The sequence below is a fragment of the Genypterus blacodes genome, unplaced genomic scaffold (genome assembly GCF_046128005.1).
Source record: "Genypterus blacodes isolate CSIRO-AG114 ecotype Tasmania unplaced genomic scaffold, CSIRO-AGI_Gbla_v1 ptg000139l_1, whole genome shotgun sequence".
NCBI lineage: Eukaryota > Metazoa > Chordata > Actinopteri > Ophidiiformes > Ophidiidae > Genypterus > Genypterus blacodes.
Window position 1 is genome coordinate 1,891,965 of NW_027466941.1, and position 136,213 is coordinate 2,028,177.

The window sequence follows — 136,213 nt, forward strand, 5'->3', positions numbered from 1 at the left end:
CACACTGCATGTTAAGGTGTTTTTGTACTTAGAGTTCCCCTCCTAAAAGACAAACACATACACACACATACACACACACAGCCTGTCAGCGTGGGCGGGTGTCTTCTTCTGTTCTGTTAAAACCAGCAATACAAGTGAAAATACCCTCACCAGCCTCTATGTACTAGCACACACACACACACACACACACACGGAAACTCAACTCAATCAAGAAGAGGCCATTGAGGGTCTGAGGTTTAAGGGTCTCCATGGGTCTGGACCATTTTATGAATCAATTATTCTGCAGTTTCTGCAGCAGCGTCACACTCGTACTCGTCTTTTCTCTTAACATGTTACACCTTTTGGTTTTGGTGACGCTTGCTGATGCTGCACGCAAAACCTCACATCCGGGACAAAACAACAACAACAATAACAGACTAAACCAATTCTAAATGACCCAGCTCTGGTTGTTATCTCGTTGAGTTCTATTAACCCCCTGCAAATTCAAAATCAAACAATAACTGCTGCTTTACTTACTACTAGAACAAAATCCCCTTTTAAATATGAAATATTCAGTGTTTTCCAGCATTAAATATTCAACGGCATCCGTTTATAGGGCTGAAACGGTGGTCAGGTCAGGAAGGGAGCCCAGTGCAGAGCAGAGAACTGTTTGGGTCTGCAGAGCAACCGAAGGCTCATCAGATGGACGGATGGATGAATGGACGAATGGATGGACGTCTCTCTTTCTTGCCCTCTATTCTTTCCCTGTCTTCTATGCAGCAGGCGCTCTGCCCCCTGGAGCCAGTAGGCCACTGTGCGTCCACAGAGTGCCTCCATATCTACGGCTCTCTGCCTTAATGCCCCCCGAGGCCCCGGCGCTCTGCTCAGACCTCAGCCCAGCTCCGACCGCCGAGGCCCTTTTTCGCTCCAACCCTGCATCCATTACGCCAGCCGGCAGTCCCTGGCCGCAAACCCTCGCAGCTCTCTCTCTCTCTCACTCCCACCCACCCACGCCCACTTTCCACAGCTCCTTTGCTCGCTCACTCATTCAGACGCTCCCTCGGTCGCCCACGAGCCTCACATGCAGCAGCAACAAGACAAACGCGTCACGCATCTGTTATTGAAGTGATAGACTGAATTTAATTTTAATTGAATTTAGATACATCTTCATATTTGCTGACAATCATTACACAAGATATTTACAGTCGTTATGAAATATTACAATTGGAATTTACAGGAACTTTGTACAAAATATGCCTGACTTCAGTGCCTGGATCGCAGGGTCTTTGTTTAGTCATTTCTGGAGAAGCAAACATCGACCCAAAAAAGTGACTGGTGGTGTCTGGAAGTGCTTTAGATGATTTTCAGAGTCCGTTAAAAAGAAAGAAAAGAGAGAAAACCTCAAAAAGTACAGAGTCAGCAAAGTTGTGAGTCATGTTTTTCTTTTTCCTCAGTTCAGTTGTTCTTTTCTTTTTCGACTGAATGGAACATTTTACCTGTAATTCCACTGCAAAAAACAACAACAGAGTTCTATTTAAATAGAATAAATCCATAATATTTACACATATTGTGAGTATTGATTTAAAAAAATGAATCATCTCTTTTTTTCCTTTAAACATGATTTTTTTTTTTATCTACAATTTTCAAAACAGAAACCCTAATCACAATGAAACACATCATACTTCTATCATTCAATTCTACTGATAATGATGATTGTGGATTGCCATATTTATGCAGCAATATTGCAATGGAAGGGCTTAAACTCAGCTCATCCATCTGCAATGTTTTTACACCAACTTAGGTCACGTTAAAGCCGTTTCCTCTGCCTGTGAAGCTCCTCACCCGTCGGCAGAAAGGGTTAAATGTCCTCTTTAAAACACTTTTAAAAACGGAGGCGTGGAGAGATGGATTTTGATCCTGACGGCAAAACGGAAAAATCAAAAACGTAAAGGTCGAACAAAAACAAGCAGAGTCCCACGTTCAGAGAAAGCTCTCTCTGTTCGGCAAATGGCACGGCCAAAGTCCCACAGGAATGTCCAGGAAAAAGAGCGCCCCCTGCTGCCCACCTGCAGCCGTCCGACACAGCTCATCCGTCCAGGCGGCCCCTCGCTCGGCCACGTCAAAGCGTTCAGTGGCACTCTTTCTTTCTTTAGACGCTAGACACAATAACCCCAACCAGTAAAATTAAACGTTTTTTTTGGTTCCATCCAAATGAAATCAAACATAAGCATGCTTTCTAAGGATGTTATTGATATACAGTAATTATAGGAAAATAGTCTATCAAGGATGACTCCTTTAAAATCATTTATAAAGCTTTCCTGGATGCAGACAGCTCGGCTACCAAGTAAATAGGTACGAAACAAAACAAATCCTTAAAGTATATGCAAACACAAGCATAAATATTTGATCCACAGAGAGTAAGCTACCAATGACAAATATTAGTGATATATTGAAATTCTGGAACAGGCACCATGTCTGTCTTTAAAGACTTTGCTCTTCTTTTTTGTTGGTCGGTCATTTTGAGGTGTTTCCCATTCCAAAAGAGTCACTGCTGACTGAAGTGTTGTCTGTTGCTGTTGTCCTTCCAAAAGTCTTTGTATCCGCTTACATTTCCTCAAAACCATCCAGCAAAACAAGTTGGTGCACTGTTCAACCCTCATTCTCTCTTTCTCTTTCTCTCTCTCTCTCTTTCATCACCTCATCACTCTTTCACCATCTCTCTCATCGCCCCCATCTCCCCTTTCCCCTTCGCACTCTTCACACAACCCGGCCACCTGAGTCTTCTTTAATGGACGTAGTAGAGCCAGTAGACCACGTTGAAGAAGGAGAAGACGGTGGGGAAGATCATCCTGGACCATTTGTCAATAGAGTTCACGTCGGACAGGTCTGGGATGTTCACCTTGAGCTGGGAGGCCCGTCTCCGTAGGCGTGACTTCTTGGGGGCGTGGCGCTCCAAGGCGCTGTGGCCATAGTTCTGGCGGGCCATGGCCGCCCTGCGATACTGCAGCGTTGAGCTGTCGTAGGCCAGCATGGTGTTGCGGGGGTCGCCGGGCGCTCCCAGGCCCCGAGACAGATCCCCGGCTCCCCCCATCTCGTTCTTCATCTCCAAGGTGCTGAAGAGGATGTTGTCGTCGGGGGTCATCTGTGTGAGGAGAGGCGGAGCCATAAGAGGTGACTGTCAAAGAGAGACCAGAAAGGTCCAAACGAGGTATATTAAACACATCAATCACAAAGTATAACAATGTAAAAAAGAAACATACCGATGAGGTGCTAGAATGGTGAATGTAAATGAATCAAAACTGTTAAGCACTTCAAAAGCACTAGTTACATTATTGATCATCTTTCAATCAATATCTGAGTGATAATACATCCAGGAGACTAGGAAATAACATTTGTGGAGGAGCACAATGCGCTCCGCAAACTAACTCTCATGGACAAATCCTCATTGTCATCTCAGAATTTCAACCAGCAATGTGATTAAAATTCTGTCGATTCACAACACAAAGGTAAGTAAATAAAGAATAACCAAAAGGAAAAAATGTGACAGGAGAGGTTGAGAGAGGAACAGTGAGGACTTTGTAAAGATGGAGGAGGAGGAGGAGGAGGTTGGAGGTTCGGGAGCAGGTCAGGAGAGACGTTGTGGGAAGTGAATTCAGATCAACATTTCTTCATCCATAGCCTGACGTCTGAGGAAAACGTCCCTACAATCCAATCCTGCGTTGTTGTTGTAAATAGAAGTGTGTTTTTTGTGTGTAAGTCACGCTGGAGCGAAGCCACTATTCATCAAACTGCAAATGATCTCTTTCTCTCGTCTGATAGGCCGGGCCAATAAAGCCCTCGCATCGATTTTTGTTTCAGTTGTTTCATTTAGTCTTTAGAGAGACTTATGAATTGCCTTTTGAGATTAAGTCTGTCTCAGAACAATAATACCTTAGGAGAGCTTTTTTTTCTTTCTGCGTGAAACCATGTTTATCACTTTTCCGTCAATTCAAATGTGGAGCCTAAGATTCAATAATACCTGCAGGAATCAAACTGCTGAGCCGTGTTTGTCAGGAAAATGCATGAAGAGCAAAACCAAGAGAGGGAAAAAAACACAATGGTGGGAGTGATGATCAAAGTTGCCTTGAGGATCTATAGAAATCAAAGAAATGCACAAAAAACTGCAGCATTTTCCTCTGATCTGGATTGATTCAGATTGATGACATTTGTTAGTTTTGACTTTCAAAACCTCCAGTACCTTATTTCTTTGCTCGCCTAGTCCTAATGCGGCATCGTCCACAAAGATGGGATCCCACATCGAGTCATATGCGTCAATTTCCCTCTGTTTCATTCTGGCATACAGAGCATCATCTCTCTGAACTACATTTCCCACCAGCCACTGCAAGCATACAAAATCAGCACTGTTACTTTGGGGGGAAATCGTAGCTTGCCACACTCAGAAGGAAAAGGGTGTTTTTGTCGCTGTAGTTCCTGCTAACTTTGGTTTTGGCGCCACAGCCAGTGAATTTCCCTGGGACACAGAAATATAATAATTCACTGTTTCAGATCCTAACAGGAGCAATAAAGAGTTTTCATTCAAGAAAGCTAAAGCAGTGAGAAACGGAGAGGTAGAGCAGGAGCATATAGTGCTGAGAAAGGACATCAAGCATTGATCACAACATCACATAGACCTTGAGAGGAGAAAGGGCTCGTGGCCACACAGAAACAAGAACACACAAGTTACCCGACAGCACGCACGCACACACACACACACACGCCTTTGTCACATGTACCTTGTTGGGGTCGGGCCTCAGCTTCTCGTTATTGGCCGTGGCGGCTTTCTCCACCGCCTTCTTCTGCCTCTGGGGCCCCCGGCCGAAGAAGATGTAGTTGACGAAGGCGTATTCCAGCAGGGCCAGGAAGACGAACACAAAACAGCCCATCAGGTACATGTCGATGGCCTTCACGTAGGGGATCTTAGGGAGCGTCTCTCGCAAGTGGGTGTTGATGGTGGTCATGGTCAGCACGGTAGTGATGCCTGGAGATCAGTGGGTGGAGATGTTAAAGTGACATGCGGGCGATTTCTCAGAATGTAATGATTTGATGATGTCATTTTTGTCCAAACGAGGTCACTGACGTTGCTGTTTTTGTGTAAAGTTGCAGCGTTATCAAGTCAACAAGCAACTAAAAGCAACTAGACATCAACTTATCTGTTAATTTGGATACAAATATGCTCCCTGTTGCATCAGAAAGAGCTGAGCGATGTTGTAGAGATATAAATACACACAGAAAACTGATTTAACAAAGCGTTACTGTGATTATAGCACATTATAACACACAATCCTCAATATATGTTCAGCAATTATTGTTACAGGCAGAACTTCTATCTCTGTCGTCATGGCAGTAAACTCTAAGGCTTACAGACCCGGTAAGTAAACAGCAAATATGTGTAAAATGCTCCAGTTTACAAAAAAACCCAACATCAGCGACTCATTTCAGACATGAATGAACCTGAAAATCAAGAATTTCTGTAAAATTGCAGGCGTGTCGCTTTAAAAAGGAAGTGAAGTCACGCATACACTTCCTCATTAGGACCGTCTGCTTTACTTCATCGCTATATTCCATTGCTTTTTTTATTTCTCTGTCACGGGAATTTGCTGTACATCAGGTGTTTGATCTTCAAAGAATAGGTGTGTGTGTGTGTGTGTGAGAGAGTGTGTGTGAGTATTTATAAAAGCAAACGTAGAGACCTGAGAGAGGATGAACACATATGTAACATAAACATCCCTCGAAAACTCATGCGACTATGTATGTGTTTGTGTGCATGCGTGTGTGTGTGTTCCATACATACAATAGAAGGTTTATAGCCAATTATGTATCCAAATGGACAGAGAACAAACTGCGCCTCCATAGAAAAAGCAAAGCCCTCCCACTCTAAACATCTGCCATTAGTCACAGCACGATTCACCTGCTTTTTTTTGTTGATATGCGCGCATTGTGTTTGATTAGTCATCTGCATGCACAATCTGCATTTGGTCAGATTCACACGGATTATAAATAACTCTGGAGCCAGCGGTGTCACTGTTGCATGCAGCCCCGGCCTCTCATTGGCTGAGGTGACTCGGCCACGTTCTCCTGCTTCTCCTCCCTTCAGGACGCTGAACTTTAAATCGCACACACATACGCATATACACACATACACACACACACACATACACACACACACACCGTCTGTGGCTCGGGATACAACCCCCGTGTTCCACTTCAGAAAATAAATGGTGTGTGACAGGAAGGACACACAGAAAAAGTCAAAGCTGTTTCCTCCGCAGTTCTGACCCATCACTCCCCAGTCTGAGGCTCAGGGAACATTTGAGGCGTCTCAGGTTGGGACCAGTACTTTTACAACGCAAATATTAAGTTATAAAACGCATCTGAGCGCGTTTGTTCGTAGCCTCACAGTCTGATTTGGACATAATGTGTCTTATATAACCCGGGATGTCTGTCCACATGCGGGCAGAAAGGCACAATATGCTTCAAGGTTGAGCTGTGGCCCTTTTCTCTCTGTATGAGTCACATATCACAACAACAGGCAGGCAGGGAGGCAGGAGGACGCGGTGTCGCCGCTCACATGTTTACAGCTAATGAGACAGAAGGTAAACCAGAGAAAACAAGAGATCAAACTTTTGAGACGCTCCCTAAAGCCTGAGAGTTGTCCTGTATGTGTCACGCTGCGCTCAGGTAAGCGGCTCTCTATTTGGCAGCGGGCGAAGCGACCGTACCCAGGGCCACTCTGGCAGCCGAGGCGTCGTAGTTGATCCAGAAGGAGACCCAAGAGAGGATGGTAATCAGGATGGAAGGCATGTATGTCTGCAGGATGAAGTAACCGATGTTCCTCTTCAGTTTGAAGCTGAGGGACAGGCGAGGGTAGGAACCTGCAGGAGGCAGAGGGAGAGAGGAGAGGGGAGACGGGATAGGAATAGATCTTTCCTCAGTGACGCCCCCACTGAATGCTATATCCTCCACTCCACACTAGCAGGCCTGACGTGAACACACAACATTTTTATCTCAAGGATTTAAATGTCAAAGATAAAAGCTGTACTACTGAATGTTCCTGGTTAATAGTAAACATCTGTTACGTTACAAACCGCCGCCTCAAATCAACATCTCAGCCAAAACAGACAAAACCCCTGAGTGAAGTCAAACGGTAGAGTACCTGTGGAGAAGACCACGTTCTTGGAGATGAGTTTATAATCCACGATGGAGAACTGCGGCAGCTCGATTCGATCCACGCCGGACACGGCTCCGTCTCCGCCTCGCCAGTAAAACTCGATATCATCTGTGGTGTAGCCGTCTGCAGGAGACAAGTGAAAAGCCTGGAGACTTAGAGAGACATTATCATCATCCATTATTGCTCCACAGTGTGTCACAGGCTGCAGTAATGTGAAATGACCCCTCACATGCTGCTTCCTGTTTTAGGCCCATTAACTACAAAGTCCTGTCCACCATTTTCCAAAGTGTTACATGCATTTTTAGATTGACTTCCTTCCTTCCAGGCAGCCGAGGGTTTACAGACTTCAGAGAGCTACAGTACGTGTGTGTGTGTGTGTGATTTCACTTTATTGGTTTACATTATCAGTGTGTCTCAAACCCTCCACATCCTTACACACTGCTGCTGCTTTCGTGCAAGAAACAAGGAAACCAACTACATTCTTCAGCTGTCAACAAATATTAGATATCTGAGTGTCCCTGAATGCAGCATCAAGGAGTTTTCTGTTCTGCAGGGATGTAAAAGTATGCACGGTTTCACTATTTCAACAATGACATAGAGTAAAAATAAAGCCTTTTGCTCCAGATAAGCAAGTTACTACGTTCCCTCTGGTCTATAAATAGAGTTTGTGAAGTTTGTTTGTGGTCCAGTTTTCCACCAGCTCCTCAGTCTGTCACTTTCCAGAAGGAGTAGTTTCTGTGGGCATTGACGGGATGCAAATGAGCCATGGCTCATCTCGCCTCGTCTCCGAACCACTGCTGTCCGCAAGGGAGCGTCTCAAAAGTTACACACTCGCGCTAATGTGGAGTCCAAGCACCCATTCCATTACATCACTGGCAAGCTTCTCTTCATGGCTGCTGGTGCTGAAGAAGCTTACAGGTTTGATTCTTTCACACTGGAGGACATTTATGAAACAGTTTGTGCTTATTTTAACCTTTTTTCTCCACCCATGATGATGAATAAAGGTAGTGATTAGTCATTCCCCATCATGTGGCACTGAAATATTGTGTTTTTTACTCATTTTTGTAAGAATATGGCTGTTTAGTTGTGAATTTGAAGCTTTGTAACCCCTAACGTTTACACTAAGAATGTAGCTTTGAGTATTTTTGTCCTCGGTCCCTTGAGAACAGCATCGAGTTAATATATAGTTTAGAGAATTATTTATTTAGATATGTAAGACGTTCCCTAAGGCGAGGGTGCTGCAGTATCCAGAAGGTTCCATCATTTGGTTCCAAGTAGTAGTAGTAGTACTAATAGTAGTAGTAATGGTTGTATTTCCTTTAAGCTGGTTTAACTGCACACTAGAAATGGAAGCAGGAGGCTTTGGGATGCGTCTGGTTTGGATGGAAAGCTGCAGCAGACGGGCTTCAGCAGAGCGTCTGCACAGGGAAACAGCGAGCAGCTCTCTACTCTGTCTGCCTTATGCTCATAATAAAGGCAGTGACCTATTTAGATGCAATGAATAATTAAAAGTCCGAGGCGATGATTTCTGAAACATTAAGACATTATTCCTGCTTCCTGCCAGTGCTGACATGCAGGTGACGGACGGAGCGGCGTGCTGCACAGCTGTTTGCATCCAGGCGCAGTAAAAAAACAGATGGATTGAACTTGAACCTTGAAATCAAAACAACATCAAAGTTCTGGTGCACGGCGGGGACGACGGCGGCCATGGCGACGGGACGTAAGAGGGCCTCGGTTCGCTCTCGGTCTCTAGGCGACATTATCAACCGAGGCTCTTGCGCAACCCGCCGTCACCTCAATTAGCACGGGCGAGTGTTTGGGTGTGACGCTCGGGTGCAGGAGGGTGTCGGGTGTGTGTGTGTGTGTGTGGGTGTGTGTGTTTGGGGGGGAGAAGAAGGGAGATGGAGCGTTTCATGGCGTGTACATTGACGGGGGCTCGGTCTGCATTAGCTCCATCAGTTCCGGGTCACTACCTGCAGAATGTCTCACTTTGATCTCTTTTGGTTTGTTGAGGGTTTTCCACAGACACACACACACACATATTTGCATGAGGAGATCAGTCCTGAGACGCGGCAGTGAGGCGCCGACGTATCAAGGGGACGGAGGGGTTTTTGAGAGTTGTGTCTGTTAAAAATGCATCAACTTTATTAAGGGGAGTGAGAGTTCCCGGGGCTCATTAGTCTGAATAAAATAACACGATTCTGCCGTGAAGCCATTCCAACGTTAAAACCACTGCCAGTTAATCCATATGAGAGCAGATAGCTGCTGCCTGCTGATCAAAACTGGAGCCTGTGTGTCAGAGCCTGTGTGTGTTGTGCTGAGTCGTGTATGTGCCAGAGAGAGAGAGAAGGGAGTGAGAGAGAGAGAGAGCAGGAAGAGAGAGAGAGTGAGAGAGAGAGAGAGAGAGAGAGAGAGAGAGAGAGAGAGAGAGAGAGAGAGAGAGAGAGAGAGAGAGCAAGGAGGGGGAAAAAGATGAGTGATGTAGAGAGAGATAAAAAGGCTGGGAGAAGAAAGAGGCGAGAGAGAGGGAGAGAGAGAGAAGGGAGAGAGAGAGAGGGAGAGAGAGAGGCCGAGAGAGAGAGGGGAGAGGGGAGAGGGAGAGAGAGGGGGGAGAGAGAGGCCAGAGAGAGAGAGAGGACAGAGAGAGAGAGAGTTTGTATGCTGATTAACAGTCTGACCACACCTGGGGAGGTGGAGTCCTACACCACATTCCTGTCCTTCAATCCTTTCCTGCAGGGGAGCCAATAAAGCACAAACAGCACCTCATCTTCCTCTCTCTCTCTCCTCCTCCTCTCTCTCCCTCTCTGCTAAAGGAAGCTCCATGGCCTGGTGCTTTGCCTCCGTGTGCTCTGAGCTCTCTGTGCTGTACAAACACAGAGGTAATTTGTGGAGGTTGTGAATCTACTCGCAGGCTTCTGCACATTACGTCCACTGAATCTCTGGACTTAATCAAGCTCCTCCACGCCTTGGGAAGCAACCGGAGTTTCAGTTGAATTAATTAGGGTGGATGTTATCAGTCACTCAGCCATTAGTGATGTTCCTCGTCTCGATGCGTATCTCATCAGCCTTCCTCAGCATTTCGCCCGCCGTCTTATCGAACCATCTTCTACCTGCTGCCGCCGCCTCAGAACCGCCGCTCCACATTTGGAGAGGCGCGTACGTGGGATCTACCTCACGTCAGCGGCTGTGTGTGTGTGTGTGTGGGGGCGTGAGAGTCGGTTGTCAGGGACAACGGTACTTACAGCTTTCGATCTCCAGGGTGCAGTTTTGCTCGTCGAGAGGGTAGCGGCGCAGGTCCATCATGCAGGCGGCGGTGGTGGTGATTCTACACACAGAGAGGGGAGGGGGGGAGGGAGAGGGAGAGAGAAAGAGAGAGAGAGGGGAGAGAGAGAGTCACCAACCATCACAACTCACTTACCAAAGACGACAAATTATTACCGAACAGTTCTGATGTTGTCATTTGTTAAAAAGACCGAAAGAGTCAAAGTAAACCATGTGCCTTTGTGATCGTAGTGATCAGTGCAGGCGTGTTTGCTGACTGGAGCTTTGGCAACAACACGGCCTTGCATCCAAGGTCAAATCATAATAACACATCCACTAACAGAAGACAAAAGCTACATCTGATTATCAATGTTTTCTGATAGTGTTTGAAATCAGGATCAGCTGCATCTAATGCCAAATATGGTCCTTCCTTCTGCAGTCTGGGTATAAAATAAACAATCAAAGTTGGAATAAAGGTCTGTTCTAGCAGAGCATCATTTGTAGCTGGGGCCTACATGACCTTATATGGTAAACACCTCCTCACTCATTGATTCATCTCTTCCTCCTGCTCTCAGGCCTCAACCCAGCTTCACCGCTCAGTTTACCAGCGATCTAGTTTCTGCCTCTCATAATGGAGGGTGGAGAGTGGAACCCCCTCCCGTCCACACCACCACAGATCCACAGGCCACCCAGGGGGGCCCCCGTGAGACCTGAACCACACGGCAGAGGTCCCAGGACCAGAATCAAGATTATATTGCGCAAAGAAATAAGATTGGAAGGGGGGAGAGTAGGAAGGATTAAAGGAGCCAGAGGAGGAGAAGAGAGGAAGAAGGGAATAAAGGTGATACAGAAGGAAGAAATGACTGATGAAGGAACGAGGACAGAGGAAAGGAAAGAAGGAAAGACAAAGGAAGTAAACCAGTAAAATGAGGAAGTTCCTGTCACACACGCACACACACACACACACACACACACACACAGGACAAGCCGGCCAGAGCTGCGACCCGAGGCTCTCTGAAGACACCCAAGTGATGAGTGTGACTAAATCGACCGTCCCACTTTGAGAGCGACAACCCCAGACACACACACACAGACACACTCACACACACCCTCAAACACACTGATTGATATAAAACATGATAGTACGGTGCAGCCATTAGCAGCAGCAGCAGCCTGTGGGAGAGTTCCATTCCCTGTATAGGTTTGTAGGTCTGAGCGGTGACCTTGGGTTTCCCTTGTCATCGCTGCTTAATATCAATTCATGTACGGGTCTGTGGCTTTCCATTCACAGAGAAGAAGAAGAAGAAGAGAAGGAGGAGGGCGCTCCGTTTGTGGAGTAGAGGAAGAAATAAAACAATAACAAGCAAAGAAGTGTTTTTGATAATGACAACAGGGAAAGTTGTATTTGAAAGCTACAAGTTGGGAATTTTACATCTGGAGAATCTCTCTCTCTGTCTCTCTCTCACACACACTCTCTCTCTCTCTTTTGCGTCCTTCTTCCTGCTATCTGCGCTCTTATATAAGCGCTAGTTAGCAGGGCCACAGTTCACTGAGGGATTAACACAGGAACTCTCATCGCTGTCCTAGTTTACCCCCTCATGGCCGCAACTTTTTTTTTCCGGGGGTTGTCGTGCTCAACACCGGCCCGGCGCTCATCAGTCGCCATCATCGCCATCAACCGCCACGTTAAATCATCACGGTGGCAGAGGAAGCACAGGGGAAAAGTGGAAATGAGGCCAAAATGGCAGGGGTAAAAATAACAGCCTATTTATAGTCCACCTACATCATCAGCAGAGGTCTTGAAGCTTTTTTGTCTGAGGAGGAGGAGGAGGAGGAAGAGGAGGAGGAGGAGGAGGAGGCCGTGCATCACTGATCAAGAGCCACTTCTGCATCGCTCGGCCACAACCGGCGAGGAAGAACAATTAACCAACAGCGATTGATGAGGAAAGAGGATAGACGGCTGAGCTCCTTCCTGCAGGATTCCCTCCCTGTATATGCTTCCCCTCCTCCTCCTCCTCCTCCTCTGCAGTGAGAGAGTCAGCCATGGTTGCAGCAGCAGCAGCAGCGATCATGAACCACAGGATGGCTCGTGTGTTTGCTCTTCATCAACATCAGGGGCCGGGTCCTTCCTTTCATCCCAACCTGCCGGAGGAGAAGCCAAACACGGCGGCGGCAGCGCTCTTCCTCAACTGTGTCGGAGCTAATAGGACAGCGAGTTCTAAAAAAGGGCTGTTTTGTTTTCCCTCCATGTATGTTTCCTCACAGTTCAGACCCCCCGAGGGAGCCGCTGCACCTTTATTTCCAAATGACCTTGTTTACAGACATCACACAAATCACCACAAATTCCGCCGACAGAATCTCATTCTGAGGGAGAGCCACAGCGGGGAAAGAGAAGCGGGGCTGAAGGGAAACTCGGAAAATAATTAAAAAGTAAATTGATACGCTTGTAAATCAAATGTATCCGTTAATTACTGCATTTAGTTTGTTTAGTTTTGTACAGGCGATGAAATGCAGTTGAGGGAGACGCTGCATTCAAATGTTGCCAAATATGAAAATGAGAGAACAATGAGTGCATACCTCCACCAAGGCCGAGCGGTTCTCCAACTATCACTCTAGCTCTCACTGATCGAACAGCAGCTGATGAGTCGTTTGATTGATTGCACATGTCCATCACGTTTGGTTACAGTAAAGTCATTCCAATTCAGTCACGATAAGCCACGCCCAGTCAACTTTGGCAGCCAATAATAACAAACCTTTATGTCGATTTTAAACGAGAAACATTTTATGACCAAGGTCGATTACAGCGCCACCGTCAGGCCGACCAGCTCCATCCTTTCACGGACTCTTCCCTGGTTAAAGCTCAACCTACCAAGTGTCACTGAGCCGTCAACCGCCTTCTAAAGACATCTCATTCACTAACTATCTGACATACAGTATCGTCCTTGGCGGAGGCGATAACTCACACGTCCGTCCCTCTGCCTGCTCATCAGTTTGGGGGGGGGGCGATAGATACGACTTTAAAGGGGACGCTAAGCCTGTATTGATGGTATTGATGTGGGGAGGGGAGGGGCTTATTTAAATCCCTCTCCTCCTCCACTCAGCAGCTCTCCTCTCCTCTCCTCCACGTGTGATGTCATCCCCTGAGCTGCAGAGTGGAGCTTCTCCCAGCCCCGACAAAAGAGGACGTCAGGCTCTATAGCGGCAGGATATGTCCTCTCACAAAAAGAGTTAGAATATTCACAGAGAGATAGAGAGGAAGAGGAGGGAGAGGAGGAGGAGGGGGGAGGGAACGAGAATCCGAATAATTTCTCCATTTTGAATGAAGTCTGACCTTCAGCCAGCGTATAAGGATATCTCCTTGTTCTTGTTCTCTCCTCTGTCGCTTTCTCATCCCCTTTCTGAATTTTGAGCACTGAATGCTTCGGGAATATGTGTGTGTCTGTGTCTGTGTCTGTGTGTGTGTGCCAGGGCGGCTTCCTGTGTGTTTGGTGGCTTGAGCCTTTTCAGGGGAGGGTAATTAGATCAGACTGCTTCTCCCCCAGAGTCAAACGCAGTTCTAAAGTGACAGTTGGGAGCTCTGTTGTAATTTGATGCTCCTCCTGCTAATTGAAGACCAGGATTTGGCAGGATTGGGATTCACTCCATCCAGGGAATAAGGGAGTAAACAACACTCTCACCATTCCTCCTGCGCACGCACCCCAAAAATAACACTCGCCCACTCGCACACGCCCACTCGTATACACTCACAGACGCAGCTCACATGTACAAACACACACACACACACACACACACATACACATCTAACGCTGCTGTCTGAATCCAGTAAATAGCTTGTGCAAACTAAACAGCATTTTTAATCTGCTGGCGTTCCCCTGGTATAATACGAGCTGTGTTCACTTAGTTCAGCGCAAATCCACGTTCACCTTTGGGGCCCAATAATAGCAGAAAATATGTTTACTTTGCCTCTTATTAGGTGTGGATTTACAAAAGAGAGATCTTGCAGCATGAGAGACACGCACGGTAAAAAAAAAGAAATAGTCCAAAGGTCAGATCCTCTCCAACGTGGAGGCAAAATCAAACAGAGAAATGTTCGAAAAAGGTGAATTTGGCTTCATTTAGAGTGAAAATACTCTTTTTTACGCCTTAAAATGAAGCAAAATCGCCCGTTTCTCAGACGTTTCCCCCGGATTGAATCCTTGTCCAGTGTGTCCGGGTCATTAGTGCTCAGATCTCCACACATGAAATGTTAAAGCAGCAGCAGCAGCACCGTCACGCCTGCAGGGGCTAAAAGAAGCACAATCATTTATTTAGACACACACGGTTTCTCTATCTTATGACGTCCTGAAAGATTCATTTCCTCAACTGGAGTGAAAGAAACCTGCCAGTGAGGTAAAGTTAGTGTTGAATACTATTATTGGTGTGTTTCTTGTGTGTCATACAGGAAAGATCTGCTCTGGATCCTGAATAAGAAACAGAAATGATCGTCTCAGCTGTTTTAGTCTAAGATAATAAACAGCTTTTCTCAAAACAAGAGGAATGTTTGTCCTATTATTCCAAGATACTGACGCTCGTTTATGGAAAATCTTGATTTGCATTCGAGGATCCTTACCATTGGTCTGACAATGCCAATGTTTCAAGCTGTTTCTAGACTAATCTACCCTGATCAGGTCTAAGCATCTTGAAGAGCCTCTAATAATCCAGATCAGGAAATTAAAAATGAATCAAATTTGGCAGAAACTGAACAATAACGGCTTGAAAAGTGAGATTTAACACCAGAACAAGCATTCTAATGACTCTACAGACACACACACTCCCGACAGGATGACGGCCGCGTGCGTGTGTGTGAGTGTGTGTGTGTGTGTGTGTGTGTGTGTGTGTCCCGTTGACAGCTCTGCCTCTCCCTCTCTCTTCCCACCAGCCTTTCTCCCATCCAGCCTTTTTGTGCCGAGCCGGAGCGCCCAGCCGCTCCGTCCCTACAGGTATGTGTCAGAGCGCGGCAGCATCCGGCCCCGGCTCTGACAGCAGCTTGTGTCTGGACTCGCTAGCATCAAATAAAACCCCGGACCGAACCCACAAACCAAATAATAGAGGAGCCGCCAGGCAACCGGGAGCGCTGACAAGGACAAGGTATCCCAGGTAACAACCACATCAAATTTACAACGGCGCCTCGCCAGCCTCCGTTCCCTTCTTTGGGGCTCTTATGTAAAAGTATGTGCTGGGCGAGTATTGGTGATATTTCTCGACTTTGGAAACAAAACAGCAGTGAATAATTTGGTGCAGTGCAGATCCTTAAATGTTTTAAGCCGTCTTTGCACAGAAAGGGCATCTGAGTGCAGCCGGAGCGCCGGAAATGCTGCAACAAACGGGAATTAATGCCAATAAGCACCCCACTTTGAAATGCAAAAGCTACATGGAGACCATTTGCACAAGCATCACACACACACGCACACGCACACACACACAGAGCAGGCTACAGATCAGAGAAGGCAGCAGCAGCCTCAAAGTGATGGACAGTCTGTGTCGGCCCGTGCAATCAAAATGCTCAGCAGCGGCGGCGGCAGCAGTACAAATACAGATTCAGTGTTTGTATTGAACTGATACATTATTGATTATGGTTGATCAATTATGGATGACAGCCTTCTCAGAGGCATCACAGTCCAAAAAAAACCACAAAGAGATGTTTTCTAGATGAGCAGAACCCAAGCCCTGCACAATCAGATTCAGTTCAGCTGTGTGTGCCACGCTGCTTCATTATTGATCACAGACGATCAATTATTGATGCTGATGATCATCGGGGGAATGTGAGGAGCTAAACATGGAGGCACGGACGGAGAAGATGAACCGGGGAGGAAATGGAGTGTTTGCTTTAAATGACATTTCATCAGGAATGGAAGATCAATCATCAGCTATGAGCACATCACTCCATTACGATCAGGATCAATATGCTAAATCAATCAGGGAACGCAGCTGGAAGAGGCTCACCTGAGTCCGTACAGCACCGTCCCGTCGGGGTGGAGACGGATCATTCTGTTCTTGACCGTGACGCCGTGGACGAAGGACTTCTTGTCATTGAGGAAGTAGGTGTCAGGGACCCACAGCTGGTCGGCCACCCGGTTGTCCAGCGTCAGATTGTAGGCGATCTCAGAGTAGGACAGACGTTTGTCCCGCCACGCTTGTTGGAAGTACATGGTCAAAGTGTAGTCCTGAAGACAGACACGCACAGAGGGACGGGGGACAGTCAGAATGATGAAGAATGACCTGTTTGATTCCCTGTAAGCAATGAAAGTGTAAGAAACTCAAGATGCTGCGTTCACAATCGCTTTCTCTCGTCTTTATTGCAGCGATCCGTCTTATTCTGTCCATCAGGCTCTTTTAAAAAACATAAACTTTGATCAGAAACAGGTTGAGGTTGATCTCGCTGCTCTCAGACAGACACTCATCTTGTTTTCATGACTGATGACTGATGTGTGTGTGTGTGTGTGTGTGTGTGTGTGTGTCAAACACGCTGTCGTCGCTCTGATTTACCGTCTCGGGGACAGAGTGGGATAATCCAAAACGTCTGCTGTTTGATGAGATTATTTTCGTGGGGATTGTGCTTTAATAATAAATGTTTATCTGCTTCCTACAAGGGTGAAACGTTGCGTTCGAGGGTTCACAGATACGTCCCCGGCCTGTTACATCGGCTTTGGACGGGCGGGAGTTCAGCCAAGAAAAGGTCCGTCGCTGTAGGTGGAAAAGGCCTCGACCTACAATTAATATTCAACTAACCTCACTTAATTTAAAGACCAGAACCTCCGGGGCTCATTTGCATCTGGCTGACTGCTGTCCTGTGCATAAAAAATACCTGCTTCCACGCCAACCGAGCCACTTTCTGCTTTATGGGGGGGACGACACTCCGCTCGCACTCCTCCAGCTGTCTCCCTGCCTCGTTTCGCTCTTTCTTTCTCTAACTCGGCCGTTAAACAATCAAAAGGACGGAGGCGTACGAGGAAGTTTCACCTCCTAAAAGTCCACACATCCACGTTTACACACGGCAACCATTCTGTCATCTGCTTCATCAGTTACCAGGTTGAGGTGAGGTGTTTTAGCCCGACTGTGACGTTTAAAGGGGAAAAAACAAGCCAGGAATCCCTGAAATCCTACTTTTATAAGGCGCAAGTGAACGCGGCGGCTGCTACTACTCCTTCTTCTCTCCTCTGTGCCTTTCTCTCTGCTTCTCACCCTAAAAAAAGCCTCACACCCACACAGCCACACAGCCAAACACAGCACTGCAGTCGGCGCGGCTCTGTTACAGTGTATTGCAGCACAATCGATAAGTGGGAAAACAAATTATAAAATACAGTCTATAAAACGAGGCCCTTGAGCTTTAAACTCCGAGCAGCCATCATCGTTACTTATCACTGTGTTTCAATAGACTTCCTAAACAGCTCCGGCCTCTTTTTACCCCATCATATATCGGCGCTAACATTGAAGAGCGACACACAAAAACTCCCGCCAAGCTTTGATTGTGTTCGGGAGCGGAGGGACAAAAGCGTTCCTTATCCCGTTTTTGTTTTTTTTAACAAGACAACGAGTCCCGCTGAACCTTTTCTCTTGCTCTCGCTCCCTCTCTGTCTCATTATCAGGGTGCTGATAAGATTTCTCCCCCACCTTTGGGAGATGCTGCCTTCAGGCTCAGTGTACATCGCCCCACTACAGCTGCTTTACTGGAACACGCCGCCGCCACCGCCACCGCCGCCGCCTTGAGTACAACCCATCGCCACGTCGATAAAGAAACACAGAAAACATGAAGTGCTAAAAGTCTCTGACAGAATAATATTGCTGGCAGGAGCAAAATCTGTTTTGGAGTAAATTAGAAAAAAGAAATGGAGGCGTTGATATGAGAGCCCTGCAGGAGCGGAGAGCAGGAGTGATTTATAACGTTCTTGTCGTTGATTTTCAGCAACAAAACCTGCAAAGAAAACGTGTTTGATGTCTGTATAGGACCGCTGGAGAGCCGGTTTGTGTGTTACATATGTGTGTGTGTGTGTGTGTGTGTGTGTGTGTGTGTGTGTGTGTGTGTGTGTGTGTTAAGTGTATATAGATGCAGAGGAACACCTGGGCCTGCACGCTGCCTCCTGGCTGTGCAGTAACATGTCGGCGTAATTACGGCCTCATCACAGATGGTGCTGTTTATCTCACTACAGAGGGACGCAAAGAACCTCCAACATCCCGTCAGAGGTCCACCATCATCTCACACACAAACACACACACACACACATCATGTTCTGCTATCATCCACATCTGGCAGGAAAGTGAAGGATCGGCGTGAAAACTTGAGGAATTTCAACTAAACACGAGCGAGCGAGCCGAGCGATGCTAATGAGTTGTGACTGCTTTGGGTCAGCGCCATCTTCTATTTTGAGGACGTGAGGTAATCGCTCCATTTACAGGTGGTGGTCGGCGATTTTTACGGCCGTCGGAAATCAAAGTCGCCTCTTGTTTTCGTCCCACAACCTTGAGGAGAAACGTCGACTGTTTATCCACAATGTCTCTGATCGTTTGTCCTCTGAATCTGTCCTGAAACTCATTTAGAGAATTAGTTTCAGCTTCTATCAAACTCCTGAATGAGCGCGTTTCTGCACTTGGCCTAATGGAAAAGTCTCCAAACGTCAGAGGGACAAAACTAACTCCCTCCTCTGCTCTGATGTCCACACCTGTCCCCCACTGAGAGACATTTCAGCGTCTACATAAGGCTTCTGTCCCTGCTCAGACCCCACTGTGCGTCCACGAGTGGGCTGCAGACAGAGACGCGTTACCTCCCTGACTTCACCCTTCTTTAAACTCGCCGGACGCTCTTGCTGTCTGTCCCGTAGGAAGGACAGGGGAGGACATGTCCCCTCTGTGGACACGGCAAGCGGACGCGGCTAATTGTGTCGGTAGGAAGGACCTAGTGAGCGCTGCGGTCTCTGGGTCACATGTGTTGCTTTGCGTTTGTGTTTGTGATGTCAACTGACCCACAAACTCACGACTCGCCTCCTCTACTGAAGCAGACATGAATAAACATTAACATTACAAGAGCATGCCTGTGCAGTGTGTGTGTGCAGTGTGTGTAGCATTCTGTAGCACAACACACCACCAAACAATAATTAAATAAACACTCATATATAATCAGATTATTAGATTTCTGTACGCTGTGTGTCATTATTAAGTCACATTAGAGGGCAGAGCTATGAACCAGAATGGCTACAGTTCACTTCATGTTGTTTACGTTGGACCAAAACTCAATTCGGATTAATAAACAAGTCGTTTAACCCTTTGTGTTTCCGTACACACACACACACACACACACACACACACGAGGCGAAGAGGACCAGAGCGCTGCACACAAACTAAGAGTCTTAACTCCAGAGCTGTAACGCTGGTTTACACTGTGACCTTCAGTCGCCTTCTCAACGAATCCTCCTCAGAAAAAAACATTAACGTCACACCCACACACACACCAACACACACAGAAGTAAGTAATCACTGAGGGAGAGACATGTTGCATTGAGCGAGAAGAACCATCATGAAAGGATGAAGGTACAAACGAGGCCCGGCGGAGTTTAGAGAGAGAGGCAGGCGGCTGCAGGGTGACAGTCAGCCTGCAGGTTCATTTTCTGGGCTAACAAACGCCCATTAAGCCTCTGACAGGACGACATGAGGAGCGTTTGTGTTTCGCTGAGAAATCTGACAGACTACGGTCGTTACAAGACCCCAGTTACAACTCCATCAGCTGTCACGGGCGGCACGGGAGGGCGCCGCCAACAGACGAGGAACACGAACACGAACAAGCAGCTCGTCTTCCTCACACACACATACACACACACCATGCGTGGAATGGAGCAGCCTCTGTGTTTTAGCTTCTTATCTTCTTCTACTGTATGTGTTGTCTTCAAAATGATCAAAAATGAGCAGAAATTAAATGTGTGAATGTCTGTGCAGCTACACACACACACACACACACACACACACACACACACACACACACACACACACACACACACAGACACACACACACACACACCCCGCCTTCTGCTCCAGCTTTCATCTAGGAGCGTTCTGCACGGCTACGAGGAACCGTGAGGCGTTTTTGGCCGATGTCAACCTTCTGGTCTGGTTTTGTCGACGCCGGTGCCTGGTGTCCCGTTTCCATGGCGCCTGAGCTCGGGAGGAGGAGATGCCAAAGCGCATCAACTGGTCTCGCCGTGCTTACTCATCCGCTGTGCTTCCAGTGTCTGCTCAAAGCGCGGCCTGGTATTAAACATTAGGGGTCAGAGGAGAGTCGGCGGGGCCAAACACGTCCAGTGGGATGTGACAACAGCGAGGCGTTTTACGGCGCCGAAGCAAGGGGTCGCTTCTCAGCTGCTTAGCTCGAGTACAGAAAGTGCCTGACAAACTCGTTAAGGGAGTCATCAACACATTAAAGGCTTTTAATGGAGCTGGAGAAACTCGCTCCCTATTTTAAGACCTCGCAGTTTTTCCCCCCCATAATGACAGAATATCACCACCGGTTTCATCTCAGCGTATCGTCATAGCGACTCTGTGCCATTTCACAGCGCTGGGATCAGAGGTGACGATTACACAAACGCACAAAGCAGCGACAAACACATCAAAAAGATGTTTAACTAAAAAAAACTAGATGGATTGTGTCGTTGTATTTTGGAATCTTGATCATTTCTACACACTGGAACATGATTGACACCTGAGGCAGCGGTGCCCCTAGTGTTGAATGTCGGTATTGCTCTGTGGGCTTGTCGTTTATTCCAGCCATCCATCAGTAGGAGGCGCTACAGAGACAAGAGCGATCCGTTAATGGATTCCTGTCGGGATCTAACGAGGATTTCAGCAAATACTACAAAATAAAAGCATGATTTATAAAAAAGTTACACGCTGTATCTTTAGTGACATCATTGTTCCTGTGCAGATTGAATGTAATGCAGAATAAGAAAGGTTGTTGCGCTCTAGGCGTGCAGGAGAGCTACAGGAGGAAATGTTGTTCTCCTGCTGTAATGATGCTGCTCTGTCCTGCCTGTGTCCACTCAGCAGAACTAATGACCTTGCTCTGGACAACCTGCCTCCTCGTCTCCAGCTTGAGGGAAAACTCAGGATTTATAGTAAAAACTGCGAGCACGTGTCAGTATAAGGAAGTGTGTTGGCGTGTTTACCAGCCAGAGACGATTCCCTGACACAGATTCAAGATTCCAGACCTCTAATTTGGGAGTTCCATCCCCAGACCGGCCTCCACCTGGGTTAGAGACGCTAAAACCCCGATGAGAGGGACCTCGCTCGCTTTCCCTGACTTCCCTACTTTCACCAAAAAAAGACTGTGTTGTCATAGCAACACCGAGTAAAAATAACACAAGCTTATTTTCCACAAGCTGAAAATAAAATGGAACAGGATCGGTTTGGACAAACAAGATGAAAATGGTGGCTAATTCACAGACGGGAGGAGGAGACGGCGTGGGGACGGGGTGGGGACGGCGTGGGAACGGCGTGGGGACGGCGTGGGGACGGCGTGGGGACGGCGTGGGGACGGCGTGGAGACGGGGGGGGCTTTCCCTCTGGTCATCGGCTCAGATCTCTTACTCATATAAGGGAAACCAAAGCTTGTCAGGATAATGATCGTAATAAAGGGAACGCTCACGCCCCACTAATTCCTCCATCCTAGAAGCCACCACAGCTGGTTTGTTTAAATCTTTTAATTCACAGCCAGCTAATTAACATTCACAGAACAGTATTATAGAACAAGCGCTGCCTCTTAACAACCACCAACCCCAGGTATTTTACATGTAATTAACAAGCAAGGCGAGGAGCAAGAACACCCCCCCCCCCACCCCCCCACCCCTGAGTGAAATTTACGCCCTCCGTATTTCAGTCTAAGCATCCATTTTGTACGCACAACTGTAGTCAAACATATGGACGGCATGCAGCATTGTTGCATTGCTGAGACAACAGAGCTGACTTTTATTTAATCAGCTGCACCGGCTGTGTGCACAACTATTTTTAATGCATCCTAACCTGGGCGTTCCAAGATCTGTGATTACAGCAGAAACAAACAGGATCACAGGCGGAGGGAGAAGTTGCCAGAATGAAAGAGACAGAGGGGGGATAAGCAGAGGGGGGGACTCTCAGCCCTCATATCAGATCTGTGCCATGTTTTGCATAAACCCCCCCCCGCCTCAGACTCAGAGGACGCTCGCCTCTCTGAAATAGCTCATTTGCAGTGTCAGCCGGGCCGGTTTGTCGCCGTGGCGCTGGCTGACCCGCAGACTTTTTTATTGCCCAGAAAACATGGCTGACATTTGTGCCTCTGCAGACCGACCTTGGTGAGGGAACGCGAGGAGCCTGGTACATGCAGACGTCACCAAGGGTGGAGAAGAAGAGGAAAACAACAAAAACACACCAAAATAAAAGTCCGTTATCATCACACCGCTCCGGCCAATCAGGGCGGACCTCCGTGTCGACACAAAGACACAAAGCAAAGGAGGGAAAATGGAGAAATGCCCCGATGGCTTCATCAAATAATCCAAATGCAGAGTTTAATTTCCACCAGAGGCGTTTTTATCTTTAATTAGAGGCGTGAGCAGCTGTGTACAACCTCAACCGACTCACCACCATGACAGCAAACACACACACACACACACAAACACAAGTGATGGAGAATAAAGATCCCATTCTGTGTGTTCACGAGGAGGAAGGTGGGAGTATAAAGGAGAAGATGAAGGTTTTTTTCCGAGCCATTAAACATGTGCAACCACTTCTACTAATATATAGATCATAAACTGTGTATAAGTGGTAGCTAATGTGTGAATTAATGTAGAAGAAAGAATGTATTAATGCCTATCATGTCCTGTAACGTTTGGCTTGCCAGGTTGTGAGAGAAACCCCCCCTTTGGTTGGCAGATTTCCCTCCTTGTTGTCTTTTACAAAACGTCATAAACATCTTATTAAAATCTTTAGAGCTGCAGACTTTATGAGTTATTCCAGTCCAGGAGCAACTTATTGATGATGAGATCAGATTTCCAACGGCTGATTGTAAAGTGAGAAACCCCGGGACCCTTTAAAGGGACGATCGATCCGTTTTGTTTAACGTTTCATTGATTTCCAGGTCATTGATGTCTGAACCAAGTTGCTGATGTTGGTAAGATATTTGGTGTGGACTTAGCAGATCCACAGTCCTCTGACATGGAGCCTTCTGATCCCTGTGCTGTCACATGGATCTACTGGGGTTCACTAATAGAGCCTCGTTACGCAATAATGACGGTAAAGTGGTCAAATCTGTTGTCTTTGGGTTGATATTTCTCCCTCACATGTACAATATACCTCTGCAAAACCCTTTCTGAGGTCAGGATGAAGATATTCGTGTGTATCTTAACTCCTGGACCCAGTAAATGAAGGCCAACTATCTCCAGAATGCTCCAACTTACAAAACAAAGGCATGTCAGCGACCTAGTTCAGACGTGAGTGACCTGAAAAGCAGGAAATGAATCGGGAAAAAGCAGGAGTATCACGTTGAATACAAAGATTGGGTTTTTTTTGCTTTATAACGAGAGATTTTTGACAAACCAAGCAACCAAAAACTCATAATAAAGCATTACAAAGGTGCAAAAGCCTTGATGTAATGAGGCTCAGAGCTTCTGTGCAGAAAAGATGGCGGAGCTCCTAAATGTAACCTTGACCTCTCTCTCCCACCCTGTTCTCTCTCACTCTCTCTCTCTCTCTCTCTCTCTCTCTCCCCCCACCAGTGTGGCTCCTCTGCCTCTCTGTGCTTTCATCTCAAACTCCATCAAAGCAGCCTCGCGCCGAGCACAGGTCACCCTCCTCATCCTCATCCTCGTGATCGTGATGTGTGGTGATATTATCGATTTTCCCTGAGATTGATCTTCGCCCGCTGCTGTTATAATTACAGCAGCGAACACAGTCAGGCCGTGAAGAAGAAGAAAGGAGGAGGAGATTCTGTGCTGTTATGCAACTGGCACAGGAAAGGAGGATGTTCAATTTAACAACAATGTGTGTGTGTGTGAACGCAACTCCAGGGAGGTCTGAGGGTTTTCACTCAATGTGCCCGTCGTGTCGGGGAGGGGGGGACGAGCCGGCGAGCTCTCTGAGAAACAAGCGAGATGAAAGCCCACATAGCCACAGGGAGTCACATGACGTCAGCCGCCATTCACCGTTTGTGCAGTTTGGTGTTTTGTCACACACGCGGTCGTATGAAGCAGCGTTTGTTCCAGATGAACGCTCGCATACACGCCTGCTTCCTAAGTGGGAGAAGCCTCGTGAGCCAGTCAGAGGTGGATTCACAACCCCGGGGTTACCCAGAGAGGAGGACAGACAGACAGACAGACAGACAGACAGGGGGGGTTCAGGTCCCTGTCTCTCTCTCCATGGACCTCTGAGGACACGTTCAAGCTCTCGCCCACCAAAACAAATCATGGCGGTGCATTTAAAACGCCAACTCGGCTCAAACCGGCACCTCAGAGGCTTCAAAGCAGCCAAACTGACACAAATGAAATGAAATAAATAACTTTCTCCACATTTACACAAGAACGACTTAATAACAATCAAAGGAGCTCCTTCCATTCATGCATGCTGCTATATTATATAACATCTGGCTGCATGGAGACGCTGGATGCAGGCTGGATCTTCCCTTACACTCTCAAACCCTCTACACAGGATCCACAGCTGCACAAACATGTCTGACACACTCGACCGCTAGGTGGCGCTCTGTGGCGAGCAGCTGAACTTTCCCCCCTTCTGTCCTTCTCTCCAGGTGACACGTGACTCTCCGGGTTTTGTGCATCGGGGCGCCCTTTGAATATCCAAGAGGCCTGTGCTGTCATGCTGTGTGTGTGTGCGTGTGTGTGTGTGTGACCAGACGTGTATATTGTTAACGAATTGCCGACGTCATCTGACAAGCGGGGAAGATCGGTGACGTAGACGAAAGATATGCAGGGCAAAAAAAAATGAAGAAAAGGGAAAGATAGCGTGTCTGTCTGTCTAAAAAAAAAAGACATTGAACGCATCATCGTTTGGTTTGGAGGAGAGAGGAGCTGCATGTCAACAACATTAAGGCAGCGAGGCTTGACAACGTGAAGCACATACACACACATACATACACACGTACACACGTACACACACACTGAGAGCGCAGGTCTGTGCGTCCGAGTGCGCCAGTGAGTGTGTGTTTTGAATTCAAATGCAGCAGCAAACACACCAGAGCTGCAAATGCGGGGCTGCATGAGAGGCGGATGGCGGTGATGTGTTTGGATTACCAACGCGAGAAGCCTCCAAAAACGCCTCAAACACACACTGACACACACACACACATACACACTGACCCGTGCTAAAGTATAGCCCACTTCAGAGGAATTCCAGCATTAAGCAACATTAAAGCGGCGGAGCTTCACCTACCATGTTGACTTCAGACACCATGTCTATGCTGGCGATGTCTATGTTCATCCCCACGGCCACCGGCGCACCTGTGCAGCGGGGGAGAAACGCGTTAACACGGCACATTTATATCAATTATTCCCCCCACTCATGTTCACGGTTTTTAACAGATTCGTGACGCGTTCCCGGTCCCTCTCCCGGTTCCTCTCCTCTCCGCCTACAGGAGCGTCTTTTTGGACCGTGAATTCCATCTTTTCCCCACAGTGGCACAGACGCATCGGTGGAGGATATGGAGGTAATTACACGGGCCTATTCGCCGTGAAGGGTTTATGTAAATGAGGCTGATTTTGCGATTCATTAAACATTGAACGCCTCATATTTATACACAACAGCGTGAAAACGGGACGTTCCTCTTTTCCATTTTGCTTCTCGTCTTCCTTTTTGGTTTTTTTTTACCTCCGAAATCTGGCCTCAACCGAATGTCGTATCCTTTCATCAGTCTGTCCACTGTTTCTTTAACCAGAGGCATATTGCTTGGATCTTTGAGATCCTTGACGCTGAGGAAGGAAAAATATAGGAAATAAAAATAATAAAGCTTGTTAAAATCACACGCCAGGCACGTTTTCTTGATTTTTTCTAAATGTAACACACACACACACACACGGCAGAAGGACGTAACAACCTCACCTTTGCGCGCAGACAAAAGACACTAAAAAGGAAAAAGCCCAAGTCCCAAAGTGATTTCTCTTGATCCTTCCCATCGCAACAGTGTTTAGTGGGAATGCGAGTGTGAGGAGAACACACACATCCAACTTACTCCAGACAGCGCAGAGGAGCCAATGAGCGGCGCATGCGTGCAGCCACCCCAAGATCAAAGAGTGGAGACTGATGATGGTGGATGAGCAGTTTCCATTGCAGAGGAAAATATTAAAGGGACAAGTGGATCGGGGCGTAATGAAGGAGCGAGAGACGCCGCGGCGAGGGGCGACACTAACACACACACATCTACACACACACACACACACACACACACACACACACACACACACACACACACACACACACACACACACACACACACACACACACACACACACACACACACACACACACACACACACACACACACACACACACGGACGGATGACAACAAGCTGTCGATCGAGTCCCGGCTGCTTTTTTTAATTTTTTTATTCTCGTCTTGGGGGTCACATGGGAAACAAGTTTGCCCGCGTGTTCGCAAGGTCAAACATTAAGATGCAGAGCAGCAGGATTGGAACCGGTCCCACTGCCGGAAACGGGTTAAAAAATAAAAGAAGAAGAAGAAGAAGCAGTTTGTTCATTTATAAGTCAACAAATAATACAATGGATTCCATCTTTTTAGGTGAAACAAAAATTCCAAAACAGGGTTCAACCTCATGGAAAAGTCATGTGTGAGTGTGTATATGTGAACTCCCTCCACATTTCAGCATTGGAGCAGAGAGAGAGAAGGGGGGGGGGGGGGGCGGGGGGAGTAGAAAACACAATCCCACACTTCATTTTCTCAGGTTGAAGTCCTTTTTTTTCTGAAGCAGCACGCAGGGATTTGAGCCTCCTCCTAAATGAGCTTTGATCTCGCTGCAGTGGCGGCTCCGCGCCTGTAGAGGGCGCGCTTCTGAAAGCTGTTGGTTCACTGTTGCATCACACCCCAGTTACAGACATCACAGATTATATCATACACTTCTTTTTGATGTGTTTCTGGGGTGTGTGTGTGTATGCATGCATGCATGCATGCGTGCGTGTGTCTACGTGTGTAACGCTGCATGTATGTGTGTGTGTGTGTGTGTGTGGCTGAGGCTGGTGAAGGGCGACTCTTCAGCCACTGATCAGAACACAAGTGGGCGGTGGTCACAGCCTGTGAAATGAATAGATATGAGGCGGGAGAATAAATGAGTTTCTGATTCATTTCCTCTGTCATATGAGAGCGGAACAAATGCTGAGTGCTTGTTCACAGAGGGGGGGGGGGGGGGGGGGGGGGACACACACACACACACACACACTCAGGTGAGGCAGACTGTGGATGCTGAAGCTCCTGCAGGCTCTCGCAGGCCCCCCCTCCCAGGTCTTCCCTCCTCTTAAGTGGCGGTGCCCATGTCCCTGTAAAGACCAGAACACAGCGAAGTGAGTGAGAGGAGCAATACCCCCCCCCCCCCCCACACACACACACACATCTATCTGCTGTTGTGCAGGTCCTCCCCGTCCTCTTGGTTCCTTCGAAAAGAGCAGAGAAAGAGAAGAGACGGGGAGGGAGACGGGGAGGGAAACGAGGCGACGCGGCTGCTTGGTGGCCTGTCCGTCTCGTCTCGTCCCGTCTCGTCTCTCGTCTTTTCCCCAGAATATGACAAACAAAACATGCATAGAAATGTTCTGACAGGAACATGGAGGAGCATGATGAGCAGATTTACACTCCCCAGTGTTACATAACAGACCCCCCCCCCCCTTCCCTCTCTCTCTCTCTCTCTCTGTCTTTAGCACCATTTCTCGCTCTGTCCCTACATCTTCTCTCCCCGACCTGCAGGTTTCTGCTCCGTGAGTGTGTTTGATTGCATATTTTCCTCCTTCCCAAATTAACCAAAGCACCGCGCCCGTTCCCATTGTAAATCTATTAGAATAGAAGCCACAGATGCAGCCAGGGTGCCAGCTAACGTCTCCTCTCCCATCTACAACTCCTCAGGCTGCTTCAGCTTTAGAAATTATTCATGTCTTTACTGCCTGGATAAAAGTCTTGGACAGAATCTGGATAGTTCTTGTTCCACTGATGCCATCGTCATTAGAACACAGAAGAATCAGGTGGTTTCATGGCTGCGTGACAGGGAAAGGACGCGTTATCATCCTTCCTTTGTTAATGGAGAGAATTTGTGCTTTCTTCACCTCGCTTGTACAAGAATGAAGAGACATGAAGTGTCTCAGAGTACCGTCTGTCTCTGTCTGGTCTCTGGGGCTCATAAGACTAGATTGTTGAGACTGGAGCGTACCTGGCCTCCTCCATGGTGTCCTTGGCCAGGTAGATGTACCAGTAGACCAGGTTGAAGCCGGCAAAGCCCAGAGGGAAGAGGACTCGGGCGTATCTGTCGATGGGGCTGGTGCCGGCCAGCTGCGGGATGGGCGGGAACGCCGAGCCCTGCTGGAGGAATATGGGCACGGGCGGAGGGTCGAGCGGCTCCATCCTGCAGTTGTTCCTCCGCTTCAGACTTCTCGCTGGGCTGCTGCTCAGCTGGTTGGAAGGAGAGGACGGTGCATGGATGGGAAGTTAGACAGATGTTGCATAGGGGTTTGGTGGCATTCAAGAAGTAACTAGTCGTCATTATAGGAGGCTGTGAGTAATGTGTGTGTTCCCACAGCGGCGCTCACAAACGACACGTCAACATCCCTATATAGAACCCAGCAGGTAGTGAGCCCCGTGCCCATAGGATGGATGGGAGATTATGCATTGAAGAGTGCCGGAGTTCTGCTCTGTTCTCACTCTGAGGCTATTTTTAAAGCATCTAATCATGAGCACTACACGTGAGACGGATCCCAGGGGGACGCGGTGGTGGCTTACTGTATTAGCATAAAGCATATAAGAGAACCACAAGTGTACATAGTATTACTATTTAATGTATGGGAGCGCCTGAATGGGAAGAAGCCAAGAAGCTCGGAGAGGCAGGGGAACATTGTTTCTAATCTGCAACAGGATTTTCCTTCTCTGCATAAATCAGTTGGTTTCCTTTTCATCATGGCTGCGTCGAGCTCCATTCACCGCTGAGGAGCAGCAACATCATCTTCATTCACCACACACACACACACACACACACACACACACACACACACACACACACACACACACACACACACACACACACACACACACACACACACACACACACACACACACACACACACCCCATCGTGGCTCCACTGAAGACTGATCAAACTTTTCTGGAAGTGTATTTACTACACTATTAAAGAGGAATATTGCTTTTTATTATAATCGCTGATTGTGCAACTTCTCCTATGGAATAAGAATCCAATAAGAAGCAGTGAAAGGATGCACCATGCTTCAGGAAGGAGCTGATCCATAGCGTGGAAACTAGAGCAAGCACACTTTACTGCCTGATAGACCGCTAATGTGATATTTCATCTTGAATCTTCTCTCACATTAAACTTACCGACACAGATTCATCATCCTCATCGTCGCTGGCGGCGGCCAACACCTCAAGTCTGTCCTGCCGGGCCTTCTGCTCCTTCAGACGCTGGGCCTGCTTGGTGGCAAAGTAATTTACTGCCGCGAACTCGATGAGAGCCGACGCGACGAAGGCGAAGCAAACGGCGATGAACCAGTCCATGGCGGTGGCGTAGGCGACCTTGGGCAGCGACTGGCGGGCGCTGATGCTCAGGGTGGTCATGGTCAGCACGGTGGTGATGCCTGGAGGAAGACGAGTTATAGTGTTGACACATAAACAGGCTGGAAATGGTTGTGGCATCAGGTGGGAGGCGTACCTGCGACTGTGCGAGCGGGGACGGACTCCTTGTTGATCCAGAAGGAGACCTGTGACAGCACCACCACCATGATGAGAGGGATGTATGTCTGGATGAGGTAGTAGCCCAGCTTCCTCTGCAGGTGGAAGTGGACCACTTTCACAGAGTAGTGACCTGCAGAATAAACACACACACACATGTGTACAGAGTGGCCCAGAGGGGATGGAGCAGAGGGGGCTGCTGGTGACCTTGCCTGCCCTTGACACAGAATATCGGTTGAAAAAAACCTACAGATGTACGACTCCCATTAGGTGTGGGAGAGACGCTAAGTGGAGGACAGCAGGAGAGAGCAAAGAGGAGGGAGGGAGGCAGACACATGTGGTAGTAAAAGGGGGAAAAGTCAAGAGGAAGAGGAGGAAAGAGAGACACACACACACACACACACACACACACACACACACACACACACACACACACACACACACACACACACACACACACACACACACACACACACACACACACACACACACACACACACACACACACACACAGGTTTGTTAAATGGCTGTTTTATCCCTCTTTGCCGGAGCAGGACTCGTCCCTTTTCATTCTATTCCAGGGATCTGAGAGGACAGACAGCAGCAGGGGCTCTCTGGTGTTTCTGCTGGTGTGCAGACCAAACGTTCTTCCTCTGTGCCTTTGCCGGGGCTTTAAGTCCTCTTTAAAGGAACACTCCACGCATTAGGCCGGACCGCTTACTGTAAGCATCTTAGATTGGCGCTCAAGGAAGACGTCTCTGCTTATTTAATGGCTCTAAGTGAGAGAGAGTAACGGACCGGCGGCTCTTTGACCTCTGGATACTCTCACACTCATCAGCTCCTGGAGTTTACGCAATGTGCAGTGCAGTGCGTTTGATTTGTGAGCGACTACCTGTGTTTGTTTTGAAAACCTCAGTGGACAGCGTCTGTCCCACCAGGTCGTACTGCAGAAGACTGATGGACTCCTTGGGACAATCCACAGACGCTATCCGCCCTTTCTTCCACGTGAATATGATTTCAGTGTTGGTGTAGGCGTCTGAAATGGAACAGAAATGGAGGCGCAGTGACAAACGTGTGTGAATCTGTGTGTGTATGTTATTGTGTTACAGTCTACACAGTGAGAGAGAAAGGGTCCATACTCACAGCTGCCAAACCTGAGGGGACAGGAATGGCCGTCCATGGGGAAGTCCATCAGGCTCATGGGACACTCGGCGCTGATTGTCAGTCTAACACACACAGAGAGAGAGAGAGAGAGCGCGAGAGAGAGAGAATCATTCCTGTTATCCTTGCATCCTTAACAAACATCCTCATGTATCAAAGTGTCCCTCTGCACCGTCAGGTCACCTCATGGTGTAGAGCACCGTCCCGTTCTGCATGATCCTGAACAGCTTGTTGGGCGTGGTCATGTTGTGGGAAATAGATTTCTTGGAGTTTCTGAAGAACGTGTCGGGCGTCCATATCTTGTCCACCATGAGGTTGTTGAGCCGCAGGATTTCGATGGGGCCCTCGTACTTCAGCCGCTCATCGATCCATGTCTGACGGAAGAACATGTCCATGGTGTACTCCTGACACGTGAACGCAACACATTAGTCACTCTGAAACATTAGATCCAGGACCGAAATGAATGCAGCATCTATATTCTCCAGATCTATAACTTTCATTCAAACGCATGTGTAATAAAGGTTGACATCATTTCAAACTCTCGGCAGCCAATCCACTGCAAGGGTGGCGAGGAGAGAAGATGACCACATATGCCATTCATGCCAGATGAGCATTAATCAATCCATTCAGCCATTCATTCTGTCTGACATGTTGTCATATTGATTTAGAGGCCATCAATAATGGAGTTATAGGGCTGGTCAAACAGATTAAAGCTCATTAGATAGTCTCATGGCAGATTCCCCGTCAAATGTTTATGCTCGCTTGAAGCCTCGTCGTCTCCTGTAGTGAGCACATATCTGAAGAATCAAAGAAGTAATATCTCACCATGTCTACATCTGACACAGGTCCAAAGCTGGTGACAAAGATGTCTGTTTTCACCTCTGTAATACCGCCTGCAATGACATCAACAATGATTGTACAATACAATAAAGACCATTTGGCTTTTCTGCAGAGCCCCTTCACTTGGTTTACCTTTGATAAAAAGAGATGATTGACTTATATAACCTGTTCGTATGGCATAACAACATGAGACACGACTTTAAGACCTCTCCACATTACCTCCAGATCCAGGCCGCAGTCTGTTGTCATAGCCGTCCAAGAGTCGATCCAAAATGCGAGTGATGTTATCCGAGTAGATCTTTTCATTTCCAGACACATTGCCTAAACTGCAAAGGGGAAGAAAAAAAGAAAGAGTACGTACCTATAGGCATTAATGTATTCCCAGGATTGTCTGAGAGGCCTTGAGAGGAGACTTACTTTGTCCAGCAGAGAACTGTAAATAAAATTAGTGGCAGTAGAGGCATTCTCGGCAGTAAGTATCCCCAACTTTGCATTCAACTCTTCAGCGGCTCATACTTCAATAAAATAGTGTATGAATGGAGGAAAATGAGCAGGAGTCCTTAAAGTGACTGGTTTGCGTTCACAGGAGGCACGAACAGTCTGCTAATCTAATTAACAGATTAGTAAATCCACAACATTTTTAGACAGGCTGGGAAATTCTATTGGATTCTAAAGGTTTTAATATAACGGGACGACCAAAGTCAAACACAAATAAAAACGAAATTCGTTGCAACACGTGAATTAATAATAATAATCTGCATTTCTTGTCTTGTTTAATGTTGATCTTCCTTTTTGCAGTTACGTTTCGAAAACAGCAGATGGCGCCAAATGCAACAATTTCGCTAACAAACAGGAAATGAGCCTCTAGCCAGAGAAGAAGAAGACACTGGAGGGTGAGCCGCAACACAACAACACGGAAAGCGAAATTAAAAGTGTTGAAGTGAAACATTCTTACTGGGAGTCTAGTTAGGCTGTCGGTAAATGGAAACGGTGTTAAAGAACAACCTGGTGGCGAACGCGTAGCTTCTTCACTCCTCCGATAGCGGCTGAAGTTAGCCGCCGCTAGCCGCAGCATGTCGGTGCACTTCGAGGAGCGGAGCGGCGTGGTTCCCTGCCAGACTCCATGGGGCTCCTGGTACCAGACCATGGAGGAGGTCTTCGTCGAGGTCCACGTACCTCACGGGACGTCTTCCAAGGAGGTCAAGTGCCACCTGGGGTCCAAAGACATCGAGCTGCGCGTCAGAGGGGAGGAAGTGTTTAAGGTGAGCTCCTCTTTCTCCTCATCCAGGTTGATGAAGATGATGGACTAAACCATTTTCATGATCGCATCTGTTTACATCATTTTCAGGGGAAGTTGTTTGGCATGACCGTGTCTGATGAGGGTACGTGGACGCTGGGTAGGTTGCATCCAAACACAAACACACAAACACACACAGTTGAAATGAAGTCGTGAAGTGTGTGAACTCTACACTCACTTCACGTTTTCTTTGGTTTCTCCCCAGAGGACAAGAGTCTCATCCGCATCATCCTGATGAAGACCAACAGAGAGGCGGGGAACTGCTGGTCCTCCCTGTTGGAGGGGGAGTACTGTGCCAACGCCTGGGTCCAGGACCAGATGCAGAGGAAGCTCACACTGGAGAGGTTCCAGAGGGAGGTCAGCATCCCATCAATGACCCCAACACCTGCATCTCATTACAAATCAAGACTGCACCCTTCTCTACTTACTGAACTCTTTGTACTTCTCTCCATCCCTCTCAGAATCCTGGTTTTAACTTCAGCGGTGCAGAGATCACCGGGAATTTTGCTGGCGGCGGTCCTGACTTCTCCAATTTACAAAACTGACTTATTGCTGGAAAATGTGCAGACGACACATTTCCCACGCTGGAGCTGTTGGCTTTAAGACGTCCACAACCTGGGGAAGACGGGCCATTCTTGCCTTTCAGAGCTTTTAATATTGGACAATGGTAAAGGCTTTGCTGCTGGATAAAGACGATTTGGACGCACGCTCCCAGCCAGCAGCCATTACATCTGGCAGATAATGGAGGAAGATGGAGCTTCTGCTTTGTGGTCCAGCAGCTCATTCATGATCTTAAGAGGCCTTTTGAAATGTGTTGTTGCTCCGTAATGAAACTAACACACTGCTGGTAGCTTTTCAATAAAGTTTTATTGAAAGGTTCACAAACATTTAGCCAGATGATGGTGCTCAATTATTCATTATTCATTTTCAGGAAAACATTTTATTTCTGATCACCACAAGAAACTTTATGCTTCACAGGGAAACTGGCAACAAAAACGCAACCAACCCAACCCAGATTTCCACTGCAACGATAAATTCTTTCAATGTTTTCTGCAATAACTGGCAACTTAAAATCCATTCTCGTGGTACTTTACTTTCGGTGGGTGCCCACAAATGAAGAAATCGTGAAACTAAATCATCTGTTGCCGCTGATGACAAAGACAACGTGGCTTTAAAGTTATTCGTCTGTCGCTAAGCTGAAGGGAAACAGCAGTAGCTTTCACATCACCGGAGCAAACCAGAGCTCCCTCGCCGCTTCAAAATAAAAAAAAACTTCTTTTCATCACCTTGGGTAGGAGTGTGCATTCAGCTTACGACCTAGGGTGAGAGTTAAGGACTTTGGGCCCGATTTCTTGGTTCCATTTTTGACTGTTCACAAAATCCTTCTCCCTCCTCTTCCACATGGTGGACTGAGGACCTAGGTGGTTCTATACTTAATTTGCTTAAAACCAGCAACCCGTACCAGGAAAACCAAAACGCCGTGGCACGGATTTAAACGAGAACATACTGTACACAAGTGCGAGCAAATCAACAACATTCAGCTGGATGGCAGCGGATGAGCCCGTCGCAGCACGCGTGTTCAGTGTATGACGGAAAATAAAACGATCCCTAAAGGAAAAAACGGCAACATTTAGAGCTTTTTCTTGTAGAGCCACATCACCGACGATGAAGATCTACAAGGAAAATGACTGTTGGCTGCAGGCGATCCCAATGCAAATGTGGAGTTACGTCAAATCAAATCACAAGTATCACTTTTTTTTTTTTTGTTGTTGCTGCATGTGCGATCGCCCGCCCGTCTCCCTGCGTCTCACTGAGCTGACTCAGGTATGGTGGGAAGGTGAGTGATCTTGTAGTAGCTGTGCTTCAGCTGACGGGCCGTCCTTCCCGAAATGGTCCAGCGAAGTCGGTTTGGCTTGTAGCACTTGGTGGTCGCATATTCCGCTAGGCTTTTTCCGATCAGCTCCCGTACACAAACCAGGTCGCCATCTCTGATCTGCACACAAGGACGGCAGCAGCACCAGGGGTTAATATCAGAGTAGCCCATATATCCCTTCCAACTTTCCACAGGTCGCTCTGGTCGTTGTTACTCACGTGAAGTTGCTGCTGCAGAGCTTTCAGAGCGTCTGCTATGTTGTTGACATGCTCAGGCTCATGCTGCTCCTGGGCCTCGAAGCACAGGAGAGCCACAGCAAGCAGAGATGGCTGAGGAGGAACAGAACAGAAAACACAGGTCTGTACAGGAACAGCATGAAGACGGTCCCCACAGATGACCTCGCTCACACCAAGGACAGGAAACCCACGGTGACGTAATGCTGCTTTGGTCCATAAACAAAGTGCTGGATGCTTTTAACTCTCACTTTAGCAGTGCAATTTAGTTTAACAGCCACTATACAGTCTAAGTACAGAGAGGACATAGATTATAGTGTTTGGAAACCAGATCCTTTGTCTTACCTTTATTTTAGAGAAGATGAACGAGCAGTGACAAGCTTTAAGCTGAGCCTCCAGTCTCTCCAGGGTTAGGATCTTCTTACTGGGAACAAAAGCAAAACTTTAAAGTCACTGAGATTAATACCCAACATAAAAAAATACAGTTTCGCCCAAGTTATTTAAGTGGGGTGATCATAATCTTTATTCACAATTCAGCCTTTTGATGGGCGCATCTGTCCTTACCCCTCGGCATCAAGCTGCTGCTGGATGTGGCTATGGAAGAGGCGTACAAAGCGGAGCGCCGTGGGAGCCTTCACCTTCCAGTGGAGCTTCTCCATGATGATCTTCTCCATCCTGATCATGTCAGACACGGTGAAGCGGTTCTGAGTGATGCGGATCAGGTCGTTGGCAGCCGGCACGTTCTTCTCCACTTCAGAGGACTTCACGGCGATGTAGAAGCAGCACAGGCCCACGCAGGACAAGTGTTTGGGCTGGATCTGTAGAGCAGAGGACGAGACAATGAGCCTACACACACATCAACAGGACGGATCGGGAAGTGAACATCCACACCGCAAGCGTTTACAAACCTTCATCACGGAGAGAAATCGATCCAGCAAGCTGATGGCCAGAGAGAAGGTGTCTGAGCTGAAGCCAAAGAACCTGGTCAGGGAGAGCAGGTCCTTCACCTCCAGCTCCCTCAGCCTGGTGGTCATCCTGAGGCCGTTATCCTGGGCCCCCTCGATGAGCCTCAGGCCGCTCAGCTTGGGCTGGTAGCGGCCCTCCAGATCTGTCAGAGCCTTCAGCTGAACCGCAAAGGGCAACGCTCCTGGTGCTGTTACTGTGTCAATCATCTGCAGAGGAAAAGAGGAGGGTCACAAGTTCAGACACTGATATTTTTACCTCATATTGAAAATTTATCATGTGTCTATTTAGTTATCACCACAGAAACAAACACACACACACTAGTCCTGTGGTAGTGACTTTGCACTTATACAATTTAATTTATTGTCACCTCCCGTAACTTAAACCAGCGTTTCTCACATTTGGAACCAAGTAGCACGTCTAAGCAAACCAAAACATCTGAGTGTCACCTTACTCACAAGCCACCAGCTCTCAGTTGTGGCAGACCTTGAGTTTGTTGGCTCCGGCCCATATCAGGGATTAGATTAGTTAAAATGTTTCCAACTCTTGTCTGACTAGATGAAAACATGAAAACACACTGTCGGTGTTCATAACCATATTGAAGAATACTGAACCTTCAAGTGAGGAAGACTTGTTGCCTTCTCTCATCTTAACAGGAGAATGTGACATACTTGGACAAAGCAATAATGCATACTGTAGATGGTTGCAAAATTAATCTAAGCTGGACTGAGAGCACCTCCTCAAACTGGTCCCAGTGTGGTTGTGTTGGTCTGGGAATCCCATTTTTGAAAGGAATCACACTTCTCAAATCTGAATCCCTCTATATTCTAATACAGTCCATCCTCTGTATAGCTTTAGTGGAAAAAGACTCTCAAGCAAATAAGTTACATAATCAATTAGTTACCGAACAGCTGTGCCCTTCCACTGCATCATCACTATCTAATACCTTTCCTAACACCAATAGTTGGGTAGTAAAGTGGTACGGAGTCTGGAGTGTTACCATATTTGTAAGCTATCCAGTATCAAGCGGCTGCCAGCTGTCATTGAACTCGACCCAGTTAGACTAGATAACGCACATAACAAGGACACACGGAGCAATAGTAGGGAAGGATTGACGTAATAATGCACCACAACAAATTCTTTTCCAGGTTTTAAAAAGATTATATTGGACTTGCTGTAACTTTAAAGCGCAGGGGAACAGGCCGAGGGCTGTTGGGTTCCATTGTACCGATGCGGGGGACATGTTGGGGCATGTTCCTCCCGTGCGAACCGGCGGAGAGCGGACACAGGCGGTCATATGACAGCAAACTGGCTCAGTTTGAGGTCAGCAACACGCCCGACATTAACAAGTTAAAGCTTAAGCCAATAAGACGAGAACACAGTGAAGGCTTTCATTTGAACTGGACACGGGAGCGACAAACAAGTTGACTTAGCGTGAATGACACAGCTAAAACCGCTAACAGGGACGCCAGAGAACTTCTATTTTCTATTAAAACCGTACAACATCTAAAGAAGCGTATTAAAGAGTCGACCATACCAAACAATGTAACAACAACGCTTCCAATTGTTGTTTTAAATGACGCTGAGCTGAGTGACGTTAGCTTGATGGGACGATAGCTTACCTTGGTTTAAGTTACGGGGTTTGTTGTTACGGGAAAAAAGCAGCTGAGTAAAAATCCTCCGCGGGTTTGAATTCCGTGGATGCAAAAAAAACATAAATCACAAAAAAAATGTCAGTGTTAACTTTCATTAAAGAAAGTTTGAAGCATTCGTTCGTTGCTGCCGACGCACACCCCCCTACCCTTGGCGAAAGGCGACGGGGAAAAGGGCCGAGCTGATATTAATGCTGGAGTTAAACCAAGCCCACGACCAAACACAGGAAGATTTCATTGGTCATCGCCAGGCAACGGTCCAGATCCGGGATTTCTATTGGGTAAAATCACTGTCACTCACATATGAGCCGCGCCTTCCAAAGAGGCCAAACGGAGGGAGGGAGGCAGGGCGTGACGTCAATGCGTGATCTCCTCTGCGTCCTCCTGTTATGGTTGGTAACATAATCACAGCAACCTATAGACTGAGATGACTTTTGATTTTTGATACAGTAGGTTAGGTGGGTGTAGTACACAATTATTTAGATTAATTTACAATTATTTACGGATTAGAAGAATCATCCTACGTCATTCCACATGAGGAAGAAACATTGAAACATTATTTTATTACACAATAGAGGAAATAATGGCGTTGTGTCATAACTTTAAGTTTACATGATGTCATAAGGTGAAGGTTTCATATATGTCTCACAGGGTGTGGCAATGCTAGACTGTTAGGAAACCTTTTACATTGACTCACTAACAGGTTTCTAGAACAATCTTTAGCAGCCTGGTGGCGTCTCTGGTTACTGCAGCCTTTTTCATGGCCACCTCTTTTTGATCTTTCTGGAAAAAACTGTTTTATTATGAAGATAACAAGACACTTTTACAGCAAAGTAAGACTTTAATATAGCAGGAAATACAAATCCACAACTGGACCCACACAAACCCACCAGTTAGACCACGTTAAGATACGTTTGTCCTGAATTTACATCACATTTACATTACAGTCTTAGTTTTAATTTCAGTCACGCATGTATATAGTTTCTCCTGTTTGAAAATATGTTATATGGTCAACTGAATTTTAAAACATAAGGGCCGATTGGTATGATACTTACTTTATAATTATTAAACACAGCATTTGTACTATGGTTGATTAAAGTGCGTATGATAAATTAATATACAGTCCATGTAACCTTTAACAGCAACAGTGTGTCACAATATCATATCACAGTGTAATTTCTCATCAAAAGCCACAAGCATAAAATATCGGATAATTACAAAATGAACTGTGACCCTGGTGATGAGGGTCTTCTTCATACTTCACACATGCAGAAACCATGCTACTGAAGGCTGCCAAAAGCCCCGGAGCAGAGCGTTTAACACACGGAAGACTTTGGGTGACTAAATTCCAGAGATATAGAGGCATTTCTATAAAATTGTTAGTTGACACTGCAAAAATAATACACTTGACTGTTAATCTTTGATCATTTGATGTGGTAGAAAGTCTTCTAATTCAAATTCCTTCCTGATGTTAAGGAGCACGCAGATGGTAGACTAAAGAAGCTATGAAAAGAAAGAGAAATCATGTCATTCATCTCCACCAGGTACCAAACATCTTCAGTTGTACAGTTATATGAGCAACTGTAGTGTAGCGGACACAACACTCAAGTTCAGTCATTATTTCTTAGGAGCCATGATCTGGTATGTCATGAGGATAGCAGCAGAAATATGAAATGCTTCAAACCATAAAAACGACTGATGCAATGGGAAGTCCAGCAGAAAATGAAGATGGGAGGGGTTAAATTCATGTCATTATTTATTTATATGTAGAAGCAAAAAATCTTCGTTTTATTTCAAGGTCCACTGAGAATTAATTAATTAGAATTATAAATTATTTTCTAAACAATATGGATCTCATCTCAAACCTACAAGTAACTCAATCAGATCATAATAATAATTAATATTTCTATGTACATTACAAATTCTGTATTACAAAAAGCAGCATTACCATTAATGATTCAACATGTATTGCATAGAAACACACAAATGCTTAAGCAACGTTAATAATACACCATCAGTTCACAGTCATAATTTGACAGCCTCCTGTTAGGAATGAGACTGTCCAGCGTTTGATTTGGGTGAACACACATTCATGACATGACCATAAAATAACATGTTAACAAGTTATGATAACATTGAATGGATTTGTAATCTCATGTCTAGCATAGTCAGCATTAGGCACTAATCAAATACACTGAGCACAGCTACCTTTGTGATCCATAAGTACACAGTGGCTTACAGCTAACCGACACTCGGGGTCACATTCATATGTGCATTGTCACTGAGTTCACTCATACAATGTCAGGCCCTGTTCCCATGCTGGTGGCTGACACCTTCCTGGTTTCCCTGGATGTTTGTTCCATAACTCAACTGAAAGTGGAAAAGCAATATGACAACATATGGTAAAAGAAAACAAAATGCAGGATCAAAACAAAAATCTGAACAGAATGGGAATGGCACAGTGTTTGGGTTGTTTCTAGCAGATGAAATCCCATTGTTTACATTCACAGATTTGAATCTTTATCAAGTCCGGACTCCTCCAAACCTGAGTGGAAACCGATTTGAGCCAAATTACATTTAAATCACTTTCATAGGCGATTTAAAATCTTTGATCCAGACTGAATCACAGAAAGCAAAACTGAAATCGGATGACAGAAGGTGTTATGTGATGTCAGTGCTATGTGCCGACAGATGGCACATAACACTGACATCATCATCATCTGATCTATGGTTTCGACGGCTGGTGACTTTCTCTGCATTCTGCAGTGCGACTCCATACTGCTACAGTGTGGACAGCAAGGGGCCACATCTCTCAACACTCAACACTCTGCATACATACACACATACATTACACCTGCAGTGTTACCATGGCAACCTGTTCGTGTTCATCTTCCCTATCACTTGCCCAGCATTATGATATGGCAGCGAATATGAGAAACAGTGTGAGAGGTAAATCATGGCATGTTGAAATCAGTTCCTTTGCTCATTGAGCTATTAATCGTACTGCCTTGGCTACTCTTTTTCAAACAGCCACATGACCCGTAGAGGGCACTACAGCAAACCCAGACTGCCATCGCTCCACCAAAATGCATATACGATGAGGTTTCCTTCTCATCTCCTTACATTTGATCGTACTTTGCTCATCTTTAAAGTGCATGCATGACTCCGGTTCTACTGCGTGTGTGACCTATGAGTATTATCTGTGTGGCGTGAGACGCGGTGAGACCAGCGGTATATAAACAGAAGCGCCCCTGCCTGAGATGCAGTCTGGCAGGTCGGCCTGTGGAGGCACAAGCATCAGCCTGTGTCATGCAAGCTGTGACCTCTCCTACTGTGTCTGGGAACACAACGTCAGACTGAATCTGTCCCTGTATCAGTTTCTCAGCCAGTGTGGCTCCTGGCAAGATAACACTATCACATTAATCACATCCTCTGCCTCCTCCCTCTATCCACTCAGCTCAGCAGAGGCTGGCCTGTGGAATATCATCTATGTGTGGCACGTGCACACTAACTCCCCGGCGTTAGCACTGATACTGAAGGTGGAGATAGGACATTACGTTAAGCAGAGTATTTCAGACAGACTTACTTCTTCTTGTCTTTGTCCTTCTTGAAGGGTTGTTGCGAGCAGCCCTGCAGGCCGTGGCCCATCAGCGTCTCAGCCGCCACCTTCCTCCTGTTGAAAGCATTCATCTCCTCCTCCAGTTCTCGTTTCTTCTCCTCCAGGTTCCTCTTCTCATCCTGGTGCAACCGCTTGAGCTGCTCAAACCTGTCATGCAGCTGGAGAACATGGTGGGACAAGGGGGGATGTCATACACACACAATAGGAATAGCACTTATGTACAAGAAATCACTGGAATGACTACAATCCTCACCACTTTCTCTTTTTCTTTCAGCTCTGCCTCGGTTTCCTTCACTTTGTTGACAAACATTTGTCTCATGTCTTCCTCTTTACGCTGCAGCTCCACAAGGAACTCCTTCCTCTTGGCTTCATATGTCTCTTGCAGGCTGAAGGTTCAGGGTGAGATGGGTGATAGTTTTAGCATTGAGATCTTCAGACAACACTGTGTTTTACATACTGTATATACATAAGAGTAACATTTAACCCTTTCAGCTGGGACTGGAATGACAGCAGTCTCTCACAGGCGAGACGAGACGGCGAGACGAGGACACTTCCAGATCAACAATTTCCCTTCAAATACCAACAATATGAATGTCATTTCACCTGAATGACTTGCTGTCCGAGTCAGAGTCCTTGAAGCCCATCTCCTCCAGCTTGCAGCGACGGTAGAGTTCATAATGACGATCGTGTGTTTGGTCTCGTAGATCGTCCATGTTCACACGGAGCAGCATCTCCCTCAGCTTCACAAAATCGCAGTGGTTTTCATTCTCCACTGAAATAAAACACATTTGGACATTTAATTACCAGGAAAATCTTTAGGTTAACACTGCTGTGCTCATAAATTTCAGATTCACGAGGCTGTATAAGCTTTTCCATTGATGTGTCTTGGTTTTTAACTTGCAAACCAATGCAGCAGAGTTGGACTCACCCTGCACGGATCCCCATGGATACAGCCTCGCTCTCACCATCTTATTCCCCACTTTGACTTCTTCAAGACTTCCGACCACAGCGAAGGGAAGATGAGCCTGCAGTGTGAACGTGGAGGAGAATGACCTCGTTGTTAAAGCTGGAGACTCACCTTCTGTGCTTGTGTGTATGTGTTTGTGTGTATAATGGCTCCAAACTGTGCTTTCTCCTGCATCTTGCTTCTGCTGCTCTCTGTACTAATTTCCTGTCTTTTCCTTAACATCCTTGATATAAATAAAAATGACCCAGTGACCCGTTAGTTAAAAAAAGAGCACGCCGCAATTCCACAACATCGGTGGCGGTCTAGCAGGACCTGCACTCCTCCTCTGCCTACTTCTTCTGTATGTTCTATTTAGGTAGATAATCCTGTGCCATAGTTGGACCTTGTTATGAATGATGTAATGTTCTACCAGTATGTTGTGTGTATAACTGCAGTACTCACATTCATGGAGGCGTTTATCTCTGTAACAGCCTCGTCCTCAGTAGGAAACTGGTATATCTGCACTCCATTGCTGACCAGCTCGCTCATTATCTTGATCTTTAATTTGTGCAGCTCACTCTTGGACACCGTGTCGGCCTTTGCAATAATCGGCACAACGTTCACCTGAAAGATTCAAACCTGAGTGTGAGCAACAGACGTGAGTAATAACACCGTCTGCAGTAATAATACCCAGTGAGTCCCAGGCTCCGTGGTCACCTTGCTGTCCAGTTTCTTCATCGTGACGAGATCCAGGGACTTGAGGGAATGTCCGGTGGGAGCGATGAAATACAGGCAGATGTGTATTCTGGAGTCGTGGTAGTTAAATAGGGAACGTTTAATTTTGAGCTCCTCTTGCAGGTACCGTTCAAACTGGGCGTCGATGTAATCAAGAATGGGTTTGAAGCTGCACAGAGAAGAGGGACATGTTAGTATCCTGGTTACAAGCTCTGACTCTCCAGCCCTGCAGCCAACATCATCCACTCTTCTGATTCCCTGCTGTTGGAGCACTGAAACGCTTATTGAGATTGAATTTGTTCTCCCAGCCACTCACTTCCCCTTCTCGCCGTCTTCCCGACGAGGATGGGATTTACAATATGTTTTAGTGAACAGAGCTTCATTGGTACCTTTCCTCTTTGTTGATCTGGTCTCCAAAGCCCACAGTGTGCACCACAGTTAGCTTGAGGTTGACGTTGCTCTCCTGCAGTTCGTACGTTTGGGGCTGCAGATGCACTTCGTTCTGATAGTGGCTGGCTTCATCGCTCTCGAACGTTGTATTGAAAAGAGTGTTCATCAATGTGGACTTGCCGATACCAGTCTCACCTGAGCAACAGGAAGTAAATAAAGGGCCTTTATTACAACGAGGGGAGAGGAAGAGATGATGCACACTGCACTGTAGGATGACTAATGCGTCTGTAGCACTGAAACCTTGGACTTGGATGACCCAGACTTACCTACACAAAGGATGTTGAAGCAAAATCCCTGTGCAACCGATTTGCTGACCAGCTGATCCGGAAGACTGTCAAACCCCACATGTCCTCCGAGCTCCACACTGCGCTTTTCCTCATTCTGACAAAGCAGATGGAACACAGAACGTTTCCACTCCTTCTAGACATTTATAAATAACTGCCGAAATGAAAAAACAACAAACTAAAGCCGTCCTTCTGATCACACAGACACACGCGCTGCTTTGAAGCATAAAAGCATTCTTTATAAATGAGGTCATCCTTCTCCTCCACTTCACTCCTATTTTAGATAAGGCAGAGGGAATATAATGATGATAATAATGATCAATGAATGAAAACAACATCATTACTAGCTCCAATTATTTTCCAATCATGCATTTCAATAAATACACATACTGGAAACGCCTCTATGTACAAAGCACTGTTTTGGGTCACTTCAGGAAAGATTTAAGGGTTAAATTTGTGTTTTTAACTGGTTTTGAAGGTCAAAACTGGTATAAAAAAATGATACTCAATACCCAGCGTTTTTGCAGCCAAAGTGATGTCTGTGTTCATTACTGTGGGAATAAAATGCTGAAATCACAGTGAAACAGCAAATCTAAAACTGCATTACACAGACGACTAATACAGAATGTCCTTTAGCCTGGCTGGAAGCTCGGAAGCCTCCAACAGACTCACCATGGGACACTGGCGTCCCACTAAAGACTCAACATGAGGACCCCAAGATGTGTTCAAGACAACAACCATCCGCTTCCTTCTGCACACACACACACACACACACACACACACACACACACACACACACACACACACACACACACACACACACACACACAGACACACACACACACGCACACACACACAAAGAGCTCTTTATCTAGATGTTATTTCACAGTGTGGGAGGACATCCAAACTGCTGCCCTGGTATCCATAACCCCCACCTCTTCCCTCTCTCTCACACTCACACACACACACACACACACACACACACTTAAACAAAGTCTACCACCCTTTGCATTGCAGCTCCTCCACGTTTACCTTGAGTCTGCATAACCATGTGTGTGTGTCATGACTTTATAATCAACACCAATTGCACGTTTAGCTGCTGTGCACTTAGATTCTCCTGCTGCTGAATGCTGTCACCGCGAATGTTTATCTGCTTATCGCCTGACGCTGCCTGCTGTCCTGCGGTTAGTCAGTCCAGCACACACACGCATACACACACCTGTCATAAGTGCTGACACGGTAAACAGAGGTGATGCTCGGGCGTCATGTTGGTCCCATGCTGGCTGCGTCTCATCCGCCGAGCCATGATGCGTCATTTGCGTTACATTCATCCACACTGACCTTGATTCGTTTAATGAAGCGACGCGGCTGCATTGTGCAAAGCCGTGTCGTCATCTTTAATCTACACCTGGCAAAAAAAAGGATTAGCCCGGTTCAGCCCTAATCTCTGGGCTAAACGCACGAATCATTAAGATCATACTTACTGCGAAAACGTCCACCTCAGCGGCCGCCATCGTCACAAGAGCGTGTGTGCGTGTGTGTGGGTGTGTGTGTGTGTGTGTGTTAGCAGGATTTCGGAGGTTCTGATCCGTGTTCAGCGGGACCTGCTTCCATCTCACAGGGCACTGGCTCACTCCAACATGGCCACTTGAAGGCAACACCCCCTCTGTGCAGGAGGGCATCACTACAAGAAGAAATACTGATCATTAAAAAGACAGGCTCAGTTTGGCTCCACATGAGTAAAGAGCAACACGTACTGCGCGTAATTCCAGGATTTATTGGTCATTTATCTGGTAAATTTGCATGGATGGACTGGGTCCTGTATCATCCCATCATCCCATTATTTGGCATAGGCTGAGAATATATTATATCGCACAATCAAAGCACAATTCTCAATGAACCATTTATTTATTTATTATTATTCTTTCTCAATTACTCTTGAAAGTAATGACATGCAGTTTCAAATTGTATCAGAGGTCTTGTGATAAATATAATGCTATTTTTTTGCTTAATTCATAAATGTGTTCATAAAATTATTATTATTATTATTTGATAGATAAGATAAATACTTATATATCATATTGACCTCCTGAGACCCTGCGTCCTCACATGTGGACATTACATTTTTCCTTCCCTACCCATTATATGTCTTTGGGCTTAACTTAAACCTGTTGTCCACAAGTCTGGACATTTTTCGCTGCCCCCTAGTGGTATAAATATCACTTTAGGTCTCCAGAAAACAAAGCAAAAAATGTGTTCTACTCTTTGTGTTCCTATGATCAAATGCTTCACTTTTTTATTTTTAACAACTTAAGTCCCACTTATCACAAAAAGCAAGGAGAAATAAAAAATGCATACAAAATAAATGTCGGAGTCTCAGGAGGTTATGAGAAATGTAAAACAACGGAAGGGGATCATTTCTTCTCATTTCTGCCTCATATTTTATACTACGACTGTTTGAAAGTGACTCCAACTTGCTTTAACACAAGCTCCTATTATGTGAATTCAGCTTTGATTGAATGTTATGTTTTGTCTTCATGCAAAACATAGATAAATGGGATAGACAGGTTTATATGTGTTAATTTACACAGTGGTTTGTGGACATCTGTGTGTTTAACTTTGGCTTGAAGGGAGACTGAGATGAGGCCCCCCTAATAGCTGTGTTTGCATTGGACTACAAAGTCACTGCATCCGCCCCTGTATGTCCCAAACAGCACTGGTCCGCTGTCCCTCCTAACGGCCGATTGAAAGAGAAGAGGCGCCGGAAGCAGCAGGTTCTGAGGGTAGGAAGGGGGGGCAGCACAGGGGGGGAGCAGCACAGGGGGGGTACACACACTCAGACCATCCCACAGGCTCGATCGGACCCATCTGCCGTCCCCCCTCTCCTGCATTCACCGGTGGGACAACATGGCTTTGACGCAGGACGCGATCTTGTCCTTTTTGCTGGACCGCGGAGGCAAAGTGAGGAACGCGGAGCTGCTGAGCCACTTCAGGGGCCACATCAGCTCCGGCGATCCCGCGGAAAAGCAGCACAAAAGGGACCTGTTCAAGAAGCTGGTGAACGGCGTCGCGGTGGTCAAACACATCGACGAGACAAAGTTTGTGGTCGTGAGGAAAAAGTACCGGGATTCGATCCAGGGAGCGGCCGGGGATGCGGAGGACGCGATCGGCAGCCTCAACGCCACTTTCTCTTCCTCTACATCTTCTCCCGGAGCCGAGCGGGACCATAGACTTTATTCGGACTTTGAGAACAACAATAATCTGTGTTGCACGCCAAACCTGAATGACTGCTACCCGAGGAAGAGTGATGAGGACACAACCGCGCTGAAGGTGGTGAATATTTGTAGAGAAGCGAGCAGATCGAGGAAATCTGGAGCCGTGTTTGCTGTGGTAGCGGTCAAATCCCCCTCGCACCCGCAGAGACGCTCTGTGTCAGGCACGACCCACATACCTCAACATGAAGCTTCACACAAACCAGACACGGTGGGAACCAGAGGATCAACCACTCCATCGGTGCCAAATTTGAATGTTTACTCTCAGGAAAGTGTCCTCAGTGTCTCTCAGTGTGGGACAACCAGGCAGACAGGAGAGATTCCCTCATCCCAGAGCTTTACCCACTTGAAGAAGTTCCAAAACAAGAACACAAGACTGGGTGATGAAGCCAAGGACTCTGAGTCGGTGCCTCTGGAGCCATTAGCTCACGAGTGGTTGGTCAAGTGTGCTGCTGGACAGTGGGGACAGATCTATGCTTTGCTGCTGCGGGACTCACAGTTGGTAAAGAAGAAAGATTTCATATCTGGGTTCACAGCCCTGCACTGGGCCGCCAAAGACGGCAACACTGACATGGTGCACAAGATCATTAACATCTCCGGGAAGCGAGGGGTTTACGTGGACGTGAACAGCAAAGCCCATGGAGGATACACACCTCTGCACCTGGCAGCCATACACAGTCACGCCCAGGTCATGCTTGTGTTGGTGCAGCGCTACGGAGCCGACATCAACCTGAGAGACAACGGCGGTAAGAAGCCCAACCGCTACCTGGGTGAAGCTGTGTCGGCGGAGGTCAGAGGTCTCCTGGGAGGAAGGCAGCAGGGCAGAGCGAAGGGCGAGGAGGAGGAGGAGGAGGAAGAAGAGGAGGGCAGGGAGCAGCACAGAGGTTTCAACACCATCAGCAAACTGTTCCAGCCGCACAAGAAGCACAAGGCCGCGACAAAGTGTGTGCACGACTGGTGAGAAGGTCAGAAAAAGAGGAGTCATGGATATAAGATGGACATTGGTTGTATATTATGAATATAAAACAACTTTAGATCACAAAAACAAATGTAGCCTCTGCACTTGTAGGTTGTAGTTATTTTACACGGTGTAACACTGAGTTGTGCATAATGTCTTTCTTTAGTTGAATTCCCTAAAAGTGTATTTTCTACAGACTTAACTTATTTATGTTTACAGCACAGCCAACATGTGGCTTATACTTGTACTTGTAGAATAAATCTTTGGAAAGAAACTTTTGATTCATGACTTCGATAAAAGAGGAACTGCAACCGGAGCGCACAAGCTGGGAAACTGATCCTATCAACACTGCATCAAAGTCATCACAGGTCACAATCCAGTCAACAACGTTCTGTTCAGGGGCATTTAGGGGCATTGGTGTGTGTGTGTGTGTGTGGGGTTATTATGCAGAGTAGGTTGGCCACACTGAGCGGTGGAATTTCTCCTTTGCATTATCATTTTGCTTTGTGTACTTGAGGTTGCTATGGAGGAGAAAGGTCTCCTATTGTGTGACAGCGTGGGCCTCATTCTTCTGACCGCTGCGGTACAAAAAAGGGGACAAAAGTACATTATTAGCCGTGGCCCCAAATCTGCATAATAATCAGACAGAGACGTTCAGCCTAATATAAGTTTGACATAAATTCCCTCTCAACTGAAAGAAAGAGATTAAACTGAAGCTAGTAACATTTCCTAACTGTGCTTATGTCAGCGGTGACATTTGTGAAATCTGCCGTTATATAAAATAATTTAAATCCAATTGAAATGAATGTTGTTTGAAAAGCTAGAAAGTCCTTCAAGAAAGATTTCAGTCAGACATGGTTTGCTGTTCAAACACGGTCTTCTGTCTCATTGAGGAAAGAACCAACAATAATCATTTTTGTCCCTAAATGACCCGGAGAAAAACCTGATGACCCTCAACTCAGGCAGTGGAGCCACAATCAAAACAGGGCCTGAACTATGACCTTTGTCTTGTTATCTACAAGCAGGTTAGATAATATTTCACAACCGCTGTGATCATAACAGGTAAATACACACCAACCAACGACTTCTATGGGTCTTTACTTATTCAGACTAGCTGCTCTGATCAACACAACAATAACCTCCTGATTATCAGCTTTGATAACACGGACACAATCAAATAATGATAATACAGATTGTTCCTATGGAGAACACTGATTGAAAGGAGTGTAAACGATCCATAAATCAATCAAGAAGGCACAACAGGATAGGAAAAACAGTGTGATCATTAAAATCAATGTATCAAAAGTAAAGAAATAGGTGTGTATTTTGCTTGACCGTGGAGAAGAGAAAAGCTGTTCAACTGCTTATTCCTGTTCCTATAGTAATGGGTCATGTATATATGGATATGCATCTCATCCAAAGTATTTCTATGATGGCATGGGCTGAACTACCTGCAGCAAATACACTGAGAGTACTTAGGAATATGTACAGTAGGTTCCAAAGATAAGAAAGTATAGTTAAGTATATAAGTATAAAATAACAGAGTGGTTGTGTTAATGTTTAAAGTAAGAATAGACAGAGTTACAGATGGCAGATATGAGGCCAGACTGAGGCTCAGGCTCACAAACGCAGACTCTGGAAGGTTCTAGCAGGAGGCAGGAGACACCGATGCTTCACTGAGTTTGTGTGTAAAGGGGCCCAGCAGACAGTACACTACAGGCCAGAGAGGGGAAATGAGAAACAGGTGTGGGAGTCAGGTGACCAGGTGACAGAGGGGGACCTCTACAGTGACGCCTGCTGGACTGGAGGGGTAACGCAGGCTCTCAACTCTGAAGGAGGACAGTGATGGACGAATGATGATCAATTATTAATACATAGGAAAGAAATCAGGATGTTACGTTCTGGGGCGTAGAATCTAAGAACCCCTTAACCTATACAAACTATATATTCACGAAATCTTACGTTTGCATCAACACTGGATGTTGTTGTTGAATGTGAATGAAATGTGTAGGATTCACAAACACTTTGGAAACATGTACACAAATGCTTAAAATGGGGAAAAAAATTCAAATTTGTACACCTTACGACATAGTTTTAAATGTAATCTGAAACCTCTATAACTAGATCCTGTGATCCTCATGATTTTACTGGGTAATCATATCTATATGTGGAAAAGAGCTTCCCTTTTTAACTTATTTTGACCGATTTTATGAAGTTTTTTTCCAGAACCCCCTTTGTATTAATAAGATTAATTGAAAGACTCGTTTTGTTAACCTATTAAATAAAACGCAGCGAAGGTTAAGCCACGTTATTCTGAACCGGAAATCATCATTTTTAACAGTTAAGTGCCAAAGGTAGTTTAGTGAGACAGGATCCGGAGTGACAGTCAGGTAGTTTCTCTCTATATAAGCAGGCATTTGGTGTTATTTGCTTATTAATACCATGACAGAAGCGGGACGCGCAGTTTGCTCCGTGTACTTTTGCGTCATATGAGGGAGTTGATGGGCCGCAGGTGTGCGTGATGAGCGGCGCCACATGTTTGGTGCTGCTGACCCGTTGAGCTCTCAGCGGAGAGTTTCCTTGGTTTTCACCGGTTTCGTTGTTTTATGATGGAAAAACAAACGCAGATGTCTGATGTCCTTCGTCACTTGCGCCTTGTGATCGTACTGATTCTGCTCACCTGCACCTGTCCTCCTGCTGCTCGGTCCTCCCACGCCGCCTCCAACGCCCTGCACAGCCCGGGGGACTCCGCTCGGTACCCGTATGGCAGCATCTTCTCCCCGCTGCTCAAAGCCCTGTCAGATCACGGAGGTTCCCGGTGGGGTCCCGGCATGAAGAAGAAGAAGCTCAAACCCGATCACAGATACATTAAATACCTAACGGAGGTCTACGAGAAGTCCTCCAGAGTGCAGAGGAGCCTGGACGGGAGCAGCTACAACACAGTCCGGCTCATCAAGCCCCAGGATGAATGTCTGGCAGTAAGAAGTCACGGTGAGTGTCTGTCAAACTTTAATCCAAACGTCATGCTTTTAATGTTTGAGCACAAAAACGGAGCTTATCAACCTAAATGTTGGACAATTACAATCTACTTAGTCCCAGTTGTGCTCTGTGATCTATTAATACTATAGAACACAGCAAGAGTTTACATAAAGAGCAATTGAATCAACTATTTTGAGTGTTGGCACTATATAGAGGCTACTATCCAATTCTAATTTCAGGGTTATATGTTATATTATCTCATTTTCTTCAAGTTTGTTTTGTATGATTTATAGAACTATAGGCCCAGTTCTTATCGGAGGAAAATATCTTGGTGTAGACTAGATTTGTGTTCTGTTTTCCTGAGACTTGCCTACGATGATGACATGGTGTTTTCTCACATTTCCTTCAGAGAGTTTTATGCAAGATCTTTCCTACAGCTTTGATCAAGTCAGTAAAAATGAACAGCTTGTCAAGTCTACCCTGCTGTACAGTTTTGACAATGATCGTGCAGCGTCTATCAACTCTGTGTGCTACCTGAGTACCAAGGAGGAGGAACACTCACACCAGTGTCAGCTGTGTCCCGGGGCCTATCACACCGTCAACTTCACAGTCAGCACGGACAGGTGGAGCAGGAGGAGCTGGGTGGAGGTCGACGTCACCACTTTCCTTCAACCTCGCTTAAAGTTTCATAGGAAGAATCTTCACCTGTCCATTAACATCACCTGCCCGGAGGATCAGAAGGCCAGAGGCGACGGGCGTATAAGCCCCCTGGAGTTCAGCTTGAGGTCCCCGCCTCTGATTCTTTATTTCAATGACATCAGCAAAAACCCCCAGCGGTCACTTGTGAAGGCAAAAATAGGTCAAAGGTCAGCCACAGCAGAAACCATGTTTCACAAGAAGATGGTCTTCCAACCAGAACAGAGGATTGGGCACAAGAGGAGACTGAGGCGGGAATCGCCAAAGAGCAAAAAAGGGGATAAGAGCTTCCACCAAGATATCCACCTACCCGAACTTCTGCCAAGCTCTGAATTCCCGACGAGTGACTGCGCCTTGTATGATTTCAGGGTGCGATTCAGCCAGCTCAAACTGGATCACTGGATTGTTTTTCCACCTAAATACAACCCCAGGTACTGCAAAGGCATCTGCCCAAGGACCATGGGCTTCATGTACGGTTCACCTGTGCACGCCATGGTGCAAAACATCATCAACGAGAAGCTGGACGCCTCCGTGCCCCGGCCCTCCTGCATCCCCTCCCATTACAACCCGCTGAGCGTCATGATCTTTGAGGAGGACGGGTCCTACGTCTACAAGGAGTTCGAAGACATGATCGCCACAAGGTGCACGTGTCGTTAAGCCAGCTATCTGCGTATGTCTTCTTCATTTCTTCTTTTTTTCTTTTACAAGCTGAATAGAACATCGCCATAAAGCTCCTAAACCGTCCCCACAGGTGGACTGGTTTCTGAGTCACACCATCCATCATTGAAAGTATGATGTTCTGACCAGGCGCAGTGATTTCATGCATTTATAAAATCTCTATGCATGAAACAACAGGTGTGTTTACTTAATGAAATGTGTTGTGTGCTTGCTCAACTAAAACAAAAAATATTTTATTGTAATGTAAAGAGATGGCATTTATGTCTTTATGTTAAACCTTGATGGGGAAAGAAGCATCGCATTCTTCAACTCACTGCAGTTGTTTGGAATTGAATTAGACACACTCAAGGAAAGAAATGTGTGTATTTTTTTAAGTTCTGTTTTTGTTAACTTATTTTGGGTGGGTGGTCTTTTGATATTCTTTAATTTAACACAACTGGCAACTTTTAAGTAGCCCTGTTCTGGAGAAAATATGAAAACACAGTCGCATACTCTTGTCAAAGCTTTTACATTTCCTTTTATTCCTGAGGATTAGTGAACGTGTCCTCATGGACAGCTGTCCTCATGATGTCCAGAATGAAAGCTGTCAATGTTTCAGTGTGTATGTATTACTTCTGGTCATTGAGTAACTGTGTGCCTATGAACTGACTGCATATTTATCAATTTGTACTGGTTAAAGTCGTGTCAATTCTATTTATGCAAATTGATTGAATTCACTGTGTGTCTGTGCTCAGCTGATGGGTGTTCATAAAGAATTAAGATATGTCGACATGTTCTCAGAAAAGTTGGAAAAATAAAAAAAAAATAGCAGATTAGCAGATTTTGTTTTCTGTGTACACTCGTCTCAAAATGCTGTCGGTGGCCTTTATATCAAAGCCACTATCAGCTCTATTGTAAACAGATTCTAGCCTTGAAATCAGGTCACCACCAGAGGACACATGACATGCAGACAGGGCTGTAGGTGAACCCGCAGACAGATGTAACAATGATAAAGAATTTAAGGGTGAAAGAGGCGTCAAGCAATGGTTGCTTCCAAATAAATGCGTTTTGCTGCAGTAGTTTACAATCAAGGTTGAGCGGAGAATGCTGACTGTATCGTCCCGGCTTTTAGATGTTTACCTTTTTCTTCACTGTATCCTGTTGCTGCTGAATTTCTGTTATGTGTTTCTTGTATCTCTGAGAGGGTGAGAAGCTTGATGACATAGCACGCCTGCATGTGGTTTTTGTACAACAATATACAAGATGCAATTTATAGAACTGAATATATCTTTCAAGGTGTCTAACTATTGAACTGGCAGAGTCAAACATTCCTTTGAATAACAGCGTGAAAGCCTCTTTGGAATGCAGTCAGCGAGGAACCAAGAGGGAAAGCCAAGGTCGAATAAAGAGCAGAACACATGCTGATGTTAGTCCTAAAGAGACGAGTTAGGAGGTTAAATCTTCTAAAACAAGAATAGAACATGTCCTCAGCTTTTATGTATTCAGTCCCTAATCAATAATAGTATAGCTCATCTAGGCGTGGTAACTGCTGACATAACCTCTCAATAGCATTGATCAAACATCCAGCTAAAGGAGCTTTTTCACCGGATAATTAATCCTGGAATTGTTTTGTTGGAACAACGCCTCAAACTGCAGCTGGAAGGGGAAAAAACGACTCAGTCCCTTTCCTGTTGTTGGTCAAACTCCAGTCCAGCAGGTGGCGCCAATCCCGCCGACATGTTAAAGGACGTACACCGGAAGCTCAAGAAGAAAACGCCGTCGAGGAGCCAACACGGTAAGCTTCAATGTCACCAGTAACATGGTCGTTTTCTATGTATTTTCCGTGTATTATCAGCTAATAGAAAGCAACCCCTCCTTCAGTATGTAGCACGTTATCTAGACGCGACTTCTATCTGTCAAACAGTCACATTAAATTCAAACAAATCGTGTCAAGGTGTCTGTTTGTGGCTAGGCTAACATTAGCTATCAAAAAACAAGCCACTGAACAACAACATTGCCCTCCACCAGCCTTAGTTTGACAATAAGTGCCCATATTCTGTGTTATATTGTTATACATGTAAGCTCTGTGGGCATGTTACGGACCCGTGAGACGGTGGGAAAGTACAGGAGTGAAGGACTGAGCTGAAGAAGACACTGAACTAATCTGAGCCTCCATGTTAGAGATTTTACTCAATAGTAAAATAGTTCAACTGTATCACTTTAGTACCCAATCACGTCTCGTGTTTGAGTCCTTAGTATTTACTCCTTTTCAAATGGATCATTGTTGTTTCAGATCGATCAGCTGTCCGGAGAGAACATGGGGCGCCACTTTGGAAACTTGGCCAAGATCAGGCATCAGATCACATACAGCATGTCGCCGTTTGAACAGAGGGCCTTCCCCAACTACGTCTCCAAAGGACTCGCCAATGTGTGGAGACGAGTCACGTGGTCCTTCTTTAGAGTCGCCCCCCGTAGGTTTTTACATTTTAATTCATCAACTGTTTCTAAAGAATTGTGTTGTGGAAAAGGTTTACAGATGGATGAATTAACCTGCTCTACCTGGGAAGCCTCGGACAGTATTGTAATTAACTGACTTGTCTCCTGCTCTCTCCTTCAGCCATGGTCCTCATGTACATGACGTACTCCTGGGGCAACGAAGTTTATGAGCAAGGCAAGAAGAAGAATCCCGCCAACTATGAGAACGACGAATGAACGCTCACCACGTCTGACAGCTGTCCACTGCTCTGTATTATAAATCTGTGTTTCTCCCAAATAAAGATGGAAAATATATATGTGAACCTGCTCTGTACTTCAATCATTCCAGCCTTCTGTTTTGTGTTCATCCACTCTGATTATATGGAGTCTGAAGGTCAGCTGCTCCTTATATTTCATTTGAACATGAACAAGCAACCAATATCAACACAAATCTAGAGATCGGCTGTGTTAAACACTAATTCGATCACAAACATGTTAAAACGCGTCAAACATCTGGGACGCGCAGGAAACCGGACTGTCGAGTGTATTTACCAATAACCGGAAATACGTCACGACGTAAGGGGCTACGAGTCGATCAAATCCCTGTCGATAGAGGCACTACCACAGAAGAAGAAGCAGCAGCAGAAGCCGAACCTTTGGTACCGCTCTGCTTTCAAAGCTAGCGACCGACCTGACGCCATAAGAAGCGTGCCGTCATAGCAACACGGGCTGAGCTGAAACGAGCGAACCAAACACTGAAGCTTCCTCTGACCCTCTTCTTCCTCTCCTCTCTACGCCGCGCTGTTCATTGTGAACTCAGCGAAACATGTCGGTTGTTGGATTTGACGTCGGCTTTCTCAACTGCTATGTAGCGGTAGCCAGAGCCGGGGGGATCGAAACTGTCGCCAACGAATACAGCGACCGATGTACACCGTAAGTAGGAGCGATCAGCCGTACATTGACGCTTTGTGTCGCGTCATGCGTGGCGGTAACACGATGTCCGAGGTTAGAACGTGAAGCTAAAACCTCGCTACCTAGCAAGCTAACCATCATTGATTTCACAACAGGAAATGGCATGTGAGCGCTCGCGCTAATGCTAACCTAGTATGTCGTTGAAATGAATCAAACTATCACTCGGCACAATGGTGGAATTGATTGTTTCTCCCTATTACGATGTGATCGACGTTTTAACGCGAGGACGCCGCCGCAATCAGTGTGTTCTTCCACCCTGCGGGCAATAACGGCCACATGACGGGAGGAGGCCGGGCTGAGGCTGGGGCTGTCAGAGCGCCGCCGCTGCTGCTAAACTGCACCATTCTTCATCCGCATCCCCGCTGCGCCGACGGCATCACAGTGTTACATTACACACGTTTTTGGATGTGTGTTTGTTTTCTGTCTCTTTTTAGAGCATGCGTTTCATTCGGACCACGGAATCGATCTATTGGCGCAGCTGCAAAGAGCCAGGTACTGTGTGTGTGTGATGGAGAGAGAGTCGTGTGTATCGTGTGAGCATGTACAACATACTGTCCATGTGTCATACTATTAACACAAATCAATCCTTTCAAGTCTGGAATACACAGATAATGAAGTTGTGTCTCGCGTCTCTACACACCAGGTGGTCACAAACTGTAAGAACACAGTCCAGGGCTTCAAGAAGTTTCATGGCCGAGCGTTCTCAGACCCGTATGTGCACCGCCTCAAGTCCAGCCTGGTCTATGACATCGCACAGATGCCTTCAGGCACAACTGGCATCAAGGTAAGAGACGAATAAAGCTGCAGTTATATAATGTGCAGGAGACTAAAGTGTGATGTCATGGTTGTTGTTACTGTGATGTTGGGTGTCACCCAGCTGTTTCTCTGTCTAGACATTTATGTTTGTTTTATGTTGATAATACTGTCACTGATGTTGTGTGTCTGTTATTACTCGAAACATATTCTAAATAGACAGAGTTAAATACACAAATAAATTGAATAGAGAAAGTGAGAAGAGAAGCCAGTTAATGTGAAGTTGGGCACCGTCTTCATCGCACTGCAGCTCTACTCAGCCTGTCCAGGGGAGAGAGAGGCAGCAGTGAAAGTCTTTCTTCAGTGAAAAGCAACCAAAGCAACCAAAGGGCCTGAGAAGTGCTTTGCTTCATGCTTGCTCAAGAGTCTTTGGCGCCTACAACGCACGAGCTTTGCTTAAGGAAATCAACAGAGACACTGATTATTTTTTTTTGTCTTTCTGCCACTTGGAAGCAAACTGACAACCTAAAAACTGTGGTTACCATGTGGTCAACATGTTCATGTCTGTGACTGCAGGTTATGTACATGGAGGAGGAGAAAGTGTTCAGCATTGAACAGGTCACCGCCATGTTGCTGACCAAGCTGAAGGAGACGGCAGAGAATGCAATGAAGAAGCCGGTGGCTGACTGTGTCGTTTCTGTAAGTGTTACAAAATAACACAGTCATCCTACAGCACTTTGGGAAATGAGTTAGTTTCAAGTGCCGTTGTTCTGTACAGGTTCCCTGCTACTACACCGATGCTGAGAGGAGATCAGTAGTCGATGCTGCACAGATCGCCGGACTCAACTGCCTGAGGCTCATGAACGAGACGACTGCAGGTCTGTGGACACTCGTGACTTAGATTTGGGCAAAAATATGTTGCCTAAACCAGTTGTTGCACTGATTAGAAATGATGTTCAAAGCCAGCCAAGTTGTGAAACACACACATTCTCATTAATTACTAAGTGTTTGTTAAATTAACTGAGATGTATTTCCTTACAGTGGCGTTGGCATATGGAATCTACAAACAGGATCTTCCACCTCCAGAGGAAAAGGCCAGGAATGTTGTGTTCATTGACCTGGGCCATTCTGGATATCAGACCTCAGTTTGTGCCTTCAATAAGGGCAAACTCAAGGTTTGTACATAACAACACAGATGCTTTATCTGAGCTGTAGCTGGCTTTTCTTTAACCCTTTAACTATCTTCTTATCTTTGCCGCTCAGGTTCTTGCTACAGCCTGCGATCCGGAGTTGGGAGGGAAGGACTTTGATGAGATGCTGGTCCGGCATTTCTGTGAGGAATTTGCCAAGAAGTACAAGCTTGATGTCAAAACAAAGCCCAGGGCTCTGGTCAGGCTCTACCAGGAGTGTGAAAAACTGAAAAAGCTGATGAGTGCCAACATCTCTGACCTGCCACTCAACATTGAGTGTTTCATGAATGACATCGATGTCACTGCAAAAATGAACAGGTAGGCCAAGGCCTCCCTTGAAGAATGTTTTTTATCGTCACCCTCTTAAAAGTTTGAACCTCACAAAATGTCTTTATTTTGCTAAAGGGCTCGGTTTGAAGAGATGTGTGCTGACATCTTGGCCAGAGTAGAAGCTCCACTTCAAAGTCTGCTGGAAAACACTAGTGAGTATTCATTTCCTTCATACTACAAATCAAACTTCTCTCACAGATTATGTACTATTGTGACATTGCCTTTTGTTAACGAAGAAATGAAGAAGGAGGACATCTATGCAGTGGAGATAGTGGGCGGAGCTTCTCGGATCCCGTCCGTCAAAGAGAGAATTAGCAAGTTCTTTGGGAAGGAGCTGAGCACCACTCTGAATGCTGATGAGGCGGTGGCCAGAGGATGTGCTCTGCAGGTATATACAGTCTAAAAGGCTCTGGTGAGGTTCTTCATGTTTGATTATGACTGATTTACACTAAAGTACTGCCGGTGTCTCCACAGTGTGCAATCCTGTCTCCCGCCTTCAAAGTTCGCGAATTCTGCACCACTGACGTCGTTCCATATCCGATCTCTTTGAAGTGGACTTCTGCTGTAGAGGAAGGCATCAGGTAAACTTGATTCATCTTTCTTTGGCCGTTTTCGTGGGTCCTATTCATTTATATTTAATCATTCCTACCTTTTCTTCCAATGCAGTGAATGTGAGGTGTTCCCTAAGAACCATGCAGCACCTTTCTCTAAAGTCTTGACCTTCTACCGGAGAGAGCCTTTCTCTTTGGAGGCTTACTACAGCTCTCCCAACGAGCTGCCCTACCCTGATCCCACTATTGGTAAGCATTTAATCAACAAGTATGTCTAACTACTAACTCACTGTAGATATAATGGTAATGAGATTTCTTCTTTGTTTTAATCTCCAGGTCAGTTTCTGATCCAGAAAGTTGTCCCGCAGGCGTCTGGAGAGAGCTCCAAGGTCAAAGTCAAGGTGCGAGTGAACATCCATGGCATCTTCAGTGTGTCCAGTGCCTCCCTGGTTGAGGTTCAGAAGTCTGACGAGGCAGAGGAACCGATGGAAACAGAACAGGCCAGCGACAAAGACGGGGAGGTAGGTCTTTAAAGTCTAGATGTTCTCCTTTTATATTGACCAAGAAATGAACCTGGATTTGTACTGGTGTGTCGAGACCAAAAAGCCTGAGCACCTTTTTTTTTCTCTCCTCAGCAGAGCAAAATGCAAACTGACCAGGAGGAACAGCAGCCGGCTCAGACAGACGGTCAGAAGGAGACAGAAGAGAAGACGACACCTGACAATGAAGAGATGGAGGTACTGCACCAGCATGAGGGCTTTTAATAACCCTGGAGACTAAAATGACATCGGTGTTGCTATTATGATGATTTGTTTGTACAGGATGACATCATTCCACAGTACCAGTTGTTGCAAACATGTATCATGAGCTGTGGCAGGAGGGGGAAAAGGGGGGGAGACACAGTGGGGAAAGAAAACAACAATCAACAAAAGGGAAGAAATCATGTTTACTTTGAGTTTTACTTGGGAATTTAATGACTATTGTTTCCCTCAGACTACCACAGAGGAGGGCAAAGGTGATAAGAAGGCTGACCAGCCCCCACAAGCCAAAAAGCCCAAAGTGAAAACAAAAGTGTTGGAGCTTCCAATTGAAAACAGTCCACAGTGGCAGCTAGCAGACGACATGCTCAATCTGTTTGTAGAAAACGAGGTAAGACATCTGACTGTTTTATCTGTGGCCAGTTGGTTTTGAAAGTGTTTAGCGCTGATCGCTGCTGTCTGGACTGTCCTCAGGGTAAGATGATCATGCAGGACAAACTGGAGAAGGAGAGAAACGACGCCAAGAATAACGTAGAAGAGTACGTGTACGACATGAGGAACAAGCTGCACGGGATGCTGGAGAAGTTTGTCAGCGAGTCCGTGAGTAAACTCTCACTTTCTGCCGACCTAAATAAATAAGGAATGACACAACGTTGGCACAACAGCAGGTTTGATTGTAACTCTTGTTTCCAGGACAGAGATATTTTGTCATTAAAACTTGAGGATACTGAAAACTGGTTGTATGAGGACGGAGAGGACCAATCCAAACAGGTGTACATCGACAAACTGGCAGATTTGAAGGTAATGCGGCCATTCCCTTCTCCTCTGGTGATAAATAAATGTGTTTGTCGATCTCTAACTGATGTATGTGCTCTACAGAAACTGGGCCAGCCCATCCAGGAGAGATTTATGGAAGCTGAGGAGAGACCAAAAGCCTATGAGGAGTTAGGAAAACAAATCCAGCAGTACATGAAATTTGTTGAGGCATACAAAATGAAGGTGCAGAAAAATGTCCATGGTTTAGAAACTCAAAACTATTCAGACAAAAATGCAGCCATCATTTGACATGGCAAGGGGTATTTCAATCAACTTTCCTTTTTGTCTCCTCAGGAGGAACAGTATGATCACCTGGATGAGGCAGATGTCAGTAAAGTTGATAAGTTGGCCAGCGATGTAATGATCTGGATGAACAGTGCCATGAACCAGCAAAGCAAACAGACCTTGACAGTGGATCCATCAGTCAAAGTCAAAGACGTCAGGGCAAAAACAAGGGTGAGGGTCGACACATGAGACCACCAAACACCAAAAGTGCTCAATTATCCATATTCCAGTGCAGAAATGTTAAAATGAAAAATTAAGAACTTATTTAATGTATTTGATGTGTTGTTCTCATGCTTTCTTCTTGGAATATTTCAGGAACTTTTCTCTGCTTGCAACCCCATCGTGACCAAGCCCAAACCCAAAGTGGAGCTGCCCAAGGACGAGAAGACGGCGGAGCAGAATGGGCCCGTCAACGGAGAGGAGAAGGCCCAAGACGACACGGCAGGCAAGGGAACGACCGACAACACAGACAACCCCGCGGCGGAAACCACAGAAAACAAGCCTGACATGGACCTCGACTAAAGCAGGCAGATCCCCTTCCCTGACCCACCCCCAATACCCCCATGGCTGTGCCTCAGTCTGAACAAAGTTTTCTCTTTTACGCTGAAACATCTGGCAGATTTACGGCCCCACATGAGCTGCTGCTGCTGCTGCTACTGCTGCTGCTTTACTCCTGGTTCAAGGGCTCTATTATGCTGTGGGATATCAAATGGAAAAAGCTGAATGGGAACTAGTTGTTTCACACTGAGATGCGGCCTGGGTGTGTATCAGAGTTGGCGAGAGGTGTTTGAGGGCTTGCACTTCACAGGCAGGATGTTTAGCACACTGACCACTGTCTGACAACATAAGCATGAAACAAAAAAAAAATCAAAAACCAGCTGCAATAAGCCTTTTTGTTTGACAGTGAGCACTGTACACATGATGGTATTTATTTCTGTTGTGCGCCCTATACGTGTTCTGGTCTGTGTTTCAATATGGTTTAATAAAGTTCTGGAAATTTGTCGGATCGGCAGTTAAAGAGGAAATGTATGGAGGTTATTTGCTGATGGTGGTGATGATGATGAACGTTCTACCAATTATGAAACACTTACTTTACATGTTCAATAAAAACATGAAAAGTACTTTTGTTTGTGTCCTCAGTTTAGGCAGAATGTGTTTGTCTGTTAATGAACCTTCGACTACTTTTGATGCATACATACATTCGAGCCTCATCTAAAATAAACTGAAGTAAATGTTTTAGTAAGATCTTGGCATTGTATCGTTGAGTTGAAATTTCCTGGGAACTTCCTCTAAAGCGCCATTTTATAGCAAGAGCCGACAGATTTAACTTTTTTCTCAGAATATGTCTCACTCTGGAGTGTGAGAGCAGCTGATAACTCACTTCTCGTCCAGCTCCTACATTTGCAGCGCACGCGTATTCTCGCCTTTGTGGTAAATGGATTGAAACGGAACTTGGCGAAAACAGCGCAAAGATACGCAAGTCTATGTCCGTTTTTCAAAATAAACTGCAAAGTTAACGTGAGGATACACAAATGACTACCGCCGTTTTACAAAAACAACTGCTAACACATGACCTTTAATGGCTTCATATTGAATAAATAATATTTCCACATTTTACAGTGCACATAGAAATATTATTTGAATACTACTTTTCCTTTGTTACTAGCAATGACTGATATTGCTGTTGTAAGGACAAGTCTGACAACACACTAACACAAAATCACGCACATTTACTTTAAGTTCAGCGAAAACGAGAAAATGCATTACCCACAATGCAGTTCTCTAAACGCGGCAAAAACGAAAAAGGAAAACACTCAAAAAAATGTTGTTTAACATCGAAACAATTTCAAGTACAAACCTCAGCTTTATCTGCTACACCATTCTCGCCTTGGACAAAGTCACTTTACTGTCAATACAACAATGAAATGCGTTTTATAAGCGAAATGCTCCGTCAACATACCTGTCTGTCTCACCTCCAAACACAAACATACATTACTGGGCACGTACCACTGTGAAGCAGGGGGGTATCGCCAATGTACATACTTAACATACTTAACATATTCACATGAAAACACAAGGTAAATTAAATATTATCCTTTTGTTAGTGTTGAAACAAACTCAAAACAACAACAATATTGCCCCATCATAGTAACTGGGCATTAAGTAACCTCACCATAGTTAGACAGACGTGCCACCCCCCTCATCTCCAAAATGACAGATAAAACATCCCGTACTCACGTAAATACAACAAAACACACCATTACATTACCACTTGTGTATCCTCACGCTAAATTAGTAGTTTATTTTGGAAAAATGGACGTAGCCACTCGTGTATCCCTACGCTATTTTCTCTAAATTCCGTTTCAAGAAATTTACCATAACGGCGAGAATACGCGTGCACTGCAAATGTAGGGGCGTCACATGATCCAGATCCAGATCCTGTCTGCTTGGAGTGGAAGGCTGCAATCCAACACAGAGGTTGATGCTTCCTTTGTTTCCATTCACTTATATTCAAACTATCATGCAGAAGAGTTAAAAGTTCTCGCCACGTTGTAACAACAGTGTGGCATTAAACTGTATCTCGCCACGCGGATTAGCGATGATCTCACTTTAGATTCGGATGATACGGCGTCTTGATGAGTCTAAAGTCTGATTTAGGTGTGTTTTGTCCTAGATTACTCCGCGCTGAACACAAAACTCTCCCTCTTCTCTGATTTGTGTTACTCCAGAAACATGAAGCTGATCATCCTCAACGACTACGACCAGGCGAGCGAGTGGGCTGCAAAGTACATCAGGAACAAGATCCTACTCTTCAGACCAGCACCTGACAGATACTTCACCCTAGGGCTCCCTACTGGTAAAAAAGGTTTTACTCTATCCACCCAGACAAATCACTTAGCAAGGGGAAGAGATTTGCTGTAAGTGTTGCGCAACTGCTGATTCAGTCTTGTGCGTTAAGTATAGCATGATGCAATAATAATGGGGAAGTAAAGGTGTAAGTTTGCTGAAGCATGGCAGTAAAAGTATTGATAGTCCTGAAAAAAGTGAAAATATTGGTACATAAGAGCTATTTTGCATTGTTTATTATGAACAATAGGAGTCACATCTTATCCTATTGTTTGTACTAGAATGTACTTATTATACATATTTTAATATTAGTATTATAATTGGAGAGCCTGTGTTTGTATGCTTATATCTTTGTGGTAAATTGCAACAAACACCACCTCCAAACTTTCCAAAAACACAAGTTCAGCAGTCCGACATTTGCATTAGGTTCAATACATTTGCATCGACACAAAAATCAGGAGTTTTATCATTTATTGTTTTGTATTTGCGTTACCAAATTTTAGTAGCGGTAGACGTGAATGGAACGACCCGAGCAAACCCCCCATAAATGACATCACACATACCAATGGAATTTTACTAAATGCCTGTTCGTTGTGAAATAGGAGACAGAGAGAGAGTGTGTCATAAAAGGTGACAGGCAGAGATACAAGGGCTGTATTCACGATAATAAAAGGTGTTTCCACCATAAAGAGCAGGGCGATTCAGAGGCTGGATCAAAAGAGATGACACACAGTCCCAATTAAGCCCCTTCAAGAGAATGAGCGAGTTGGCATCTACCTTCCTCAGCCTGTGTTCCCTCATGGCAGCTCTATACAGCCTAGATACACCTTCCATCTGTCTTCATTGTGTTTGTAATCTCTTTGTATTAAGGAAGCACTCCTCTGGGATGTTACAAAAAACTGATTGAGTTCTACAAGAAAGGAGACATCTCGTTCCAGTATGTGAAAACCTTCAACATGGACGAATATGTAGGTACGTATTTTCCCATCTTTCTGTAAAACATTAAATATGTAGAGTAACTGTACACTTGAGGAACTGTTTACAGCTGTGATCTTATCTTATATGCTGTCCCAATGTCCCGACTTCAGGACTTCCCAGAGATCACCCTGAGAGCTACCACTCCTTCATGTGGAACAACTTCTTCAAGCACATAGACATAAAAGCAGAGAACACACACATCCTGAATGGCAACGCCGCTGACCTGCAGACAGAGTGTAAAGCCTTTGAGGATGAGATAAAAGCTGCTGGTGGGATCGAGCTGTTTGTTGGAGGTCAGGAGGCGACATCGTTGATAATGAATACACTTTGGTCACACTTGTGTCCAAATAGTGCTGGTATGTGATTGTTATGGGCTGAACTCCTCTTTCAGGTATCGGACCGGACGGCCACATTGCCTTTAATGAGCCTGGTTCAAGTCTGGCTTCTAGGACCAGAGTGAAGACCCTGGCGAGTGACACCATATTGGCTAATGCCCGATTCTTTGATGGTGATCTGGGGAAGGTGCCCACCATGGCGCTGACTGTGGGAGTGGGCACTGTCATGGATGCAAAAGAGGTTAGGAGCCTACAGGAATGCTAAATGTGTTCTGTTTTTGTGATGCGTGCTGTTGCTTTATTTATGTTCTTGTCTAATTCCAGGTCATGATTCTCATCACTGGGGCACACAAGGCCTTTGCTCTATATAAAGCTATAGAGGAAGGTGTGAATCACATGTGGACCGTGTCTGCGTTCCAGCAGCACCCACAGACAGTGTTTGTGTGTGATGAGGACGCCACCTTGGAACTGCGGGTCAAAACGGTGAAATACTTTAAAGGTGAGGGTTTTTTAAAGTGAAAAACAGGATGAGCTCTGACTTCGGCAATGAAAAATGTGCTGATCCTCCTTTTCTTTACTCTAGGGATGATGCACGTGCACAACAAACTAGTGGATTCACTTCCCACTGGCCCCAAGTAGGATTGAGGAATCCTCTCCCAATGTCTGAGGACCCTTAAGGCACTTTGTAGAACCAACATTTACAGCATTCCTTTTACCATTTTCTAAACGGGAGCCATTATTACAGGGACAGAACTCAGTGTTTGAAGAACTAATACTTGTGGAAATCTTCTGATGCTGGATTGATTGATTATACATGCAAACTTACTCGATGATTGGTCATATGACTTTGGTGTTTACTCTTTTAATAAAACGCGTATAATGTTTCAATGTGTGTGTGGGTGTCCATGTTTGTATCCTCTCCCGTTCCTGCCACATGACAAGACGGAACAACACTGTTGCCTTCAGGTGCCCTCGTAAATATCCCATACCGCTATTTCTACTTACAGCTGCAAACATCTGTTCTCTATTCACGGCCCAAATTACGTGACATATAAACAGAAACTGAAGATAAATGAAATCTATGCAAATTCTTCTATTGTGGTAAATCTTTATCCAATTAAATTACTTCTTTAAGTAGAACTCGCGCTCTTTTAATGGCGCGTTTTTGTTGAGTTAGACAGCCATCTACTACATCGGTGTAGTGCTCTTAATAGCTAGTAATAGCTACAATAATTGTTAAGATAATAAGGTTCATCATATAGAAAGACAAAACATACCAGGTACAAACACGTACAGTTTGCCTTTTTGGATTACTCAAGATTTCCACTTGTCCATGAAGGCACCTCTGGAATCTGGAGGGGGGACGGAAGGAGATGGCCGACTAGAAGGGAGTGTTAGCTTCGCTACTTCGCAACCAGATTCTTTCCACATCGATCACCTTCAAAATCGAAACTGATCCAAGGACACTGGTAATCTTTCGCCTCTCTTTCGAAATGGCGGAACAAAACAGCAACGTGAGGTATCAGGAGGTACGTAACGGTTTGCACACACACGCTGAAACGTCTCTGCGGCTAAGTTAGCTGGTAGCGTTCTTAGGAAAGCGCCGCGCTGTGCAGCTTGTTTACGGCCTCAGCTGCTCTGCGTGCCTCGACGCTACACCGAGACGGTTCATCAACGAAACACGATTCAGACCAGATCCAACAAGAAATATAGCGAATAACATTAAACGCTACTTTTAATTTTGTAGCGCGTTAGCTCACATGTAGCGTTTTGGCCCGAAAAGGCGTGTAGCTGCCGTCACGTTACTCTGCTGGGTGATCTAAACCCAACATAACCTGCCTCATCTTTCACCAAAGACCTCCATTAAAATAAGATGTCATTGGTTACATTTTTAATCACGTGAGCTAGTTTACGTCCAGTTTGCGTTCATAATGTCAGATAAGGTAAATAGCGTTACTGTCTGATCAGCTGACGGTAACGCTGTCTGTGGTTCTGTCTGCACTCGGGATCATATATTTACAGTTAAAGTGTAGACTGTTTTCTTTTCTAACGGTGACTGTGGTGCAGTAATGTGTTTAAACGGACCAGTGGACCTGATCGGCCCCTAAAGGCCACTTGTTGCACATTAATGACATGATTCCCCCCTTAGTCATCACCGATTTGGGTTTTACTTCCCTTAACGCGTCCATCTGTCCGCCTGTCTGTCTGTACATCCTGTGTCCAAACATGTTAACGTGCATCTGAAGCTCAGCTGTCATCAGAGTCACACATCATACCGCTCCCCTTCCTCACTGATCTATAACTATAAGATTGATTTCACTGCATCATGTAAAGTAACTCCCCATGGCCTCCACCTTCAGCCTATTAAGTATTCTACCATTTCTCTAGCTGGTGAATGAGGAGGAACCGGCCCAGCCGTCCCAGGAGGCTCCAGCTCCGGAGTCCCCTCCGCCCTACAGCAGTGTGGCCGCAGCCAATGCAGGTTTGTAATCTTCACAGCTCCCTACGACACACATGACTGAATCAGAGGGGGAAGAGAATGATGACGTCCTTTTATAATTAGAGTAATAAATGGATCAGACCCTCAGACTTGATTTGGGGTCAGAATCCTGTACTTGTGGTTTATTTGTCCACTTGTTTCTGCACGACGAAGAATTCACGCCCGTCACTATTCAGCAGGTTTATTCAAAGTCTCAAAGATGCCACTGTGAAATGTCCAGCGTGGGTGTAAACTCCTCAGACCTGTGAGAGTCAGTGTGAGTGTGATGTGCAGAGCCTGACTACATGGTTGTTGGTGTTGTCGTTGTTGTTTTTAACTGACCTCTGGCCTTATTGACCCTATACGCCGCAGTATAGCTCCTCTGCCAGGTCTTTATCTTATCTCACACCACAGGCTGTGTGCCAACATGTTACATAAGTGGGTGTGGTCCCGACTGAAGCATAGACCTGCAACAATGCTGTGTGTGCGTGTGGTTAAACATTAAATAGGAGGATTCCTGGATGGGAGCCAGCTGCATGGCACACAAGCTAAAGAGCAATGGAAGCTCTCCTGCTCCTCTCAGGGCCTCTTTACTTGTTTCTCTTCAGAGGAAGTAAAAGTGCAGTTTCACCCTCTAAACACCAGCTGCTGTTAAAGTCCCTATGCAGCATGAGCCACATCTGATATCTGCTCAGCCTGCTGTTTGTGATATTTGTTCTTATTTGTGCTTTACTCAACCAAAATCCATTCACAAACATTTAAGATTCCATATCACGACACACGGCGGGACTTGAACGCATCACAGACAGGAACAGTGTTTCCCAATACAAGCACGGCCCTGAAAACCCTAGTTTGTACGGTTAAATTGTTCATAATTCTTTACCAAATGAAGTTGCAGCGGTTACTAAGGACTTGAGAGAACCGACATGATTTTTTTTACTTAGAATCTTTCCATAGGCCTGAATCTTTTAACATATTAGACTTTGTGCTGTGATATCTGTGACTTGAATGTTCTGTTCCAACAACAATGGATCTGTTCTATTTGTTTAAACCTTCTTCTGTGTTTCCTCCTCAGCTTTCTTTGAGTATAAGGAGGACAGAGGGAGATTTCCTAACCCTCCTTCCTACAGCGTTGCCACCACGTTGCCCTCCTACGATGAAGCCGAGCGATCCAAAGTAGAGGCGGCTGTTCCCCTGGTGCCCGGCAGAGTAACGGTACCTTTGTCTCACCGTAGAACGCTCAAATCTACCTCAGGCCAGATGGTGTTAATGGAGAGTGTGTGTTTGTTGTTGTCGGTGCAGGAGGATGACTTTGTGGCCAGGGACGACTTTGAAGACGCCGACCAGCTGCGGATAGGAAACGATGGCATCTTCATGCTCACTTTCTTCAGTAAGGCCTTTTTAGACTCTCCAGGTTTCCTCACTGTTCAAAATATTTGTCTGCCATTTCGTTACTCTCTCTCTCCCTCGTCTTCAGTGGCATTCCTTTTCAACTGGATCGGCTTCTTCCTGTCGTTCTGTCTGACCACCTCAGCTGCGGGCCGGTACGGGGCCATCTCCGGCTTCGGCCTGTCCCTCATCAAATGGGTTCTAATCGTCAGGGTGAGAATCCGCAGCATTCGTTCACACAAAGAGGTTTTATTCTGCAGCCAAACAGCAACTAACAATTTTGGCTTTGTCTCCATATTCGTTCCAGTTTTCCACCTACTTCCCTGGTTACTTTGATGGGCAGTACTGGTTGTGGTGGGTGTTCCTGGCTCTGGGTAAGTCGGATGCTTTACTGTCCAAGGTAGAGTGTTGATTCTCTTCTGTCTGTGTGATTGAAGTGATATTGATCGCTGCCCCTTTTTTGTTTGCACTGCAGGCTTCATGCTGTTCATCAGAGGCTTCGTCAACTACTCCAGAGTCCGCAAACTGGCCGACCCCACCTATGCCACCCTGCCCCGGACAAGGGTGCTCTTCATCTATTAGGGTGAGACGGATCGTGCTGCCGCTCAGACTCTGCTCTTACCCGGGTTCTTCATCGGAGACGTTTACATGCACACAGTACTCCAAAATGTCAAGGGCCAAGGTTCAGTGTTGGCGTAGGAAGTAGTAGAGGCAGGTTGATGACGTGAGCGTTTACCTTCAGTGCTCATTGTCCCGGTTCTCCTCCTATAATCAGAAACCACGACCTTGAAGTTCAAGCTAACCAACCAGTAGGCTTGACTCTGCTGCCTTTGTTTACGTAGCATCGCACTTGGAAGCTTGTAATTACTCATAAATGAATATAAGACAAACAATTTAGGCCAAACAGTGTCAGAAACCTAAAGACGTGCATGTAAACTGAACCTTTGAACGACTTTTAAGCCATAAACCATGAATATTTAAACATTACTGCTGTTGACAGAAGTCCCAGTCTAAATTAGATTTTTTTTCCACTCTCTGGATTCAGGATGTCGGACGTGGGAAGAACTGGACACAAACGTCACTTCTGAAGGAAAGTGAAGCCACGTACACGACCACATCGGCCAAGATGGTTTAGAAGAAGACAAAAATATTCAGGACTTATATCTCTGGTTTTGATTTTGTTTGAAACTTAATTAATGGAAAAATGATAACAGTAATAGTCCCTTCAGTGTACTCATTAGTGGCGAATGTTAAGTGTTAAAATCCATCTCTTTCTGTAACGTAAACGAGTAACGGCTATATCGTTTGGGATGGTAAAATAAAAGAGTCCGGACGTTGGCGACACTCACCTGACAGCCAACAGGTACGAGCGGCCTCTTTAAAGCATGACCCACTTTGTAACCCACACTGGTCACGTCCTGGTTTGTTGTGACTGTCATAGGGTGTTTGTAGACGGCCACATACACTTAAAAAAATTGTTAGATATTAGGATGTTAACGACGACGCTAACTTGCATTTACCACGTAATTCACTCACCCGTCGGCTTTAAGTAGTGTTGTTCCTCTTCTATCCAGGAGGGGGCAGTGTTGGCTGCTGGTTTTCTAGGTCATTAGTTACTGTTCATTAAGGGCATTTTCATCAAAAGTTAACATTCATGCTTGCAATTCTGATATTTTTTGTGGTATCTTATCAAATACAGTGGGACAGACCAAAACTGCATCCATGTGAGGATTAAAGGTTTACTTTCCTGTTTTATGTGTAGTAAAATTGGGTAAAGCCCTTCACCGTGTATTAGAATGAATCTTATATAGGGACAATCTGAGCCGGTCCAGTCTGTTCTGATAGATATGAGTGGACGACGACGAGGCGATGGGTCCTGAGTGGAGTCGGCGTCAGTGGATCAATTGTCTGAATTGATTATAAATTACAATAAATTCTCTTATCGACAGATGGTGAAGGGAAGAGATTTGACTTTTTCTCTATTTTTGTTTTGCCTGGAAGATGCTATATCTTAACTAGAGGGTATGTAAAACCATGATATGAAAGAATGTTGTATGCTGGTGCACTTTTAGAAACATACCAAGAAAACCCAGAGGATGTTTCCCCTACATGCAGATTTGTGAGGCATACAGTGAATGATGAGCTGTAATTACTTTGATTTAAGGAGAATCCTGAAGATATTCTGGACTGAGACATTATGAGTCCATCTGTTCTACCAAACTTAACTTTTTGTCTTATCGGTGATTTCATACTTCTGCCATGGCTTTGAAATGAAACCATACGCTGATTTCTGTGTGATGTAGAGCTGCAGCCTTTTGGGTTTTGTTGTTATGATACTGTACAAAAAGTTTAGTGTTAAATAAATGTCACTTTTAATGCATTATTTGTGTTTTTCTTTTGTTTGGGGTTTTCAATGCTGGTTAAGTAATTTAACTTAATTTATTTTCACAAACAAATTTTGAATTTCCCTCAAACTTAATATGTAGCTTAATTTACACACAGGTCAGTGTACACGAAAGGTTTGATGCTACACATTGGCGGCACCCAGTGGCAGGATGGTGTAATTGAAATGTCAAACGCCATCAAGGAGTTAAGAAAGGCAACATAAGCAATAAATAGCTAGAATTGCGTCCATCCCTCAGAATATAAATGTAGTAACGACTGCAATAATAAGTAACGACACAATTCGATTGCTACTTTTAACTCAAAGTGGAGAAACAGCTGTGACGGGATGAGATGGGCAAGCAAAATGTCATTAAAATGTTCTCCAGTGTTTTCATTCAAACCTTCAGTCTTTATTGAAGGAAGGACGGCAGTTTGGTTGCAGCATAACGAGGAAGACGACACACTGACATGGTAACATTAGTAAACAGACAGACAGACAGACATTAGTACAACAGGAGGACAGTCAGACTTGACTGTGTAACAGATTAGGCATTAGGATAAGGCAGTGTTAATATTATAAATACATTATACATTCATAATAAGCAGCTTTTTGATTTTTGTGAAGGAAAATGTTAAGATGTCAGAATTTATTGTTTTGGTAACAGTATTTTTTATAAATCAAACCTAACGACAACATCAAGTGGTTATTGGTGAGATTTTTGATATAAACTGTGGTAAATACATCAAAGAATAGACTGAATGATCAATTACTGTTAATGAACACGTTTTGAACACATTATGGTAGAATTTACGTAAGACGTCTTTAAATCATGACAGGAATTCAAAACATGTTTCTCTACTGAATCTGATTTGGGAAAAACCTTAAGAGTTGAGAAAATACCAGCACAACCATAAGATAAGTGATACCTTAAGTGTCAATCATGTTTTATGTTCTCAGGTGGGCGGAGCCATGATTTCACCCACCCACCACATTAAGACACAAGCTGATGAAATGGATGGAGTTTAACAAACAGAGCTGTCTGCTTGGTGCAGCTTCAGATGCATTGTGAGTGTGTTACCTATGTGTTGATGAGCATGTGGAGCTTTCCCTTGTCTTCACTCTCCAGAATCCTCCAGCTGCCGGGGAAGAAAGAAGATGGCTTTCTGTCCAATGTGGGTCCTTGGTCCCGGTTTGGCTTTGCCGTTCTTTTTCAGTGCTACATACCACTTCCTGTCCTGGTATTTCTGAGGTTGATACGTGTTGTAGTGGTTTTCCTCCAACTTCTCCAGAAAATAACATTCGTCGTTAACTGTTGGCTGAGAGGGAAACACAAGCATATCAGAGTTTGGGTTAATTAGACATTTTTCCTGTTTTTGCATTCCTAGCATCATCCCACTTTACACACACAGTTCTGCATCATAAATATGTGTGTGTCAGTTTAATGGATACTCACTGAGCTGTACAAACGACCTTCATCACTCATGGCCAAATACCGCTCTGCTTCTGTTCCCTGGATGATCACCACTCCTCTGTCCACGGCTTTGAGCTTTAGAACCGCTGGAAGAAAAAACGATCCATCACTAAATCTCAGACTTGACACACACACACACACAGTTCCATATGATGCTGAGGAAGAGGAAGTCTCTCAGGTTTGCTCCTTGTCACCATAGAGAAATTGAACTAAGGCTAAGAATGATGATAGAATCCCCAGTTGTAGTCTCATTCAGTGTAGAGTGTACTTCTATTATTCCAGTTCAGTTTAATACATTAAACTAAAAGCTGTTGGATCAACCTCTGTTCAGCTCAGGCTCTATTATTTAGTCTGTTATCAACATGTTTAGGCCCTTAAATACTCAGCGTGTGTATGTCGTCATCATGTGTGTGTGTGTGTATGTGTTGCATGCTCACTGTGCGGGTCCCCGTCGTCCCTGTGGCCCTGCACCGTCCCATCATGGAGGATCTGGAGGTGATGTCCGCCATTCATGCAGTACAGCCGGGTCCTCCGCCTGTAGTCCCACGGCCGCTGCTCGCTCGCTCCCTCCGCCATCCCGGTAAACGTCAGTCTCGAGAGCGGCCCGGTCCGGTCCGGTCCGGTCCGGTCCGCTTCGCTGGGAGTTGGCCGTGAGACAAACGCACCCTCGGGGTTCGTCAGCCCGCAGCGATCAGGTGTTGTTGTGGCGGGGACGCGCGTTTCGACCACACAAGACAGATGCGCGTCACCGAGGATTTCCCGAACTTCCAGTGGGATCTGAGCCGAGAGCGTCAGCTGATGCGCGCACAGCATGAATAATGCAAAAGGTGTGACGATTGATAAGTTCTGAGCCTCGCACCTCAGCAGGTGAACAGTGCGTTTGACCAGAATTCAGTCACTGGCAGAAGTGTGTTAATTTGGAAAGGAGAACATTCCTTCATTCGGAGGCTCATATCTTATCAATCAACGCGTGACAAAGCTTTGTAAGGTGTATGCTGACTTTGGGGAGGTTTGAGAATGAGAGGTGGTAACTTAGTAACCTTGAAAAGTCTGAAAGAAACACGGATAAACTGGTCAAAAGGAAAGTCAAGAAATCTAGAACAAGTTTGGAATAATCACAAAAAATTAAATCGAATAATCTTCCAAAGTCTGGAATCGATGACAAATTGTGAATAACCCCAAAAATGAGGGTGAGATAAGATGTCATAACATGTCAGAGTTGCCTTGATAAGTCTGGAAAAAGCCAACTGAGCTTTGGAAAGTCAAGGAAACAAAACATGAAAAGGCCTGAAGAGTCCGGAAAACAAACAGAAAAGTCCAGAATCATCACTAAAACAACCTGGAACTCTGAAAGGGTTTTCCAGCAGGGACGGCGGCTGCTTTGTTAGGATGGGGTTTTCAGAAGAACCACACACACGGAGACAGTTTGACCTTTAATCAATGCAGGAAAAGATCAACAGGATTCACACTACAGAGGAGAAATAATACAGAGGGTATAGAAAAACTATTATTTGAGACAAATACACCACATTTTCTTTACAATGGATTATATGTACATATTCAATTTGTTAAGCAAAACAAAAAGATTCAGAGAAAGCACGCACACACACACACACACACACACACACACACCAGTGAAACACCATCTGCCCTTTGATATTTCTCAAAAGTTATGTTTGCATATGTTTTATACAAAATAGATTTTAAAACAATATTTGGGTAGTGCAAATCTTTTTTAGATTCAAGCTGGTTGATTACTTTCACAAACAGTTGTGTGTGTGAAAAAAGACTGACTCGGATCCTATTCACAGTATTACACAATTTCTGACCAAAGCCATTGCGTTAGAATACAAAAAAAAGGTGTTTTTTAAAAAATAACAAAGAGCTGTACATTTGTCATCTAGGAGCTTCTTTGATTTGCACTGACATGTGGTGTGTGTCTGTCTGTCATCGCTTTGGTCACCTTGTAGTCAAACATCAAATAGGCTTTGTTTTTTGTGCGCAGTCTGGGTGAAATTGTTTTGTATCTTTTCCTGAAGATCTGTCCTGCAGAGATAAGTTTACATGTGAATCTCCGGTCTATGGAAAATATAGCTTATATCTGAAAAAACATGAGAAAAAGGAAGCAACCGTCTGGTGAAGTTGTGTGAAAGGTGAGCTGTGTAGGTTTCTATTGCATATTCTGTTGTAGATCTCTCTCCCTCCCAAACAGAGAGGGAGAAGGTGAGTAAGGATACGAGGTGTGCGAGTTGGTTTACCTGCTTAATGAGCAGCAGCGGCGGCGGCGTTGGCGGCGGCGGCAGGAGGCAGAGATTTGGAAACACTGAATGTGAAAGTAACCCTTGAGTAAATATATAACCCTTCCGCACTTTATGAAGACGCGACTCGGAGATAAACGAGTAAAGAAAAGAGAATACAACGCTGGAGGACTTGAGATGGAGGGTGGGGAACACTTTAGATGACATGAAACTTACCTGAACTTTTCCTGACTTAAATACCACAAACACATAAAAGAAACGTAAGTATGGGAGTCTAGACTGAAGGGTTTTTGGTTCGTAGAGTCAAACACAACTACAACCCAACGCGGATAAGCACAAATAATATCAAGAAGACAACAACCTGAGCATGGGGGGAGGAGTTAAAGGGAGGGGGAGGAGTCCTATATGACTGACAGGTGATCTACAGTTAGCTTACGTTGCTACTTCTTTGACAAACGTATCCAATCCTGTCAAAATCCACAGTGTTTCACCTTTTATATGCTTGGGTTTACTGTGAGGGAAGAGCTTGTTCACATTCTCTTTGATACCTGGATTACTTTGTGCGTCACACACACATGATGACATAACATGAGCGTGATGACAGTGGGATGAAACACACTCAGTATGTTTTTAATGCATAACACACACTCTTGATTTGTGTGAACTGCGATTAAGGCAAGAAAAAGGGGGCGAAGATGCGACACAATGACAAGTAAAGAAGCTTTTGTTCTGATGTCAACATGAGAAATCAAATGCCCGCCTTAATCGCAGTGTAATCAAAGCTGTGCCATGCATAGAAACAAGGGCTGTCACTATTGATCATTGTGATTAGTAATGGAGTGATTGGTTTGTTTCTGAATCTGTCACAATCTGTTTTTACTAAAGAGACAAAATGGAGAAATTAAAAAAGGCAAATTTCCAATCCCAGCTTTATAACAAACAAATCAACACATTTCAGGTTAAATTACACATTGGGATCAATCAAATGTAGGCGATGGTGTGAGTAATGTGCGTATTTGCATAATAATGGCTTTTTGTCTTTAATGCTATTTATACCATCGCTGCATCAATCAATCAAACCTGTGTGTGTCATCTTTCATGCTGCTGCGTTATACAACACACACACACACACACACGTGTGAAATGTTCCCAAACAAACGATGCTTCTTTCCTTTTTCTTGCTCTGTATATTTTTTAATCTTTTTTTTGTTGTTGTTTTTAAACCAGGCGGTGGATTATATGAGTGACAGCCCCAACATAAACATACTGACTGACTGACTGATGACAAAACTAATCATACAAACTGTGTGATGGAAAACATTACAACATATTTCAAACTCCCACATCCTTTTATAGCCACACATGAAGAAGAAGAAGAAGAAGGGGGAAACGGTTACATCGACATCATTCGGTGTAAATACACACAATTACATCTGCGAGTGCTTTGTGTTATAAAGCTCAGGTATCAATTATTAATAAGAACCCCAATCCAGCGGAGCTTAGGGGGTGAGACAATCCAGGACTTTCTCTCTGTTGAATCAAGAAGCTTCCACTCTGGGACTGGTTTACTCATCTGACGTGAACACTGACTTATGAAAACAGAGTTTGGCACTGAGAATTGTTCCCAGAGAGTGAAAGGAGGACCGGGTGAAGCTACAGTTTGACTGTGAGGCGACTCTACCAGGCCGCTCCCACGCTAAGTGCTTTAACGCATCGGGGTGGGGTGTGGTTTGCTTTCCTAACACACCAACGAACGTGCGAACGTACTAGACAACACACAGACACACACACAGACACACTAATGTGAGCGGACATTAAGACAAGGTGCCTAGAGGAGCGTCAGAGGGCCGATCGGGGCGTTTGAAGCGCTTTCGTATTTAAGTGCTGACTTTAAAAAAAAAATAAAGCACCGTATACAAAATCAAAATTATAATTCTGCATAGGCTTTAAATTAGGAGCAATCCAAATTCGGTGCTGACGTTTCTAATTGAGTTAAAGGGGAAAAGGAGAACACACGCACACACACACACACACACACCCTCTCTCTGTCCTGATTGCTCGACGCAGATATCTATCACATTCCAGTCATGACACTACTGTGGTGTGGGCGGGGCCACGAAAATAGTAACAGGTGCGGGCTTCTTTTACCAACAGGAACAAAACTAAATTATAATCTAACTTCCACTTAAAATCATCTATCAAAAGGCTGAAACAGCACATCAGCCTTGGTTTCACAGTCATTTAAAGCCTTTAGCAGGGTACAAAGTGCTCCGATTGCACTTGGGGGGGATAAAGTGTGCGGGAGGGAAGCGAGCGGCGGGTAGACGTTCCTAACGACACACACACAAGAGGGATGAGGGATGACTGAGCTGCCAATTTTCAACACAAACAGCCATTAATGGAAGAAATGGGACAAAAAACAAGGAAAATAAAAAGGGAAACCGGCAACTGCTTGTAAATATAAAAAAGTACAATCGACATACAATGAGGGTCGCCCCGGTGACGGTTATCCGTACGGCGAGCGAACACGGCGAAGATTCGGAAGCTAAAAAAGGCACATATGTTTTCCCTTTTCTTCTTTTTTTTTTCCTTCTTTTTTTTCTTATAATCAAAAAAGTGTGTAAACCTGGAAGAGTTGGCTTGTGGGAGAAATGATTCCTTGAAACAGTCCGGGGGAGGGGAGGGGGGCGGGGCAAGAAATCCACGTGGTCACAAAGCATCAGAGCGATGAAGACTACATGCTTCAAAGGAATGACCGGAGTGAACAGGTTCTTTTTTTTTTCCTTTTGTGAGTCTGAGAAACATTTTTTCGTTACAACCTCCTATAAAAACTAAAAAGAGGAACATACAGTCTAAAAGCCTATTGAAGAGCGTAGATATTAATTCATCTTTGTTACCTTCACCAGGCGACAAGGACCTGGAAAACTGTAAAAACTGTTACCATTGGAAAAATGTAGAAAATACTATTGGAGCCTGTACACAGATATTTGTTTGTTTTTTTGTTTATCTACTTTAGATATCGTTCTGTATCTGAAGGTTAAGAGACCTGAGACAACATGGAGGGTTTAGCCTATTCTGCTCAGTGATTATCTTGTATCTTACAACAGGAGTCCTATTTGTTATTACGCTACGTCGTCTTTAGACTGCCAGAACAAAACAAAAAGAAACCTCTGGGCTTAACACAAATACCTTCAGTCTCTCTGCTCTTTCCCTCCAGACCCGTAAACCACCGCAGCGTGGCGTACTCGCTCCCAAACAAACAGTCGTCCTCCTCTTCCTCTTCCTCCTCTCCTAGGGTCCGGCCGTCTGCATTTCTGCCCTCTTCCTCTCTGGGGGGGTGGGGGGGGGGGGGGGGTAATGTGGTGGCATGATTCTTTTTTTTTTTTTAAGGCATTGTGTCTTTCGAAGTGCACAGTCATCTCTGGTGGAACAGGAGAGGTTTGACGCTCCCGGCCTTGAATTTTGGTAACTGGTTGCTGATGATCTCCGCCAGCATCTCGGGGAACTCCACACTCAGCGATTTATTCACAAAGGTGTAGAAGCAGAAGTTGAGCAGTCCACCGACCATCTGCAGAGGCACAGTGGAGAGATGGTTCACACACACACACACACACACATATATATAATCCCTTCCTTGACCATTCAGCTCCCGTTTCTGATTTATTACAGAAACAGGAACCTTTTCTTGTTATTGATTCTGACGCAGCAGCTGGTCAGAGCTGTTGGGAGTCTGAATGAATCCACTCAGGGATGAGACATGAGATAAGTGAGCCTCACCACAATGTCATCAACCAGATCAGATAGGGATCCCATCACTACGGTAACAGATACCATAATGTGTCTGGATAACTGAGGCGTCTCTTCATGCAGTGTTCTCTGGCCTTAAGTGTGTGTGTTGGGTCTACCTACCTCATGCATGGAGTCCAGCAGCTTGGTGAGCTGGTAGAAACGTTGCCAGTTCTGGCTGGAGTTCTCTTCCCGCTTCACGATGGCTTTCCCCAGCTCCTTGATGTAGGACATCCGGATCTCTTCAAACACCGCCTGGCTCTTCAAGCCGTCCTTTGGTACTGCAGGGGAAGATGAAGGTTTATCATCTGGCACAGAGGTCAGGATCACATATTTACCAATACTTTACACAGCATTTAGCAGCCAGGTCTATGAAGGACGAATGAGGACTTATGATCATAGCATCTTAGCTGAATGAGTTGGCAAAGTGCTTTATCATTGTTCTGTTCCCAGGCTGACCTGTGCTGAGCAGCAGCAGGACCTTCATGCACAGGTACTCGTCATGGGAAACCTGCAGCCGGACGAACTCGCTGGAAATTTTCAGCATCTGCTCGCACTGTTCAGCCATGTAGGGCAGCTTCATCCGCTCCCTGTGGAATCAAGGGGTCACAAAGGTCACAAACACACCCATACCCAGGTTGCTTTAATCAGGGCTGATTTATAGCTTTGCTTGCGTCGCCTCCCTTGTGGAGCAGAGGCGGCTCCCTGTAATATCTCCCCAGATTAAAAGTTCAAGGTTTCCCCCGCTAACCGTGTGAGGATCCTATTTTGATCATTCTTGCGAAAAAAATAAAATGCAGTTCATCAGTTTGTGAGTGTAGAAGTGTTGAGAGTGCAGATTTAAGATGGCCGACTCAGCCCAACGATGAAGTAATGCTTTGTGCGATAAGGAGGACACAACATGAACAAATACTTCAGATTCAAATGTACGATTAAAGATTTAATAGAACCTGTATTCACCGTTTACATCCCATTAATACCAGATTTAGATTTAAATGGTAAAAGTGAATTTAGTGTTGGAGCTGCAGCACTTTGGCTCCTGAAGGACAGAACCTTATCACATATTCATTCTGATCATCACATTACATATTAACGTTTAAGCCCCCAGCATGATTACGTTCAGAGCACTCTCAGTCATGACATCACTACAAGGAGGATGAAGCAGCCGTTTGTGAGGACGAAATACAGATAGGGTTTGAAACACAGCTGTGAGGGACAGACAGGCAGGCAGACAGGCAGATACGTACTCGTTGATGACGAGGTCTGGTGCGAAACACAACATGTTGCCATTGCACTGTTGGTAAGACCTCCAGCCCAAACCGAAGGACATGAGGAAGAGCCAGGAGCACTGCAGCAGGGTCATCTGGTCATCCAGGTGCAGGTTCCTGAAACCTGATGGGGGGCAAGGGGGTCAAGAGGGGGTGAGGGTGCGACTAATGAGCCGTAAACTTGCAACAATGAGACCTAAATGTGATAGAATGTCTATCAATGCCCAGTTTAAACAGCTCCACTCCCCCAGATTCTTTTTATGTGCAGACTATAACTGGATCTCTCTTTTTCTAAATGTGCAAATGTCTCAATCCAGTCACAGATGGAGCGGATCCAGACGGAGCCGCAGTTGATATTTTATAGCATCTCCAACCGTGGACAGTATAAGTACACATAAAAGCTGCACTTGTGGGTTATGTCTGAGCTCAAACACCGCCGTAAACATAAAAATACACCTTCTGTGCTATAATTCACAAACCTAACATTCTAACCCGCTTCTTTTTTTACGGGTGTTATGAGTTCTGAAAGCAGGAGAAACACGAGGGTCTACACGAGCGGCCCCTCCTACCTGGCAGAGCCTTGGCCCACTTGACGGCTGAGATGACCTGCCGGCCCCCCAGCCTGTTGAGGGTGGTCATGAGGCGGGTGGACGTGTCGGGCAGGGTGCCGTCGTAGCCGGCGTAGATGGTCTCCGGCTCGATGGCCTTCAGCAGGGACAACATGGTGGGAACCAGCTGGGGCATGCAGGTGAGCACCACCGAGCGAGTCTCCACCGGCAGAGGGGGAGTCTGTACCTCTGGAGGGTTGCTCGGCTGGATCCCCTTTAAGCGGTTCAGCTTCTTGGTTTTGCGAGCTGCAGGGAGAAACAACAGGGACACATGACGTGAGAGGATGTGACAGGACGGGGGCTGAAAGGGATTTTACAAAACGTCAGAAGTTCTTGGCGCAGCTGAAGGAATAAGCTCGCTCCTTAAACGCACCTTCCAGGTTCATTCCCGCCATCAGACATTTACGGAAGCGGCATGCTGGGCAGTTCTTCCGCCTGATCTTGTCTATTATGCAGTCGTTCCTCCCAGCACACAGGTAATTATGTTGCCCTGTGGGACACAAAGGAAGAAGACAAATGTTATTTACACTGGTTTCTGTGGTAAATAATACAGGAGGGGGGAACAAATAAGCTGTGCATCAGTCATTTCCTTCTCATGCCTAAAACCTAAAACTGGGAACCCCTCCAGCATTCGAGCAAACTGATGTGATCGCTGCATTTATTAGGGATAATGAATCAAAAGGGTTTGTACCTTCCACGGCTCTCTTGAAGAAGACCTTGCAGCTGCCACAGGTGAGCACGCCGTAGTGGCAGCCTGACGCCTCATCAGAACAAACCAGGCATATTTTATGAGCCCCGGTCTTTCCCTGGGCCAAGGACGAAGCCACGCCTGGGTCCTGTCTAGAGGTAGAACTAGAGGGAGACAAGAAGGAAATGGGAAAGAGAAACATAATCTCTATTAAACAGATTGATTTTAAACGAACACTTCATCAAACCTCCTGGAAGATTGAGCTCAGCTTCAGCTCATGTTTACATTCCTGTAATCTACATCTATATCAGTAAATGTAAACACACTATCATTAGAAGAATGTGGTCCTTGTTGTCTCGTTTTATCAGTTTTCAAAATCAAAGTGAGCAACAGGGAGCAGCATTGTGTGAAACATGGGCCATGAGAGCAGAAGTGATGGGTGTGTGTTCAGACCCTGATGCCAGCAGTTCTCATAAAAAACATTTTCCAAACGCTCACAGGAAGCATGCAGTTTGGGTGAGAGATGCAGTTCCTCAGAGCTACCACTAGAGGATGCCGAGCTTTGCTTTTATTCGTGTGCCAGAGGATCACACCCCCTTTCCAACCCAGCAGCCACAGCAACAAAAACAACAGCCTGCACTCAGAGGAGAGCTGGAGCGGCAACAAATGTGTGTGTCCGTCCACAAGTCCACCCGTCTGTCACCACAGCCAAACACAACCCGTCCCGACTACCACCATTACCCGAGCACTGATGCGTTTATGGGGGCTTGGGCAGGGGAGTTCAGCGTTGAAGTTGAACGAGAGGGCGAAGCAGGCCGGGCCCGAGCGGTGAGTGGGCGCAGCTGGCCGGGGCAAACCTGTGTGAAACCTCAAAGCGTGAAACCCCACCCGGGCGCCTCTCTATGAGGAGCAGCGACTGTCAGAGGACCTTGGTCAGAGCTCTGGGGTCAGTGTCTCCGTGTCCATTTCCCCTCCTCTGAACTGGATACATCTGTGTTCCGTGGCATTTGTGAGCCTTCATTTCCTGAGCGCTGAGCTTCTCCGCCTTCAGCTTCCAGTACATCTGCCCCGAGCGCTCACCCCCTTATTTTGGCCTGGACTCCACCTGAACCCTCCGGCGCCCTGAACGCACGCAGCAAAGAGCCGACATCTTTAATTACAGACGTCTGATTCTTTCTTCGCAGTCTCCTCGGCCACATCCTGCCAAACGATCTCGAGACTCTCATTTAAGGATAATACATAATGCTGTGATAATTACAACTCTATTTGTTTCCATTCTTACATTTTTGCCTCCATATCTTCATTAAGTGCTCTCGCTCTTTAACGATTATCACCAATATCATGTTAGTGTTGCTTTGAACAGGATGCAGTCCAGAAAACCACGAATGGGGCCGACGGGCCGCGGATCACAGCCAAAACTCTGCTGGTAAACATAAACAAAGACAGCTGGGGGCTTTAAGGGATATAAATACATTTCATATGAAAGAGCTGTGCTGCTACAATGACGCCACCCGCATGCTATCTGCCTCGCCACACATTTATGGGGATTCCTTAATGCGCACGAACACACAAACGCCCATAAAAGAAGGTGTGGTGAGCGGCAGAGGGCTGTGCTACCAGGCCAGATGAGGGAGTTAGCTAGATAACTTTGGGCTTAAGTCGGAATTTGTTATGTCACGAAACCTGCCTCGCTTCTGCACGTGCTTGTGTCGCCACGGTAACTTGTGCTTCCACGGCTGGCCTGTTACAGAGACGGGTTGAAATATAAAGAAGCGCCTGTTCACCAATCAAGTCCCCAAAGGAGCTCTCCTTTGGGGAAATGATGTCATCGTTCCAGCAGGATCCCGTGGAATTAAGTGTGTGTGTGTGTACATCCAACTTAACATAGATTATGAAATATAGGACCACACACACACACACACACACACACACACACACACACACACACACACACACACACACACACACACACACACACACACACACACACACACACACACACACACACACACACACACACACACACACACACACACACACACACACACACACACAGGTTTCATTTCGTAGAGGTTTTAAACACTGTAAGGAGTTCAGTCAGACATGTCAGAGTGTAGTAATAATATAAACACATTAACTTGAGCATTTACAGGATTTGCATTTTTTTTCCTCCAGCATTCCTCTCCGGCTTTATGTGTTGTTGCTCTTTGTGATCTTTACAGCTTTAATTTTCTTCGTAGCCCTCTAATATAACCCTTTGCTCCTCTGATGTGAAATATATGTGACTTCTTTGAAGCCCCGCCCCCTCCTAAGGGTCTGAAAGCGGGGTGTTAATAAAGTTGTGCGTGTTGATTAGCAGCGTCATACCTATTCAAACCTGATTGCGGTGTTTAAATTTTGCCAAGCCTTCTAAACGTAAACAAAGCCCCAGGTCTGTTAAGCTTCCTCGGCAGTACACACACCTCCCATCCCCCCCGACCCCAGGAGGGCGGCTTCAGTCGATGAGTGTGATGTCAGAGGGTGGGAAGGGGCTGACAAAATTAGTCCTTCACTGGCCCACAGGGATCATGGGCTAAAGGTGTCAACAGGCAGCTTTACTATGAGAAGGCTTTAGGCTACCGGTCTAAATCCAATTACTGCAGCATTACTCAGCTTCTTTATGCTGCAACAACAAGGCAGGCCTGAAGTCCCACCGCACTGCATTCTTCTCTTCTCTGGAAATCAGTTGATAGCAGTGAACGATGTCGTGCCACCGAGCCACACGTCTTGTTATTGTGGACAGACGGAGGTAACGCAATCAAAGTGGCAAACTGGCGTGTGGGGAGACCGAGCTTCCTTTATATGAAACCATATGCTGAACTGGAGCGCACACGCCATCGACAGGAAGCTCTCGCATTCTCGCAAGAGTTTACTGTCGGTCACCGCTGAGCTTACGGCACAATGAGACACCCTGAGATGGGCCTCGAGAAAACAGGCCCAGAAAGTTAACTGCTTCACTATACGAGCGTGAGCAACCCCGTCTGGCTTTTAATGAGGAAAATCTCTCTGCCTGCACTTATGATAATGCCCGTAGCTCGGTTCCCCGCTCCACAATTAATAATCCCCTTTTTCCTGCGAGTGTCACGAGCACCCTGTCTACACTCCGGCCCTTTTATCACTCCAGGCACCAACTGGAGGAACGTCAACACATTGTGCAGCCGTATTTAAGCTGTGGACCGTTTTTGCCACAGAGCTATTCCACTGTTGTGCCGACCTCATCCTGCATGACCTATTTCCTGCCCAGTGAGTGTAACTGAGACTTCTTAGTGAGAAGCACGTACAGCTACAGGTTGTTTCTGGCATGCATGCATGAGGTGAGCTGGACCAGGCCACGCTGCTTTAAAAACAAATAAAACATTAACAGCAGATCATGACTGTCGCCATTAGTTTTGCACGAACAGGCTGACCACCTGATCTGTACCGTACGTGAGGAGCAGAGGAGGACCAGGAAGTGCTCCTTCCCTCAGGCACGGGTCACCAAAATAGAAAGGGGAACTGGTCTGCACGCTCCGAGTCACTCTCACAGAACAAAACTGCTTTTATCAGGGCTGCAGAGGCTCGGTTTGTTTGGTTACAGACTGCACTTCTCTCAATCATCTACTTTTAGCTGCTAGTAACACATAATAGAGCCACTTCAAGTCATGCTCGTCTATGTAACTTTACATAACAGATGCATTTTCACAACAGTTTGTCACCAGGGGGATATACCGTCTTGTGGAGCGAGTTTACAGCAATAGCAATGATATCTACGTCTATCAACCCGACTGGTGGCCTAGTTAGTGAGACTAGAGCAGCACCCTGCACCTCTGTGTCACACGGCCCTCTCGTGCCTCTGTTTGTGTCAACCGTCTCCTCCTTTGTCATGCTTTATTGACAAATGTGCTCGCGGGTTTAATAGCCCTGAGCAGTAGCATGTGTATGGCTTCAAACATCACAGGAGATGACTTAACCTACAGTAACTCTCTGGTGGAAAGAAAAACCCCCAAGGATCCAAGTTTCCATATTAGTTTCCATAATCGGAGCAGTAAGTGGCTGCGTAGGTGTTAGGTGGCTTCCTGGGCTGTAAAACGAATCAGAGGCTTGCCGTTGCTGCGTGCATTACTGTAATACCTTCAGCTGGACTACATACCGCTAGAAGAGGGAGGATTCCACTCCTGGAGACCCACTTTGCTGACGAGACAACTGTGCGTGAAACTAAGACGGAATAAGCATGAAATAACTTTGGCTCTAAAACCTCTGAACGGGGGATTTCTGCAGCCCTCTATCGTGTTAAATCATAACAAAAACTCAATACAAAAAAAGCAAAAGTGCGGTTTACAGGAGTATGCGGTAATAACAGAAGAAGTGAGTGGAATGGCAGGCATTTGATCTGGTGCGTGCACTCGGCGCCAGCTGTGGGGAGGCGGGAGAGAAAGTAGGTCAGCAGAGTGAGAGCAGCAGCGGTCTGTGGTCCGCCTGTGTGCCTGCCACAGTGCTCATGACACACCCACACATGCACGCACGCACGCACACACACATGCGCACAGCTACACACACAGTGCCCACACGTCTCAGCAAAGTCACAAACACGCCCGGGCGAAAAAAGACACGGGAGGACGGGCGATTTACGGCAGTCCGGGAGCTTCTGCTGACAGTCGAGGTCGCTGCCCTTGACTGCAGGAAGCAACAACGTATAGGTCGAATGAGAGAGACGGGGAGATAGAGCGATAGAGAGGTCGAGATAGAGTGATAGAGAGGGACAGAGTGAGTGAGTGAGAGAGAGAGAGAGGTGAGGGCGTGTCGGAGCAAGACTTTGAGCAGTGAATAGAGACTCTGTTCAAAGATTACTCTCCAAACACTGAGCTGTGAGTGAAGCCTAACACTATTCATACACCAAATATAGGCCATATACTGTATACAAACCAAAGACCAGGGTCCCTTCATTCATCAAACCGGTTGCCAAAGAAAGACTTGGGACAGATACGGCCGATAACTGTGCTGAATAGGGTCAGGGGCTGATTTATGACCAACGCTGAAACAGTTCGGACTAAGGTTCTGTCGGTTGTCATAACAAGCGACGGTCACTGGATCCCTCCTGCTTTGTGCTCGACATGTAAAGAGGAAATCCTTCACCCCTACATTGATATCTTTGGCCTAAATCAGGGCTTATCACTTGGGTTGACTGTGGTTGTTTGATAAGGCTTTCCACGTTGATGCTCACAGATGATTAACCCCTGTATCACCCAGCTGTAATCCTGCAATAAATCCTACCTTTGTGATGCTTGTAAAGTTCACTTTTTATGCCACAGCAGCCATGGATGTTCCGCCCGACACTATTACCGTACTAAAGCACAGAACCCGAGGGGAAGGAATGTTGGATCAACAGGAAGTTATTATAAAGAATGCTGCTCGAGAAGTTTGCAAAGGATTAGTATGTAGATGTGTAGCTTCTGTAGGATCTCTGATAATCTCACACAGCAAAGGAGGGAGTAACATAGAAGGGGGAAAAAAAGCCATTTGGAATGAGAGCCAGACCGGCACGTTACTTTAGCACCTTGTTGTGTTGGTTAATGTGTTTTGAAGGAGTATTTATTCCCCGCTGTGCTCCATTCAGCGGTGAGTCATAGCCGGTCTACAAAGTTGACTCAACATTCCCGTGTGCAGATCTCTCTGGAGTTTTAACGGGATGAGAAAACATTGGCGCGCGCACACAGCCTTTAAACTAGCTCAGCCATTGATCCAAACAGCCCTGGGTTTTGACTGTGCAGCCTCCCAGTTTGCAAATGAGGCAAATCTGCCGGCATGAATCTATGGGAATGACTGCAGCTAAAGCCTGAATGAGGGAAGGACTGTATTTGACTAAAAACCCAAGTCATTTATTACATGCAAACATGCATGCTGCAGCCACAGAGAACTGCTTTGTCCACATGGAACAGCCCCCCTTCCAAACCAGCCTGCAACAATACTCCTCCATTACGTGCAATCCACTCAAAAGTCACATTCCTCTAACCTTCCCCTCTACATTATAAATGATGTTTGTGTGAATGGAGACGCTCCAAAACGAGGTGGGTTGGACTCAAGTCAGCGGCAGGATGTATGGATAAGTCATTACATCTGACCCACAAACTAATCTGTGCTGACTGGCTGTGGCGCATCAGAGCCCGGAGGAGGAAATGCCTCCTCGCTAAAAACAAAGGTTACATAACACAGGCCTACTGACCGTGCCAAGAGATTACCTACCAGAGGAGCCATCCGTCCGCATTTCTCCCCATTCACTGCAGGTAATCCTTGCCAGCGCAACTTCGTTTCAATCACTTCATGCCACATTGAACCAATTATAACCCTCTACGGGCGTGGGTTTAGTAAATAAGAGAGCGAGGAGAGGATTCTCACTGTCACGGGCGTTTCAGCTGGGGAAAGAACCGGTTGCATGTGACTCAAGCATTTAAACGTGCCGACTAGTTGGGAGATCACAGCCCGAGCTGTTAAATGTCAGAAAGGTTCAAGCAAACACACGCACTCATGCCGGGCAGGTACGCACACATAAACGCCTGGCTTACACACACAAACAAACTGGTTCACGCCCACACAAAAGTGTCTGCGGTCGCAACTCATCAACACACTCAAACACACACACACACACAACTCTACACCCAGATGTAGAAACACGCACCTCGACACGACACAAAGGTTGGAGGGATAATAGTTTTCTTCCTAGTCGTGACAATTATTATGAACTCATCACGCATCGCCCACAAAAGAATGAAAAACGTGATTAAGGGTTATTTGCACAAACAATTACGACCCAAACCCGTGCGTGCTGTAGATTGTGTGAGACGTTTCCGCACAGATGCTCTCTGTAATCGCTCCCCGACAACACGTATGAATCAGACAGGTGAAGCGTACAATGGAAAAACAAACACGGAAAAGGTCTCAAGGATTCCAGCACCAAAGGCAAAGCTCACAGCTGAACCCGTACAAATCTGAAGGGACACGCAAAGCAATCCCTACACAAAAGACACTTTGTGGACGCTCCATATGAGGGACTATTTGTCAGTTCACTTCATATAAATCACAGCAGAAATTAGATTCAGCAACATCACATGAGTGAGTCTGTGAACCCAGCGACCCCAGTTTCCTCTTTACGACAAAGGAAAAAACGACCTCCCGTTACATCGGCGAGTCATTCATTGCTGTTGGGTGAATGGCTGCTCTCTGCCTTGGCCCTTATCTGCTTTGAGAGACGACACACTTCACATATCTGGGTTATTTTTGGCGTAATGCAACTGGAGGGATTGGCGGGGCTGAGCCAAAATGACCTTGTGAACCTTCACAAAATGGATACTTCCGTGAGAGGCCGAGCGGGGCTGCGGCCCGTTAGTAGGCCAGCGGAGCGTTGACCGGAAAAAGTAGAGCAGCTGGTAACGTAAACATAAAGACGGGCCGATAACAATGCCAACGCTATTAGGTTAGGAGGATGTGTTGTTCAAGTCGCACTGTGAAGAACAGGATGATGCCCCAGCAAATCTAGCGAGCGAGCAAATGATCTGATTAGTAGAGGAGTGGAATTCCCCAGCACCTCTATGCTTTTTTGCTGCAGCTCTGTCCCTGTTTCACACAACCGGATTAGTGGATAAGTGTGTGCTAATTTTGAGGTTAAGTCTGTCTTTCCAAATCTCTCAAAGATGCCGTGAGGTTAAACCGGTCACCATGGTAACTGGCTGTGTACAAAATACCTATAAAAAGGAGTCGGTTTTTCCTCCAGGCTTACCAATCAAAACACACACACACAAACAACACTCCCTCCACAGCCAAATCGGGCTTAGTCATCCTGCCTGTGAAGGCTTCAACAAAGCCTACTGTATTGATTTGATGGCAAATATTGAGACGCCGCAATGGACATGAAGTTAATGACTGAACAACTTTCAAACCAGCTACTCTGCTTCTGATCTGTGGCATCTAAACACTTTATTTTCATGGTCTTTGCAATAAAAACAGACAACATAACCCGTCACAGAGCTGCTTCCTTACCTGGCAAAGCTGGCGGTGAACGTGGGAGAGGTGGTGAACGTCTCGGTGGCCCTGTGCACCCCTAAACTGTCCACCTGGCTTCTGTTCCAGACACTGCCGATGGTCGTCAGCAGGGGATACAAGTTGGACACCGGCTTCTGTTCCTTCTGCTGCTGAGCTTCATTGCTGTTACTGTTGCTGTTGCTGTTGCTGGGGCTGGGGCTGACTCCAAAGTGGTAGCTCTGGCCTCCCGAGGTGCTAACCCCACAGATGGAGATGGTCCCAGGACTGGGTAGGTCTGCAGGGGACGTACTGCTCATTTGGCAGTAACTCTGGCCTACAGATGACTTCTCCTGTTTGATAACCCCTGGAGTACAGAGCTGAATGAAACCAGCGTCCTTTTCTTTCTTCACCAATGTAGGTAAAGTGGTTGTTGGTGTCAAAGTGGCAGTAGTGGATATGTTCGAGCTGGACTGGTCTGGACATGACACATTGCCTCCGTTGAGAGTGATGGAGGCTACACAACTGCCGTTACTGTTGCTTACTGTGGCTGTGGTCTTGCTTTCCCTGTCTGAACCAACGTCCCCGAGCAGAGAATCGTCTGCCAGCGTGGACAGGAAAGCATCGTCCCCTACATAGAAATCAGAAGGTGAGCCTGTAAGCTCAAAGTCCTGAAGCAGGTCCAGTGTGTTGTCACTGAACAATTTCTGGTGCATGTCCACATCTTTCCCAATGTGCCCGAAAGCATCATGATCCAAATCAATGGGATCATGGTCTCCTTTATCAATGGAGAAGTCCTCTGCTTTCATTGGGAAAAAGTTGGGGTCTGATCCCCCAATAAGTGAGTCCATAGAGGACTGGGTAATATCTGCAATGCTGACCTCCATCAGAGGCAAATTCTCCTCCAGAGTTTGGTGACCAAACGTGGAGGATGTCTGTGTGGAGAACAACTGCTGCTGCTGCTGCTGCTGAGGCCGATGATCTTTGGTCATACCTCTGGGCTCTGGGTCCTCCAACAGGAGACCCATGGTGGCAGTGACGGAGGCGGAGGTGAGCTCCTCTGGAAGGGGGCTGTTGCCGAGGCCGTTGGGCACAGTTCCTGGCTGCATCAAGGGGCTGGATGGAAGAACGACAGAGGTGGCAGATGTGACGGACATGGCACGGTGAGGAGCAACTCTGAGTGGAGCTCCTTCCTCTGGACTTTCAGTGTACACCAACTTGCTTAGATGGTCATCTCTTCTGTATGATAGCTTCTTCACTCCACCTTTATCCATCTTTGAATTCTGGGGAGACACAGGCAGGTTAACGCACACATACACGCGCGCGCGCGCATACACACACACAGGGCTCCCCAACCAAACCAACCGCCAATACATAGTGTTGTTATTGTGTAGAATAATATTGAAACGCTGCCAAATTAATGACAAAAAGTGATGTTGAAACGCTACCAAATTTAAGGCAATTCATTGCTCCGGCTGGCAAATAACAAACAGAAAAACAAGTGTGGAGAAAGTTACTAAGCATGGCCCCCCCGCGCGCCCTTGACAGCTAACGCACAGAGCTAAGACGCTGCTATGTTCTTAGCAAATGCAACGGCTAAATAAAGACACGGCGGGGTGTACGCGTGAGGTCATGTTTGAGGGATTAATATTAGCAAATAAAATCCAAATAATTGGACTAGAAGTCCCATGCACAGCGCATGGCACAGAAGAGCAAACTTAATCCAAGTCACAGCTAGGCTAACTTTAGCTACACTACTGCTAACTGTTAGCATACAACGCTGACAGCGCTCTTACTCTGCAAGGCTACCCACCCAGCTAGCACCACCGTTCTACCACCAGCATCATAAATTACGCCACATTGTTTGTCATGTGCCAGCGGCTGTATCAACACACAGCCACGCAGACGCGCTTCGTTATACTCACCCGTGAAATGACTGATGTGTGAAATGATTCCTCAGATCCGCTGTCAACATTGTTTTGGTTGAAAGTGGCAATCAACACCAACACAGACTCAATGTTTACTCCTGACGCATCGAACGCTGGCTCCGTGTGCGGATACACCGAAAATAACACGCACCGGAGATTATGGTAGAATTTCACCTCACGAATTCAAGCTGGCTGCAAGAATACGACACCAAACAGCGTCCGGGCAGCTGCGCTATGATAATTCGCTACTAGCCATCAGGAAAGTAGGCGCTAACCTCCAGGAAAAACATACAAAATGGAGAACCGAGCGACTCAGTCTGTGGGCTGCCTGTTTACAACGTGCACTGCCTCCTGCTGGTCGGCTTTGCTTACTGCAGCTTGTTGTGTACCCCAGGCAAGCACTCTGGTCCAGTTTCGAGGACAGTTATTGACAATACAATTATTACTATGGAAAAGACCCGGTTGCTTTAGTATAAAGAGAGCGGATCGGTTCTGTTCCAAGCTTGCAACCATAGACCAGATTTTATATTAGTATTATTTATTAGTATTACCTTCAGATAAATAAAATCTTTGAGAAAACACGTTCTGAACACTCACACTTCACATCCCGGCAAGTTCATACAGGAGTTGTTCTGTTGTTTCCACAGTTGATGTATTTGTACTTTTTGAAAACTAAAATAAGGAACAAAGATGACTTCAGACACAATGAAAATTTCACATTTGTACTTACCAGACAAAAGAAACTAATTGATTTAATTATTTATATTTAGAGACTATATATCCCTGCTCTTTGAGTGTACTGCCCCCTAAGGACCCATGCTCACTCAAATGGCTGAAACTTTATTAGCAAGTCATAATTAGATTTTTTCAAATTTGAAATAAGTAATTTACTTCTGTAAGTATATAACTACAGTATTTTCAATATGTAAGCAAATCAGAGGTGGAAGAGGTTATGTAGATGGGAAAATGTGTTTTAAGCAAATATAGCAATACAAACCAAATCAGTCAATGTAACCAACAATATTGAATACAGATTTCATTTTCAAAACCGCAGCTCAATTTAATTCTCTGGACAGATCAATTCACACTTCCACTGCTTTCATTTGGAAAATATGTGCGTATTGAGAGTGCCTGTGAGAGGAATAACAGGGCCAGATAGGCTGCTGCTGCTGCTGCTGCTGTGTGCTGAGGGATAATAACTCTGCCCAGAGGTTATTAGTTTGAGCATCTATTATTTGCTGCTTTCAAAACTGCACAACAATGCATTATGCTATTTTCCACGAGACAGCAAATTCACCCGGGTTGCCCATCACTTTGAGGACCTCCTATTCAGAAACATTAGATAGGCTTAGATATCCAAGTAAACATTTCAGCATTATGAACATCAAAATCAAGCTCAAACATTTTTTTTTTTGCAATTTGTTTTTATTGAAGCAGACATTGTACATACAATTGTGTGATATTTTGGAGATCATTTTTTTATATAGAAAGAGGGGAAAGAGGAGAGAGAGAGATAGAGAGAAGGAAGGGAGGTTGTGTTATCCCTACTATTGTTTTTGAACTTTATACATAGACCCTGAGGTAGAGTACAAGTGGACTGGAGTTGCAATGATTTAATAGGGTACATACAGAACTTACAGGAAGATGTCAAACAGCAATGTAGGCTAGTACACATCAAAAAGAAACAAAAAGGAAAGAAAAGAACCAGTGAGAGGACATCCCACCCCGAAACCCCACCCAACCCCACAGTCACACAACCCCGCATTCACTCAACCCCTTGACTGCCTGAAATGCAAAATAATATGCTAAAAAAAAAAAAAAAGGAACTGATCTGTGTTCTGGTATTCAGTCACTGGTCTGGCATAGCCTGTAGATCTGTGAGATAGGAGAGGAAAGGTTGCCATCTCTGATAGAATTTATCAGTGTGGTTCCTCATAGTGTATTTGATTTTCTCGAGTCCTTTTGTGGGGTGTTAAAACGGCGTAGGTCATACAGAGTATACTGAAGATGGCAATATAAGGGGAGGGTTGAATTTGTATTCCCAATATGGTGGACAGTATGTTGAAGTAACCCACCCAGTAGTTGAGGAGCCTGCAAAGCAAAAAACATGTGGCTTAAGTTACAGTGAGGCATCAAACATCTATTACATTTGTCATCTACGTCTGTGTACATTTCGGCCAATCTGGATGAAGCAACAACAACATTTCAAAACCATTTCTTAATTGAAAGCTCACGTATCAACACGTATCAAGCTTTTTAATTCCTGGATAGTTTTTTTTATCATATTGCTGAGCCACTACAGTTATCTTCCACAACCTACAACTGTCATTTTCACAGCAATTTAGAGCACGTTCAGATTTTCTTACTTCACGCTCAGCTGGGATGAATATTGTCTTACATTATTAATGCTGAAGTAGCATGAAATTCAACCCCTTCCAAAAGATAGAATCTAACCTGGGAGTATCATACAAACAGGAAATAAAGGGAAGACAGGAGGCAGGGAAATTAGCGCTAATGGAGGGATGAGTGAGATGAGTAAGAAACACTCTTTACAGCACACATGGGAAGATATCATCCCCGAGCAAAGGGAAAGAGGATGGACACCAAGCTGCACTACTGTACCAGAGATACTGCATGTTCACTTATAAACATGAATTTTTAACAAACAAAGCCAATAAAAGCCTATAAAATCAAGTAACCAAATCAAATCCAAGCGCAGTGGATGGAATATGAAGGTTTGAAAGTGAACAGTGGCGTCAGATCACAGCAAAGGAGCAGAGATCAGTGTTATGCCGAGTGTAGCTCTGAATCTCCACAGTTTGAATCCCACTCAGTCCCCTGCGGCTGCTTAGCAACCCCTCTCCAGCACACTATTCTTTGAATTAACAGGGTAAAGCGTGACCACTACCTCCTCAAAAACCTCAAGTCAAGGATGCTGTACTGTCATCAGCTGCCTTCTCTCAGCACTGCAGCAATAAAAGAGTGATTTATGCCAGAGAGGCTTCAAAAATGCACAACGCAAACAAGCGGAAAAGTGCACAGCAGCTGCAGCAATCACCTGAAAACTCTCATGGTGTGTTGATGTTGTAAAACTATATGAAACAATAAATACAATCCTACAAATCACCTTTAGCTGTTCCATGTGTATAGGTGTTAATTCAACTGTGACATCATCCATACCTGCTTATCAAACTCTATATAGAGCATGCAGTGTATGGACAGATCTGATCTGCAGTGTCTCTTTAAATTCAGCCTCAAGCATCTCACTTCCTTCCTTTCAAAATGGATTTTCCATTTTACAGTATAGGCTTCTTGGTGTCAGTGTGAAAATATAACTATTCTATGACAGATTCTACAAGCAGGAGCTATTATGTGCCTTCCAAAACCTCCATCTACCTCCAGCTTTGTACCCCAAATTATGGGTGTATGCTTGGCAACGGGGTATCCATGATACAAATCTGGACTCAGTTTTACCTGAAAGTATTGATTGATGATCACTGCTGTGTTTCATTTCTAAACATGTGAAGGTTTGATCTCCCCTCATGGATTTGGATGGTATCAGTTCTTCATTCATTGATTTATGTAGAGATGATAGTGGGGATACTGGTACATAACAGGTTAACTCCCATTAGTTTTGTAATTTTTCCTTTATTTAACTTTGGAATCCCTCCTTAGTGGCCAAGTGTGTGTGGTGTCAGAGAGCAGGCACTGCCGATGAACCTTTGAGCAAGACACTTGACCCACCCCATGCATCCCCAGTCATTTGAAATGTAAATATATGCAAGCCTCTGTGAAAGCTTTGGAAACGGGATTAAAATCCGCTACACTGCGCGTTCCAACCGCTCTAATCTCGAATCCTCTCAATCTATAAATATCACGTGAGACGCAGCATCAGTCAGCTTCATGTCATTTTCCTTTAAGATGATGTAAGACTGTTACTGTTTCTCTCCCGCACCGCTCGGACCGGCATCAGCTTGAACCTTCCGCCCGGTCCGGTCCGGTCCGGTCCGGTCCGGTCCACCCAGCACCCGGTACCGAACTCACAGATCAGCAGTTTGGAGCGATGGGTGCGCACCAGGGGGTCCCGGGTCCCCAGCCCTCCACTCCCCTCCTCCTCCTCCTCCTCCCTCCCCTCCTCCCTCCCTCTCTCCCTCTCTCCCTCTGAGCACACGGGCAACATCAGCATCCCAGTTGTCAGGAGCGACGCTTCTGAGCTCAGTGATGGAGCGCAGACAGGCACATTCTTCCGTTCTGACGCTGAAGTAGACGCTCACTGGCGCAGCTTTGCACGGAAACAACAACTTGGTTTGGGTTTTGTTACATTTTTGTTACTTTTCCGGTGGTGATGGAGGTTGTGTGGATGTTTGTGACATTATGCGCTCCCTGGCTCTGGTTGTAAGGATCGAGTCTCTTTCTAGCATGATGCGCACCGGGCGGGCGGCAGGTTTACGCGCGGGACTGAAGCAGACCCGGTAGGCACATCAGGGGTGGGGGTTTTCTTGGTCATGACCGGACTGGAGGCGAGAACTGCGGCTCGCATCGGGACTAATGAGCTTCGGGTCTGAGTGCACCATGCAGCAGCGACACCCCTGAAACCACGGAACTTCTGGGACATCTGCGCGCCGCGTTTCCAGGCTGATTTTGCTGCAAGAAGTAGGGGAAAATGGCATTGAGCGAAAACTGCAAAACACAACCTGGAAAAGATCAAGGCCCGGTGCAAAACCCTCCATCAGACGTACTGGAGCTAAACGTGGGCGGACAGGTGTATTACACTCGGCACGCTACCTTGTCTAGCTTTCCTAATTCCTTACTTGGGAAGCTGTTCTCCACCAAGAAGGGCTCTTCAAACGACTTGTCCCGGGACTTCAGAGGACGCTATTTCATCGACAGAGATGGTTTTCTGTTCCGTTATGTGTTGGATTACCTCCGGGACAAGCAGGTCGTCCTCCCTGATCACTTCCCGGAGAGAGGGAGGCTGAAAAGAGAAGCGGAATACTTCCAGCTGCCGGAATTGGCCAAACTTTTGTCATCCGAGGATTCGAAACAATGTCCAGATGACTACAGTGATGTGGATGACGCTTCGCAGGGCAGCGAGCAGCGGTTCTACTCCTCGTACTCCCTGGACAGGAGGTACGGCTACATCACGGTGGCGTTCAGGGGCGTCTGCGCATCTGGAGGCGGCAGAGAGAGTCAGAGTGACGCCATTAAGGCCAAAAAGTTACCGAGGATCTTCATCAGCAGCAGGATCGGCTTGGCTAAGGAGGTGTTCGGAGACGCCCTGAACGAGAGCAGGGACTCGGACAAGCCGCCCGACCGGTACACCTGCAGGTTCTACCTCCGGTTCCGGCACCTGGAGCGAGCCTTTGACATGCTGTCCGAGAGCGGCTTTCACATCGTGGCCTGCAACTCGTCCCTCACCGCGTCCCCCGAGGACAAAGTCTGGTCCAATTACGCACTGTACATCTTCTACCGTGAGTGAGGACTTATTCTTATCAAACAATGTATAGATTCACCACTCATATGAACCAAAACTTATATTTGACACCCCAGATGGATGAATCAGGAAGGAATGTAAGAAGTAACAACAACAAAGTGAATAAATTCAGAGTAAAAATAAAGGAACAGCAACTGCCCCACCTACTCTCTCTTACACACACACACACACACACACACACACACACACACACACACACACTACTCTACATGCTACGTGGTATTATTTCCTCCATACACCATAAACAAACTTATTCTCTCCTAGACAAAAACACCAAACCATACTAAATCCCCATAATAATGTAGTTTAGAAGGTGATGTGCAGGTGAGCTCGCACCAGCAGGAGGCATGGTTGGGTTACAGCATCCTTCAGAGTGCCTGGTGTGTGTGTTAGTTGTCTTCACTAACCAGGCGCTGGTCTCATTATCTTTTTGCATCTCAGATTAGACTCAAACCTGCCCACCTGCCTTAGGGAGGAGTTCAGTCACTATGCTGCAACACTTCAGCTATACACATGCATAGAACCGCGAGTTATTGCTTCGGTTCTGCCGGCCAGTGGGAACACATATTATGAATAATACAGCATCACTGGGTATTGCAACGTTTCACATATAGTGCTGCTGCGTTTGTTCAAGATGCTTCATTATCTGCTAATATGGCTCAGTCCTGATTTTGAAGAGGGAGGAGTCGGACCATATGGCCAATTAAAAAGCACTTTGTTCCTTATTATAAATGGCTCTCTTTGCTAGAAACCCCAGGTGGTGGGCGGTGGCTGGAGGTGCAGGGGAAGGGACGACAAGACATATGGCTCACTAATGATTTACCAATAGTGTTGTTAATATGGACTAATTATAACAGACGGGCCTGTCCTGATCCTCGCTCAAATCCATCCTGCTAGGGTTTCCCTGAGTCATTCAACTTTTTGGGGATAACATCTGGTGAAGGTGCTCACTCCCGTCCCAATTAGCAGACACTTCAGAAGCCCCGTAAGACAAAGACACATAGGGATAGGGTGAGGACGGGGAGGATGAGTAGAATTAGAGGAGAAAATGCAATAAAGAACAGGGTGAAGGGGTCTGGCAGGAAACGAGAAGGAGCGCAGAGAGGAAGGGATAGACAGCGGCGAAATGGCAGGAAGTGAGCGAGGGGGAGGTGAGCAGATGGAGGAGAGAGCATCTGCACGGGAGGAATGAGGGAGTAAAAGTTGCATGAGACCTGACCGTTGGGAGAGTGAAGTGAGGCAGAGAGAAAGAGAGAGGGAGCGAGGGAAGCCATAAAGTAAGCGTAAGAGAGAGAGAGAGAGAGAGAGCTGCTGACGTCTGTGCAGTTAAAGCGAGAGAGAGAAAGAGAGAGAGAGAGTTTATTTAAAGGAGATCAGACAAGGTGAGGATGAGCGCAAACCTTCATAGAGAGTGTTAGGAGATAGGCACCTCGCCAGGATGATTGATAGACAAATCAAAAGCAGACAGGCATGAGAGGCCTCACTCTGCCGCAGCACACAGGGCCACGTCCAGCTTTAAAACTCTGAATGTGGGACACTTGACTGGTCCAGGGCCACAGACTAAGGAGGGATGTAGACTGGTGCACCTTTGAAACAGATGTAACCTTATTGTTCTTTGCTGTGTTCAGCATCGTACCCCAGCTGCATCTTTAACTGTGAAAACAGACTTGTGCAACATGAGTGCAAAAAAACATCAAAACAAACTCCTCTCCACATTCTTCCAGGCTGTCACATTCCTCACCATGTTGCTCTTCTTCTTGTTTCAATGCATCAGTCGTTTCCTGCAGGCATCACTGACTCTCCGTGATAGAATGAACTTCGGCTTCACAAAATGCATAGAAGTGGATATTCATTCATCACGTTGCTGTGAGCTGACAGGATCAACATCACAACAATCACTCATCTGTATTAACAGTCAAATGACCTGTTCCCTCATAGAGTTAAGACACTTGTGCTTTCAATCATCATCATCCACCTCTGCCTGGCTGGAAAATAAGCGGTTAGTTTCTCCATTTTCCCAGAGAAAAACAAATTATATTTCTGGGAAAAGGGCAGATTCTTCAGCGACCACAGTGCCAACGCATTCATTATGAATATGAGTATTTGCACCCAGGGGTCGTGATGGATATCAGCATTATCTGGATACATCTTGGCATAATATCTCTGAATAAACTACTGATAGATATTGAAACCAGTGGCTGGCTATGGTAAGATGCCGGAGGATGAGGTTTGATTTATGCACCTCTGAGTCTCCCTGTTGAGGCCGGTTGCCTGGTTCTGGGGGAGAGGCGATCCTGATAGCTTATCTGTCGTGTAAAAATGTAGGTCATTTAACACAATAGGGACTTTCTATCACTAATGACAACATTATTGCCATGGTGACAAACAGCTCTAACTTCCCTGTTTGCATTTGGGGCCCGTCTCCACTTCTGCTCGTTATCTCTGGGAATGGAAGGGAGAGTGTTGCCTGATTAAAAAGCAATCTGGACTCTGGAAATATTTCCTCGCCTCTGGTCGTTTGCTGGCAATTTCTTATCAAAGACGAATGCTTTGCCATTTTGAAAGCTTTTGAAAATGAAACCCTGTTGAGTTTGCGGTTTGAAAACATCGGCCAGATTCTTCCTCAGTCACTTTGTGGAACTTTGTGCCATATTTTCAAGAGAGAACTTGTCAGTCAGTTCACGGATGAAATTAAGTGTGATAATTAAGTGTTATCACAATTCCTGGATACGATTCTTTTATAATTGGCCGTGACATCATCGCTTCCACATCAAAGTAGCGGGGGAAAGTCTGAGTTGGAACATTAGAGAGCGATTCATCTTTTCCTTCTCTCAAAGACCTGTAACGTCCTGCCTTATCAAAATGGGAGACACACACACACACACACACACACACACACACACACACACACACACACAAACGCACACACACATATATGGAAACTGATTATACTTGCCTGTGGTGCTCTTTTAATAAACTGGCCAGTCTTCATTCAGGCTCTGAGTGAGACAATGTGGCACCTTAATGGTTCCTGAACAATAGCCACAAGGCGACAGGTGGAGGGGGGGGGGGGGGGGGGGGGGGGGGGCAGATGAAAGTAATCAATTTGCTTGTGTGTAATGGAGGCCGAGATTGGGCTGTCCCAGAGCTCCGGGAGAGCCTGGTTGGAGTGTGGATGGATTGGCAGTTCTTCGAAGAGATAGATGATGCGTCCATGAATAACTGGTATAAGTCAAAGAGCACCTGGGCAGAAAGCGGCTCAGAGGTGGGACAGGGAGGAGTGCTGGGCTATTTCTCCTCACACACGTCGCAAACCCTCAAGCACTATATCAGTTGAAGTGGACAATCCGGCTCACCTTGGGAGTACGTTTGAGCTGACTGAAAAGGGAGGCAATATTTCAGTTTGAAATGTATTTAATCATCTGCCTAAACATCATCCAGTGAATTTCTGAAGGACTGCACTCATGCTTTACTGCTGCTCAAAATCATATCAACAAGCTTTTATACTGATTTCCTTTCTGCAGGCAGGCATTTGTTTCAGCTACAATCCATCAATTTTGATATTATATTTCACTGCCCTTTATGTTTTAAAAATCAAAGTTATGTGTATAGTTTCACATAAATTCAGACATTTTAAACTCTCCGTATTGGTACAGCCCATAGATAAACGACAACGTTGCCTCTCAATCCCTTTAACAGCGTCTGTGCTTGCTTATTGTGTGTATCCTGGGTTTGATTTGTAGCTCAAAAATACTATGACCACATATTATAGCTGTCTGCTGTCATTTTTCTCCTGGTTCTGTCATACTAGAGTTTCACAGCTGTTGGGTAACAGGTAAACCAGGCTCTCTCATCTGACATCTAACACCCTAATGGTCCCTCTAGGGTCACTTAAAACCTCTTGGATGGTGTTACTCCCGGTGCTGAGGGTAGCTTGTGTTTGTTTGTGTGTTTGCGATACAGGGGATCCCCTGTGTTGGTATGCAGGGCTGGAGGTGTACACACAGGATTGCGTTCTTCTTCTTCTTCACTATAAATGAAGCAAACCGTGAAGCCAGCCTGCAAAATTCGTATCGACCCTGAATCTCATATATGCCAATTATCAGCAGCGGTGGCTGACATTTCAGCCGCTGCCTGATCTGCACTGCTTGACCTCTGCCGCCGCTTCATCAGCTGTATTTTTGCACCATAGATCACATCCAAGACAGTGATTGTTTTTGTCTTTCAAACGGTGCACAGCAGCTTGGATGTTTAGACTCTCTGATTCCAGTGGTAAAGTTTGTCCTAGGTGTCTTTTCCTCAGCACTTGTCTGGGCGTGGCACCTCCTTTTCTCCCTCTGAGTTATCTAGGTGATGACAAGAGCTCTTCTAACACTCACGGCAGCTTCTTGCTTTCTCCCCCATCCCGTCCTGCTGCACCAGTGTTTGTGGAGTGGTGCTGGGTCAGGGGACAGGCCTACAGGGAGGGGCTGATATAGACGTTTCACTCTGACTTGTTCATCTCCCTGTCAGCGAGGCACTCAGCAGCAGTCACCCTCTGACTCTGGGAGGGGACAGCACCAGCTTGTCATTAACAATCAGCCAGATAGACTGTCACTTTCCTCATGGAAAGCAGATCATTTGGCAGTAATGACAGTAAGCGATGCTGTGTGTCCTTGGACTGGGACACATAAAGCTTGTTGGGACACCAGGACTATAACTCACTCCTCCCAAACTCATCACTTCCTTCTTATCAAGCGAGTTAAGGGAGTAAAGTAAAGTAATTCAGGCCCAGAAATGCAATATATGCAGATATAACTCAATTCAATTATATATACATTATTAATCATACATTATTAAACAGACAGGGTGGACAAGACCCTTAAGTCTTACTTATGCATCTGTCATTGCCTTTGCAAGATAAGACTTTTTCTTACTGCTGCAAGGACACACTGGCCTAATTTAACAAGCACGTAAACTACACTCCTCCTGAGGCGCTGGGACAGTAAAAATGTTTGTGTAAGTGGAGCTGGGAGCTGGAGAACACAGGGCTGTGTCTAAGATCAGAGCATCTCTACTCAGCCTCGCTCTCTGCTGCTCAGACATTCACAGGCGAGGAGAGATTTCTTTTCCCTTGACTCTGACAGCTTGAATCTAAAATGCTGAAAACTAAAATTTCAGTGCATTAAGATCGAGCATATTACAAAATTAAATATGGTTTTGCATGGAACAATCAATCAATTAATAATAGGTTCAAGCAGTAATAAGCAGAGAGCCTGATGATGTCACCCTGTCGTCATCTTTTTCCTTCTTTTCTACTGCATAAGATCATTTGAATAGTTCTACATGTTGAGGAGTAGATCTTCATACAATTATGTCCTCTTTTAGAAGTGTGGACAAAAGATGCAATTTGAGGAAACCCCTGTCAGATCCCAGTTCTCCCTTACCTCTGTGTTATTTGTGCAGACACCGCCTGAGTCTGAGCTGAGGACAGGCTCATAGTCTTTTAATGGGGTTGGAATATGATCCGTTAGACAGGCTCTATAGATCTGAGGAAAACACATTGCAATCAATGGCTTCCCTGAAAAGATACTGTAGTGGATTATACACACACCCACTTGTTTAAAAGTACCCGGGTATGACTCCACAATTTCCTGGCAAGGCTTTTAGTAGTTTCCTGTCTCGGCGAGGAAAGGCATACCAAAGTTAGTTACAACACCATTTCACCCAAGACACACTATTATACACACTATTCTGGCTGGGAAAATTACCCTCACACACCCCAGAATTAGAGTTTTTTTTTGTGCAGGATTCATTGAATTATAGTGGAGTGTAGTTTAAAAGCAGAGGAAAGGTGCTCAGGTGCTTCTCAGCTTGTCAGCGGCTGAAATACAATTCATTCCCCGACGTGACCTCAAATCTTAATGATGCTATTCTTGGGCTCTGGCTTGTATCCTAAATGTGTTGCCCCCTCTGGACCACAGCATCCATCCATTTAGTAACAGTTCTCCACCTCCCTCTCTCCCTCCCTCCCTCCCTCCCTCCTCTTCATCCTCCTCAGCGATTCGCCTCCATCCATTTGTCCGGTGCTTGGGCGGCTGCTGGATTCAGCTTGACTCATTTTCTGGGGGGCAAATTGGTGTGCTGATTGGCTTCTTTACTCATGGATTAGCCATTAAAAAGCTGTTAGTGACTCTCTCACTATCAGCTCAATGCAATCATCCCGCCAGCGATAAGGTCATTATTACAGTGAGTGCAGGGAGGTTAAAATCCCCCTTGAACTCTTTTCAGTATAAATCGGAGCGTGCATTGAAAGGAGGTAATGGACAAATTATAGCTCCCTCTGAGAGACTGTAGCTATTGAGCCTGTATAGCCACGCTGGAAAAGGCATTAAGAGGTTTTCTTTATTGGCTGCGTTTACTTTTTATACTATAGTTCCCCACACTGCACATCTCCACATATTAGCTCTTCTAAGTGACATCTAGTTTGGCTTATTTCTGGAATGAAAGATACCACAGGCGTTACTGTCTTTGATGAATTGAACATAAAAAGCCACTGGGCAGTAGGCTGCAGTATTTCTGGTTAATTAGCAGTGCAGGAGGAAATGAGATGAGCTATAATGAAGGTGAGGGAGGAGAGTTTGGGCGAAAACTACAGAAGGTTTCCTGCTCGTATCAGGTTCGGTGCTCGTGGTGTCCAGTCAGTTTGAGGTCAGGACATCTGCAGGTACATTCACTCCATGCCTCCCTTAGTGGATTCTTTAGCCAAACCAGATACATTTTGTTGTGTTTGGTCATTATTCTACCTTTTCCCAAAAGGCAGAAGCACCTTAAGGATTTAAAAACAGAGACTAATGCACAAGCTTCCTAACCCGGCTTATTGCTCCTGTAAGAATGTGTGAAGGCTAAATAGATTGTTTTGGCTGTGAGACAGGCTTTGCTCAGGGCAGTGGGGATGGTCTTTAAGGGAGCCGTACTGAACCACATGGAGCTTCTCTCCGCTCTCTTTATCTCAGGAAGTAATATGCACAGCCTATCAGCTTTTTGAGACTCAGCAGTTAAACGTCAAAGGCAATAACGTACATGTTCTTACTTCTGTTCCCCCCTTAATGCACCCCTACAGTGCACACACACACACACACACACACACACACTCACTCACACACACACACACACACACACACACACACACACACACACACACACACACACACACACACACACACACACACATCTGCTTTTTTCTGTATGACATTGAAATAGCTGTGTGGGCATTTGTCAGCATTTGCTTGATCAGTGCAAACTGTTCCCTTTGATTACTCCAGGAATCTGTCACTTTGAGCCCAGCTGGGACCGTAGTTCTCATTGCTCATTTCTGCATTAAAGGAGTTGATTTTATAACAGGAAACCACTGTGTGTGTCTGTGTTCTAGGTGGGCCATCTAGGTGGTCGTCCTCTCACTGTGACTGCTGTTGCAAGAGCCACAAAAGCGAGCGCGAGGGAGAAAGCGGAACTTCCTTTAATGAGCTCTCCACCTCCTGTTCAGAAACCCAGTCGGAAGCGAGTTCCCCACAAGGAACCGTGATCTGCGGCCCCGTGACCCGGCAGTCCACCGTCCAGACACTGGACCGCCCCATGTCTAAAGGACCCATGCACATGCTGCAGCAGGCCGAGATGCGTCGCAAGACAGAGATGCTGCGCGTGCGAACCTTTGGGGTCCGTGAACGAGAGGCGGCGAAGAGGAAAGCCAACAAGGAGAAGATGACTCCAGAGCAGGAACTGGAAAAATGCATCCAGGACTTCCGGCGCATTAGAATTCCAGATCGCTTTCCGGAGAGGAAGTACAACTGGCAATCAGAGCTACTGAGAAAGTACCGTCTCTAAAGAAGAGAGAGAGAGAGATAGAGAGCAAGAAAGAGAGAGAGAAATAGAGAGAAAGAGAGAGAGAGAGAGAGAGAGAGAGAGAGAGAGATGTTAGTATTATGTCACTATACATGAAGGGTATTAACATGCATAGGTTATAGCCCTCACCCTCTATGACACATACTGTAATAGAAAATATGACCACTTAACCCGCCAGCATGACTAGCGGAACACACACGGCAGCGTGAGTCATTGATTTGTAAAGAAGTCACATTATTGTGTACGATATGCACACGTGTGTAAATCAGGGTTCCTCCTGTTGGGGCTTCTGACATCACTTGAGCGAGCTGTGCTTACGAGAGCCGCCGAGGCTCCATCACAAGTTCAAAGCAACAAGGCAACCTCAGGGGCAACATTACTGCAATTTGCTCATCAACCGATCACACACACACTGTATGTGCAGACGCCCACAATAGCTGTGCAATGGAATCTCACCGCTCCACCAGTTACACATACACACATAGGCTCTCCTAGGCTTGGATTACGGCACTGCATGTCATTTCACCCCTCGCATATGCAATATCAAGCAACTTTCAATTCAATACTTTGTGTGATGGAATAAAAAACGATGTGTTATGAATGAGGACAGCACTGCCTAAATCTGTTTGCCATTGTAAACTTTCTTTGTCTCATGCCATTATGTGTTGGGTAGATAATGTGTAGGTAGAGTATAACGCCAATGGATAAATGATTATTCCTTGATTGTAAGTGTGCAAAAAAATGAAATAAATGGGTTAGAAATGTGTTTGTGTTTCTGTGTGTTCACAATGGAGTTCTAGCGTTTGGGAGATTACAGGGTTAAAGAAAAGCTTGGATGCTGAACAATGAGCCAAAGAGGATTTTGGATGTTAAGCACAATAGCTGGGTTTAACATTTGTCCCACTGAATCTTTGCAGAAAAGACGCTGGACTGAAAACCAAACAGCGTTGACTTTGTGTCTCATCCCACATCACCATCACCAGCTTACCTCACACACATTTGGCTTTAAGAAGTGAAATGGATCCCTTCCTGTTGACATCTCAATGTGTGTCGCATCCTCTTGAGAGGATCTCAAGGAAATGCAAAGAAGAACCATAGCTGAGCATCACCAGCACCATTTATAGAGGGCACTATTTTTAGAGAATGGATTCTGCAGTGTCGCCACATTGCATCCGCAAGGAGCAAAGCTTGGGGACCGAACCGCTGCAACCCCAAATACAGACGCTGGCGCTGATAGATGAAGAGCTGCTTCTCTCTTGAGACAGTAAGTGTCCTCCAACACAAGTTCAAGAGAAAAAAGCTTTGTTAGGACTTGACACACACTCCTGGGTGAGACAGTTTGCCCAAATGCCCTCTGGGTGATAGGAGAGCTCTAACACAAGATGAATGACAGACTGATCTTTTATCACCTGATTAAGCTGTTATGGTTTGATTATGATAATACATATTATACTGTCTGCATATGTCCCATGCGGGAATCTGGAGCCTGTTGTTGTTTATTTGATAGCCAATCAATCACAGGGCTATCACACACTCACAGACACACTCATTCACACTCACGTTCACACCTTTGGGCTATTTAGGGTTTACAGGTCACCCAACCTGGATGTGGTGTGTGTGTGTGTGTGTGTGTGTGTGTGTGTGTGTGTGTGTGTGTGTGTGTGTGTGTGTGTGTGTGTGTGTGTGTGAAACCAGACCGACTGATGTTTGATGAAACGAAAGAGCAACTAATTTTGGAGCCGACGTTGCTGCATTTTCCCCTTTTGTATTGTTTTCAGATTTTCATTTCTGTCTGAACTGACTTTGTATTTTCGAATGTGGTCTGCAGTTGCCCACTTATCCATTCAGCAGACACAGAGCAGCATTAGGAACCCACTGGAGTGACTGGAGAATGACTGAGACTCAACTACATACCATAACCTGCACACACATCAGTTGAGTCACAGAAAATAATAAAGGAGTAAGTAAGAAACAAATCTTATTTCAGTTTCAAATGTTAAGATATTGGTATAAACTTCAAGATGCTTATACACAGAGAGCATTGAGGCTCTAACTGACTGTAAGACAATGAAGCTGCCATGGATAAAGTGTTTGTTTTTCCTCTGTGCCACCATGAATCCAGACTCATATCTCTGCCCCTTCAAATCTCTGTTTGAAATCCACTGCTTCCTTTCCTCATCTTTGAAAACCAGATCTGCCCCGGATGGAATTCCACCTCACACTTAGCACCGTCTGAATTCTAATACCCCAATGAAAAAAAATAAAATCAATGAATTCGTTTTAGCATATCAAATGCACACAGCATCACAGTGGAGCTAGTGAGGTCCTTTGGCCCGGCCGGCCTTCCTGGCCTCTCCCACAGAGCGGCCTGAATACGTCCACGGCCACTCTGCTCTCCTTACCCAACAGATCAATAGTCTCAGATCCTGACCCTGGACTACAGACTGCTTTCCAGTCTTTATAGGCGGTCGATAACCAACATCCTCCTCTAGGATGCAAAGTAACATTAAATCTTCAATCAAAAAACATCACTGCCACTGCAAACCACCCTCAATTATCCAGCAGGGTTGCCTGCAGGCCTTGCATTTCCCACAACAGCTTTCTTTAGCGGGAGACGGGCCTGACATAATGATTACAGGCCTTGTATTAGAAAATTACAACACTGCAGAGGCTGTGTGATTTCATGAGTGGGAGAATTAGCCTGCTGGTAAGCTGTTGGGCTTCAAGTAGAGACATGGAGTGATAAAAGCGTGATACAAAACAACACAAACAGGATTCAATTTTCAGTGCAATGAATATGTAAACAGTAAACCCCAGAATGATTAATTACATGAGGCAGGAGGATGGAAAAGACTTTAGTTTCCATTCATCTAATGTTATAAATCTGAGGTGGAACAATTCCAGACCGGCACGTCGCTTGATAATTTCCAGCACAGCAAGTCTGACAGCTGGATTAGAAAGATAAAATATGCAATTCATCAGGTTTGTATGAAAAATAGAAAGACTCTTTCTAGGACAGGTCTTGTTGCCTGCAGCACTCCTCCATAAATATCCATGTTTTGTGCTCACTCATCTAATTTTAGATGACTGACATCCCGGAGTTTTATAGGCACCGGGGAGGAGAATAGGAATGTTTCTGACTAACACAGAGTCTCCCGAGATTGACGGATTTGCATATTTAGTCATCGCGACGGCAAAAAGTCAAGCTGCACTGTGAATTTTCAGGAAAAGAATTCATTTTTCATAACTCAAATCCAGTGTATTCCATAGACCTTTAAAACAGTTAAGGGGGTCACATTTCCTTTAACGTCTAACATCGTGCTCTGAGCTGTCACTGTAGCAGACCCTATATTGTCCTCGTTCGTGGGGGAGCCTGCAGGGACATAGTTAGAGAAATGGGAGCCAATTTACAGCCGTGGAGTACATTTGAGGTCCACTCTGGCCTGATTCTGCCAAGTACAATGTGTGAAAATACGAGTGGAACAGATTACAAATGAATACAGCGGGAGAAGTGACAAAATCATGTTGAATGTCACCAGCAACCCCCACCTCCTGCAGAAAATAGGGACCGATACTGTGTGTGGCGTGACGTGCCAGGGAAAATAGAACTGCAGGGGAAAGGAAGACACACACACACACGCACGCACACACACACACACACACACACACACAGACACACACAGAGGATGGTGCATGTGTGTGCAGGATTGTAGAGGGCTGATGGTCCTTAAGGCTGGGGTGTGTCATCACCATTATTCCACCTGACTAACTTCTACAGCCAGTGGAAATAAACACCCACAGTTTGTTAACTGATCAATCCCAGATTAACGGCTATCATCGTGGCGGTCACCTTGACGATAGGACCTGGATGCCATAACTTCATTCCTCACATAACACTCTTTACAGTTTTCTTTGTGAATTCATTTTTTGACCAATCGGTTCATTGTTCAGTCTATTTCAAACTTAATAATATCAACCATAGACAGGAAAACATTTATTACTGGAATAATGAACAAATTAATGGCTTTGTGGCAGTCAGTCATCAATGAATCAATCACTTTAACAATAATTCTAGGCAGCAATTCCACTTTCTCCATTTCAAAACTCTTGGAATGTAATAAATGAGTGGTGAGTCCACATCAGGGACATAAAGCTTTGCCCACTGAGTAGTTAGAAGCCCCATTTCCATCCATCCACACACACAAGTACCAGTGACAGGTGTCAGTCAATAGTGCTGACTTAAGCAGTCGCCGAGTCCGCTGTGAGTCTAGCTCCTGCACTCATTCGGCGCCCTATCTCCTCCCTCAGCGAGCTCCGCTGGCGCCAGAGCGAAGACACAGTAACAGACACACAATCATTCACCTCCTCGGAGCGTTCAGACAGCCGCTGTCAGCAGTAGAGTTAGATATCTGTATTAGCCGCAACGACTCTACGCTCTCCTGGTTCTTCCTTTAAAACCCTTTGGGGATCGACTCCGACTCTGCCACAAGAGAAAATCGTTCTGACTCCAGGTGCAAAGCTCCTCATGAGGTAAAATATCAGTGAGTCCTGAGAGATGATTGGACAGGACTTTGAAGAGAGTGAGCCAGGTACCTTTAAATCCACACTCACCTGAACTCCCTTTGGGACAGTGAACCCAACAGAGGGGTCTTAACTCTGTTGTTCTGAACTTGACGCAGGATTTACGCCGGTGTCCTCAGTGAGGTTTCCTCTCAGCTGCAGTAAGGAGGCTGATGTACGACCAAAGCGTCTTCCTCTCGTCATTTTCTCCCTCATTACCTGATCCCTTTCTCAAGGACTGCCCTGGAGAATATACAGGCTCAATTAAGCTGTTCTGACCGGAAATCCCTCTGCTCATAAATCAACTCCAAGGGCTCCTGATCAGCTCAGCTCCACCACGGCATCAGGAGCATACTGGGTCTGTGCCGCTGAGCAGGGCAGAGGCCGCCGCGTACTATAAATCAAAGGAAGAGTACAGAGTATACTGCTGCAGAGGATAAAATACCTTCCAACACTTTGTCATAAATCCAGAAAATAATCACTCATTGTCTGTGAGCTGTGATATGAGGCAATGAATAGCACCAGACAGGTAAACAGTTATGATGTGATGGGAGAATGGACAAGGACTCTGTAACCTTCTTATAAATAACCAGCACGTTAAGAGGGTGAAATTATGAGGAGGAGCCTTACTGTGAGGTTTATGATGGACTTTGCCAATATGTTATCCGTGTGCGACATCTTAGAGTGAGGACAGCGAGTCCACGGGTCTGTTCAGTCAGAATGTGCTGCACTCAGCTAATGTGTCGGCCTATTAAATAATCAGTGGGGGGAACATTATCTTAATTCCTCAGAACATTTTCCCAGTGCCGTGCAATTAGAATCCCATGCCCCAGCCGTAGCTTGAGGTGTCGTTGCCATAGAAAGCATCCTCAAATAGCTTCACAGGGCTTTTCCTTATGTGTTACCCTTTTTAGTGTATGGGCCAGATAACCACGGTTCCCGCTGTTAATTTGTTTCATGCCTTTTAACGAAAGCCGGGGGGGAGAAACCTTGTTCTGAACGCGTTACGGAGCTATTACCATCTCAGTATTCTACATTTGAGTCCAGGACGATAAAGAGGTTCAGATTTAATTAAAAGAAACCCAAAATCCTTCACATGACTTGTAGATCAAAATCATTGCTGGAGGTTTTTGGGTCTTTCGCAGAATCAGGTAAATTAGTTTGAACTGAATGGTTTTCATATGGGAATGAATCAGTAATATTGGGGCCGTCGTGTGGGATGCTTCCGCAGCTTTTGGCAGTTTAATGTGGTAATCTGTTGGTTGTAAAGGAGGGGGTGGTGCTGTAGAAGCAGTATATTAAGGCTTAATACATTTTCACCCTGCCGGACTCTCTGGAGGAACTTTTCTCTGGAGTAATAACCATCAGCAACCGCCATAATCAGCACTGGATGCATTTTTGAGGGGTATTGTACAGTTCACAAAGCTCAATGTATTATGCATCCAAGCATCCCTTTATAGTAAAAGGGGAACATTAATCCTCCCAGAGATTAAATGTTGCTCACAGATGGTGGATACATTGGATGCCCATCAGTCTGACCTGCTACCACAGCAGTGCGATTACCAACACGGGCTCAAACATATCAGGCCAAACGTCTTAAAAGCATATTCAGGCCTGAGATTAGGAGACATTCAGGGCATAAATGCTGCACATGAATGTTCTGATGCAAGTCTTTTTTCGGTCCAATCACAAAGCTCCACAAACAGTGGATTACATGAACAGTCTCCATTCATCCATTCATTCCTTCCATTCTCCCATCCAGCCAGCAGCAAGTGGCCTAGATTTCCCTCTTCCTGGCCACTTTTCTCTCGCTCTTCCTGGGGGATTCCATGATGCCCCCAGACCAGATGGGATATATAATCCCTCCAGCAAAATCTGAGTTTGCCTGGTGGCCTCCTCCCAGTTAGAAGTGCCTGGAGTACAACCGTAGGGAGGCAATCCTGATCTAGAGCAGCGGCCCTAGTCTGAACTCCCTCCTGATGTCTGAGCGACTCAACCTATTGTTACAGCTGAGTAATCCTGATCCTAATCATAGTCAGAAGACGAAGAAGTTTTTGTATAGTGTTGACATTAATATCGTGCAGCTGTATAGGAACAGCTGAGTCGACAGCTTTTGGTTAATGTAAAAGCGTAAACAAACCAAAGTTCTGCCAGTGCTGTTTCTCCTCTAGCATTGAAAGTGTTAAGACCCCCACACTCTCATTAATCTCTATTGGCTCGTGTCACTGTTTAGAAAAAAAGGCAAGATTACTTCCATCCCTGGTCTCAGACTCTCATTTAGCCACATGCTGCAAGCCATTATTCAGCCATCATGGGGAAAGCCACAAAACAAATGGTATTTACCTCACAGGCCATATTACCCCGGGATGGGAGGGATAAAGCTTGGAGGGCAAGAGACGGGGGAAAAAGGAAGTGAGATGGCGAGAGGAGTTTAAAACTCATCACAGAGCTGCAGTATATTCACTTCCTCGGGTGTCAGGCTGTCATCTGTCACCCCAGAACATGACAAATGGCTGAAATGAGCGAGAGAAGGATTTGACACAGATGTCTGACATCACCATCTAATCCCTTCACTTCTCTCTCAAAAACACCATAACAGGAGGGACTTGAATGCCATGGCAACAAACTCCAATATAATGCTGCAGAGCCTGTGGGGGGGGGGGGGGGGGGGGGGCAGACTGTGATTATAAAATCACAGTCTGTTTCTATATCATGGAAGCGATGTTTTCCAAATTAGGGCAGCGTTGATTAGTCACCCTCAGGACGGCAGCCTACAATCTACAGTCCACAATCAGAAGCTTGAGTTTGTGGATATTAACCCACAAGCTTCTTACACTCACAACCCACAGCTTATCCTCGAAAGTAACACTGATTAAATCTGCCTGTGCTTTTGTCTTAACAGCAACAGCTACGATTTGACCAAACGCCATTCGGCAGCCATCTTTCCTGGCTGCAGCATCAACATCTGGACGGTGGTGTGTTAATGAAGGAAGGGTTCCAGAGCGAGCGATGCAAAGGCGAAAGCAGGAGAGATAAAATTAACAGCAGGGCTGGGGTTGGTGTGTGGGTGACACTCAGCTGGCCTGACAGCGCCTGTAATAAATCCACTGTGTGTGTGATGAGTAGGACACAAGCGTGATTAACTTTAGATAAAGGAGACTTCCAACCTGTCCCACCAGAGTCAGACGTCCATGGGGGGAAAGGAGGCATTACTTAAGTACCAGATCCCATTTGGATCACTGTGTCCTCAGCTGTCCTCTTCCAACTCACACAATGATAGGAAACAACAGAGGACAACAGGCATGTGTACGAATTCATGATGTAATCTGCTAGCCGAGTACTTTTCCTGTGGTGGCACGCCATTAAAATGTTGTGACACAGAGAGTCCATGGCAGAAAGTGAGTATGACAAAAACACCAAAAACAGCACTCTCCTATATTGCTGCTTTGTGTGTGTGTGTGTGTGTGTGTGTGTGTGTGTGTGTGTGTGTGTGTGTGTGTGTGTGTGTGTGTGTGCGTGTGTTTGTGTGTGTGAGAGAGAGAGAGAGAGAGAGAGAGAGAGAGAGAGACCCTTGAGCGAAAACAGAATACCCCTCCAAGGGACTGGTGACATTTCCCAGTTTTTGTGTGCCACACAGATTATTTTCACGGGTTTTAACAGGAGTTGCGATCTGGCCTCTAGATGGCATTCAATGTCACCTTAATCACATCTGACACACTTTTCATCACTCAGCCATGACGGCATCCACCACTTACTCAAGAATGTCACAGGCTTGGGTTCGCCACACTGACAGGAGAGTTTGTTATTTCTATTTTTCTACTTCAACTTCACGTGTAAACAGTACTCAACGCTCACATTTCAAACCTTCAATTCCTTACCAAGGGCCTTTTTGGTGAGGGGGGGGGGGGCGTTAATGTGCATGAATAGCAATCAGAGAGAGACAAAAGAAGGCAGTGCATAATCTATTGTGAATGCTGAATGAGTCTCTCTCCCGAGCTGATATAAAGCAAACAGTGTGACACATGTATCTGCCCACTGCATGGGAATTAGACGCACACAGACGCACATCAAAGGGTGTGTGATTGAAGCGGTTTGTTCCACGGAGATGAGTGAAGGAAACTCACTCAGTCATTTAAGAGGTGAATTACTTTCAGCGTCCTCAGACACGTGGCAGCCCACAATAATCATGTTACCGTTTCTTTACTGTGCGGCAGAGAATTTTCCTGTTCACAAAGTCTGGAGGGACAGTAAAGAGAGGCTGCGTCTTTTCTTATTCATACGCTGCCGCTGCATACATGTGCACTGGGGTATTTTTGTCCCTCATGGAAAAGAGCCAAATCTCTCTCTTTACTGCTGCTTTACATTTGAATTGCTGAATAGTTAAGTACTTGAGTGCTTTGGCTTGTTTGTTCAGATGCTCTTGAAATGGCATAACGACTAAATTACCACTTTTCTTTATGTTTCAACTGCATTAAGGCATATCTAGAATTGTAAACATGTCCTTCTCAGATCATCACCCAACTTCTGACATTAGCACCACTTTTACCACAGAGCGTTTTGTTGGAGATGGTCATAAAACGCTGCGTGCTTCTCAGACTTTTGGATGTACGATTCATGGGACAGAGACTTGCAGTGCTGCGCCACAGCGTTCTAGTTTCCCATCAGGTTGGATAATAGACCGTAGTAGGGGGAGGCGGTGTCCTGTTTCAGGTCTTTCATGCCAGCACAGGACCGGCCAGAGGAGACAAGGGCTGATTCAGGGGGTGAGGATGTGTGGAAGAATGGAGCGAGCGAACGGGGGTGACAACAGCCACACTCTGAGAGGGAGGAGAGCAAGAGGAGCGAAAGAGGAAAGAGAGGAGATGCAAAGCAAAGGCAGTCCCAAACAGGCAGGGAGGAGGCAGCTGGCTCAAAGGTGTGTGTGTCCTATTTTTAGTTTCCCTCATGCACATCTCCCACTCAAACAGCTGCCAGAGCATTTGCAAAGTATAGAATTTCAGCAGCGCGTTTTTTTTGCAAACCAGCATCCACACAACAGTAATGTTTAACTAAGTCCGCCCTCCAATGCGCCCGTGTTTATTGAGTAAAAGCTGAAGCCCCGTCCCCCCACATATGCTACATGATGCAGCACATCTGCCTCCAGCTGCGTTTTAGTCAGGGGGAAATTACTTTTACACGTGAGCACAAAGGTGATGCGTAGCATGAAGTCACATGATCGCACCGCTGCGGATGTGCCCTGCCTGCTGCCTGACAAGTAAGACAGCGGTAGATAGCCTATGTCCCCTGCTGTACGGGAGGGGGGACACAACAAGCTGAGACAGCAGTCACAGGAGGTCATTGATGCCATGACAGGAGAAGGACGTCCCTCTGATCTTCACTGGAAAGGCAGATGTGAACAATGACTTCCCTCCTGTGAGCAGCACTGATATCCTACAGAAACATGAAGGCCTCTGTGGTTACAAACTATTGACTTCACAAAAGGCTTGAAGTAATCTTATAACCTCCCCTCCCGCCATTGGAACAGCTCTTAAGTGAATCCCCTGGGTACAGTATTCTACTAAAATTACAGTTTTGTTGACACCAGCACAGTGAATACCTCTGTTGCATATTTAAGATATAAAAACTAATTTAAACGACTGAACCAATGTCATAGCTACAGTAATGAGCTGCAGCATATGCAGGTAGAGCCATAACACAGTGTGCAAGAAGTAAGGAAAGAGGTAGTTTCATTTATTTATCATATATGAAATATTTATATCACTCAATCTGCAAGCAGAGGAGGACCAGGCAGAACAAACTGTGGGCAGAGGAACCACAAAGTTGCTTTATGGAGGTTAAAAACAGCTTCTGGTGACGGGCTGCCTGCTGCTCAGCATACATTTTCTTTGTAAATTACATTTGCAGCCTTTCAGACGCCTGACGACTGAGCAGACCCAGAGTGAAAGCACACTGGGAGCCATTAACATTTCACCCTGTTGTCTCTTGGCAACTGCAGGACTTTGTCTGTGAGGCAAAGAGAGCGGACACCCAGCTAGAAAATAAGGTGAGGTGGACGTGTAGACCCACACACACACACGCACACAGGTGCACACACACAAGTATAAATAACCGAAAAAATTGTGGATGTTCCAGTTGGACCAGTTGGACCGGAAATATGTGTTTCTCTTGCAGACACAGACGACAGATTAACCTAATGTTCACATTGTGAGAGAAAGCACAAAAGTCAGTTAGTTCATGCCCCTGAAAACAAAGAGTAACAATAAAATGAGTCATACAAACAATACCTTACAATAGCTACATGTATGAGAGTGAGTAAGCTTTGGGTGGAGGTTTCAGCAGAAGCTCGTTTCATAGTTTTGTGCACTAATACTCCCTAAGTAATACACTCTTAAACACTTCTGCACACAAACAGTGAAACGATCAGATACACGTGCTTCCAAATAGAGAGGGAGCAGTGAGAGGCATTGCTGTGACACATCCCATTCAACGGGTTAGCAGCTCTCTCTGTGTAAGAAAGCATTTTAAATAAAACATGAAAGCCCGAGGAGAAGGTGCTCCTCCTTATACAGCATCTGTGACAAGCCATGATATTTCGAGAGACAGCACACTGGGCTCCAGGGCGCTCCCAGGGGAGACACTTCCCTCTCCATCAGATAGACTGTACATCAAGAATCATCAGACGTGGTCCCACAACATTTCAGGCTGTTCTGTGGAGGCCAGGCTGCCCGGCCGTGGAGCCACACGCAGTTTACAGACGTTTGTGCGCTGACTTTAAATGAGCAGCAAAACAATGACACGCCACCCTCTGCATCGTTGACTAGGTGGCAGGAGGTTCACGGGCTTAGAGATGGGAACACTAAATAAAACACCCTGCAGTCATCACGCAGTAAGTTCATTTGTAGCAGCAGAAATAATACGAATGGCCCGGGAAAATACAGTCTGCCACATCCATTAAACTCTGACGCTTGAGAGGAAAGGCATCCGTCAACACTGATATGAACATGTGAATAAATCATGGATAATCTCACTCCATTTTTCCGTTACGCCCTCTCTCCCTTTAAAAGCCATATGTACATTTTAAGAATTCCCCGAGTCCTGCTGACGTTAAGAAAGAAATGAAACATTCATGCCCGTGTTAAAAATTCAAATGGATGTCCTGAACCTTTAGTACGTAGCCAATGTGGATAAATTATTCAACTTCAGGATGCAAGACAGGGAATTTGGGGTTTGTGAGGTTTAGAAATAAAATCTACACAAGGACATGAAACGTCAAAGATACTTATCATAGATGCTTATATATTTTCTGCGCTCCATGTTTCTATTTACGTGTGTAAAGGAAGGATACTAGCTCAGAAGTATTCACTCCTTCTTCTACCCCTCCCCACTGGGATGTGTGCTGGCAGCTGGTCAGTGAATGCACCAGCAGAGGGAGACCAAGTTACATGTCAGTGAACGCCACACAACTACTTAATGTTCATTTGGTTTACTTTTGTGTTTGGCTTTTTTAAAGCACAAATAAACGCTACAAGTGAAAGTTAACTATAGAAATACATTTAAAAAAAATTACTGCGCGAAGAAAACGACTTAATGAGAAAATTGAAGCTAATGATTTAGATTTATAGACCAATAAACACAATGAAATACAAAATTTTGGGATAAATATGAGTGAATTACAAAATATATGTTGCAGTGTAACATTTGCTTTTTATTCCTTAACGTGTTATTTTCCTCTCATTCCCACTTTCACCCTCCAACGAAGACAATAAATCAACATGTCGAAACTCTTAAGGGTTAAACTGTGTCGGACATGACACTGAAAACCGACTGTACAGTTCCTGCTTGGACCGGGGACGTTGTTAACAGGTTGCCCACAGTCTTATGTCTACACGCGGGGACCCGGTCGCTATTCCTCGGTACGTGCTGCTCGCTGGTCACGGTAACGTAACGTGTCCGTCCCCGCTGCTCAGCTCCACTCCGTCCCGTCCTCACCTCACTGCGTCACGGCCACAGCGGCGCGGCGAGTGAGGGCGAATTTACGCACTTCCTACTCGAATTTAATGGACTAACAATGGACGGACACGTATGTAAGTCATTAGTGTTACTGTTTGATGTGTGAATGTTACTCGCGGCAGACATGGCCGTGTGTTATTGGTTTGTCTTCCGTGTTGTCGTACCTGTCCACACAGGTGAGCTGACACCTGTAGCACCACGCGCGCTGTCTACAGCCATGACGCGATCTCTTTATCCAGCTGCCCTAGTAATCTGAGTTTGTTCACCTCGATGAGTAATGATGGTTTGTGTGTGATGTATCATTTTATTGTGGTATATTTGATAAGAGACCCACATTGTTCATTGTTTTCTTCTGGATTACAGAGTTCCAGATGAAGAGTCCCTTTTAAAATGGAGGAGTTGTCTGTCCTGGCCCTGCTGGAATGTCCTCTGTGTTTGGAGCAGCTGGACGTGTCGGCTAAGGTTCTGCCCTGCCAGCACACCTTCTGTATGTCCTGCCTACAGAGGCAGGAGGTGGCCCATTCCAAGCTCATCTGCCCAGAGTGCCGCACTCCTGTTTCTGCCAGGACAGTGGAGGAGCTTCCTGCAAACCCCCTGCTCGTAAGGCTCCTGGAGGGGCTCCAGAGCCCCACGGGGCCCAGCAGAGGCAGGCAGATGGCCTACACTGTGCCCTTTTTCAGGAGCAGCTTCAGACTCAAGGAAGGTCAGCAGCTGGAGTCTCTCGGCACTCAACGCAGAGAGAGGCAAGGACACAGTGAGGTGAGTGTGCAACCCAGACAGACACTACCAAGAGCTTGGCAGGGGGGTACTATGCACACTGAGTGAGAACAACTTTTGGTGTGTGTTTTCTCTGTTTTGCGACAGACAATTCAAATGTTTAAAAAGTTTTCAGGGCAGTTCAGGTTATTGTTTTGTTGTGTGTGCATTTATATCCACTTTAAGTAAATCACAGGGCTGCTGTCAGGTCCACCAAAATGTCACACTAAGGTCACACTAAGGTCACACTAAACACTGGAATATGTGAAGTCATTTGTTTGTATTTTAGATGACATTTGGTGATAGAATTTTGATGATTAGATGCAATTTATCTAAAACTGAGGACAGGACATTACTTCATAACTGTTCAGAGTTGCACTATTATAGAAATGAAACAATGTAATATGTTAAATGCTATTCTCACATTGTTATGACCAAATATAATAGGATTTGCTGGCGAAATTATCAACTTTAAATGATAGTGTTTTTGCACGATTTAACCTATTTTCCGTAAATACATTGAGCCATCAGGCAGACTTTGATTTCATTAGTTTCAGAAAATTTACATGCAAAGACCTGAAAGTTAAGTAGTACTAGAGTAGAGCTGAATGCATAATCTGATCTGTTCCAAAGTTCAATTACTAACCAGGGGTGCTTCCTCTCGCTGCTGTATGAAGACCTGGGTAATGATCTCACCGCTCAGAATGTTTTTAACTTGAGTCACAATCCTAAAGTGACAAAATCCCATCAAACCTGTTGACTGTTTAGTCATTAAGCATGGTTTGCTCATCATATCATTCTGAACATGGGACCTATTTACTTCCTACTTTATCTTCCATCTGTCTTCAGACTTACTTGACAACACAATATGTCCAGTATGTCATCTGAAATATCATCATATCATTTCTCTGATAACTTTCTCTGATAAATAAGTAACCGATGTAAACTCTAGTCTGCTTCCTAAACATAATCTACCAGATTCAAGAACAAGATTGACGGTAACTGATCGTCACTGATCGGTATCTTACACCACAGTTTTGACACTTGACATTTGTGTTTGTACAGCAAATCAACATATCCACATGCTGTGTGTTCTGTGTCAACTTGTGCTCTAGTTAAGAGCCGTGTTAACCAATGTAGACAAACCGACAACAACACATCCTGGCTGAGAGTCTACAATGTGTGTTTAGATTGGGACGTTTCCCAGAAAACTGAGCCGAGGTCGTTTCTTGCTCCCTGTTGTGTTGGCCCTTTATTTCTCAACCGCTTGCATTCTTGTTAGCAAAGGTCTTCTGTGTTCCAATTTGTCACTTTAAAAGTGTAGACCACACTAAAAAGTTTCACGTCTCACCTTCTGCAAATGTATTTGTACTTGCAAGACACTTTTATCTGCTGAGAGTTGCACCCCACTAATCCATACAGAGATTGATTTCACCATCTTGAGTAATTAATCACGTCGAACAAAAGACTCTTGAACGTACGGAATCTGATGTGTGACTCCCTCCGTCTCTTCAGGTTCCCGTCAGAGCGGTTCACAACCACACAAGAGGGTATAACCTGGGAGACTTGCTCCCCGAGGCCGCCAACGCCAACACAAGAGTGGATGAGAACTGGCACCACGGCAACGCTGGTGACAGTAGCAGTATATCTGTCAGTGGGGGCGTGCAGCCGGGCAGCAGCCAGACGCCTCAGCTGCAGTCCCAGCCGCCGCCTCTCTGCAGGGCCCTGTGTGATTTTAACCCTGAGGAGATGAACATGGAGGACTGTAAATATCACAGCTTCTTCAAGGTCTGAAACTACTTCACTTAACCCAACAGTCCTTGAGTCAAGTCACTTTAGAATTCACACTTCACGCTCTTTCAAAATCCTAAGTGATAGAATGAGTCATTGGTTAGTAATTGTAGTCATTTATCCAGTAATCTCTTATCTTATTTCATTAGAAGATGACTGGCCTTTGATAGCTATTCTGTTATTACATTACATTACGATCATTTGGCAGACGCTTTTATCCAAAGCGACCTATATTACATTACCACCCTTCGCAGAGGGGGGAGCGATTGAGGGTTCGGTGCCTTGCTCAGGGGCACCTTGGCAGGGGCCCGAACCGGCAACCCTCCGGTTCCCAAGCTGAAGCTCTACCCACTGAGCCACTGCCTCCCGTTGCTGTTTACATTTTATTTACGTTATATTTATTGAATGCATAATGCATAGATTCATATGCAATGAATCTCAGGCTGCTGTCAGAGTGTAGAGCCTTGACATACCTCTGCCAAGGCTCAACCGTCCTCTGATTACACTTTCTTTTGCCAAGATAAAGTTATAAAACAACCTTCATATAAAATGTTATTGTGTATTGTGGACGTTGTCTTCTGGATCTTCATCTGAAACAGTTTGAAATATGTCTAAACTGTTCTGTTCTGCACTAAAACACAACAGTCATTGCTTTTTTATCTTTCCCACTGTTGGGCAATGGGAGTAAAGACAAACTTGTGGAGCTGGAGGCACAGACCGCCGCTGCAGACGCTGTTACTTAGGAAGTTACATAAGAGCATCAGTACTTGTATTCTTTCCATTAAAACACTTGAGCTGAAAGCAGATAGTCAGGTGGGTTTGAGAGCAGGGCCGGACACAGAAAGGACTCGGCCCGTAGACACAAAGGGAGTTGATGTCATTGCTGGAGCTTGCAGCGCTCAAAGGGTTTCTGAGCGAGCTGAGTGCTTAGGCTTCAGGGGTAGAAGCTGCATCTATTCCAAGCACCTGATATCCGTATTGTGTTTTCTTTCAGACTCTAACCTCACGTCTCTTTCTTCCTCTATCACTTCAATCTGCTTGTTGCCTTACCTCTCCAATCCTGGTTTACAGGGGGACGTCCTTACTGTCATCAGACGAGTGGATGAACACTGGATTGAGGTCAAGTTAGGGGACAAAGTTGGCCTCTGTCCCCTGCAGTTTACTGAGGTTAGTTTATTGTTTTGATTGCTTACTTTCGCCTTTTAAGTGTGATCGAGGTTGTGATGCTGGCAGTTCAGTTTCACAGTTAAGCTCTTGTAAAGAAACGAACCGTAGACCTCGGTGCTTAATTCCAGGTCAGTGCCTGGGCACTACCTTGATTTTCATTCAAATCTTTGATTCATCCGTAAATGTCACTTGTGCCCTGCAAAGTGCTGAAGCAGAGAGCTCATTTGTGAGTCCTTGCTGTGTCTGCAGCTGCTCATTAGTGTGTGACTGTGAAGCTTACTCAGGTTTGCAGCGCTTGCTTAGCTGGCTGACTGTCATTTGTTTTCCTCTGTACTTTCTGCCTGCAGGAATTAACTTCATCCATGCTGTGGAAATTTGTATTCAGTCACACAGTTTGGTTAATGTGGTGCCTCATTACCTTGTGGGAAATGACTTTGGTTGGGTCTCTTGTCTTGTCATCAATTCTGATATAGTTTCCCCTCATTTTTCTTACTCTTCTCCTTGTTATAGTCTTCTCTTCCTCCTCTTATCCACCGCTCACCCGCTCATAAAACTCTGCCTCAGCTCTTCATCGTTCCCTGCCACTGTATTGCCTTCCTTCCTACTCCCCTTTCTTCTCTTGTCTGCCTCTCCTCATGTCATGCAGCCAGGCGTGAAGACATGGTAATGCTTTCTCTGCTTGGGTGGCATAACAGCACATCACTGTGGGGAGTGAGCGCATTAACCCTGCGCTGCTTGCCTGCGTGGCACTGCCTTTCACTTTGCCTCCTGCTCCTACCTCAGCACCAGGGCTGACTTATTTGCTCCTACCGATCCTCCTGCCTGCCTGGCTGTCCAACAAGTTAAAGGGGTGAGAGGAGAAATCATAAGTGGGCAAATTTATATAGGCGTTATTCTGATCGGCCGGGTGCAGAGTTTGACAGGTGCCAGTAACAGGTAGGAGCGACTTGTGGAGGATGCCGACTGTTTTCACTGTGATTGGTATTTGTGTCTTTTCAGCCCAACGCGGCGGCTGCCAAACTCCTGGAGGGAAAGAGTCGGAAGGGGAGTGACTCAGCAGAATTTCACCATCGGACTAGTGGTGGGGGCAAAGACAAGGCCGCCGACACGTCCAACAGGACCTCCTACTACAGAGTCCCTCAAGTCCCAGGAAAGACGACGGTCATCAATGCGTTGTCACCGTCCAACCATCGAAAGCACCCCGGCACCAACAACACCCACTTTTATCAAACCACTAAAGGAGAGACCGCCAACATCAGCACCTTCAGTAACCTCAACCACCAGGGACACACACACCGTCTCTCTGGTCCCCCTGTCAACCGGGGACACTCTCACCATCTGAAACGCCACGCCAGCAGTTCCCACAGACGGCTGTCACAGGTGAGTCAGGCGCTAACGGGTCCTTTCTTTACGCACGTCTCATTACTTTATGAAGTTTTTTCTCTTTTAGCTCTTTCACATTCCTCACTTTAATCATCTCGGAGCTAAACTTCAGGTTCGTGGGTGTGTCTTTGTGTTATAATTTGCATTAACAGAAACCATGTGGTTGGCAAATGGCTAGACAGTTTTCCAAAGACAATTGTTTTTCTTTGAGTCACCAAGGGGAAGTTATTCTCAGGAGTGCAGGGAGGAAGCCATGACATTAAGCTTAAGGAATGAACCAGACCGAGGCGTTGCCCTTTCGTTGGCGTCGCCCTCAGTGATTAAGTTGCGGATGATTAAGACTTTGGGAGGAACACACATTTGGAAATGGGCTAAAAAAGAAAGATGTGTTGTCAGGTCTGGAGGTGAGAAGACTGAAGAGGTCGTCAGTCAGAGTGCTGTAACTGGGACGGTAGCCAGCTTCTCTAGACAGAGAAGAATAGCAGGTCAGCAGGGTGTGTGTGGTCTCTGTGAGTCAGCTCGGGTGACATGTAAGGACTTATGGAAGGTCTGTCGTTGATTGACACACTCTTAGAAATCTAATCAGTGTAGCTGGAGTGGAACAACCAAAGCTTCTTTTGATGCTGTGACTGGCGTGTTTAATAGAGAGGCCAGAATTAAATGACCTCTGTTAACTCGTAAATACATCTGAAAGACTGAGCTGAGCTTCTATTTCATCATCCAAATGACCTATTAGCCCAACTGAGAGCCTCTGCTACCTTCTGCCATTTCTCTCAGGGTTGCCCTTGGCATTTATAAAAGGAGACAAATCCATCTGTTGGTGTCTGGGACCTTTAGGACCTTTAAGCCATCTTTTCTTTCTTCATATAATCAACCAAATACATGCTGCATATTCCACGCACAGTCAAGACTCAGTGGGATTTGTGTTATTTTCGTTTTGCTTAATAGTGAACATGTGGTAAAAGCAGGTGGTGAAAGGTGCAGAAGGGGTTAAACATACGTGCTCCAGTCTAGGTAGCGCATTTTTATATTTTACACTATGATGTGAAAAACATACATGTGCAATTTTATCAACAAGAGCTCAGTTGTCAGACAATAAATACTTAAATACATAAAGTAATAAAGCAGTTTGCCAGATTGCAGTGGCAACATAAAAACCTCTGCCAGGCTTTACAACACACCCTGCTGCCAAGAGCCCTGCCCTCTGTGAGAAGGATTTCCTTTGATCCAAATAAAATATATTTGCTCTATACCCTGCAATTATACCTGGCGGAGCATAAAATACTGTTTGGAGGAAGCTAGAGGAGGAAGGGAGGGGGAGGAAGTGGCAGCGATAAGGCAGTAAAACACAGATTAGACAGGAAAAGGTGAGACGAAATACGACAGAAGTGTTTAGGAAAGAGGAATGATGAAGAAGTGGGAGGCTTGTTGAGTCACTCCCTTTGTCTGCTTATCTCTCTTGCTGATAATAATGATGATGCTGATGAAGATGATGCATCACTGCTAATGTTTGTTACATAAGAGAGTGTTCCTCTTCCTCTGCCTTGAAAGTCCTTCCTCTTCACTAAGCAGGTAACAGTCCTTTTCACATCAGCGGGCCAATAATAGCTGACAAGCCACGCACTTGCCCACTTAGAGTGGAGGGGGGGGAGGATCTATGGCTGCAAAGTTCACCTCTGACCGAGCTTGCATTCAGTTTGTGTGCTATTCTTAGTCCTGCCTCCCATCAGCACTCACCTCTGGCTCTGCTGTCGCACGAACACATGTGGCTTCTCACTCTGCATGGGATAATGTATGGTGTGATTATTGGCACGGTTCTGTAAACAGGAGCCAAAAACGACTGATTTCAATCATCTGGAACACATAAAAGCTCAATTTTGGCTTATTTGTATCAGCTACCTCTCACACTGAAAGGTTTGGGCTGTGTAATAAACTTTTACCAGCGCACAAATGACCACACGGCAAGTTTTTACTTAGCATCACAGAATTATTGTGGTGAAATTAAAGAGGCACAGTTTGAGATCACATACAGTTTCTTTAAAGGAAAGTGTTCTGGTACTTATCTCAGTAGTGGACTGTAAAATCATGTGCTCCCCTTGTTATGAAACACTCGCTCTAAACTTAGCGTACACTTTCCTCTACGTTATTTCCTATATGCCATATGTCTTCAGGATATTACTACACAACCTCCACTTAACTCCTGCCTCACAACACCGCCTTTGATAAAGCCAAATGAGACCGAGCAGCTGTGGAGGCATCTTACATATGAATCCCTTTGTGCTTGCCTGTGGTGCACTTTAACAGCTTTACAGCGTAATAATGGGAGAGCTTTAGGATATGGAGACATATAGAGGGAAACCCAGAGCCCATAGGCTAGAATTAAAGCTTTAAGCAAAGGGGGTGAATATTGCCTCTGCTGTAAATAGCAGCAAATATATTGTCGACGTCGCTGAGAAGATAAATGGAACCAGACAAATGTTTCCACTTCTCTGCAACGATGGCACAATGGCAGGTCGCCAGTGTGTCTGATCAATCTGATCATTTAACTACCATTAAGCTTGAGAGTGTGTCGTTAACGGTTGGAAGGCACACCTCAGTGTCACAACCACCCCATGGCTGACTCACTGTCTGCTGCCTTAGAGCCTGTCTGAAACATGAAATCTGAATGAGTTATAATGTCATGCTGTATATCCTTTACACTGGAGCTCTGATTGAACATGTTAAAATTGCAGTTATTATAGAATAGAATCTTCTCCACTGTGTCTTGGTTTTGTTTTCTCATATTCTTTATAAATGTCATTTTGCATTCCTTGTGATGATAATTGAGTCTGATTTCTTTACAGAGTGAGAAGAAGATGAGCAGTGATGCTCCACCCACCGTGTCCATGGCCTTAGTCAACCCCCAAATGCCATCTGCCTCCACAGACAGTAAAAACTCCTCCACGCAGCAGCTCTCCATCAGCGTGTGAGTCAAAGCACAACTCTGTCTTAATGTTATGGTAATGTTGGATCACAGCTGTTACACAAAAATGCAAAAAGAAGCGACAAATAATGAAATACCCACATAGAAGTAGAATACTACTGATACAAGTTCTTTGTGTATTTGAGTTTAATCAAGAATCTTTGTGTGTGTGTGTGTGTGATGTTTCAGGTGTGCCGTCCTCTACTCCTATAAGCCACAACGATCAGAGGAGCTGGAGCTGAGGAAAGGGGAGATGGTGGGAGTGTATGGAAAGTTTAGAGAAGGCTGGCTGCGTGGGTTATCGCTCAGAACGGGCAAAGTGGGGATTCTTCCTGGCAACTACGTCACTCCTGTGCTCAGGTGAAATTTTGTCTCACGTCACCATGTCCACATTAAGTAGACTGTGTGGTGTATGATCTGTAGATTGTATTCATTTATCTCATTTCTTCCCTTTTAGAACTTCAGCAAGACTCATAGAGAACAAAGCAGCTGCTGCATCGTCACAATACAACACAGCAGCTGGAAAGAGACCAACAACTTCTAGGAATCCCGCTGTGGTCCTTGCTCTGGATCGGGTGAACCCAGATGGGATGATATACTCAACAGGACAGGGCCCATCTGCACCAAACGGAACACAGCATGCAATGTCAGCTCCCGGCACGACCTTGTATGGGGGTACACAGGGATGGGACACTGTGAGGCGCATATTTAACCCACTTAAAGGTAAGTGGGAAACAACCACAACAATCCTCTAACACATTGATGTAACCCGGACATTGAAGATGTTCTCAAAAGCTTCTGATTTTCTTTTTTATGTTTTATTTTTCAGGCTCAAACCAGTTAAGCCATGCTACCAATTTGAATGCTCCGTCCAACTCACAGCACACACATTTTGCACATGTACAGGCATCAGGCTACTCGCCCGCATTGCAAAGGAAGAAAGGCAGCGGCATCCTGTCCAACCTTGGCAGACCACTGGGCCGTCTGTCTGAGCCAGCAGCGCCCTCTGCTGCTGCAGTGCTCATGGACCTCAAGCACGACAGACAACATCCAAACGGTCCTCACTCAATTCTGATCAAACCTGATTCACACAAGAACAATACAGAGAAGGTACTGTTGATTTCTTCAAAGAGGATGTCATGTACTGTTTATGCATTGTTTTGTTTTATGTGAGTATCTGTGTCTGTGTCCATGCTTGTCCCTTATGATAAATATTTTTCTGTCCTAGCCTGGAAAGTCAGTGCGGTTTCTCACAGAGGAAGACTCCCCACCGTCCACACTCAGGACCTCCTCTTGGTCCTCAGTAAACCAGGTGTCATCAAATTCTCAGCCTGGCCCCCCTCCATTAGAAGTGTGGGCCCCGTCGCTCACCCTGGGAAGAGATGGACCCGGGATCATTCTCAAAGAAGGAAAAGCTCCAATTCTTCGGAAAGGCCTAGAGAAAATGATGCCAGATCTTAATTCCAACCTGCATAAACCACCGTCATCACAGCCGTCTCTGTCTGCCGCGTCAGCTCAGTTCAGCCCCAGCAGGTACACTTTGTTTTCTCACTGGGGGATTTTTACTGATGTGTAACACTGTAAAGTATCTAATAGCATCTGTTCTTTCTATTCTTTGCAGGCACAGAGTGAGCGCGACGCATTTAGCCCAGACAGACTCAGAGCTCAGTCTGCTTCACGGAGAGCACGTCTTGGTCCACAGGCCTCGGCCCGATGGACGGGTTCTGGTTACACAGGAGGGCAGTGGCCAGACGGGCATATTCCATAACAGTATTCTTCAGGTCCTCGAGAGGCTTAGCTGACTTTGTAGTGATATTGAAGTACTGAAGTCATTCGTGTTGCTGTATTGTCTTTATTTAAACTGCCAAATTACTTGACTGGCCTGGTAAACAAAATAGGGCCTATGTGTGTACTGTTCCAAAGGGTAATACTGCCAAATGACAATCCTGAAGATGAGTTTGTTTCTGTGCTGAGATGTCGAGTGTGGTTGAAAGATGTATTTTCGGTCCTGGATTAGATGTGCATGTTTGTTACACATGTACTATAATACGATTTTGCACAAAAACCCACCTAACGACTGTTCCCTGTTTTCCTCATATTGCATCTATTGGTGAATGAGTGCCTTTTTTAAAAACCCACAAAATAAACTATCAAATAACATAAGTATAAGTATAGAGAAATTACATGAAGTTAAAATGCTGTAACTCCATATGTGGTAATAAATACTTCCAGAACACACAGAGTTTGGTGTTTTACTACTACAGGTACTTGAAGTATACTTGGTAATTTTGCAGAATAAAGTGTTTATTTACATTCATAATATGCTTCATCTCCATCACCTACGTCACCGCTCTCATCTCAATCTGCAGCTGGTGGTCCACCAGTGCGCGAGCGACTGAAAACCGCGCATGCGTACCAGGGGAAGGGTGAGCTCGCGGCTGTGAGCCCTTTGATAATATGGGCACTAGGCTCTCATTTCACTCCTCTAGATAGCTCTAAAGCAAACTGACAATTATTTCTAACTCGGACGTCGTTTTATAAACCCACAATAGAATCACCCTTGTGCATTTTCACCATGAAGGTAAGTCGCCACGCCTTTTTTTTATTTGTGTTTTCTCTGTACAGGGGCTCCTCCCTTTCCCCGATCTGCCTGATGTGATGCTAACTCGCTAGCTATTGTCAGCTTCGCCGTTGCTACTCATCCATGCTGATGCTGTGAAATAGCATATAGCCCAGAACGTCACATGCTACAAGGCAACCATTTTAAAGCGATCGACGTTGACTGCTAGCAATGTGGGATTCTGGCAGAACATATTCTCTATTTTGTGGTGCTCGCCAGTGATCGTATGGCTTTGTGTTCTACTAGCTATGTGCTTGCCTAGCAACCCAGCAAACTCAGCAAGGCAAATCGGGCAAACGCTTATGAACCATACATCATATGACGTGTAACGATGACTTCACAAAACGTAAATAATGAAAGCGGTAAACTCATAGATTAGAAACTCTTGTGTTACAAGCTTATGGCCGTGGCTCATCAGAAAAGCTACCGATCACTACAGTGTCTCCGTTATGTGCTTGTATTCTCTGACAGCTGACATTTCCCTTTCCTGCATGTTCCTTTACTCTCCAGATCAGTAAGCTGGAAGTAAGTGACAATGTAAAGGTGGTGGTGAGATGTCGTCCTCTCAACCAGAAAGAGAAGATGATGGGCCACAGACAGGCCGTCGTCGTGGACGAGATCCGTGGGACCATAACTGTCAACAAACTGGAGACCCCGCAAGAGCCTCCCAAGACTTTCACGTTTGATACCGTGTTTGGACCAGACAGCAAACAGCTGGATGTTTACAATCTGACAGCCCGTCCTATCATTGACTCAGTATTAGAGGGTTATAATGGTAAAATTTTATTTGACATGCACAAAACGTGTTTAATAATATCCTATTACCTTCAAATCTGTCATCACAATAATGATTTCATGCATTATAAACGTGTTCTGACAAATCCAGTCCTTTATTTGATTGCAGCAATATCAACATTTACTCCTTCATGATTAATTAAGGTGTATGTCTGTATGATAAATTGTATTTCTATCATCTATACTGGCACTGATGTGTAATACCGCCCTCTACTGTCAATTTCAGGCACCATCTTTGCATATGGGCAAACTGGCACAGGAAAAACCTTCACTATGGAGGGTGTGAGAGCCGTACCAGAGCTCAGGGGGATAATCCCTAACTCCTTTGCTCATGTCTTTGGTCATATTGCCAAGGCAGAAGGTGACACCAGGTAAAGGTCTAGTCAGTAAACAGTGTTCTACGTTGCCGTGGCGCTCGTTATTAGTTTGATCGACAACTCAGATGGAAGTGTTTATATGAGCAGTAAATCAAATCTTTAGGCATGGGTTTCATTTGAAAGTCAAATTAGTGCACTCTGCCACAGTTGAAAAAGGAAGAACCTGTACCAAGAGAACTGCACTGTTATGCAGTTTCACATTCCAGAATTTATCTCACATTTGCATGTTTAACCATCACAGGTTTTTGGTTCGTGTGTCATACCTGGAGATTTACAATGAAGAAGTGCGGGATTTGCTGGGCAAGGACCAGATGCAGAGGCTGGAGGTGAATGCAACATGACATCACTGACTTCAATGATGAACAGCAAAACTATCTGAGCCGACTGGTCAACTTGTTTAGTCTGAGTGTGTTATCAAGGGCACCACAGTCAATAGAATGCTGATTAGATGTGTTTGTATTCCTTTCCATTTGTTTCATGACAGGTGAAAGAAAGACCAGATGTTGGTGTTTATATCAAAGACCTTTCTGGTTACGTGGTGAACAATGCTGACGACATGGACAGGATTATGATACTAGGACACAAAAACCGTAAGAATCATATCTGATAGGCCAGAAATTGTGCCCACAAAAGCAGATCTTCCTCTCACCTTTCTTGCATGTGGTTAAAAATGGAAGTTGGAGAAACTGATACTATCAAAGTCAACGGCAAAAAATTTACTTTCTATATTAGTCAAAAAAATTCATCATTTCATGACTGAAGTGAATGAAGCAATTTTAAAGTTGTCTTATGTCACTGACTAATTGTTATTTCATTCTTCAGGTTCTGTTGGTGCCACCAACATGAACGAGCACAGCTCACGCTCACATGCCATCTTCACCATCACTGTCGAGTGCAGCGAGAAAGGTGTGGATGGAAACCAGCATGTGCGAATGGGCAAACTTCATCTGGTCGATCTGGCGGTAACTATCTGTGGCCCTTTTCTGAGTAGAAACTTACATCTATTTCGTAGAAAGATTAGATCTTCCCGCAACAAGTAAATACACCTTATCACCCACAAACCATCTAATCGCTATGTGACATTGCATCCATCATTAGGGTTCAGAGAGACAGGGGAAGACTGGAGCCACAGGCCAGCGACTAAAGGAAGCAACCAAGATCAATCTCTCTCTCTCCACGCTGGGTAATGTCATCTCTGCTCTGGTGGATGGAAAGAGCACACACGTACCCTACAGGAACTCCAAACTCACCCGTCTGCTGCAGGACTCACTAGGTGGAAACTCCAAGACCATGATGGTACAAGAAACACATTTTATACTGTTTGCTCTTGTGCTTTAGACCCATGTCCTCCTTAAGCAACAATCACTTACATTACTGACCACACAAAGCAATAAATGCATGCGTAAGTGTGATAATGGCAGATAATGAAATGGCAGAAAATTCCAATAGTTTTCCTTAATTTGTTTCTGCCCTCTAGTGTGCAAATATCGGCCCTGCTGACTACAACTATGATGAGACCATTAGTACTCTGCGCTATGCTAATAGGGCTAAAAACATCAAGAACAAAGCCAGGATCAATGAGGACCCCAAGGATGCCCTGCTGCGTCAGTTTCAGAAGGAGATCGAGGAGCTGAAGAAGAAACTGGAGGAAGGTATGGACTCGTAATCGCCATTCTTCTGTTTCAGCTGTGAAGAATCCAGTTTAAAGAATTTACAACTTGACTTTTGAATATGTCGTGTTCTGCCACCCCAGGGGAAGAGATCTCTGGATCGGAGGGCAGCGGGTCAGACGAGCTGGATGACGGTGACGATGGAGGAGGGGAGGCGGGAGAAGGCCGTAGGAGAAGAAGAGGTAAGAAATGAACTATTACATATTACACACATTACATGAGATTTAAAAAATATTCAAAATCAGGGGGGGCTGATGCAATCCCCTGCTCATGTAATGTGTATCATGGTGAAAGAGTCAGCACATGATAACGACCAAATATCAGATTCCGGCACGTTGCATATGGACTCAACTTTCTTCATTAACTTAAACAGCCATGTGGTTTTCCTCCTTCTCTCACAATTTCTTCTGCCTTTGAGTGGAAAGCGTTGAGCACAACAGAACAAGCAAACTGAAGTCATCCAGATGCTTAAACATGTGATAAGAATCTCACTCTGAAGCCATTTTCCTAAATTTTTATTTGACGTTGCTTGTTTTCCAGATAGAAGTAAATCAGATCATATTGTAAGTTTTGGCTTTTATTTAATTCTTCTTTAGGTTATATGCTGGATTTAGTTTGGACATGTCTGATGATCAGGGGGGATTAACAAGGTGTTTTCCTGATCCTTGACTCATTTTCTCTGTGTAGGAGGTTACATGCAACAAATGAGTTTTTGCTGAAGATTTGCATCTAGAATCAGGGAAAGTTGTTCCTTTGAACTTTCATCAGCTATTATAGTTGCATTAGAATAAGCAATTATAAGATTATATATAGAATAAGAGGGTTGTTTAGTCTTGGTTAGGTTTAAGTTTGCAGAATTTCTCCTTCTACCTGTCCAATGTAATCCTGTGTCACTTCTTTAAGCACGCAGCCTAGCGAGCCCCCATCTGCTGCTGACAACACTCCTGTATCGTCATGTCCAAATTGTTGTTTGGGTTTACATGAATGCACTTGCAAAATGTGTGATATGCAGGGATGTGGATTGACCGGGATGTTTGGAGACAAATCACTGCATTAGCTATGGATTTTTCGAATGGGACAGTTACACAATGGGACACCGGTCCTTTCCAAAGGATTAGCACTCTTTTTACACTTGATCAAAACGAGTGCAGGGTTGACTGACTGCCTGTTCCACACACAGGCCTTTCATCTACATCATGTTGCATTGTCTCAAGTATAATTTTGTTCACTGCATCGTGTCAGTGTCGTCACTTCCTGTGCTGTTGTGTTAGTGTTGCTGCAGCTGGGATGTCACTGTGCTGATCTCTTTCTCTCTCCCTGCCTGTTCCTTCTTCAGTGCTCCACTCTGTAGAGTCATGAGATTTGCAGGTTGCTCTGTAATGTCTTCCTCTTTGTCTCTCTCTCTCTCCTCTGGGTACATTATGCTGCCTGTCTGACTTGCAATACACCTCTTAATTGAAGAAGAAAGAGGTTGGTGTAAGAATCTAAGTGGTGCTTCTGTCCTCTAGCAACATAATCTCCACTCGCATAAATTTCTCAAGCTGGCCACAGTGTGTTTCTGTTGCTAAACCACTAACTCTGACGGTTTGCATTGAGTAATCACTGTTAATGTCTTTCTGTTTGTCCAGAGCTGTCATGATCTCCATCCTCATAACCACACGCATTAAGAGAACCTTGCACTGGATATCATTTACACATGGAATTTTGCTTACACTAACAGTTATTATTTAATGCTGTGCATTAGCAAGTTTGACTTCCTCGTGCAGCTTCCTGAAATAAGTGAGCATCGAGGTTCCTTTTAGGAAATTTGAGTTTTGTGGTAATTGCCTATTTATGGGCTAAACCTGCACAGATTGAATAATAAAAACGCTGATTTAAAATGATTTTATTCTGCAGAATATTTTGTTTCAAACTGAGAAATAACTGTTTGGGTGGAAAGCACTGTACGTCTAAAGTAAAGGCACTGTGCACCCTGACTCTATTCAGGGAAGAAGAAGGTTTCCCCTGACAAAATGGTGGAGATGCAGGCGAAGATTGAAGAGGAAAGGAAGGCCTTGGAGGCAAAGCTGGACATGGCAGAAGAGGAAAGGAACAAGACAAGAGCAGAGCTGGAGAAGAGGGAGAAGGACCTGCTCAAAGCCCAGTAAGTCCTCTGCAACTTCAGGCTCAAGTCAGTTGTAGTCCTGTGTTCCTCAACATAATCAGAGTTATTCATCCCCTTCCGCTATCCCCAAGGCAGGAGCATTACATGCTGCAGGAGAAATTGTGTGCCTTGGAGAAGAAGGTGATTGTGGGAGGGGTGGACCTGCTGGCCAAGGCTGAAGAGCAGGAGAAGCTCTTGCAGGAGTCCAACAACGAACTGGAAGAGCGACGCATGAGGGCAGAACAGCTTCATAAGGAGCTGGAGGAAAAGGAAGTAAGGATAGACATTTAGAGTTTCACATTTTCACTGCAAAATAAAACTACTTACAGCTAATCACATCAGCGAACGAATCGGGCTCTGCATTTGTGTATCTTCATCGATAATCAGTCTCCACACCATAGACCTTGTTGATGACAGCGGAGGATGCTCTGAAAGTGCCCACAGTGATGCCATTGATAAAGACACTATCTATAAAGACAACATCAATACATGTTTCACAACTTGATGTCCTTCAAACTGAATAGTATGTTTCTCATAAATGACTCTGCCAGGGTGTAACGTGGGTGACAGGATGTAACAAACATAGCCCACGTTAGGTGTTTAGCTTTACACTAGTTTCCTTTAGAATGCAACAATCACATCATTGCTGTTGGGAAATGTGTACGCCACCCCGCCAGTCATTCACTCACTGACCTACATTTTCTTGCTATTATACAGATTGTTAATACATTACACTCTGCCCTATAGCAATCTGCTCTCCCAGTTATGAACACAGAGGTCTTGTAACATATCAATGACCCTTATTCCGTTTAAAACAGCAAGAGCGTCTGGACATTGAGGAGAAATACACAAGCCTTCAGGAGGAGGCGCAAGGAAAGACCAAGAAGCTGAAGAAAGTCTGGACCATGCTGATGGCTGCCAAAGCTGAAGTAAGCACACGCACTTACTAGTCCTGATCAGGGAAGCAGGGTGATGAATCCCTGCCACAATGTCACATGTGAACACGTTTGATTATATGTTGACATCGCTTGAAATCCTGTGTGTTAGATGGGAGATCTGCAACAGGAGAATCACAGAGAGATTGAAGACCTTTTGGAGAACATCCGCCAGCTGAGCCGAGAGCTTCGACTCCAGATGCTCATCATAGACAACTTTATTCCGCAAGAATATCAGGTGTGTGTGTGTGTGTGTGTGTGTGTGTGTGTGTGTGTGTACACGTACGTTTACAGTATAACATATAATACTTTGATTTGGTTTTCATTTTTCAAGCTTTTTAATCAGTAATGTCCATATTGTTCTGTGTAGGAGATGATAGAGAATTATGTGCACTGGAATGAAGATATTGGAGAATGGCAGCTGGTGAGTTCCCTAAACACAATAACAAAAACAAACATAGTGAAATAAATTGCTGCAAACTCTAACATGAGGATTGCTTCACCACTTGTCTTTCAGAAATGCGTGGCGTACACTGGCAACAATATGAGAAAACAGACTCCCGCTCCAGATAAAAAGGAAAAAGATGTGAGTTTATCTTGTGACCCGAAGCTTGATTTTGTTGTAATGAACTGATCTCACCGAGCTCTCCTGCGCTCTGTCCTCTCCTCTCCTCCCATTTGTCTCTTCGTGACTCCTGCAGCCATTCGAGGTGGATCTGTCCCATAAGTATCTGGCCTACACAGAGGAGAGCATGCGGCAGTCGCTGATGAAACACGAGAGGCCCCGGACCTCTAAAAGCGGCAGGAGTGGCCGACCTAAGACTGGCCGAAGGTGAGCCACATTCGTTGTTTGAACACATCTATGATCCTAATACGTGGTTTCAATAGCTTGTGTCTTTTAACAACGTATACAATGTGTTGGGGTAAATTAGTTTGGTGGTGAAATGAACGTTGTATAACAAACATACTCCAGTCACATTCAAAGACAAATATATGTATTCTGCTTTTGTATTAGTTTGTAAATAATAATTCTTTTTTTACTCCTTGTATTGGGCTTGAACTCTCAGCGCCCACGGTAAAACTTGTCTATTTATACCATTTGATATGCTGTTATCTTGACATACTCTTATTCTGAGAAATGTGAACGCTGAAAGCGGCTGGAACTTGTTGAACGCTTATCATGTACCCATCTTTACACAGGAAAAGAACTGCAAAGCTAGATGCCGAGATTGAATCCCTTCTGCAATGAAGACGAACCGGGGGAGAGCATCCTTTCACTGCTATCTACATGTTACCTTAAGTGAAGGAAGTCACTAGTTGAGTCTGAAGATTTTCATGTTAAACATTATTAAAAAGGCTGTCTGAAAACACTGTATAGCTGACAAACATGTTAAAAACGAGCAAGCGGCTGATTGGAATGGAGTTCTTGGCCAAGGGGGCTGTTGTTTGTATGATAGTAAGACGTCTGTGAGAGTTGTGAACCTGTACTGTTTCCCTGGATCATGTTTAAGCAACCTCAGCTTAATCCCTTTTTACATACACACCGCTGGCATTAATGGGGACATCCCAATTCACTTGTTATTTCTGTGATGACCTGCTATCCAAATGATAACAGTTTTTAAAAAAATATATCCAGCATAATTTCAAGTGGTTTCAGGCTCTGTAGATCATTTCCATATTACAATATCTAGCTCACTTGTGGAGGATGACATGAATGCATTATAATGTGAATTGTAATTTAGGGTGTTTCTGTACTTTCTACTCTGAGCATAGGTTGTAAAAAAACAAGAAATAATAATGACTCTAATAAAGAGGAAGAGGAGGAAGAAGTCTTTCTTCCAAGAAAGCAAGTAATTTACTCCTATGAGTCCTAGAGTATTTCAGCATTGGAAGTGTAAGGTGAGCTTTATACTTTATTTTCCTTTAGGTCAAAAGCTTAGGTCATGCATGTCAGACAGCTCAGATGTTAGTGCCATTTGATTGTTATTATCTATTATCTCCTCTATGTGTAAAACCACCGAGTTGGTGAATGAGCAGTTGTATGTTATGCAAATGATATTCAGGCATTGCTGATGGACC

At 45.4% G+C, this 136,213-nt stretch overlaps 16 protein-coding genes across 23 annotated transcripts in view; 10 read left to right on the top strand and 6 right to left on the bottom strand.

Moving 5' to 3' along the window:
* Positions 1 to 1,986: 1,986 nt before the first annotated feature.
* On the bottom strand, positions 1,987 to 26,619 carry gabrb2a (gamma-aminobutyric acid type A receptor subunit beta2a). Of its 2 annotated transcripts, XM_076164968.1 has the most exons (10): positions 26,546 to 26,619; positions 26,315 to 26,415; positions 25,880 to 25,947; positions 16,430 to 16,650; positions 10,429 to 10,511; positions 7,172 to 7,309; positions 6,738 to 6,890; positions 4,752 to 4,996; positions 4,217 to 4,357; positions 1,987 to 3,121 (listed from the first exon to the last, which is right to left on the bottom strand). In XM_076164968.1, exons 1-10 carry the CDS (start codon positions 26,617 to 26,619, stop codon positions 2,765 to 2,767), a joined length of 1,581 nt encoding a protein of 526 aa, XP_076021083.1. In that variant the 3' UTR covers positions 1,987 to 2,764. The 2 variants fall into 2 exon arrangements, with proteins under 2 accessions (XP_076021083.1, XP_076021084.1); XM_076164969.1 differs by lacking the exons at positions 4,217 to 4,357; positions 26,546 to 26,619 and having other exon boundaries at positions 26,315 to 26,402.
* Positions 26,620 to 27,972: 1,353 nt separating this feature from the next.
* gabra6a (gamma-aminobutyric acid type A receptor subunit alpha6a) lies at positions 27,973 to 32,861 on the bottom strand. Its single transcript, XM_076164892.1, has 10 exons — positions 32,815 to 32,861; positions 32,617 to 32,723; positions 32,383 to 32,450; positions 31,741 to 31,961; positions 31,540 to 31,622; positions 31,289 to 31,432; positions 30,377 to 30,529; positions 30,052 to 30,302; positions 28,873 to 29,111; positions 27,973 to 27,994 (listed from the first exon to the last, which is right to left on the bottom strand). The coding sequence occupies exons 1-10, from the start codon at positions 32,859 to 32,861 to the stop codon at positions 27,973 to 27,975; spliced, it is 1,335 nt and encodes a 444-aa protein (XP_076021007.1).
* A 402-nt stretch (positions 32,862 to 33,263) lies between these two features.
* On the top strand, positions 33,264 to 35,149 carry nudcd2 (NudC domain containing 2). The gene is made up of 4 exons (XM_076164776.1): positions 33,264 to 33,659; positions 33,746 to 33,794; positions 33,900 to 34,051; positions 34,156 to 35,149. Exons 1-4 carry the CDS (start codon positions 33,471 to 33,473, stop codon positions 34,237 to 34,239), a joined length of 474 nt encoding a protein of 157 aa, XP_076020891.1. The 5' UTR covers positions 33,264 to 33,470; the 3' UTR covers positions 34,240 to 35,149.
* ccng1 (cyclin G1) lies at positions 34,645 to 38,597 on the bottom strand. The gene is made up of 6 exons (XM_076164775.1): positions 38,386 to 38,597; positions 36,709 to 36,972; positions 36,365 to 36,618; positions 36,146 to 36,224; positions 35,786 to 35,896; positions 34,645 to 35,687 (listed from the first exon to the last, which is right to left on the bottom strand). Exons 2-6 carry the CDS (start codon positions 36,970 to 36,972, stop codon positions 35,502 to 35,504), a joined length of 894 nt encoding a protein of 297 aa, XP_076020890.1. The 5' UTR covers positions 38,386 to 38,597; the 3' UTR covers positions 34,645 to 35,501.
* Positions 38,598 to 39,409: 812 nt separating this feature from the next.
* On the bottom strand, positions 39,410 to 44,540 carry LOC143011926 (septin-8-A-like). Of its 2 annotated transcripts, XM_076164950.1 has the most exons (9): positions 44,432 to 44,540; positions 44,105 to 44,300; positions 43,698 to 43,884; positions 43,443 to 43,604; positions 42,963 to 43,059; positions 42,638 to 42,806; positions 42,288 to 42,420; positions 42,002 to 42,192; positions 39,410 to 39,918 (listed from the first exon to the last, which is right to left on the bottom strand). In XM_076164950.1, the coding sequence occupies exons 2-9, from the start codon at positions 44,269 to 44,271 to the stop codon at positions 39,864 to 39,866; spliced, it is 1,161 nt and encodes a 386-aa protein (XP_076021065.1). In that variant the 5' UTR covers positions 44,272 to 44,300; positions 44,432 to 44,540; the 3' UTR covers positions 39,410 to 39,863. The 2 variants fall into 2 exon arrangements, with proteins under 2 accessions (XP_076021065.1, XP_076021064.1); XM_076164949.1 differs by lacking the exon at positions 39,410 to 39,918 and having other exon boundaries at positions 41,998 to 42,192.
* A 2,577-nt stretch (positions 44,541 to 47,117) lies between these two features.
* On the top strand, positions 47,118 to 48,944 carry sowahab (sosondowah ankyrin repeat domain family member Ab). The gene has a single exon (XM_076164979.1). The coding sequence runs from the start codon at positions 47,357 to 47,359 to the stop codon at positions 48,680 to 48,682; it is 1,326 nt and encodes a 441-aa protein (XP_076021094.1). The 5' UTR covers positions 47,118 to 47,356; the 3' UTR covers positions 48,683 to 48,944.
* A 2,341-nt stretch (positions 48,945 to 51,285) lies between these two features.
* Positions 51,286 to 53,809, top strand: gdf9 (growth differentiation factor 9). Its single transcript, XM_076164972.1, has 2 exons — positions 51,286 to 51,670; positions 52,068 to 53,809. Exons 1-2 carry the CDS (start codon positions 51,286 to 51,288, stop codon positions 53,009 to 53,011), a joined length of 1,329 nt encoding a protein of 442 aa, XP_076021087.1. The 3' UTR covers positions 53,012 to 53,809.
* Positions 53,810 to 54,662: 853 nt separating this feature from the next.
* uqcrq (ubiquinol-cytochrome c reductase, complex III subunit VII) lies at positions 54,663 to 55,809 on the top strand. The gene is made up of 3 exons (XM_076164958.1): positions 54,663 to 54,806; positions 55,305 to 55,482; positions 55,629 to 55,809. The coding sequence occupies exons 2-3, from the start codon at positions 55,329 to 55,331 to the stop codon at positions 55,721 to 55,723; spliced, it is 249 nt and encodes an 82-aa protein (XP_076021073.1). The 5' UTR covers positions 54,663 to 54,806; positions 55,305 to 55,328; the 3' UTR covers positions 55,724 to 55,809.
* Positions 55,810 to 56,074: 265 nt separating this feature from the next.
* On the top strand, positions 56,075 to 62,262 carry hspa4b (heat shock protein 4b). Of its 2 annotated transcripts, none has more exons than XM_076164896.1 (19): positions 56,075 to 56,419; positions 56,893 to 56,950; positions 57,102 to 57,242; positions 57,788 to 57,910; positions 57,990 to 58,089; positions 58,253 to 58,386; positions 58,475 to 58,719; positions 58,807 to 58,883; positions 58,968 to 59,119; positions 59,206 to 59,312; positions 59,398 to 59,531; positions 59,619 to 59,803; positions 59,918 to 60,019; positions 60,276 to 60,431; positions 60,515 to 60,640; positions 60,734 to 60,841; positions 60,920 to 61,039; positions 61,151 to 61,312; positions 61,457 to 62,262. In XM_076164896.1, the coding sequence occupies exons 1-19, from the start codon at positions 56,313 to 56,315 to the stop codon at positions 61,661 to 61,663; spliced, it is 2,544 nt and encodes an 847-aa protein (XP_076021011.1). In that variant the 5' UTR covers positions 56,075 to 56,312; the 3' UTR covers positions 61,664 to 62,262. The 2 variants fall into 2 exon arrangements, with proteins under 2 accessions (XP_076021011.1, XP_076021012.1); XM_076164897.1 differs by having other exon boundaries at positions 59,921 to 60,019.
* Positions 62,263 to 63,514: 1,252 nt separating this feature from the next.
* gnpda1 (glucosamine-6-phosphate deaminase 1) lies at positions 63,515 to 66,189 on the top strand. Its single transcript, XM_076164899.1, has 7 exons — positions 63,515 to 63,619; positions 63,871 to 63,998; positions 64,859 to 64,960; positions 65,077 to 65,259; positions 65,358 to 65,542; positions 65,626 to 65,800; positions 65,885 to 66,189. Exons 2-7 carry the CDS (start codon positions 63,875 to 63,877, stop codon positions 65,938 to 65,940), a joined length of 825 nt encoding a protein of 274 aa, XP_076021014.1. The 5' UTR covers positions 63,515 to 63,619; positions 63,871 to 63,874; the 3' UTR covers positions 65,941 to 66,189.
* A 445-nt stretch (positions 66,190 to 66,634) lies between these two features.
* Positions 66,635 to 71,549, top strand: ndfip1 (Nedd4 family interacting protein 1). Of its 2 annotated transcripts, XM_076164902.1 has the most exons (8): positions 66,636 to 66,830; positions 67,690 to 67,783; positions 68,856 to 68,995; positions 69,083 to 69,170; positions 69,258 to 69,382; positions 69,477 to 69,543; positions 69,645 to 69,752; positions 70,215 to 71,549. In XM_076164902.1, exons 1-7 carry the CDS (start codon positions 66,795 to 66,797, stop codon positions 69,749 to 69,751), a joined length of 657 nt encoding a protein of 218 aa, XP_076021017.1. In that variant the 5' UTR covers positions 66,636 to 66,794; the 3' UTR covers position 69,752; positions 70,215 to 71,549. The 2 variants fall into 2 exon arrangements, with proteins under 2 accessions (XP_076021016.1, XP_076021017.1); XM_076164901.1 differs by having other exon boundaries at positions 66,635 to 66,830; positions 68,856 to 69,170.
* A 433-nt stretch (positions 71,550 to 71,982) lies between these two features.
* fgf1a (fibroblast growth factor 1a) lies at positions 71,983 to 74,025 on the bottom strand. Its single transcript, XM_076164970.1, has 3 exons — positions 73,464 to 74,025; positions 73,009 to 73,112; positions 71,983 to 72,871 (listed from the first exon to the last, which is right to left on the bottom strand). The coding sequence occupies exons 1-3, from the start codon at positions 73,837 to 73,839 to the stop codon at positions 72,671 to 72,673; spliced, it is 681 nt and encodes a 226-aa protein (XP_076021085.1). The 5' UTR covers positions 73,840 to 74,025; the 3' UTR covers positions 71,983 to 72,670.
* Positions 74,026 to 74,446: 421 nt separating this feature from the next.
* On the bottom strand, positions 74,447 to 91,906 carry nr3c1 (nuclear receptor subfamily 3, group C, member 1 (glucocorticoid receptor)). Its single transcript, XM_076164898.1, has 9 exons — positions 91,588 to 91,906; positions 89,684 to 90,945; positions 81,638 to 81,798; positions 81,320 to 81,436; positions 80,908 to 81,192; positions 80,318 to 80,462; positions 79,530 to 79,660; positions 79,194 to 79,351; positions 74,447 to 78,852 (listed from the first exon to the last, which is right to left on the bottom strand). Exons 2-9 carry the CDS (start codon positions 90,934 to 90,936, stop codon positions 78,700 to 78,702), a joined length of 2,403 nt encoding a protein of 800 aa, XP_076021013.1. The 5' UTR covers positions 90,937 to 90,945; positions 91,588 to 91,906; the 3' UTR covers positions 74,447 to 78,699.
* A 4,347-nt stretch (positions 91,907 to 96,253) lies between these two features.
* Positions 96,254 to 105,081, top strand: LOC143011962 (BTB/POZ domain-containing protein KCTD16-like). The gene is made up of 2 exons (XM_076164986.1): positions 96,254 to 97,061; positions 104,496 to 105,081. Exons 1-2 carry the CDS (start codon positions 96,254 to 96,256, stop codon positions 104,945 to 104,947), a joined length of 1,260 nt encoding a protein of 419 aa, XP_076021101.1. The 3' UTR covers positions 104,948 to 105,081.
* A 12,266-nt stretch (positions 105,082 to 117,347) lies between these two features.
* Positions 117,348 to 127,713, top strand: sh3rf2 (SH3 domain containing ring finger 2). Of its 3 annotated transcripts, none has more exons than XM_076164919.1 (11): positions 117,348 to 117,609; positions 117,899 to 118,294; positions 119,807 to 120,079; positions 121,154 to 121,249; positions 122,249 to 122,629; positions 125,476 to 125,597; positions 125,784 to 125,954; positions 126,052 to 126,317; positions 126,424 to 126,704; positions 126,823 to 127,127; positions 127,216 to 127,713. In XM_076164919.1, exons 2-11 carry the CDS (start codon positions 117,926 to 117,928, stop codon positions 127,394 to 127,396), a joined length of 2,445 nt encoding a protein of 814 aa, XP_076021034.1. In that variant the 5' UTR covers positions 117,348 to 117,609; positions 117,899 to 117,925; the 3' UTR covers positions 127,397 to 127,713. The 3 variants fall into 3 exon arrangements, with proteins under 3 accessions (XP_076021034.1, XP_076021035.1, XP_076021036.1); XM_076164920.1 differs by having other exon boundaries at positions 117,348 to 117,605; XM_076164921.1 differs by having other exon boundaries at positions 117,356 to 117,438.
* A 301-nt stretch (positions 127,714 to 128,014) lies between these two features.
* The window catches only part of kif3a (kinesin family member 3A), an 8,339-nt gene continuing 140 nt past the window's right edge, over positions 128,015 to 136,213 (top strand). Inside the window, exons 1-17 of one of the 2 annotated variants that reach the window (XM_076164923.1) lie at positions 128,015 to 128,175; positions 128,725 to 128,989; positions 129,236 to 129,380; positions 129,628 to 129,712; positions 129,871 to 129,976; positions 130,209 to 130,348; positions 130,485 to 130,682; positions 130,864 to 131,038; positions 131,140 to 131,238; positions 133,043 to 133,199; positions 133,292 to 133,472; positions 134,018 to 134,128; positions 134,247 to 134,372; positions 134,505 to 134,558; positions 134,652 to 134,720; positions 134,836 to 134,966; positions 135,335 to 136,213. The exon at positions 135,335 to 136,213 is cut by the window's right edge and continues 140 nt beyond it. In XM_076164923.1, coding sequence (XP_076021038.1) covers positions 128,170 to 128,175; positions 128,725 to 128,989; positions 129,236 to 129,380; positions 129,628 to 129,712; positions 129,871 to 129,976; positions 130,209 to 130,348; positions 130,485 to 130,682; positions 130,864 to 131,038; positions 131,140 to 131,238; positions 133,043 to 133,199; positions 133,292 to 133,472; positions 134,018 to 134,128; positions 134,247 to 134,372; positions 134,505 to 134,558; positions 134,652 to 134,720; positions 134,836 to 134,966; positions 135,335 to 135,383 — 2,097 coding nt within the window. In that variant the 5' untranslated portion in view covers positions 128,015 to 128,169 and the 3' untranslated portion in view covers positions 135,384 to 136,213. Of the gene's footprint in view, positions 128,176 to 128,246; positions 128,561 to 128,724; positions 128,990 to 129,235; positions 129,381 to 129,627; positions 129,713 to 129,870; positions 129,977 to 130,208; positions 130,349 to 130,484; positions 130,683 to 130,863; positions 131,039 to 131,139; positions 131,239 to 133,042; positions 133,200 to 133,291; positions 133,473 to 134,017; positions 134,129 to 134,246; positions 134,373 to 134,504; positions 134,559 to 134,651; positions 134,721 to 134,835; positions 134,967 to 135,334 lie in introns of those variants that run through there. The other variant, XM_076164922.1, reaches the window with a different exon arrangement.

Excerpts from the sequence above, each read along its gene's own strand:
- LOC143011962 (XM_076164986.1), top strand. The coding sequence starts at position 96,254 with ATGGCATTGAGCGAAAACTGCAAAACACAACCTGGAAAAGATCAAGGC. Across the intron at positions 97,062-104,495 it reads CGCACTGTACATCTTCTACC|GTGGGCCATCTAGGTGGTCG; the intron begins GTGAGTGAGGAC and ends TCTGTGTTCTAG.
- fgf1a (XM_076164970.1), bottom strand. The coding sequence starts at position 73,839 with ATGCTGTGCGCGCATCAGCTGACGCTCTCGGCTCAGATCCCACTGGAA. Across the intron at positions 73,113-73,463 it reads GGACGACGGGGACCCGCACA|CGGTTCTAAAGCTCAAAGCC; the intron begins GTGAGCATGCAA and ends TTTTTCTTCCAG. Across the intron at positions 72,872-73,008 it reads AAGGTCGTTTGTACAGCTCA|CCAACAGTTAACGACGAATG; the intron begins GTGAGTATCCAT and ends TTTCCCTCTCAG.
- sh3rf2 (XM_076164919.1), top strand. The coding sequence starts at position 117,926 with ATGGAGGAGTTGTCTGTCCTGGCCCTGCTGGAATGTCCTCTGTGTTTG. Across the intron at positions 126,318-126,423 it reads CATATTTAACCCACTTAAAG|GCTCAAACCAGTTAAGCCAT; the intron begins GTAAGTGGGAAA and ends TTTATTTTTCAG. Across the intron at positions 127,128-127,215 it reads GCTCAGTTCAGCCCCAGCAG|GCACAGAGTGAGCGCGACGC; the intron begins GTACACTTTGTT and ends TATTCTTTGCAG.
- gabra6a (XM_076164892.1), bottom strand. The coding sequence starts at position 32,861 with ATGCCTCTACTGCCACTAATTTTATTTACAGTTCTCTGCTGGACAAA. Across the intron at positions 32,724-32,814 it reads ACAGTTCTCTGCTGGACAAA|TTTAGGCAATGTGTCTGGAA; the intron begins GTAAGTCTCCTC and ends TCCCCTTTGCAG. Across the intron at positions 31,433-31,539 it reads TCCCCTCAGGTTTGGCAGCT|ACGCCTACACCAACACTGAA; the intron begins GTGAGTATGGAC and ends GTTCCATTTCAG.
- nudcd2 (XM_076164776.1), top strand. The coding sequence starts at position 33,471 with ATGTCGGTGCACTTCGAGGAGCGGAGCGGCGTGGTTCCCTGCCAGACT. Across the intron at positions 33,660-33,745 it reads GAGGGGAGGAAGTGTTTAAG|GGGAAGTTGTTTGGCATGAC; the intron begins GTGAGCTCCTCT and ends CATCATTTTCAG. Across the intron at positions 34,052-34,155 it reads TGGAGAGGTTCCAGAGGGAG|AATCCTGGTTTTAACTTCAG; the intron begins GTCAGCATCCCA and ends CATCCCTCTCAG.
- gabrb2a (XM_076164968.1), bottom strand. The coding sequence starts at position 26,619 with ATGGGAAGGATCAAGAGAAATCACTTTGGGACTTGGGCTTTTTCCTTT. Across the intron at positions 26,416-26,545 it reads TCTTTTGTCTGCGCGCAAAG|CGTCAAGGATCTCAAAGATC; the intron begins GTGAGGTTGTTA and ends TTCCTTCCTCAG. Across the intron at positions 16,651-25,879 it reads TGGTGTCTGAAGTCAACATG|GACTACACTTTGACCATGTA; the intron begins GTAGGTGAAGCT and ends GTCTGTCTTCAG.
- uqcrq (XM_076164958.1), top strand. The coding sequence starts at position 55,329 with ATGGGGCGCCACTTTGGAAACTTGGCCAAGATCAGGCATCAGATCACA. Across the intron at positions 55,483-55,628 it reads CTTCTTTAGAGTCGCCCCCC|CCATGGTCCTCATGTACATG; the intron begins GTAGGTTTTTAC and ends TCTCTCCTTCAG.
- nr3c1 (XM_076164898.1), bottom strand. The coding sequence starts at position 90,936 with ATGGATAAAGGTGGAGTGAAGAAGCTATCATACAGAAGAGATGACCAT. Across the intron at positions 81,799-89,683 it reads TTCACCGCCAGCTTTGCCAG|TTCTACCTCTAGACAGGACC; the intron begins GTAAGGAAGCAG and ends GTCTCCCTCTAG. Across the intron at positions 79,352-79,529 it reads CCTGCTGCTGCTCAGCACAG|TACCAAAGGACGGCTTGAAG; the intron begins GTCAGCCTGGGA and ends CTTCCCCTGCAG.
- hspa4b (XM_076164896.1), top strand. The coding sequence starts at position 56,313 with ATGTCGGTTGTTGGATTTGACGTCGGCTTTCTCAACTGCTATGTAGCG. Across the intron at positions 59,120-59,205 it reads CCAGAGGATGTGCTCTGCAG|TGTGCAATCCTGTCTCCCGC; the intron begins GTATATACAGTC and ends GTGTCTCCACAG. Across the intron at positions 60,020-60,275 it reads CTGACAATGAAGAGATGGAG|ACTACCACAGAGGAGGGCAA; the intron begins GTACTGCACCAG and ends TGTTTCCCTCAG.
- gnpda1 (XM_076164899.1), top strand. The coding sequence starts at position 63,875 with ATGAAGCTGATCATCCTCAACGACTACGACCAGGCGAGCGAGTGGGCT. Across the intron at positions 65,543-65,625 it reads CTGTCATGGATGCAAAAGAG|GTCATGATTCTCATCACTGG; the intron begins GTTAGGAGCCTA and ends GTCTAATTCCAG. Across the intron at positions 65,801-65,884 it reads AACGGTGAAATACTTTAAAG|GGATGATGCACGTGCACAAC; the intron begins GTGAGGGTTTTT and ends TCTTTACTCTAG.
- ndfip1 (XM_076164901.1), top strand. The coding sequence starts at position 66,795 with ATGGCGGAACAAAACAGCAACGTGAGGTATCAGGAG. Across the intron at positions 66,831-67,689 it reads GCAACGTGAGGTATCAGGAG|CTGGTGAATGAGGAGGAACC; the intron begins GTACGTAACGGT and ends CCATTTCTCTAG. Across the intron at positions 69,383-69,476 it reads AATGGGTTCTAATCGTCAGG|TTTTCCACCTACTTCCCTGG; the intron begins GTGAGAATCCGC and ends TATTCGTTCCAG.
- sowahab (XM_076164979.1), top strand. The coding sequence starts at position 47,357 with ATGGCTTTGACGCAGGACGCGATCTTGTCCTTTTTGCTGGACCGCGGA.
- ccng1 (XM_076164775.1), bottom strand. The coding sequence starts at position 36,972 with ATGATTGACACAGTAACAGCACCAGGAGCGTTGCCCTTTGCGGTTCAG. Across the intron at positions 36,619-36,708 it reads GATTTCTCTCCGTGATGAAG|ATCCAGCCCAAACACTTGTC; the intron begins GTTTGTAAACGC and ends TCTGCTCTACAG. Across the intron at positions 35,688-35,785 it reads CTCTGCAGCAGCAACTTCAC|ATCAGAGATGGCGACCTGGT; the intron begins GTGAGTAACAAC and ends CCTTGTGTGCAG.
- gdf9 (XM_076164972.1), top strand. The coding sequence starts at position 51,286 with ATGATGGAAAAACAAACGCAGATGTCTGATGTCCTTCGTCACTTGCGC. Across the intron at positions 51,671-52,067 it reads TCTGGCAGTAAGAAGTCACG|AGAGTTTTATGCAAGATCTT; the intron begins GTGAGTGTCTGT and ends CATTTCCTTCAG.
- LOC143011926 (XM_076164950.1), bottom strand. The coding sequence starts at position 44,271 with ATGAACACTCTTTTCAATACAACGTTCGAGAGCGATGAAGCCAGCCAC. Across the intron at positions 42,193-42,287 it reads TGAAAGAAAAAGAGAAAGTG|CTGCATGACAGGTTTGAGCA; the intron begins GTGAGGATTGTA and ends CATGTTCTCCAG. Across the intron at positions 39,919-42,001 it reads AAGGACAAAGACAAGAAGAA|CTTCTTTAGTCTACCATCTG; the intron begins GTAAGTCTGTCT and ends TTCTTTTCATAG.